Source organism: Schistocerca serialis, chromosome 8 (assembly GCF_023864345.2).
Source record: "Schistocerca serialis cubense isolate TAMUIC-IGC-003099 chromosome 8, iqSchSeri2.2, whole genome shotgun sequence".
Taxonomy (NCBI): Eukaryota; Metazoa; Arthropoda; class Insecta; order Orthoptera; family Acrididae; genus Schistocerca; species Schistocerca serialis.
The window spans coordinates 308,700,253-308,844,431 of record NC_064645.1 but is presented as its reverse complement, the minus strand read 5'-3'; the positions used below and the strand labels follow the sequence as shown (position 1 = coordinate 308,844,431).

General features: G+C 44.3%; 1 protein-coding gene across 1 annotated transcript; it reads right to left on the bottom strand.

Moving 5' to 3' along the window:
- Positions 1-56,813: 56,813 nt before the first annotated feature.
- Positions 56,814-143,274, bottom strand: LOC126416798 (tubulin beta chain-like). Its single transcript, XM_050084667.1, has 9 exons — positions 143,117-143,274; positions 87,566-87,674; positions 78,349-78,601; positions 74,310-74,436; positions 66,860-67,059; positions 64,905-65,157; positions 62,748-62,897; positions 58,795-58,947; positions 56,814-57,156 (listed from the first exon to the last, which is right to left on the bottom strand). The coding sequence occupies exons 1-9, from the start codon at positions 143,171-143,173 to the stop codon at positions 57,040-57,042; spliced, it is 1,419 nt and encodes a 472-aa protein (XP_049940624.1). The 5' UTR covers positions 143,174-143,274; the 3' UTR covers positions 56,814-57,039.
- Positions 143,275-144,179: the final 905 nt, after the last annotated feature.

Here is a 144,179-nt window from a genome sequence, read left to right as displayed (position 1 = left end):
CAATGCGTAATTCAAGCTATCCAAGTTAGCACATACCTGATGTAAACACTAAAAACATCATGTGCACAACATCACGCGTATACAATCAGCTATGTGGCTGACAATGCAGAATTCTTGACTGAGAATAACAGTTGACTAGGAATGGAGAAACAAGCAACTGTTTCGAGTGTGATCGGAGCTCAGTTAAACAATCCAAGTTTGCCAACCTAGGCGGTACCGAGATCTACCAAAAACTTCCCCGCGGACTATTGGAAGCTTGCTATCGGCGGATTGGCTGTCAACTACGTGTTAACTCGTTCCATAATCTAGTATCTGTGGCTAAGTTTATAAAATAAGTAAACAGTTGACAGGTATGAAAGGATTTACAGTAAATTCCAGATTCTGCATTAGGACAAAACGAGTGGCTCGTTTTTATTAGCTTTTATATTCCCTTGAGACAAGTGAAGAAAATCGACTTTTGCTGCTCGCGTCATAGAAGGAGAGCACCGTTTCCACGTTGTCGGTGCCTGAATCTCCCAGAGCCGTAGTGACAGCGTCCTTCCATAGGATTTCCAGATGATCGAGCTGCGCGCTCGAGCGTAACATTCCGCTCGGAGCTACATCTAACCACAACGACAGGAAACAGGTACTCCTGTTCTGGCACGTGAAAGATAAGCTCCTAATTTACGTTTACACCTCAGAAACCACTGCTACGTATTGTGTTCAGTGTTCCACTTAACGTTAGTAATGCTTCTCTTTCTTGTGACGTTTAAGCTGATTAAGATTCGCCGTTTTTGGAAATTATAACGTTGCCAGTACCAATTCAGCTCGTTTACTGTATGCCATATTTAATGTTCCTGGTACACAACAAGATTTACACGCTCAGTGGACATTCGCGCGCCGGAGATCATCGCCATCAGTTTCTCGTGTGTGTGCCATCATGTTTGTGCTTTAGTGTGTTTCGCCGTCACGCTCCTTCGTTCACCTGTACCGTCTAATTCATCAGTGTCCGTGTGCAGTGCCAACAGTTTCTTTCGGTGTCTTCGCGTGTGAACGGCTACGTGTTCTTTGTTTATGTGTCTACTGTTTTTGCCCCACAATTTTGTTCTCTCTATTCTGTGACTCCATTGTTTTTTCAGTTGTTAAGCTTGTGGCTGAAGAGCAGCGTAATACGCTGCTGCCAGCCCACCTTATGTAAAGGTGCTTAAATGACAACAAAGAAAAAAAAACAAGATTATACGCTGCTTTTATTATTCCTTAAGTCGTTGTCTATCAGTAACGGTAATTGTTCTGCACCCTTTTAAATAACGGATGGAGCCCCTCCACGCCCACACCAACGTGGTGAGCAAACCAAAAGTTGTACTGTCACCTCCGTATAACATGTTAGTTTTTGAATCAGGAGTCACAGGATGCGGGCTGTGATGTTATACATGCGTCTGGGTAAGATTACTCTTTAACATGGTCCATCAGGAGATAGAAAGTGGACGAAAGCGATCGAAGGGCAGAGGAAAAAAAGTGCCAAGGCAAGCGCCAAGGCAAAAAGACCTCTGCGACAGTAGGACGGGTAGTGAGGGCAGTAGCGGCTTGCTATGTGCGACAGTGCTTGCAAGGTGTGGTTATGTTAGTGCGAGGTATCGTGCATCGTTACCTTTGTCGTTGCGGAAGTTCGCTGTAGGGCTTACTGCAGTTGTTGCGTCCCTGTAACAGTTCAAGGTCGTCACACGTTAGTGGGCAATCGGTCACAGATCAGCTCACAGTATAGGGGGTGTGTGTGTGGCTGGTTTGCGTGCTGTGTACAGTACGGTTTCCCTGCGGTTGGCTGTTTTTCGGCGGGTCGAGCATCTGGGGTTACCAGTAGTAGCTGTGTTGCAGGGGCTCGCCAGTACTGTCGTGTTAGCATGCTATGGATCATAGATGTTTAGTTTCTTGCCAATAGTGTCTCCATTCGCCGATATATCGAACAATAGAGCAGTCTGTATTATTAAGGACTGAACGTACATTTCAGCGCTCTTTTCTCAAGCTGCTATTTTGTACTGTTCTTGCCACTTCCTTTGCGACGTCTATTCATAGTTTCGAGACCTGTTGTTGTTTTCAAATAATGTACGTGAATGGCTTTGTTTGGCAATATATGACAATGTTTGTAGACAATACTCTTATTGTGCATCACATTATATGGTGATGGCGGTTCAGTATCAACGATAAATCACAATACAGACAGAAACATCATCATTGCATAGAACGACGTATGATATTCATCACATGACTTTATTCACACATATATTGTAGATCAAAATGTCTGATGTCGAATATACAAATATTTCCTCCAATTGTGACGTAGGCCACCCTTCCATTCTATAGCATCCGCCATTTATGGAGGCTCCAACCGGACTGCCTATAAGATCAGTCCTGTTATAACTTCGGACTGCTCTGCCTACGCTTTCGTAAACTGTGGTGAGTGACCGGGTGAAAGTTTTGGGCGCCAGCAGTGTGGTAACTTCTCAATTTTTAATGAAGAAGCAGGGAAACATTAACTGATTTTATTTTTGCTTGTCGCCCGGTTTTATAACAACTAAACCAAAACTCATTTCTTCAATGGTCGTGAGCAGAACGTCGGAGTAACAAAGGAGAACACAGATGGTACTTATTAAAACAGTTTTTTTAATTTATTTGCAATATATTCCATTAATTTGCAATATATTTGCAATATATTCCATTAAGGTATTCGTAATACATATGAATGTATTGTGTGTCTGTATGTGTGTGCATATATATATATATATATATATATATATATATATATATGTGTGTGTGTGTGTGTGTGTGTGTGTTTGTGTGTGTGTGTGTGTGTGTGTGTGTGTGTGTGTGTGTGTGTGTGTATGTGTGTGAGTGTGTGAGTGTACGTGGAGTGCAGTATAATGTTTGTATTGGATACGATGACGATGATGATGATGATGATGAGAGAAAGAAGAGGGCGAAACACCATGCCGGCACAGAGCCTACTGCACGTGAATAACACCAAGGGGGTTGCGAGGCTTAACGTCCCCATCCGACGGTCGGATCACCATCAGCCGGCCGCTGTGGCCGAGAGGTTCTAGGCGTTTCAGTCCAGAACCGCGCTGCTGCTACGGTCGCAGGTTCGAATCCTGCCTCGGGCATGGATGAGTATGATGTCGTTAGGTTAGTTAGGTTTAAGTAAGTGATAAGTCTAGGGGACTGATGACCTCAGATGTTAAGTCCCACAGTGCTTAGAGCCATTTTTTTGGATCACCATCAACTATGTCACGTGCCCTCACTTCATGAGACACTGAGGAGAGATCTGATGTTCAAACCAGAACATTGGCGCAAAGTCTGTTGATTGGGAACCCTAGCCACCACCTCTCTTCGCCTTGCCGGAAAAATACTGGCAGTGAAAATTTTTTCCACCACCAGGATTCGAACCAGCTTACCACAAGTTCAAAATGGTTTATTAAAACAACAAAAAACAAGAAACATAATTAGAGATAGGCAGTCAGAGCGCTTTGACTCACATACACGTTACAAATGAGTTCTTTGAAAGCTCTGCCTCGTCAGGTCTCACCAAATCGGCCGTGGCAGTGCAGCGTTGGCTGTTAGCGGGCGTCGTTTTGTTGCGGCGAGTATTTGGGCTGTTGTCTTGTCCTTGATCACTGCGAGCAGACAGAGGAATACTGTCGCCTTCAATGTTGTTGACAACGCAACAGAAACAGCTGGTAGCACGTAGCTTTAGTGTGATGATGACCACTGGCTGGTCGAAACTGGTAACAGATGCTCGTGTGATTGTGTCGAAAAATTGTAAAAGAGTGGCTTTCTATTCTTCCTGTGACAGAGAGAGAGAGAGAGAGAGAGAGAGAGAGAGAGAGATAGAGAAAGAAAGACAAGTGTGTGTGTGTCAAAAACTAGATCATATTATTCATTATGTACGGAAGTTTTTTGAATGATTTTAATTGTGAGACACTTACTTTCAATTTATAGTTACTGTTTTTTACTGAAATGACTGTGAGTTTCTTTTATGTGAAGGAGGACGCGATATGGGCGAGGATACCTCTGCTGGGAGGTACATTGTCCCCAGCCACATTAATGTGACTACCTGCTAAATGCCTGAATAACCAACTTTTGCAGTGCGAGCCTCTGCAAGATGCGCAGGAAGAGAGTCAATGATGTTGTGGAACGTACCTAAAGGGTTGCTGAGCCATGCCGATTACTACGCTGTGATCAGCTGCGCTAGGTTTGGCGGCTGAAGATCCGTGTCGCATACAGTTCATTGAAGGTGGTTCCAGGATTTTCGATTTGGTTTAAATGGGGGAGTTTGATTGCCAGAGGAGTACTGTAACCTTATCCTGGAGCTCTTCAAACAACGCACGTGCACTGTGAGGTTGTAATACGAGGTGCGACAATAAAGTAATGAGACTGATTTCCTTTGCAAGATGTGGCAACGCTTCAGTCTTGTGAAGGCACAATATCTTTGACCTTGGTCTATAAACTGCTTCTAGTCCAAGCGGCACTTCGACACAACTGCTCAGTCGTGAGTTGTGCTGTAATAAGTTAACACGTGTTTGTGTCTCTCGTCATGGAAATGGAACCGAATAATATTGCGCAAAGGTATGACACGACGGCAACTTACGGTAAGCTTCAGAAGGCTTTTAGAGAGGAGGTTATGTAAGAGCTCAAGTTTTTCGTTGGCGTAAAATATTTAGTGAAGGCAGAACGAATACTGAAGATCAAGACCGCAGGGGACGACCATTAACCTCACGGTCGGATGTCAACTTGGCCAGGGTGCGTGAACTCGTACGATCTGATCAAAGGTTATCTGTGAAAATGATTGAAGAAGAACTGAACATCAGTCAAGAAACGGTTCGTCAATAATAACTGAAGATTTAGTATGAGAAAGATTTGTGCGAAAATGGTCCCCAAAAATCTCACCCGCAACAGCGAGAAACACGGAAAAATGTGGCAGCCGATCTGTTAGAGCAAACGGAAGTGAATCCAGAATTGTTGAGCCGTGTTATCACTGGTGATGAAAGTTGGTTTTTTCAGTACGATCCAGAGACAAAACGCCAAAGTCCGCAATGGTGCTCAAAGGGATCACCCCAGAGCAAAAAAAGCTCGCATGTCAAAGTCTAAAGTGAAATGCATTCTAAGGGAATTGTTCATAAAGACTGGGTGCCTCCTGGACAAACAATTAACCAATATTACTACAAAGAAATTTTAGAAACACTTCGTAAAAGAGTTCTTCGTCTCCGTGCCAACATTGCTGATAATTGGACTCTGTATCACGATAATGCGCCACTCATACTGCTCTGTCAGTACAGCATTTTTTAACCTCAAAACAAATTTCAGTACTACCACAGCCACCTTATTCACAAGATATCGCTCCGTGTGACTTTTTTCTATTTCCAAGTGTCAAAACAGCGATCAAGGGACACCATTTTCAAACAACACAAGATGTCCAAAAAGCTGTGACGAGGGTCTTGGAGGATATTACAGAAGATGAGTTCCAGAAATGTTGCCATCAATGGCAGAAGCGCTGGACAAAGTGTGTGCAATCAGAAGGGTACTACTTTGAAGGAGACAACACTAAACTTGACTAAAACGGTAAGCAACATTTTTTTTTTCACATCAGTCTCATTACTTTCTTGTCGCACCTCGTATGTTGCATTGTCCTGCTGGTTTATTGTAATATTTCTGGCTTATTCAGCCATCATATTAGGCTCCAGGAAGCTATTCCCAGGGCAGTGGAGATGCAAGAAGCTTAGAGATGACGCAATGTGGGATGAGGTACCGGTGACAGATGCTAGATTCGGTACCATTGCCGTGAGACAGACTGCCTTCATGATGCTGCTGCTCTGTGATTGGCTGCTGTGTTCGGCGGTAGGGCGCCAAAACGTTAAACTTTGGTTGCTATTATTAATTAAACCTGTCATCCAAATTACTTCATTTTTTAGATAAACATCTCTCAACAGCCAGCTATCTATCAGTCATTTCAAAATTATTAAAATGAAAGTATTACTAAAACAAAAGACTGACGATGTTACTGCCGATGCACTTCGGTGGGGTTCGGGTCACGCCTTGCTGGCTTGGTGCGCGAAGTGTCTCGGGCAGTCCGGCTCTCCAGTTCTGACCGTTCCAGTAGACAGACATGTTGTCTGTGGTAGGATGTATTTCATGTTATTTTAGCCAGATACAATGATTGTGGCAAGATATGTTCAATACTTTGTGATCACGAATAGTTTCTCGTGTCTATATCAATAAAAACGCGAGTGGCATCCCAAATGAGTTATAGTTTATTCGTAGCAGCAGTTCCTTGCGAAGTTAATTTCACCCTCAAGAAAAAGAATCCACGACCTGCGTGCTGTTTTCTGCGCTGGGGACATCATCATCACGAAGACAGCAGGTTAGTGAAGTGTACAAGAACTTATGTATTTATGTATTCCACACAGGGCACTGGAAACAACTAGGCACCTCAAGTGTACTGCATGCACAGTACAAATGTGCTCAGTGACACGTCATCTGCACTAATTCCTTTTTCTTGCCGTAAGATGCCATCGTGAGGAGGAGAAACTAACTACATGTAGGGGTGAACATGGTCCACAAGGACAGAAGCATGCTTGTGTTCATCCATTGTGCCTTCTAGAATGGCAAGATCACCCGGGGAATGCCACGAAAACATTCCCCAGACCATAACGCTCCCACCTCCGGACAGGACCCTTATGTCGACTGTTGCAGAGTGTTTCAAGCCGTACACGCCAACGGCCTTCTGTCTGATGAAACCTAAAACGTTATTCGGTCCCCATCACGGCAATCCGTGGGCGTCCGGTTGCGGAACTGGCGTGCAAATTCCAGCGTTCGTCGCAAATGAACAGCAGTGAGCATGGGTGCTTGAACGACACCTCTGCTACAGAGGCCTACACGAATCAACGTCCACTGAACTGCCGTTGAGGAAACACTGTTGGTAGTGTAGTGTCACCGCAAGGCACCACACTTGCTCGGTTGTAGGCTTCAAACCGGCCGCGGTCCGTCAGTACACATCGGACCCGCGAGTCGCCACTGTCGACGCTAGCAGACCGAGCGCCGCCACTCGGCTGGTCTTCTAGTTCTAGAGCCGACGTTCATAGGAATGGTTCACTTGTTATAGCTTCAGAGATCTCATTTGCCGGGACGCTAGTTAGCATAGCCGTCGGCTAAGTCAGTAGTCGTTTAATGAACAAAGTAAGAGCATATGGACTATCAGACCAATTGTGTGATTGGATTGAAGAGTTCCTAGATAACAGAACACAGCATGTCATTCTCAATGGAGAGAAGTCTTCCGAAGTAAGAGTGATTTCAGGTGTGCCGCAGGGGAGTGTCATAGGACCGTTGCTATTCACAATATACATAAATGACCTTGTGGATGACATCGGAAGTTCACTGAGGCTTTTTGCAGATGATGCTGTGGTGTATCTACAGGTTGTAACAATGGAAAATTGTACTGAAATGCAGGAGGATCTGCAGCGAATTGACGCATGGTGCAGGGATTGGCAATTGAATCTCAATGTAGACAAGTGTAATGTGCTGCGAATACACAGAAAGATAGATCCTTTATCATTTAGCTACAAAATAGCAGGTCAGCAACTGGAAGCAGTTAATTCCATAAATTATCTGGGAGTACGCATTAGGAGTGATTTAAAATGGAATGATCATATAAAGTTGATCGTTGGTAAAGCAGGTGCCAGACTGAGAGTCATTGGAAGAATCCTAAGGAAATGCAATCCGAAAACAAAGGAAGTAGGTTACAGTACGCTTGTTCGCCCACTGATTGAATACTGCTCAGCAGTGTGGGATCCGTACCAGATAGAGTTGATAGAAGAGATAGAGAATGGAGAGCAGCGCGCTCCGTTACAGGATCATTTAGTAATCGCCAAAGCGTTACGGAGATGATAGATAAACTCCAGTGGAAGACTCTGAAGGAGAGACGCTCAGTAGCTCGGTACGGGCTTTTGTTAAAGTTTCGAGAACATACCTTCACCGAAGAGTCAAGCAGTATATTGCTCCCTCCTACGTATATCTCGCGAAGAGACCATGAGGATAAAATCAGAGAGATTAGAGCCCACACAGAAGCATACCGACAATCCTTCTTTCCACGAACAATACGAGACTGGAATAGAAGGGAGAACCGATAGAGGTACTCAAGGTACCCTCCGCCACACACCGTCAGGTGGCTTGCGGAGTATGGATGTAGATGTAGATGTAGATGTAGCTACGACCTAGCCAGGCCTCACATACAGTTTATGGTTCAAATGGCTCTGAGCACTATGGGAAAACATCTGTGGTCATCAGTCCCCTAGAACCTCGAACTACTTAAACCTAACTAACCTAAGTAAATCACACACATCCATGCCCGAGGCAGGATTCGAACCTGCGACCGTAGCAGTCGCGCGGTTCCGGACTGAGCGCCTAGACCCTCTCGGCCACAGCGGCCGGCTACAGTTTATGCATTCACAATTGATCTATTTGTGTGAAGCAATCAGAATTGTAAAGAAGTATTCTCAGTTCAGTCTATAACTACACTTGTAAATATTATTGTATAAAGTCAAGATAGACGTTCACTGCTGATACTGAATTAAAGCTAAGTAATTAATTGTATTCCTGTCTATTAACTTTCTAATCACCTAAGATGTTCCAGATACATCCCGTCAAGTACAGTTCATTGATCCTCACGTCAGCCTATGTGATCAACGCGTGCTCTTAATGGCCACCCTTTGTGATCAGGCTAAGAGTCAAATTGAGTGACTCCGGTGGGTCACCCCTTTTTCCATGAGACCCATAGCTCCACCTCATACATAACAAAATGGCGACGAGTCTCCTGCTAATTGGTTAACCGTGATACAAAGATAAAAAGGGTGTTTTTCTTGTCTTCTAACGAACTATACAGTTGGACGGATTATCGACGCAGGACGGACGAGTGAATGTGTGTGAATGTGGTTTGCGTAGCTCCCATAGTGCCCAGTTGAGTTTGCCCTGGTTTCATTTGTGCAATGGCTATGCCACAATCACCAGACGCACTGTCAGAGTTTTGCCCCTTGTAGAATCAGCAAACGCAGGCGTTACTGGATGCACTTGGACTGCTCGTCCAAGGTCAGCGTGAGGTACAACAAGATGCGGCCGCCAGCGCGCCACCGCTATTGCAGCCCCAGCACGCAGTAGCACCTCCGTTTCGAGCCTTTGATTCTGCATTGGAAAGATGGACGGAGTGTTCGCGACAATTTGACTTTCATCTCGCCGCCTACAGGATTCAAGGTAACGAGCGGCAACCTTTTCTCTTAGCGTGTGTCGGAGTGTCCACATATTGTGTGATAGTCAGGTTGTTTCCCCGACGATAAATAGCTACTTTGTCATATGAAGAGATTCTGTCAGCAATTGGATGCCTATTACAAACAGACTATTAATGTTGTGGCAAAGCGGTACCAATTTTTCCGGACAAGACGTGCAATGGGACAGACTAATCGGGAGCGGGTGACAAATTTACAAGGCCTCACTCGCGATTGCGCCTTTGAATGTCAATGTGGCCTCACGTACTCCGATACCATGGTATGTGACGCCATTGCACAGAACGTCTGATACACGTACCTGGCACTGAGGGAGCTGTAGGATATTTCCTGTGGATTATTTGGCAAAATGCCATTGCTTGCAATGGTACATCATGTCTTCTGAGGTCCAAATAACGCAAAAATTGACAGTAGCTGTTTGGAGACATGAAGCATGGTTTGATGGACCACAGTTTTGTCTCTTTTACAATGATGAGAAGCTTCGAGTCCACCGAGAACGTAAGAAGGCTGTGTCTAGAGGCTGAAGTTCAGGCTCATGTGACGTTATTGATGTTGTTTTCTGTACCATGACTCGGACCCACTGATTCAGAATATTGTGACCATGAACCAAGGTGTTTAAATACACATTATCAGTGACCAAGTGTTGCCTTTCCTACATTCCCATCATGAGTAAGCTGTGGACGCTACGTCTTCCAAAATCGCGACAGCCGTATTTACATGGCTGCAAGCTTACGTTGCTTGTTTGGTGAACGATCAGGCACTCTAATGTACCTCGACTGACCCATAAATCATCCGATCTTAATGCTACAGAACATTTCTGGGACTGGGACAGCAGGTAAAACGCAGCAACAGACATCTTCACAATTTTGTAGCTCTGTGAAATTAAATCATCATTGAGTGGTTTCAGCTGGGTATGACTAACCTGGAGAAACTTACAGACCCTCTTCCAAGCTGAACTGAACTAATTATAAAGGATAGAAGTGGCGTTAAGCATTATTAGCGTTATGTTTCATAGGGTACTACACACATCAAAAAAAAATTGCATTACCTCGGTCCCGAGAGTTACGGAACCTGTAGAGAAAATTGGAATAGAGATCAACATTATCATGATTTCCGCCCTTTTTACTGCTCAAGAAAACCACACATTACATGTTGTACCACCATACAGCGAGACCTTCAGAGGTGGTGGTCCACATTGCTGTACACACTGGTACCTCTAATACCCAGTAGCACGTCCTCTTGCATTGATGCATGCCTGTATTCGTCGTGGCATACTATCCACAAGTTTATCAAGGCACAGTTGGTCCAGATTGTCCCACTTCGCAATGGCGATTCGGCGTGGATGCCTCTATCCCAGGCATGTTCGATAGGGTTCATGTCTGGAGAAAACGGTGGCCACTCTAGTCGTGCGATGTCGTTATCCTGAATGAAGTAAGTCACGAGATGTGCACGATGGGGGCACGAATTGTCGTCCATGAAGACGAATGCCTCGCCAATATGCTGCCGATATGGTTGTACTGTCGGTCGGAGGATAGCATTCACGTATCGTACAGCCGTTACGGAGCCTTCCATGAGCACCAGCGGCCCCACATAATGCCACCCGAAAACAGCAGGGAACTCCCACCTTGCTGCACTCGCTGGCCGTGTGTCTAAGGCGTTCAGCCTGACCAGGTTGCTCCAAACACGTCTCCGACGACTGTCTGAAGGCATATGCGACACTCATCGGCGAGGAGAATGTGATGCCAATCCTGAGCGGTCCATTCGGTATGTTGTTGGGCCTATCTGTACAGCGCCGCATGGTGTCGTGGTTACAAAGATGGAACTCGCCATGGACGTCGGGAATGAAGTTGTGTATCACGCAGCCTATTGAGTAGTAACACGACTTCCTGTGGCTGCACGAAAACCATTATTCAACATGGTGGCGATACTGTCAACGTTCCTCCGAGCCATAATCCGTAGGCAGCGGTCATCCACTGCAGTAGTAGTCCTTGGGCGGTCTGAGCTATGCATGTCATCGACAGTTCCTGTCTCTCTGTATCTCCTCCACGTCCGAACAACATCGCTTTGGTTCACACCGAGACGCCTGGACACTTCCCTTTTTGAGAGCCATACCTGGCTCAAAGTAACAATGCGGACGCGATCGAATAGCGGCATTGACCGTCTTCGCATGGTTGGACTACAGACAACTCGAGCTGTGTACCTCCTTCCTGGTGGGATGACTGGAACTGATCGGCTGTCGGACCCCCTCCGTCTAATAGGCGCTGCTTATGCATGGTTCTTTACATCTTTGGAAGGGTTTAGTGACATCTCTGAACAGTCAAACGAACCGTATCTGTGATAAAATATCCACAGTTAACGTCTATCTTAGAAGTTTTGGGAACCAGGGTGACGCAAAACTTTTTTGGATGTGTGTAGTATCTTCTCATTTAATCAGGCAGTAGTTCGATAATTTCGATGAAGTCTCCCGCACTTATATCTTTGCGGAAATCTGCTCGAATAGCTTCAATCGCTTTGACGACAGGGACATTAGTACGTAAGTTCTAGATGTCTAATGAGGCCATACATGATAGATCACCGATTGGTTTATGGAACACCTCGTTAAGTAGAACCGTGTCATAAATGCTGACTAGTTACTCCCAAAAAAATTGCTTTTATGAGTTTGATTCAATAACTTTCTAATAGTATGTGCTGGGATGTTTGTTGGGTTAACAAATTGCCTAATAGAGTGGATATACTCGCGTGTTTCACGAGTCGTAGTACCTGAATACTAACTCCCCAACCGAAAAGGCCTCGCAAGGCCAAATGGTACCGACCGACCGCCTTGTCGTCCTCAGACATAGGTGTCACTGGGTGCGTAGGTGACGGGGCATGTGGTTAGCACACGACTCTCCCGGCCGTTGTCAGTTTTCAGCCAAGTAGCTCCTCCACTGGCCTCACAGGACTGTTTGCCAATTGCATGGTCACATATCCAAGTGTTAGTTCAAGCCCGACAGCGCTTAACGTCGGTGATTTGACGAGAACCGGCGTTACCATTATGGAAAGGCCACTGGCTGCTGTAAAACTGGCAGCTTTTTATTTAAACTGATATAAAATAGCTAGATGTTTCAATTTAATTCTCCTTTAGAGTAGTCAGCAGTATCATGTATAACCAGTTGCCAGCGATGTGGAAGTCGTAGTATGTATTAGGCAGTGGCATTTCTGCTGATAGTTCAAATGGAGCAATCTATTGGCCGAAGAATCTCTGTGGCAGTTTTGGCGCCAGTACTAGAAAGTTCCTTTTTCACCCTAGCAGTTCAGAAGAGCTTAAGTGCAAGAGTATAGAGGACTGTACAGCATTCCCCTGCCCCATCCATCGAAAAAATCAATCACAGCTTGCTCTGTATATATCTGAGCACTATCCAACAATATGACGGGTACCTGTAGTAAACATCGATTCTTCTTTCCAAAGATAGTCGCAGGTCTGTTCCAAAAATGAGGAGTAATACATCTCATTGACGTTCTGCCTCTGGAGAACAATATGCTTCGGGTAACACCATCACAATCGTACCCGATTATCACCATAGCTTTCACACTGCTGAGGTTCTGACGAACTTAAGATCACCGTGGTGTCTCGTAAAAATGCTTTTCTTTTGATTTGCGTTTCAAGTGTGACTCATTCGATTGGTTCATCTGTCGTCCAGCGTAAGAATACATCCTCTCATTCGCATTCATTATGTTCCAAACACCCGTGGTCAAGGGATCGTTGATGTCTTCGTTCCCGGGTTCGAACCGGCCACCGCTTAAATTCACAAAAAAAACATCAACAATGGCTGCCAAAGACTTTCGTCATAAAAAAGCACCCTTATCCAAATAATGTCGTTTGTACCACGCCTTAGTTACGAATGTCTATTGTACTTCTGAGCAAGTGAACCCTACCAAGTAAATGCGCTGTTACGAGAAGAACAGAACCTAGTGTAACGGACGGTCGAGTTTAATCCTGTTTCGATGTCTTAGAAGTAACCAGAACGAGGTTGAATAAACATTCAAAGTGCCAGAAGACGTACAGCACGATATTGTTAACAAGGTCTCAAAGAAGCTTGCGGAGAATCTGTGCAACCTTACAGAATAGCGTCCAGAAGGGTAAAAGCTTTCAAGGAGGTTCGCCAAAATGTGGAAGACATTCGTCGGCCAGTTCACCTCAACGTCAGAAAAGAAGTAATGTCTGTTCTTACTGCGTTACTGGACAGCGTCCGACACCAAAAGATTGGTGAGATGACCAAAGAAACAAGATTACCGTATGTGACTGTGTTTCACGTCATGGAGGAGCTTCTGATCATGAAAAAATTTGCATCATGATGAGTTCCGAAGGATATGACGGATACGATTTCTTTCCCTGCATATCCTCCGGAGAACTTCCCCATTCCTTACTATACCAGTCCACCTAATTTTCAACATTCTTCCGTAGCACCACGTCTAGAATGTTAGATTCTCGTCTTTTCCGATATTCCCACAATCCATGTTTCACTACCGCACAGTGCTGTCCTCTAAACGTGCATTCTCAGAAAATTCTTCCTCAAATTAAGGCCCACTAGTAGACTTATCCCGACGGGAATGCGCTTTTTGGCAGTACTAGTCTGTTTTTATGTCCTCCTTGCTCCGTCGGTCATGGGTTGTTTTGATGCCTAGGTAGAAGAATTCTTCAACTTCATCTCCTTCGTTATCACCAATCGTCATGCTCCTCGCTGTTCTCATTTCTGCTACTTCTAGCTCCTTTCATCTTTCCTCGATTTACTCTCAGTCAGTATTCTGTACTCATTAGACTCTCCATTATGTTCAGCAGATCCTATAATTCTTCTTCACTATCACTCAGGACAGCAATGTCACCAGCGAATCTTATCACTGATAATCTTGAATTTTGATTCTACTCTGTACCCGTTGTTTTATTTCCGTCATTCCTTCTTCGATGTATTGATTGAACAGTAGGGGCGAAAGACTACATCCCTGTGTTACAACCATTCTAATTCGAAAAAATGGTTCAAATGGCTCTGAGCACTATGGGACTTAACATCTATGGTCATCAGTCCCCTAGAACTTAGAACTACTTAAACCTAACTAACCTAAGGACAGCACACAACACCCAGCCATCACGAGGCAGAGAAAATCCCTGACCCCGCCGGGAATCGAACCCGGGAACCCGGGCGTGGGAAGCGAGAACGCTACCGCACGACCACGAGATGCGGGCTTCTAATTCGAGATCGTATGATGTGGCATTGCCAAGTAATACATCTCGATGAAACTTGGGCAACACGTAGAAAGAACTGCTGCTCAAAGAAATACGCAATGAGACGAACAGAAATGATACTTCTATACAAAGACAATAATTGCTCTGAAGTCACCGCGATTCATAATGGTCCCTGGACATTACGAAACTGTGAACACAGCCGTACACTACAACGCCCGTAGAAGACAGTCCGTATTCACATAATGCATACGGACGAGCCTCAGGGGCCGTTGTAATATACGGCTTTGTTTACGGTTTGCGCGCCCGAGGTCCTATTCTGCGCTGATATGCCTGTCATCGCACCCATCATGCTGCCTTTTACTATGTTAATATCATGTCTTCTTGATGGATGCTTTTTGGCAGAAAATTTCGGTTTTTTTAACATAGCCCGATGATGCCCCATCCACCAGAAACGCGTCGTTCTTGAGTTAATAAAGAACACTGTGCAACCTGCGACTGTCTTTTGAATAGTAGCAAGAGAAGGTTACTGTATCACCACGCCAAGATGGAACGGAATAATTTTTAATGAGTGTACCGTGTTCAAATATTTGGAGATCAATACGCCCATGCAGCATTATGCCTTCCCATACTAGAACACCAGGACTATCAATACAGTATTTGACATTGCTGGACGTACTCTCATATGGCGAGAAGTGGGAACACGTTATGCACTCAGGAACTTTGTCAGACATGACCGTTTTCGTATTACAGGTTGGGAAGGCATTATGTTGCACGGGCATACTGACCTCCAAATCTTAGAGTATGGTACACTCATTGGTCAACATAGTTGCGACATTGTACTCATTTCCCATGTCTTTTCAAGAGTACTTTCGGCCCAGACAGTGTGTGACTACATAGAACTGCGCAGGCGGAGGAGGACTTGGAATAAGAGGATATTTGGGGAATGGGCTGGCCTGCCAGTTATCCCAAGTTAAATCCTTTCGAGCATATATCAAATGCGTTGGGGCAACATATTGCAGCACGTCCACATGAACCAACGACTATCAAGCATTTGTCAACTGCAGTGGTGGAGAATTATAATGCCCTACCATAAGAACTTCTTACCAACCTTGTAGCCAGCATAGGAGCATGCATTTCCACCCATGGTGATTACACACCCTATTAAGAAGAATGGCTAGGAGACCATCATGAATCGCAGTGACTTCAGAGTAATTACGAGGGTTATGGAGAATGTAAGATTAGGTCGATGGTGAAATGTAAAGCACAGTTAAAATCAAAGCTGTTTTATTTGCAACGGTTTGCAGCAACTTCTATACGACATAGACATCTGTAGTAGCATTGTACCAGCTTTGCAATACCCTCGTCAAAGAAGGGAGCCGCCTGTGTTTTCTGCCACTTCTCTAAGCTGGTCTGCAGTTCGTTGTCTGTGTCAAAATGCTTTCCTCGTAGCGAGCTGGTCACGTGACCAGTGATGAATGTCAGAGGGAGCCGAGTCTCGGCAGTACAGTGGGTGATCACCGTGAACGCTGCAGGTGCATCCTCACTATCCTTCACGTGTGCAGACGAGAACTGTCACGAAGAAGGAAATGCATGACAGGTACGTTATGTGGGGTTGCATGAAATCAGGCGAAACCTTTCAGTGAGCACCCACACATGGTGGGAGACACTGCCACTACTCATAACTGAAAAGAGTGACGTGACGCGATCGACTGTCGGCTAGCACACTTCAGACACTGCCCATCACATCTATTCATTGCTTTATCGGATTTTCGCAGCCTATCGGACCTCACATTCCGAATTGCTCTCGCATTTTTTCTGTTCATCTCATAGTGTATTTCTAAGAGTTACCTTCTCTGTTATACTGTACTATACTGTAGCAGCTCTTTCGATGTATGATGCAAGTTTAATCGTTTGGCAGTGGCACATAGTGCGAAAGCTACTTTCGTCTTCAAGTTATGTACATCATTGTATTAACAATCGTTACTTCAAGGACGGTAGGACGACTAAGATTAAAACTCCGCTAGTGTGATTCTGAACGAGCAGCGGTCTCCGGTGTTATGGTCAGGGTGCGCCGCATGGTTACGCCTGATCGGCGCTGCGGCGTAGCGGCAGCTGCGTGGGAGACAGGTGCCGGGCCGCTCGCGGATTGGTTTTCAGCGGCGCGGCTCGCCTTTCCGCAGGCAGACCACACCGCCCGCACGTGGCGTCCGGTTTTGCCATAACAGATGCGGCCGCGCCGAGACAACGGCTTCCCTTTGTCCAGTGGCGCCACACGACGCATCTCGCGAAGCCGGACCTATGTCGGAGCATGGAAATTGCAATGCGGCTGCAGAATTAGGGTTACTATATGTCCGCATTTATGCGAACATGTCCACATTCTCGACTCTTAATGTAGTGTTTACATACACTACTAGCCATTAAAATTGCTACACCAAGAAGAAATGCAGATGATAAACGGGTATTCATTGGACAAATATATTATACTAGAACTGACATGTGATTACATTTTCACGCAATTTGGATGCATAGATCCTGAGAAATAAGTACCCAGAACAACCATCTCTGGCCGTAATAACGGCCTTGATGCGCCTAGGAATTGAGTCAAACAGAGCTTGGATGGCGTGTACAGGCACAACTGCCCATGCAGCTTCAACACGATACCACAGTTCATCAAGAGTAGTGACTGGCGTATTGTGACGAGCCAGTTGGTCGGCCACCATTGACCAGACGTTTTCAATTGGTGAAAGATCTGGAGAATGTGCTGCCCAGGGCAGCAGTCGAACATATTCTGTATCCGGAAAGGCCCGTAACATCTGAAATGTTACGTCCACTGTTCAAAGTGCCGTCAATGCGAACAAGAGGTGACCGAGACGTGTAACCCCATACCATCACGCCGGGTGATACGCCAGTATGGCGATGACGAATACACGCTTCCAATGTGCGTTCACCGCGATGTCGCCGAACACGGATGCGGCCATTATGATGCTGTAAACAGAACCTGGATTCATCCGAAAAAAATTACTTTTTGCCATTCGTGCAACCAGGTTCGTCGTTGGGTACACCATCGCAGGCGCTCCTGTCTGTGATGCAGCGTCAAGGGTAGCCGCAGCCATGGTCTCCTAGCTGCTGCATACGTCGTCGAATTGTTCGTGCAGATGGTTGACTCAGGGATCGAGACGTGGCTGCACGATCCGTTACAGCCATGTGGATAAGACGCCTGTCATCTCGACTGCTAGTGATACGAGGCCGTTGGGATCCAGTACGGCGTTCCGTATTACCCTCCTGAACCCACCGATTCCATATTCTGATAACAGTTATTGGATCTCGACCAATGCGAGCAGCAATGTTGCGATACGATAAACCGCAATCGCGATAGGCTACAATCCGACCTTTATCAAAGTCGGCAACGTGATGGTACGCATTTCTCCTCCTTACACGAGGCATCACAACAACGTTTCACCACGAAACGCCGGTCAACTGCTGTTTGTGTATGATAAATCGGTTCGAAACTTTCCTCGTGTCAGCACGTTGTAGATGTCGCCATCGGCGCCAACCTTGTGTGAATGCTCTGAAAAGTTAATCATTTGCATATCAAACATCTTCCTGTCGGTTAAATTTCGCTTCTGTAGCACGTCATGTTCGTGGTGTAGCAATTTTAATGACCAGTAGTGTACATTTTTACGATTTCTGCTAATGTCTTCTTTTTTAGTTTTGGGAATTAAGATATTGTAATTTTTATTTTCATCTCATATACTCAACAATTTGTATACCTTTTATTTCGGTTCCTGAATTACATCGTTTGTTATTTGCTTGCAATTGATCTGTTATGCAAAATATCGATTTATATTGCTTACAGTCGAAATTTCGATCTTTTTGGCTTAGAGACAGGTGTGATGTCTACGTTCCGTGCCTGTGATAGTGGGCCTCACCTCTGATTTTCAGTTAATTTATTTTTGTGCGATGCACGTATTTTTAGCGAACTAGTGTATTAATCCAGTTGCATTACGTTAGGAGCTGAAGAGTTTCATGGACCACGACCTTACATCCCGCAAGGTTTACCAGAAGATATGCATTACGTTTGTTTGGCATGTAATATAACCATATCGGAACATAAAATTGAGGTAAACTAGTTTCAGTCGGCAGTCCTATAGGGATTAGTTCAGGTCTCAATAGACAATCATACTTCCATGTTCAGAACCAAAAAACATTTCAGTCTAGCGCCGATTACCTGGGCTACGATGCAGATAAGAGCCACGACAATCATACAGTTTTATTTAAAACAAAGATAAAATTCTAGTACCACTATATGGATCCAGACTAGAACCGTCCTAAAATCATTGAGGCCATCCTCATTATGTGGTTTCAGAATATGGTAACCTTATGCAGAATCGAATCCAGATTAGGGCCGCACGAGAGAATACTGACCCCCTCACTTACCTTAAAAGATAAATTGAAAATAGGGAAGCGAAAGGTTATCTAGAACTTGTACTCAAAACAAACTGCAGTTCTAAGAGTCGGAAGGCATGAAAAGGAAACAGTATTTGAGAAGGATATGAGACAGAGTTTTATTGTACCCACGGTGTTATTGCATTTCTGCAATGGACAAGCACTGAAGGAAACCAAGGAGAAATGTGGAAAAAGAGTTAAGGTTCAGCGAGAAGATATTAAAACTCTAAGGTATGCGGACGCCAGTTAACGCAAAAGACTTGGAAGAGTAGTTAGAGTGCATTTTGCCAGGGAAAGAGGTTATAAGACCAACGTAAAAAACATCGGTAATGGAATACAATCGGATCAGGCATCGTTGAGGAAATTAGAATAGGAAATGAGACGCTGAAAGTAGCAAGTCAGTTTTGCATCAAAACCACTGATAATAACCAAACAGAAATTTGTTAACATGAACTATAAATTTATATGTTTGGAAGTCTTTTCTGAAGCTATTTCACTGGAGTGTAGCCCTTTACGAAAGTATGAGATAAACAAACACCGTCACAACAGGCCTTTAAGGCCCAATGATACCGACCGGCCGCTGTGTCATCTTTAGCCCTTAGGCGTCACCTGATGTGGATACGGAGGGATATGTGGTCAACACACCACTCTCAGTTTTCGTGGCCCGTGCCTCTACTCCTGAATCAAATAGCTCCTCAATTGATCTCAAAAGGGCCGAATGCATCCTGCTTGCCAACAGCATTCGGCAGACCTGGGCGGTGACCCTTCCAAGTGCTAACGAAGCCCGACAGCGGTTAACTGAGTGTATCGAATATCAGACAAGCTTTGTGATTCGACTGAAGAGGGAGTACTATAGGACCATTACTGTTCACGGTACTCGTATACTGTGAGGTGACAGAAGTCATGGGATAGCGATATGCACATGCACAGATTGTCGTAATATCGCGTACACAAGATATAAAATGGCACTGAATTGGCGGAGCTTCATTTGTACTCAGGTGATTCATGTGGAACGATTTCCGACGTGGTTATGGCCGAACAATGGGAATTAACAGACGTTAAACGCGGAATGGTAGTTGGAGCTAGACGCATCGGACATTTCATGTCGGAAATCGTTAGGGATTTCAATATTCCGAGATCCACAGTGTCAAAAACAATGGTCCCTTTGAAAGAGCACGGCCGATTTCCTTCCCCATACTCCCGTAGTCCGAGCTTGTTCTCCGTCTCTAATGACGTAGTTGTCGACGGGACGTTAAACACTAATCTTCTCCTCCTCCTGTCAATAACGAACCGAGAATACCAAATTTCAGACATTACCTCTCACCACGGACAACGCAGTGGCCGAGGCCTTCACTTAACGACCGAGAAAAGCGGCATTTACGTTAAGTTGCCAGTGCTAACATGCAAGCAACTCTGCCTTAAATAACCACGGAAATCAATGTGGAACGTACGAAAAACGTATCCGTTAGAACAGTGCGGAGAAATTTGGCTTTAATGGGCTATGGCAGCAGAAGACCGACACGAGTGCCTTCGGTAATAGCAGGACCTCGCCTGCAGCGCCTCTCCTGGGCTCGTGAACATCTCGTTTGGACCCTAGACGAGTGGAAAACCATAGCCTGGTCAGATGAGTCCGGATTTCAGTTGGTAGGAGACGATGGGGGGGGGGGGGGGGGTTCGAGTGAGGCGAAAACCCCACGAAGCCATGGACCCAAGTTTTCAACAAGGGACTGCCCAAGCTGGTGTTGGCTCTGTGTGGGCTCTGTTTGTGTTACGGCGTAAAGTGAAGCGCCGGCACGCCAGTCGGAAACGGAGATGGCTGTGAAGAAGACGTCAGCCAAATGCTTGTTGACCGACCCCTCTCCAGGACAACGCGACGGCAGCTGCCTCTACGCGAAGAGGATATAAGCGCCGTGCCGACAGGTCTACACACGAAATGCGAACAAGGACTTGGTCATCCGTGGGCTACAAACGGTTTTAGATGACACAGAAACTTGGGCCCGTCGCTGGCGCATTACCATCAATTCTGAAAAGACGCAGGCTATGCTGATCACCCGGAGGCTCGGAAGGCGCAGACCTCCTCAACACGCCCCCCCCCCCCCGCCCCTCCCCCCCTCCACCGCGCTCCACCTTCACCTAAACGGAACCCATCTCCGCTGACGCAGAGCCGCCAAGTACCTTGGCGTAACCTTGGGCTCTCGTCCTACGTGGAAACCCCACATAGAAGACGCCCACAGGAAGGTCTGTGCCAGAATGTCCACTCTATACCCAATCCTCAGCTCAACCAGTTCCCTTCCCTGCTCTGTGGGTGTGAACGCATATCAGGCCCTGATACGGCCAGTAATGGAGTATGCAAGCCATGTTTGCGGATACGCAGAGAAGCAGCACCTGCACAAACTCCAGAGGCCGCAGAACCGCGCCCTCAGGAGGGCACTGCACCTACCCCTCGGATTCCCTACCGACGATCTACACGCCGCTGCTGAAATCCCACTTCTAAAAGAGCGCTTCTAGGATCTGGCAAGGGACTTCTATGAAAGCTCTTCCAGGTCAGGAAACGTCATCCACTCCCTAGGTCGGTATGACATGTCCCGTGACAAGCACAAACGCCCAATGACGATCTTCGACGACTAAGTCGAAGAGAAAATCGCTATATCCAATTCCTGATCCTCTTCCCTCCCCCATAATATCAGTGATCTCGTAAACCCCAGGCGAGTACCAGACACATACAGAACGATCATCACATCACACAGACAACCAAAAAAGCACAGAATAAACACACACCAAAGTGGAGTAAAAGCCACAAGGCTACAAACTCCCCCCACACACTTCTCCAAAGAGGGGAAAGTATTAGATGAGTGAGAGGAAGTCGCGGCCCAGTTCTGCAACAGGTTCAAGATTAGGCACTTCAAGACCAGCGACTTAGAAATTTTATGTACTGAACAACATTGTTTACTTTGTCTGTCGCCCTTTGCTTGCGACACATCTGTTCAACACAAAGTTAGGTATTGTCATGTAATTTTCGTAATAAACGGTTCAAATGGCTCTGAGCACTATGGGACTTAACTGCTGTGGTCATCAGTCCCCTAGAACTTAGAACTACTTAAGCCTAACTAACCTAAGGACATCACACACATCCATGCCCGAGGCAGGATTCGAACCTGCGACCGTAGTGGTCATGTGGTTCCAGACTGTAGCGCCTAGAACCGCACGGCCACTCCGGCCGGCTTTTTCGTAATAAAACTCATTAATACGATTTGCTTGAATCGTTTCTAGCAATCCGACAAAGCAGGTTTCCTAGATACCCCACATTTAACGAGTAGGCGCGATTCAAGTGTTTGCATGGAATGGACTGGGTCCTCCAGTCCAACTGAACTGGCCATTGAATTTTAGTTATGCTCGGCTACTTGGAGGTCATTTGCAGCCATTCACGGACTGCACGTTCCCAAACAACTATGGAATTTTTGTGGTTGACAATGCGCCATGTCACCGAGCCACAATTGTTCACCACTGGTTTCAAGAACGTTCTGTACAATTCGAGCATGTGATTTGGTCATCGAACATTTATGAGACGTAATTGAGAGGTCAGTTGGTGCACAAAATCCTGCACCGTCAACACCTTCGCAGCTATGGACGGCTCTAGAAGCAGCATCACTCAGTATTTCTATAGGGGACTTCCAGCGCCTTTTTGAATCCACGCCACTTTGAGCTGCCGCACTAAGTGTGGCAAAAGAAGGTTCGACGCGATACTGGGAGGCATCACATGACTTTTGTCACTTAATTGTATAAATGACCCCTTATGTTGTTCAATGTTGACGATGTTGTGCGAAGTGAAATTGCGATGCTTGAAGGTCGTAATGAAATGCAGCAAGGTCTGCAGAGGAACAACTCTTAATGATGGGATTGGCAGTTGATTCTCACCGTAAACAAATGGAAAGTGTTTAGCACTAATAGACGGAAAGATCAAATAGTCTCTGATTACATTATTACCTAACGGTAACTGGAAACTATCACAGCAATTAAATGTCTGGTAGGATGGGTGGGGAGCGATATAAAGTGGGGCGACTATGTAAAATTAATCGTAGGAAAGGCAGACGCCAGACTGAGACTCATTTGAAAAATCCTCAGGAATTATAATCCACTCACGAAGGAGATAGCGTACGAACCGCTCTTTCGATCAGTACCAGAGTACTGGACCCTTATACGGATGACTTGCCAGTGGAATTAGAAAAAAGTCGAAGAAGAGCTATGCATTACGTCACTAGTTCGTTTACTGGGCGCGGAAAGCGTCACGGAGATGCTAATCCAGTTTCTGTGACAGACGCTGCAACAGAGGCTTTGTGCATCACGTCGTGGTTGATCGTTAGAATTCAGAGAGTGCACATTCGTAGAAGAGTCAAGGATCATGTTTCTTCCAACATATATCTCAACTATACAGGCAAATTAGCGAGATTCGAGATCGTACGGAGGTTTACCAACAGTCACCCTTCCCGCAAAAAACTAGCGACTGGAAACACGAAGTAAATAAGGTGCCTTGTGGAACGGAGTATAGCTATATATGCAGATGTAAGATACTATAGTTGATGTTTTCTCCAGACAGGAAGTGAAACAAATGGGAAGGTAGTCCTTGAGGTCGGATGTAAGGAAGACGGAAAAGTGCTGCTGAAATCGATATACGAGAGTATTCCGAAAATAAGTTCCGATCGGTCGCGAAATGGAAACCATTGTGAAAATCAAACAGTTTTATTTGCATTAATTTGCTACACTTTACAACTAATTCTTTACACAGTCACCGTTCCGACTTAGACAGCTCCTGCACCGTTGTACCAGCTTTCCAGTAACTTCATGATAGAAGGTCTGTGCTTTCTTCGGCCGCAGTGGCCGAGCGGTTCTAGGCGCTTCAGTCCGGAATCGCGCGACCGCTACGGTCGCAGGTTCGAATCCTGCCTCGGGTATGGATGTGTGTGATGTCCTTAGGTTAGTTAGGTTTAAGTAGTTCTAAGTTCTAGGAGACTGATGACCTCAGATGTTAAGTCCCATAGTGCTCAGAGCCATTTGAATCATTTTGAACTGTGATTTCTGCCAATTCTCTACACTCGACTCCAGCTCGTTGTCTGTGCCGAAACGTTGTCTTCATAGCCAGCGGTTTATCTGAGCAGAGATCAAACTCAGGACGAGCCAATTTCGGGCTGTGTTGTGGGTGACCAAACACTTCCCATCTTCATTGCCCCTGCAGAGTGCGGCCGAGAATTGTCATGAAGAATGAAACGCATGACATTTACGTGGGCTGCATGACACCAGGCGAAATCTCTCACCAGGCCCTCATACTTCACGGGAGACAATATTTTCTAGACATCTTCACGTGCTCACTGTGCGCTCCGAATTGAGAAGAGCGTCGTGCAGCGATTGACGAGCATACTAGAGACACTACCTGACACATCTGTTCAAATCTTCATCGGATTTTCACTGTGGTTTCCATTTCGCGCCGATCGGAACTTACTTTTCAGATAGCCCTCGTAGCTTAAGGCCGGCTTCACACGAGGCCACTTTGCTGTGCTCCTCAGTGCTTCGCCAGCAGCGCTTCCACTTTGTTATTGGAACTGCTACCGGAAGTGAATGGCGCTCCAAACGCTCATTAGTGGTGCTGAAAGCTGTGCTCGCTTTGTGTAAAATACTGAGCGTTAAGTGGAGGATATTTCATTAAATTTTGAGCAATATTTAGCGTAAATTACAACAGAAACTTGTTGCCTTTTGCGTAATTTCGTCAGGGAAAGAGATAGGTGTACGTTTGAGAGCACAGTTTGTGTTGTTACACTAGAGGATGAGATATCAGTAGACAACTCTCTACCTGCAAATGCTACTAAATGCATCCTAACATTATTTTATGATTAATTCATGAATGAAGGGTCATATGAATGACTTAAATGTACATCAAATTTGAAATCTGGATTAACATGCAACTAAAATGTTTGCTTGAAATACGACTTTTCACTCACTTAATTTGTAAGATACTTTAGGCATTGCAATATTTCCTATATTACTGATACTAATGGAAATAAAAATTAATTTTCTTACCGATTAACTTTTTAAGTGTTGTGGACATGCCAGTGCAAGGTGTTTCGAATTTCGGTGTGATGATAGAATATCACGCGTTCTTTCTTACGATCTCGTGTTTCAGATACCACATGGCAGACCACTTTTCAATCAGAATGACAAAATCTCCTGCACTGATCTTTGGGCAATGTATTCCCGTATCCAGCGCCGTTGTCTACGACTGTGCACGACCAAACTATTCTCCTTTGCAGTGGGTACTGTGCTAGGAACAAACCGGCCCAGACTCTTGCTCGTGTGGCTGTGGCGCAGTCTGAACGCTGCTATTACGCTGCTTGCTTAGTCACGAGTGGGACCGTTTTTTGTAGTCGCCTCTCGCGCCGAAGCAGAACAGTGAGACAGCCAACAGGGCCACAGTTCATTGGTTGCGGCTGGGTGTGGAAACGCTCATACCGTACGTGTTGTTGTGTTGGGTGTGTGCTTAATACCAATGCAAATGCGTTGCGCTGCATAAATGTCTAGTACGTACTTAAAACATTCTACAGCCTAGTCGCATAAATATTTCTTTACTTAAGAAAAACCGTTCGACAGACTTTGCTATCATCTTCAGGTCTTAAAAAATCTTTTTCTTGTGAAACGTGTTCATTCTACATTGGAGCTCACGCCGGGTTTTCATCATCATCATCATCATCATCATAATCATCATCTAAGACTGATTATGTCTTTCAGCGTTCAGTCTGGAGCATAGTCCCCCTTATAAAATTCCTCCATGATCCCCTATTCAGTGCTAACATGTTAAGCCTATTACTTCAAAATCATTCTTAACCGAATCCAGGTATCTTCTCCTTGGTCTACCCCGACTCCTCCTACCCTCTACTGTTGAACCCATGAGTCTCTTGGGTAACCTTGCTTCTCCCATGCGTGTAACACGACTCCACCATCTAAGCCTGTTCGCCCTGACTGCTGCACCTATAGAGTTCATTCCCAGTTTTTCTTTGATTTCCTCATTGTGGACACCCTCCTACCATTGTTTCCATCTACTAGTACCTGCAATCATCCTAGCTACTTTCGTATCCGTAACCTCGACCTTCTTGATAATGTAACCTGAATCCACCCAGCTTTCGCTGGCATACAACAAAGTTGGTCGAAAGATTGAACGGTGCACAGATAACTTAGTCTTGGTACTGACTTCCTTCTTGCAGAAGAGAGTAGATAATAGCTGAGCGCTCACTGCATTAGCTTTACTACACCTCGCTTCCAGTCTTTCACTATGTTGCCATCCTGTGAGAATATGCATCCTAAGTACTTGAAACCGTCCACCTGTTTTAACTTTGTTCCTCCTATTTGGCACTCAATCCGTTTTGGAGATGCTAATCTTCATACCATAGTGCTTACATTTCCGATCTAGCTCTGAAATATTACTTTGCAAACTTTCAATCGAATGTGCCATCACAACTAAGTCATCCGCATATGCAAGACTGTTTATTTTGTGTTCACATATCTTAATCTCACCCAGCCAGTCTATTGTTTTCAAGATATGATCCATAAATAATATGAACAACAGTGGATAAAAATCAGCACATTATAAAAAGTGAGGTGTAACATAAAATGAACACGTTCCACAACAAAAATATTTTTTAAGACCTGAAGATAACAGCAAAGTCTGTCGAAACCGGTTGTCTTATTTATGCGATCACTGTGATCAAGTAAAACAAATCGCTCCTTCGGTCTTTTCAAAATAATGAAATTCAGTCTAGTACGTAAGCCCTATGTTGTTTCCTCATTTGTCTCGTGCCAAGGAGCTCCGTGTCCAACATATGCTCCTCATACAACGTAGGCCATAACTGCGAAGATATGAGGTTTACGATCAATGTTTATAGGAATTGTTTTCCTCCGCAATTATTTGAACCTCTTTTCCGGACACCTTGTATAAATAATGAAGATGGTGTTACTCCTACCTACATTTTGCGATTGTGTTGACGTGTTAATCATTTGAATATCCACGCATGTATCACATTTCCAATTTGCGGTTCGTTGCATGAGCCTTTCATAGTGTCGCTATTTTAATGTCCCTCCAATCCCTGTACGCAAGCTGTACATCTCGCAACCAGCCATCTCATATACTGCGGCAACAAAAATCGTGGAGTACCTCATATTATCGTTTCGGACCTCCTTTTGTCCGGCGTAGTCCAGCAACTCGACGTGGCATGGACTCAACAAGTCGCTGGAAGTCCCCTCCAGAAGTACTGAGCCGTGCCACCACTACTGGCGTCCGTAATTGCGAAAGCGTTGTCCGTGCAGGAGTTTGTGCACGCAATGAAGTCTCGATTATATCCCATAAATGTTCGATGCAATTTACGTCGGGTAAATCATTCGCTCTAACTGCCCAGAATGTTCTTCAAACCATTCGCGAACCACTGTGGGCCAATGACATGGCGCATTGTTATCCATAAAAATTCCATCGTTGTTTGGGAACATGAAATCCATGAATGGTTTCAAACTGTCTCCAAGCAGCTAAACATAATCGTCTGATCGGTTCAGTTGGACCAGAGGACCCAATCCATTCCATGTAAACACAGCCTGCACCGTTATGGAGCCACACCAGCTTGCACAGTGCCTTGTTGACAAGTTGGGTCCATGTCTTCGTGGGATCTGCACCACACGAGAACCCTACCATCAGCTCTTACCAACTGAAATCCGGTCTCATCTGACCAGGCCACAGTTTACCAGTCGTCGATGGTCGAAACGATATGGCCACGAGCGCAGGAGAGGCGCTGCAGGCGATGTTGTGTTGTTAACAAAGGAACTCGCGTTAGTCGTCCGCTATCATAGCCCATTAACGCTTCATTTCGCCACACTGTCCTAACACATACGTTAGTTGTACGTCCAACTTTTGATTTCTGTGGTTATTTCATGCAGTGTTGCTTGTCTGTTAGCAGTGGTAACTCTTCGCAAATGCCGCTGCTCTCGGTCATTAAGTGAAGGCCGTCGGCTACTGCATTGTCCGTGGTGAAAGCTAATGCCTGAAGTTAGGTATTCTCGGCACACTCTTGACACTTTGGATTTCGGAATATTGAATTTCCTAACGATTTTCGAAACGGAATGCCCCATGCGTCTAATTCCAACTACCATTCCGCATTCAAAATCTGTTATTCCCGTCGTGCGGCCATAATCACGTCTGAAACCTTTTCACATGAATCTGCCCTTTTGTACCTTATGTACGCAATACTGCCGTCATCTGTGCTCATCACTATCCTGTAACTTTTGACACCTCAGTGTATTTCTTCATTAGTAAAGGTCGTGAACGCCGCTTATGTGCCGCAGAGGTTAGTGTATCTTTCCACCGTGCCCGTATCCAGTGTCTCCAGCGCCGGAGAGCCGCTGGGGTCTGGAGCGGTGCCGTTTATTTTTAGCAGGTCCGGCGCCACGCCACCACACAAAGGGGCATCCTCCGTCGGCATTCCCTGGGCTGGCTCCAGCTCGCTCCTATAGTCTCGCCTTTATCGCCTCTCACGCCATTCTCTCGAACGTGACACAATAATAATAGCTCGGCCTCTGTATGATTTAAAAAAAAATGCAAGCAGGTCGGACGGCTTATACAAATAACTATCTTAATAAGTGAATGCAGTCTGCGGATGCGTTCAGTTATGATGGAACAGTGATGCCTCAGCTATTCAATCCAGGAGGGCATTCCTAACTCACTTGTCAGACCAACCACAGGAAATACATAGGTCTTTTGATAACAAGTGTTGGGCCAAAGTTTGTGTTGTGGATTGGCAGGAGCCAACCCACGGGGTTTGGAGGAAGCCTAAAGGCACGCGTTTAAGCTCACGCAGACTAGCGTGAGGTCTGGAACAGGACAAGGTATTTAGACTTCAGAAAAAAGGTGGTACTTGGTGGAATACTTAACTTTAATCCATTAATGTTGAACGTAGCTCTTGTCTGTACATTATTTACAATATCAATAGCAACTGATAATGGCGCCTTGCTAGGTCGTAGCAAACGACGTAGCTGAAGGCTATGCTAACTATCGTCTCGGCAAATGAGAACGTATTTTGTCAGTGAACCATCGCTAGCAAAGTCGGTTGTACAACTGGGGCGAGTGCTAGGAAGTGTCTCTAGACCTGCCGTGTGCCGGCGCTCGGTCTGCAATCACTGATAGTGGCGACACGCGGCTCCGACGTATACTACCGGACCGCGGCCGATTTAAAGGCTACCACCTAGCAAGTGTGGTGTCTGGCGGTGACACCACAGTTTGATTGACTATTGCGTCAGTACTGATTTTTTCCATTGTTATGTCCTCACTTCTCTTTTTCGTATTCCTTGGTTTCAAGCTGTCTCCTGGCAGGCTTTCTCATACTTTCATTTACGACCACACAATTCAACAACGAGTAAGCCAGTGACTCCTTTTAAAATGAGCTTAAGTGTTCATACAAAATTATGAACCTGGTTTCTACCCTGAAATATGCACGGAGCAGCCAAATCAATGTACCCACTCCCTTTGTTCGACGTCAACGCGGAATAACCCCTCACAGACGACAGGAGGCAGCACTGGCAGTGGAGGGTATACAAACCGTATCGGGCGGATGCACTCCACTCAACAGTACAGTCGTTGTCCACATGTGGAGACTTAGCGATTTATCTGACGTCCAAAAAGGCATGAACATTGGCTTTTGGACCAAAGGTGGAACCATTTCCCAAATTCCTAAGCTTTTAAAGTTTCATGTGTCGCCGTTGTTAAAGAATACCGTGTATGGTAAAATGACGCTATACAAAACCGACGCCGAGATCACTAGTGCATCATCGGCCATAGATGACAGCGGTGAACGACGGCTACGGAGATGTGTACGGGCGAATAGACGTGCAACTATTGAGCAAAGATCGCCCAGGTTAACTAAGGGGCTACCAACAGTGTCTCCTCAACAAATGTTAAGTGAACGATCCTGCTTATGGGATGCCGCAGCAGGCGGCTGGTTCATGCACCCACGCTGACTGCTGTTTATCGACAACGGGGCTGGGATTTGCACGCCAGTATCGTAACTTGACGCCCACTGAGTGACGACATGTGGCCCTTTCAGATGAATCACGTTTTATGCTCCATCGCACAGACCGCCGTTGGCATGTACGGCGTGAAACTTCTGAAAGCAAACATCCTTCATGCGCTATGGTCTGAGGAATGTTTTTAGTAGGACTCCCTGGGTGATCTCGTCATTCTGGAAGCCACAGGCGATCGGTACAGTTATGTATCTGTCCTTGGGGACCACGTCCACCTACGTGCATTTCGTTTTTCCTCGGGATAATGGCATCTACCAGCAGGACAACGCAACGTGTCACACAGTTCACAGTGTACGTGCGTGGTTTGAAGAGCACTAGGATGTGTTTTATCGTACACATACCCCCCATGAACCATGGACCTTGCCGTTGGTGGGGAGGCTTGCGTGCCTCAGCGATACAGATAGCCGTAGCGTAGGTGCAACCACAACGGAGGGGTATCTGTTGAGAGGCCAGACAAACGTGTGGTTCCTGAAGAGGGGCAGCAGCCTTTTCAGTAGTTGCAAGGGCAACAGTCTGGATGATTGACTGATCTGGCCTTGTAACAATAACCAAAACGGCCTTGCTGTGCTGGTACTGCGAACGGCTGAAAGCAAGGGGAAACTACAGCCGTAATTTTTCCCGAGGGCATGCAGCTTTACTGTATGGTTAAATGATGATGGCGTCCTCTTGGGTAAAATATTCCGGAGGTAAAATAGTCCCCCATTCGGATCTCCGGGCGGGGACTACTCAAGACGATGTCGTTATCAGGAGAAGGAAAACTGGCGTTCTACGGATCGGAGCGTGGAATGTCAGATCCCTTAATCGGGCAGGTAGGTTAGAAAATTTAAAAAGAGAAATGGATAGGTTGAAGTTAGATATAGTGGGAATTAGTGAAGTTCGGTGGCAGGAAGAACAAGACTTCTGGTCAGGTGACTACAGGGTTATAAACACAAAATCAAATAGGAGTAATGAAGGAGTAGGTTTAATAATGAATAGGAAAATAGGAATGCGGGTAAGCTACTACAAACAGCATAGTGAACGCATTATTGTGGCCAAGATAGATACGACGCCCACACCTACTACAGTAGTACAAGTTTATATGCCAACTAGCTCTGCAGATGACGAAGAAATTGAAGAAATGTATGATGAAATAAAAGAAATTATTCAGATTGTGAAGGGAGACGAAAATTTAATAGTCATGGGTGACTGGAATTCGAGTGTAGGAAAAGGGAGAGAAGGAAACATAGTAGGTGAATATGGATTGGGGGACAGAAATGAAAGAGGAAGCCGCCTTGTAGAATTTTACACAGAGCACAACATAATCATAACTAACACTTGGTTTAAGAATCATGAAAGAAGGTTGTATACATGGAAGAACCCTGGAGATACTAAAAGGTATCAGATAGATTATATAATGGTAAGACAGAGATTTAGGAACCAGGTTTTAAATTGTAAGACATTTCCAGGGGCAGATGTGGACTCTGACCACAATCTATTGGTTATGACCTGTAGATTAAAACCGAAGAAACTGCAAAAAGGTGGGAATTTAAGGAGATGGGACCTGGATAAACTAAAAGAACCAGAGGTTGTACAGGGATTCAGGGAGAGCATAAGGGAGCAATTGACAGGAATGGGGGAAATAAATACAGTAGAAGAAGAATGGGTAGCTTTGAGGGATGAAGTAGTGAAGGCAGCAGAGGATCAAGTAGGTAAAAAGACGAGGGCTAGTAGAAATCCTTGGGTAACAGAAGAAATACTGAATTTAATTGATGAAAGGAGAAAATATAAAAATGCAGTAAGTGAAACAGGCAAAAAGGAATACAAACGTCTCAAAAATGAGATCGACAGGAAGTGCAAAATGGCTAAGCAGGGATGGCTAGAGGACAAATGTAAGGATGTAGAGGCCTACCTCACTAGGGGTAAGATAGATATCGCCTACAGGAAAATTAAAGAGACCTTTGGAGATAAGAGAACGACTTGTATGAATATCAAGAGCTCAGATGGAAACCCAGTTCTAAGCAAAGAAGGGAAAGCAGAAAGGTGGAAGGAGTATACAGAGGGTCTATACAAGGGCGATGTACTTGAGGACAATATTATGGAAATGGAAGAGGATGTAGATGAAGATGAAATGCGATATATGATACTGCGTGAAGAGTTTGACAGAGCACTGAAAGACCTGAGTCGAAACAAGGCCCCCGGAGTAGACAATATTCCATTGGAACTACTGACGGCCGTGGGAGAGCCAGTCCTGACAAAACTCTACCATCTGGTGAGCAAGATGTATGAAACAGGCGAAATACCCTCAGACTTCAAGAAGAATATAATAATTCCAATCCCAAAGAAAGCAGGTGTTGACAGATGTGAAAATTACCGAACTATCAGCTTAATAAGTCACAGCTGCAAAATACTAACACGAATTCTTTACAGACGAATGGAAAAACTAGTAGAAGCCAACCTCGGGGAAGATCAGTTTGGATTCCGTAGAAACACTGAAACACGTGAGGCAATACTGACCTTACGACTTATCTTAGAAGAAAGATTAAGGAAAGGCAAACCTACGTTTCTAGCATTTGTAGACTTAGAGAAAGCTTTTGACAATGTTGACTGGAATACTCTCTTTCAAATTCTAAAGGTGGCAGGGGTAAAATACAGGGAGCGAAAGGCTATTTACAATTTGTACAGAAACCAGATGGCAGTTATAAGAGTCGAGGGACATGAAAGGGAAGCAGTGGTTGGGAAGGGAGTAAGACAGGGTTGTAGCCTCTCCCCGATGTTGTTCAATCTGTATATTGAGCAAGCAGTAAAGGAAACAAAAGAAAAATTAGGAGTAGGTATTAAAATTCGTGGAGAAGAAATAAAAACTTTGAGGTTCGACGATGACATTGTAATTCTGTCAGAGACAGCAAAGGACTTGGAAGAGCAGTTGAATGGAATGGACAGTGTCTTGAAAGGAGGATATAAGATGAACATCAACAAAAGCAAAACAAGGATAATGGAATGTAGTCTAATTAAGTCGGGTGATGCTGAGGGAATTAGATTAGGAAATGAGACACTTAAAGTAGTAAAGGAGTTTTGCTATTTGGGGAGCAAAATAACTGATGATGGTCGAAGTAGAGAGGATATAAAATGTAGGCTGGCAATGGCAAGGAAAGCGTTTCTGAAGAAGAGAAATTTGTTAACATCCAGTATTGATTTAAGTGTCAGGAAGTCATTTCTGAAAGTATTCGAATGGAGTGTAGCCATGTATGGAAGTGAAACATGGACGATAAATAGTTTGGACAAGAAGAGAATAGAAGCTTTCGAAATGTGGTGCTACAGAAGAATGCTGAAGATTAGATGGGTAGATCACATAACTAATGAGGAAGTATTGAATAGGATTGGGGAGAAGAGAAGTTTGTGGCACAACTTGACCAGAAGAAGGGATCGGTTGGTAGGACATGTTCTGAGGCATCAAGGGATCACCAATTTAGTATTGGAGGGAAGCGTGGAGGGTAAAAATCGTAGAGGGAGACCAAGAGATGAATACACTAAGCAGATTCAGAAGGATGTAGGTTGCAGTAGGTACTGGGAGATGAAAAAGCTTGCACAGGATAGAGTAGCATGGAGAGCTGCATCAAACCAGTCTCAGGACTGAAGACCACAACAACAAACAACATACACCCCTAGCCACATAATACCCCAGATTTAAACCCAACCGAGGATCTGTGGGACCAACTCGATCGGACTGTTGACGCCATGAGCTTCTCACACAAGAATCCTAGTGCAGCCAGGCACGGCACCGGAGTCCACAATCCTGTCGCTTCCTTCCAGAACCTCACTGACTCTCTTTCGGCACATCTCGCAGCGGCCAGCGTTGCAGAATAAGAAGGTGGTTATTGAGGCTTCTGACAGATGGTCACCGATGTATTCCCACATACTGAGCGCCACCAATTAACATCGCAATCGGACAACAAATATGTTATGAAGATTTCAGAACTTGCACAAAGCGCAACGAACAATTTGAGGGTTACCCTAAAACAACTCAGCTGAGATTTGAGTTAGAATGTGATTGCAAAAACCGCAATCTACTTTGGCTCAAATAAGATAAATTGGGGCTTACGGGCTCAATTTGTACAGGACAACTGAGAGCTTCTGAGGTGGGGACAGCAATTTCCCTTAACGACCTCTCCGCCACCACGTATCTCGAGGTACTCCATTTACATCGCCTTACCTGAACTGCTGAAACGTTTTTAAAGAAGATAATTGCAAGTGCTGCTTGCATAGATAACACAGCCCCTGAACGGGTGGTAATATAAGTGATTGGAAAACAACTTGGTATGAAGCAAACCTTATACATTCATACATGGAGTCACGGAAAATGTGCTGAAATTTGGCGGCCGCGGTGGTCTCGCGGTTCTAGGCGCGCAGTCCGGAACCGTGCGACTGCTACGGTCGCAGGTTCGAGTCCTGCCTCGGGCATGAATGTGTGTGATGTCCTTAGGTTAGTTAGGTTTAAGTAGTTCTAAGTTCTAGGGGACTAATGACCACAGCTGTTGAGTCCCATAGTGCTCAGAGCCATTTGAATTTTTTTTTGCTGAAATTTGTGAACAAAGTAAAATGTGCATGATAATCCTCCAGAGACTAAATGTATAATAAATGCACTATAGTGTGCCAATACTAGGTCAGTGGTCATAATGTTCTGGCTGATCAGCCACCACACCATAATGTTCTGGCTGACCCGACACCGCACTGACGTGTGAGCCGTGGCTGGCTCATTTTATGCGTTGGATTAAACCTTGATTGCTATTCTGTGTTTAGTCTCCTGCGGTTATCGCGATTCTGCTGTTATACTCTCTCTCCGCGAGTGGCAGCAGCGGTGTGTATCGATATTCGCAAGTTGTACTGCCTTTGTACTGGCGCTGATAGTTTCCAGCTGTGCTGTGTGTGAGCAGTTGGTCGGTTGGTGTGGAGCAGCCAGGAAATCTCCGCGGCGCATAGTTTGGCCGAGGCCGCTGGCGGCGTCCACGCGCGGTCGAAGTGTGTGGTGCTTTTCCCATTGGTACGAGGTCCGTGGCTCACCGATCCTGGACACGAAAGTTGAGTTTTCACTTAATCTACCAGCAAGTCGGGACTGTTCACATTGTGTCGTTTGGATTCCGTTGTCGGCTGTTGGGACATTCCCGCGAGCAACAACATGTTTTCAAGTTGGCAAATTTTAACCACCCTCCAGTGGAGTTTAACTGTAGTTGGTTATTTTGAATTGAAGTGCACCAGTGGAATCTTCTGCCTTGTGGACGTTAACGTTCCGGTTACCTGCCCTGGTCGTTGACGCCGACTGGTGTGGCCAAGCGGTTCTAGGCGCTTCAGTTTGTAACCGCGCGACCGCTATGGTCGCAGGTTCGAATCCTGCCTCGGGCATGGATGTGTGTGATGTCCTTAGGTTAGTTAGGTTTAAGTAGGTCTAAGTTCTAGGGGACTGATGACCTCAGATGTTAAGTCCCATAGTGCTCAGAGTCATTTTTTTGGTCGTTGACGTAAATTCAGACAGTGTATTTTCCTCATTGTGTTGTCGCTGTCCAGCACGGTGTGCAGTTTGACAGCTCAGTGTATAATTGGTTGTGAGCGCCAATACCTTCTACGTTGTTCCATTGATCTACCTGTTGCGTGCTGGTCGGGTGGAGTGGAAGTTATCTTGTCGGTGGGTCCGTTGACTGTCTGTCGGTTGGGTTGTCCTCGGATCGACAGTGGTTGGACCGACTGCCTGTCTCACCTAAGCGAGCGTAGTGTTTGAATTCCAGGCCGACTCTCGGGAACTTAACTTCTGAGCTTCGTTGAGTGTACTGCCATTTCTTATTTGTTCTTATTGTTTGTATTTGTATGGTTTCTAGCCGATTTTTAAATTAAGGTTGTTTTGCCTTTAGGACGTAATATTGTTTGGGCCTTCAGGCTAATTTAAAGAACTGTTTTAAAGTAAGGCCTTTGGCCTTTTGTCTGGAACCTCGCGACCGCTACGTTCGCAGGTTCGAATCCTGTCTCGGGCATGGATGAGTGTGACGTCCTTAGGTTAGTTAGGTTTAACTATTTCTACGTTCTAGGGGACTGATGACCTCAGAAGTTAAGTCCCATAGTGCTGAGAGCCATTTGAACCATTTGAACCATTGGCCTATTCAAATTTTATTTTGGTTTGAGTCTTAAGTGATGGGCCTTCAGCCGATTTTTAAATTAAAGGTGTTTTGCTCTTAAGGTGTCAGATTGTTTGGGCCTTCAGCCTAATTTAAAGAACTGTTTTGAGGTAAGGCCTTTGGCCTTTTGTCTGGAACCGCGCGACCGCTACGTTCGCAGGTTCGAATCCTGCCTCGGGCATGGATGTGTGTGATGTCCTTAGGTTAGTTAGGTTTAAGTAGTTCTAAGATCTAGGGGACTGATGACCTGAGAAGTTAAGTCCCATAGTGCTCAGAGCCATTTGAATCATTTGAACCTTTGGCCTTTTCAAAATTTATTTTGGTTTGAGTCTTAAGTGATGGGCCTTCAGGCGATTTTTAAATTAAAGGTGTTTTGCTCTTAAGGTGTCAGATTGTTTGGGCCTTCAGCCTAATTGAAAGAACTGATTTAAGATAAGGCCTTCTGCCTTTTAAATTTCTGATTTTGGTTTAAGTCTTAAGTTATTGGCTTTCAGCAGATTTTAAATTAAAGTGGTCTTGCCCTTAAGGCATGAGACTGTACGGCGCATTCATCCGGTAATCAAGTTCCAAATATTATTGCTGGGCGGCCCCGGTGGCGGTGCGGTTCTAGGCGCTCCAGTCCGGAGCCGCGCTGCTGCTACGGTCCCAGGTTCGAATCCTGCCTCGGGCATGGGTGCGTGTGATGTCCTTAGGTTAGTTAGGTTTAAGTAGTTCTAAGTTCTAGGGGACTGATGACCACAGCAGTTGAGTCCCATAGTGCTCAGAGCCATTTGAACCATTTTGAATCATATTATTGCTGTGTTTTTTTTTATTTTCTTGGCTCTTGCAATGTTTGGTCAAATAAATAAAGTTGTATGTTCGAGTGTAACTGACAGCCGCTTATTTTGGCCCTAATTTAGACTACCTGTCCTATCCTGCGGGTTTAGCAGGGCGTCTCAACGTGTATGCTTCGTAGGCCAGGTACATCCTAAGTTTCACCATGGAGACTGTTTGCAAATAGTCATGATACTGTGTACAGTCAAGCAACCTTACCGTCTGGGGCGCCAACCTCGCTGATAAGCAACATGCCTATCAGGGCAAAGTGCGCTGTAGGCAGGGCACTGTTTCCCTCGACTACTTCACGTTATCTCGCACCGCCACTTGAGTATCCTTCGGTGGATGATTACTTAGGCAGCTGCTGGACCATGGTGGAGCAGTTACATCCCCAGGACTCACTCCAGCCACACCTGCAGCTCGCTGTATGGAATCATTATGCTGGCCGTGAGCACCTGTCACTGGCAGTACTCAGGACTGCCGTCTGACACTCGCATGTGCTACGCCACGCCGCACGTCAGCGCACTGGCAGCTATCACTGTCCGAGACACAGCCTCTGCCGATGCCTGACGTCCCAGGAGTACCATCATCTGAAGGCATTACTCCGAGCGCCAGGTTGGATCCTAAAGTCGATCATTCTCGCCTCTTGGGTTTCATCGTGTAGGCAACAGGTCTGTTTATACTTCAGTAGTGTGGTCGCGCATCAATCTGTACTTGAGTTCTGTTTCCTACATCGCTCCTCAGTATGAGGACACGTCACTGTCATGTCCCTGAAATCACTGTAGTTCGAGTCTGGTCTTGTCTGACTCATAGCTACGTATCTTTCTTCAAGACGCCATACCACAGGTCCGATTGAAGCTCACTTGAATGTCCCACATGGTATAATACTACCCCCTCCGTCCTGCTGCTGCGCATGTTTCGAGCAGCCATTTGACTGGACGGTGGGATATGTAGAGACGAACATCGACCTTGATTCATAGAATGCGGTCAGCCTCTGACTGATCCACAACTACACCCACTCATGCACTTCCTTGCCCGACTGAAACCGACGTCCACGCATGTTTTTCTTCAGGTCGCCAAAGGTGTGAAAATCATATAGTGAATGATCCGGTCGATACGGACGATGTTAGAGTGTTTCCCGCCGAAACGTAGCCTTTGTCCAATTGACAGTGAGGGGGTGGGCGTTATCGTGCAACAGGATGCTTCCATCCTACAGTATTCTTGGGCATTTTGACTTTATGGCCGCGTTGCAGTTTCTGTAAAGTGACTTCATGGCGCTGCGCATTGATTGTGGTTCCACCCTCGGGGAGCAGAGGGCCCCTGTCATCGAAGGATTAGCTCATTAACACTGGTACACACTACTGGTGTAAAGTTGCCTAGGAGTGGAAGGATCGGGCAAAATACGGACTGAATATCATTCGTATCAATATTTTTACTAACACTCCTCAGGAAAAGTACCTTACCAATCAGATCACCACGGCCTTGACATATTAAGGCAAAACCATCCAATTAGATAAAACTGTTTAAGAACAGTTACTAATAGTCGATCAAAGAGTCTCTTCAAAGATTGTTTTCCTTTGTTGAAAGGATAAACGATTAAGTGCAAAACTCAAGAATGCCCCAAATAACAGTGTTTTACACCAGAAGAAGAACATGATAGGAAAACTGTCTTCAAAACAGTCAGACAATAAACATGTTTAGAATGTGTTTGACTAAAATACATCAAATAATTGAAGTTTACCTAGAGGGAGCCCATTAAAACGAAACGAAACCAATTAAAGCTGCTTGATATGAAACCTCCACGTATTGGGCAACGTAGTCTGGTCGAACGGTGCTGAAATTACTTAGGGCAGACCTGAGACGCTGCTGACCACACTCCTGCATTTCTAAGGAAACAGTGGATACACGCTCCTAAGGCAACATGCAATGACAGCCTGATGAACAGGGAGGTACCCTTTAAATAAGACGAGTAAAAAATTAAGTCCTTAGATTACACACTGGCAGTGTAGACAAAACAGTAGTGATACATCGCTAAAAGATAACAAGGTAACTGGCCATGGCACCCTCCTCACTTACACCTAATTGTAAAGACGTTCAGCGATCAACTGAGGTTCAGCTTCAAATCACGCCGTGAGGCGGGGACAGTAAATACTTACCGTCGCGCGGGAAAACATAGGTGGAGTGGAGACGCTGACAGCTGGCTGGCGAACCTCACTTACGTTAAACACAAGCTTGGTTTAAAAGTATAATCCATCGAAATACATACATACAAGATTTGGCCCCTTAAGATGCGCCATCTTGCTGGCTCCAAATAACTAAAGAAAGCGACTTGGCGGTTTAGTGCACTACGTACCATGCAAAAAATTTACATAACCGCAAGCAGTCCAAAACCCCAATAATTTAAAACATACAACCACATCACAACTCTATGACAGTTCCCGAACTGAAGGTATTATATCTCTTTATACGAGCGGCACGCTCCTCTGGTCACCTGGTCAGATAGAGGAACAAGGAACAACAACAACAACAGGAGGCTGGGCCGCGTCCTATACAGAAGCAGCAGGACACAACCACGCACAAAAAAAAAAAATGGTTCAAATGGCTCTGAGCACTATGGGACTCAACTGCTGAGGTCATTAGTCCCCTGGAACTTAGAACTAGTTAAACCTAACTAACCTAAGGACATCACAAACATCCATGCCCGAGGCAGGATTCGAACCTGCGACCGTAGCGGTCTTGCGGTTCCAGACTGCAGCGCCTTTAACCGCACGGCCACTTCGGCCGGCCGACCCAGTCACAATTATCACGCTCACAGCGGGGAGCAAGATCAGTCTTTACGAAAGCCATGTGATCCGAACACCGATGTAACGAACCAAACGTAGCTCACCGAACATCCAAAGCCGCTGTGTAGTGACAAACAGTGGATAAACTTGGAGTCGCCAGAAGATACGTGGATGACGACGACCCGTCGCCCGCCTCCAGATCTGGTCGGCCAAAGGAATAATGTGTTCACTCCCGTTTCCGGTACACGTCTCTCATGTGTGGAAGATACTCAGCCAGACAAACTTGTAAGTCACACGGGCGACGGAACAAACAGCCAGCTCGTTGCCCTGCAGACCCGCGCTGTTGGTGCTGCTTCAGTGTCTTTGCCCGGAAAAACGGCCTCAACGCCACTCGCGGCAAACGTGAAACGTCCCCTTTGAACAATTCTACATGACTGTGCTTAAACTGACACACAATATTTTGTTAGCGCAACGCAATCTGACTTTCAAAATTCCCTACAAAAGAATGGCCCTGACTAACATTAAACTATACCTTTCACAAATCACTTACCTCACAAAAATCTTCGCTGCTCAAGCTACTGCAATACAGCGAGCGCCACTACTGCCAGCTAAATAAAATATTCAAACTATGGAAGGCACTAACTACTGATAGGGATAGTTAGCAAATGAAAGATATTAATAGAGAACAAACAATGTATTTACCTTGATATCATCATATATAAATATAGCAGTTCATGACAAATTTCAAAACTCCGCCATCTCTCTCCCCACATCCACCACTGCTGGCGGCTCACCTCCAACTGCGCAACGCTACGCGCTGTTCACAGCCAGCTGCCTAACACTACAATGGCGAGTATTACAACAATGTAAAGCAGCCACAGACTGCACACAGCACAGCCAGTGATTTTCATACAGAGGTGGCGTTACCAATAAAAAACCTAAACTTTGGATTTCTTTGACAGTAGAGTTGTGGGATGTTTCCGCTGCTGGTTTTGCTGTTTGCGCTCGGGCTGTCTTCGGAATGGTTTCAGAGTCGTCCTGTTGCACGATAACGCCCGCCCCACACCGATAATCGGACAAATACTATGCTTCAACGATTTGGTAGGGAAACACTGCAGCATCCTCCTTACAGCTTTCACCATGTGATTTTAACATCTTTGGCGACGTAAAGAAAGACGCGCTTGGAAGTAAATTTCAGTCAAACAAAGAATTGCAGAGTGGATGAGGTTATGGTTCAAATGGCTCTGAACACTATGGGACTTAACATCTGAGCTCATCAGTCCCCTAGAACTTAGAACTACTTAAACCTAACTAACCTAAGGACATCACACACATCCATGCCCGTGGCAGGATTCGAACCTGCGACCGTAGTGGACGCGAAGTTCCAGACTGAAGAGCCTAGAACCGCTAGGCCACACCGGCCGGCGATGCGGTTATGGGCCCCTCAGCAGACGACCACGTTCTACGGCACAAGAATTCATAGTTTCGTCTCCCAGAGGGATAAAATTGTTAATGCCCGTCTGTGGTGGTTACTTTTGAATGGAACTATGCCATGGTCCCATTGTGGTGGGTGTTCGGTCTTCATTTGACATCGTAAGATCTGTCACAGAGTGAAGAAGCTTCTGACCTCCACATTCCATGATGACGTGTGGACACCTGACAGCTTATCGGTAATTCGTTGCTTCAGCATCCTTCAGCTGCTTTCCATAGATCCTCACGACAGTCGTACGTGAACGGCCCACTAGCTACCCGGCTTCCAGGATGTTCTTTCCCAGGTGATCGGCCTTAGCAGTCTGCCCTTTGGCAGTTGATTTGTATCAGCGGATCTCCCCATTTGCGACCTGTACCGTCACTAGGATGATTTATCATTCGTCTCTGATCCGCGTACACATTTTACATATCATGACACATCCCCCCAACTTCACTAGGCGGCGTTCATTCTCACGATGGATAGTGATCATATTTTAGGTCATTAGTGCAGAAAGGAAACACAAGCAACAACAGGCGACCTCTTTGACCGAGTACATACGACTAATCCCATTTCACTGGGACCCATCCGTCAGTTTACTTCTATACCTACACCACTGACCATTAAAATTGCTACACAAAGAAGAAATGCAGATGATTAACGGGTATTCATTGGACAAATATATTATAGTGAAACTGACATGTGATTACATCTTCACGCAATTTGGCTGCGTAGATCCTGAGAAATCAGTACCCAGAACAACCACCTCTGGCCGTAATAACGGCCTTGATACGCCTGGGCATTGAGTCAAACAGAGCTTAGATGGCGTGTACAGGTGCAGCTGCCCATGCAGCTTCAACACGATACCACAGTTCATCAAGAGTAGTGACTGGCGTATTGTGACGAACCAGCTGCTCGGTCACCATTGACCAGACGTTTTCAATTGGTCAGAGATCTGGACAATGTGCTGGCCAGGGCAACAGTCGAACATTTTCTGTATCCAGAAAGACCCGTACAGGACCTGCAACATGCGGTCGTGCATTATCCTGCTGAAATGTATGGTTTCGCAGGGTAGAGCCACGGGTCGTAACACATCTGAAATGTAACGTCCACTGTTCAAAGTGCCGTCAGTGCGAACAAGAGGTAACCGAGACGTGTAACCAATGGCACCCCATGCCGTCACGCCGGGTGGTACCCTAGTATGCGATGTCGAATACACGCTTCCTATGTGCGTTCACCGCGATGTCGCCAAACACGGATGCGACCATCATGATGCTGTAAACAGAACCTGGATCCATCCGAAAAAATGACGTTTTGCCATTCGTGCACCCAGTTTGGTCGCTGAGTACACCATCTCAGGCACTCCTGTCTGTGATGCAGCGTCAAAGGTAACCGCAGCCATGGTCTGCAAGCTGATAGTCCATGCTGCTGCAAACGTCGTCGAACTGTTCGTGCAGATGGTTGTTGTCTTGCAAACGTCCCCATCTGTTGACTCAGGGATCGAGACGTGGCTGCACGATCCGTTACAGCCATGCGGGTAAGATGCCTGTCATCTCGACTGCTAATGATACGAGGCCGTTGGGATCCAGCACGGCGTTCCGTATAACCCTCCTGAACCCACCGATTGCATATTTTGCTAACAGTCATTGGATCTCGACCAACGCGAGCAGCAATGTCACGATACGATAAATCCCAATCGCGATAGGCTACAATCCGACCTTTATCAAAGTCGGAAACGTGATGGTACGCATTGCTCCTCCTTACACGAGGCATCACAACAACGTTTCACCAGGAAACGCCGGTCAACTGCTGTTTGTGTATGCGAAATCGGTTGGAAAATTTCCTCATGGCAGCACATTGTAGGTGTCGCCACCACCGCCAACCTTGTGTGAATGCTCTGAAAAGCTAATCATTCGCATATGACAGCGTCTTCTTCCTGTCGGTTAAATTTCGCGTGTGTAGCACGTCATCTTCATGGTGTAACAATTTCAATGGCCAGTAGTGTATATCTTTAAATGACAGGCCACCCAACGATATGTTGCATGGGGTATTTCGTGTACCACTGTCACTTCCCTCCTTTACTGTTTTGGAAGAAATGTATTCGGACCTGCAAATACGGTTGGACTTCAGCTGTAACATTTATTTGAGACAGATTAAAATTTGTGCCAGACCAGGTAGCGAACCTAGATTTCCCTGTTTACACCAGCAGTTCCGATAAACACATTGGCTATCTGAATGTGCCTCCTGGATTGACACAGACTTCCACATATCTGATTGTCCACGTCCTGCACTCAGACGATTGTTGTGATTTCCGCACAGTGACAGACTTTATTATTATTATTGTTGATGTTGCAGCCCGTTTAGGCATGTAATACAGGGTGTTCCACTCGGAAGAGGCCCCACAGACAATAGTAGTAATTCCGCTGAAATAGCACCGTGAAATTGTTGATGTTTGGCGTGGCAACACTGCCCTCTGAAACGTCGTTTGTTGCAACTGTCTGTTTCCACGCGTCGCTGTGGCTGGAACCTTGTGGCTAGTGTTCAGTTTTTAGTGACAATGTATCGCTATTCTGTCGAAAAGCGCGTGTGGTTCCATTAAGACATGTCAGCGAATGTTTGTTGGTGGCCAACGTGTACGTCTAAATAGTGCATATAAAAGTTAGTGAACAAGATGGAACGGTGTTGGATGTCCGTGGCGTGGGACGACCGCCATTATTGGAAGAAAAAGTTACTGACGTGTAACAGCGATTATTGGCCTGTCCTGAAAAGTCTGTTAATCGTTTATCTCAGGAATGTGGAATGTCACAGAGCACATGTCACAGAGCTGCGATGGAAGCCAGCATGTATCCATACAGGTTTACAGTTGTCCAGGAACTGAATCTCAATTAAAGACAGACGCATTACATTTTGCCATTGATTGAAGCTATTTATTGCTCTGAGACCAGAAATATTGCAGTACACGTGGTTCAGTGATGAGTCACAGTGCCGCCTCTCTAGCTATGTAACCTCTCAGAATACGCTATTGTTGTGCAATAAAAATCCACATGAATTGGTCCAGCACCTCCTGCATTTGCAGAAGATTGACGTGTTCTGTGCACTATCACAGTGTCGCATCATGGGACCAACATTTTGCAAGTTACTGTATCAAGTGCAGTTTACATCAAAATGCTTAGGAAATTTGTGAACCAGTTGGACGTTGACGTACTTACCTTCAGCTGATACCAACAGAATGGCGCCACATGGCACACGTCTCGAATGACCATGGCTGTCATCTGATTTGACAGCACCTGACTTTTTCTCTGAGGTGGCCTAAACGGCAATGTCTACAGGAACAAACCTCACAACCTGGAAGATGAGAACATCATCCGTGAAATCCGGGCATGAACAGGGTATGACATGTTCATTTAACCCCGTAAGTGTAATGCAAGCAAATGTATGTTTGTGGGGCCTCTTTCGAGTGGGACATCCTGTACTATTTGCAGTGTCCGTGTTATACAGTCTACTGTTCGATGTCCTCCAGACATCCACGTCTAAGGCGGCCGTTCGCAGTTCAATAGAACGCACAATGTCTTCAATCATGAACGGGACAATGTCGCCTGGGACACTGATGAGTCAGTTAACATACCTTTAAGGTTCACTTCAAGCTTAGACTGTGAGCCCATTGTCACTTGACGGCAAGAATAGTTGTCAGAAAGGAAAGTTGCCTGTCGAACCGGCGTATAGTACAGTGACATCATTCGAATGTCAGACAGCTATTGTGAAACACAAAACTTTGAAAATTATCTCCTTCATTGAGGTTGCCAACCGTCAACCACACCAGCTGGTAACTGCTGCTTACAGGTGAATTGGGGAAGGGGAACAGGAGGACTCTATGGACAAAGAAAGTATGCAACTCTCTCCATATGGTTAATTTGGTTTCTAACCGTCCATTATTTTGGGATAATACACTCTCGCTCCCCCCATCCTCCATCCCAGAACCGTAGTCTGAGAAGATGATATGTAAGGAAACATCTGAAATAAAACATGGATCAGCAATATCGACTGTCTTTGCTGAGGAGAATATGATATGTGTCGTGGCTGATGATCGTTGTAGAAGAGATTAGAAGAGATCTGGTATCAATGGACGTCATACGGATGCAGTCACACTGATGCCTCTGTCACATTCAAGGGTAATTTGAAGGATGTGCATTATCGAGACTGGGTACTGCAAGATATTACCCAACCCAACAATGTCTCGTCGTTGGTTCCGTTTTTAAAGATGAGAATGCACGGACACATGCGCTTACAAAGTGCACACTTCTTCCAGAAGGGAAAAAATCGACCTAATGGAATCACCTGCAGCAGCTGCTGACAAAATCGATTGAGCATGCTTGGGGCCAGTTGAAACTTTGTGTCGTTACAGGTAACCGCCTCACACACTGAATGATCCCAGGAGGCTACCTTCGAAGATTGCGTCAGACTTGAGCCATGAAAAGGGGAGATCAGGCATGTCACAATACACGGGACGGAACAGCGCTATTTGGAATGCTGACCAGCAGCGTTCATTTCACAGATGTGCACTTCCGAACAAACTGCTTCTTATTTTATTTCACAGCTCTTTTTTTCTTTCGGCTTATTTTTTCATTGCTTGCTCTTTGTAAATCTAAGCGCACACAAGATCGCATTTTTCTTGGTGTCGCAATTTTGTTTTGTGCAGCAGGAACTGGCCAAGAATATTACGAGAGTTTAGTACTTTGCAGCTACTCTCCCGTGAGGTAAACATATCTCTACTGTGCGACGTGCAGCAGTGGTAAAGGCATTGGAATCGTGTTCTAAACGAGTATGTTTGAAATGTGCTTCCAGAAAGTCTGAGTTAATACGTAGTTTTCTAGAGAGATATCAGGCGAATGAAAAGTTGCTTCCTTGAATTATACTACATCATCTTACGCCAGCCGTCGTCAACAGAACCAGGACTTCGTTCCTGGTGAACCTAACGTCAGGGAGACAAAGTCGTTGGGTTCGTCTAGCGTACATTAAATACTGAATACTGCTAGTGATAGAGAATCGAGGAAGCAGTGGTTATTCGCACGAATTTCGGCACCATCAAAGTTGACCCACTCTTCACTGAAGTGTGATATGTGAAACGAGGAAACGTGGAACAGCTGATTTGACTGTTACGTGTGAGTTCTGCGGAATACAATGGCATGTACACCTGCTGTAGCTCGGATGACTCTTAACAGCTTGGCAGGGCGATAAGCTTAGACTCATGGCTGTGAGTCAACACGGCAGCACGACTTGAGGTGATTCAGGACAAAAAAAATGGCTCTGAGCACTATGGGACTCAACATCTGAGGTCATCAGTCCCCTAGACTTAGAACTACTTAAACCTAAGGACATCACAAACATCCATGCCCGAGGCAGGATTCGAACCTGCGACCGTAGCAGTAGCGCGGTTCCGGACTGGAGCGCCTAGAACCGCTCGGCCACCGCGGCCGGCGATTCAGGACAGCGAGGCAAGTTTCGCACCAGTGCAAGACCTGCAAACGCGCAAATAAGAGGCGCGATGGACCCATTGCTACGCGATGTAGCGAAGTGTGTCAACAAGGACAATCGGTATTGGGTTATGCGACGTTACTGACTCAATGTGACATCTGTCACATATCTCTATGGCACATTATTTCATTTTTCTGTGGCTTTTTCGCAGCTGTGTAGTGAGTACAGTCGAACAGTGTGCATGAGGAGGCGGCCCTGTGCTCACTACATTGAGTGGTGTCTCTCCGGAAGCGTCTCTATGACCTCCTTTGTCGGCAGAAAGTCGCTGAATTTCATTAGGTCGACTGGGCCTATGATGGGGGAATGGGCAATGGGCAGTTCATGAAGCTCGTCCCGGTATGCAACTATCGAAAGCTGGGCTGGCGTCTCCACCCCTGGTATTAGTGCGTGCCACAGCTTGCAGTTGTTTGGGCGATCATGCTGTTCTGGTCATATTTATTTAGCAACTATTAAGTGTTGTGATGGATCAACATTCCATATACTGGCTGACTAGCCTGAAGGATCCATCAGGCTGTCTAGCGAGATCAGCACTGGTGCTTTAGGAGCACATCACAGAGGTATACAATAATGGACTCGAACACAAGGACGCTGACTGTTTTCTAAGGAGTCGTTTGAAGGAAAACAGAAGTATGGATGGAATCTCAGTGAACGCTGCATTAAATGACGTTGTTGCTGAACCGAGCGATGATCACATATTGCTGAAAAAAACTACAGCAGTTTTGAAGGTGAGGAACCAGCTAAAGGAAATTCCTGTTAACAAAGGGGGCACAGTATAAGAGGAACTATGATTCCGTGGGATAGAAGTGATTTCCCTCAACTAGCTCATCTGCGGAAAGCTATTGTGAAGTAGTACCGTAATGCACCAACCTCTGATCACCTGGGATTCGTGAAGACCCTAGACAGAATGAGACGCAGTTACCACAGGCCAGCTATTCGTGAAGACCCTAGACAGAATGAGAAGCAGTTGCCATAGGCCAAAATCCCTACCAATCCCCTAGACTCGATACCAACTACTGTAAGGAGTGCCAGTCATGAAAGCACATGCCACAACTACCTCCAAGACACCTGGTACTAATCTTGTCTGCAGTAGCGCCGTTCCACCAAATTGGAATCAATATATGAGAGCGGCTCTCGGACCCGTAAACAGGAATCAGTGGATAATTTCTGCACTAACTGCCTCACCCATTAAGCAGTCACGAAAGCTGTGCCAAATGGCGAAGCTCTACAGATTGCACAGTTACTTGTAGAAGACATCATTTTGTGTCAGGGTGATTGCAATTAGTACATTACCCGCTAGACAACTGTTTACCGCCTAAAGGCAAATGTTCTCACAGAACGCTTTAATAGGACTTTGGCAGACATGATCTCGATGTATGGCGATGTCAGAAAGACAGAGACAACACTGGCCGTCATGAGATTCACATACAAAACATTGAAGCAAGACACTGCTGTCTTCTGCCTCATGGTCGCGAGGCCGAATCGACAGTGGATAAACTGTTCCCGTTTCAACTGGGCTATACTTGGAATAACTCATAAAACACTTCATTACTAGGACCGCAGCCCTCACGTGGATACTGAACGCCCAGTAGAAAGACAGAATACTGTATCATCAAGTACCGGCCAGTGAGATACAGCCCGCATTACTTGGAAAGGATTTTTGTACCTGTGCGAAAGGTGAGACTATCGCAAAGTTACTAAAGAACTATTCTGGGCCATGTCGAAGATCAAACCTACAGCAAAAAGACAAAAGCCTGAACATGAAGCCCTACTACAGTTCAGAGGCCCAGATTGCCAGATTGATAGTGAGAGGTACAAGGAAACCTGTGATTCACTCAACAGTCGGGAACCTCTGACGTCAAGGATTATCTTCGATGTTCATCATGCTGCAGGGGGTGTAACAATTCCGCAAGACTGCGGGGATCCACCTGTTCCACCACACAGAGGACCATTGACGAGATCCAGATCCTAGGTGCTGTAGCCGAGTTCGATAAGAACGTCTGAAACAGCAGATCGCTGTTGCTCTCGGAAAACGGGTAGTGCCGCGAGCTGGGGTGTATGTCCGTCCAGGAGGTCAGTTCTTTTGGCTTTTATGTCAGTGTTCGTAATAAATGGGCTTTCAATGCTAAGTGATGTGTTTCATTAACGACCTATTTTTGGATTTTGGACTTGAGTTTGGTTACAACGTAACAATATATCGGAGTTTACTCTTTTTAACACCACTGCGTAATCTCTCCCTCTATCCATAATTTTCATTAGCAGCTTGACTATAGTCACAATGATTAAGCAACACGCTAAGGTCGGTTATACATCTAAGTACGAGAGGAAGTGAATCCCTGGGTAATGGTCAAGACAGGTTTTACACTGAAACGTCAAAGGAACTAGTACAGGCATGCGTACTCAACTACAGAGATATGTAAACCGGCAGAAAACGGCGCTGCGGTCGGCAACGCCTACATAAAACAAGTGTCTGGCGTAGTTGTTAGATCGGTTACCGCTGCTTCAATGGCACGTTTGAACGTGGTGTAATAGTCGGCGCACGAGTGATGGTAGCGATGAAGTGGGGATTTTCCCGTACGACCATTTCCCAAGTGTACCGTAAATATCAGGAATCCGGTAAAACACCAGATTTCTGACATCGCTGCTACCGGAGAAAGATCCTGCAAGAACGGAACTAACGACGCCTGAAGAGAATCTTGCTGCAGATTTCGATGCTGGGCCATCAACGAAAACATCATCGATATGACTTTCGGAGTCGAGGGCCCACTCGTGTACCCTTGATGACTGCACGACGCAAAACGTTACGCCTCGCTTGGCCCGTTAACACCAAAATGGGACTGATGATGACCTGAAACATGTCGCCTAATCGGACGAGACTCGTTTCAAATTGTATCGACCGGATGGACGTGTACGGGTATGGAGACAACCTCATGAATCTTTCATTTCAGCGGGGGACTGTTCAATCTGGTGGAGGCTCTGTAATGGTGTGGTGCGTGTGCAGTTGGAGTGATATGGGACCCCTGATACGTCTAGATACGAATCTGACAGGTGACTCGTACGTAAAAATGCTATCTGACCACCTGTATCCATTCATGTTCATTGTGCATTCCGACGGACTTGGGCAATTTCAGCAGGACAATGCGACACCCCACGCGTCCAGAATTGCACAGAGAGCGGCTCCAGGAACGCTCCTCTGAGTTTAAACGCTTCCACTGGCCACCAATCTCGCCAGACATGAACATTATTGAGCATATCTGGGATACATTACAACGCGCTATTGATAAGAGAGCTCCATCATCTCATCCTCGTATGATTTATGGAGCCCTGCAGGATTCATGGTGTCAATTCCAACCAGCACTAATTCAGACAGTCGAGGCCATGCCACGTCGTGTTGCGGCACTTCTGCGTGGTCACCGGGGCCCTATAAGATATTACGCAGGTGTTCCAATTTATTTGGCTCTTCAGTGTATTAGTAACAGACAGCAGCAGGAGAAGTAGAACAGCGGTGTACTAAACTGAATTCTTGTGCATATTGATGGCAGCGCAGATGAATTCGTTGCCTCGAGCGTTTTTCGCGGTTATGACAGAAAAATCGTAGAAAATAAACCACATCGTCTTACTTGTTCGTAGTAACTTTGCTTAAGAAGCCAAAATGAACAGTACAGTCACATTAATGTGACCACCACCTGTTTTCAACGTGCACTAACCATTCACAGACGGTAGGTAGCAGCACTAACAGCAGAGGTCATACGATGTACATCAGGGGGTTGTGGAGAGAGGAGGAGGGAGCAGTTCAGCTATAGTCGTAATACGGATATGAAGCGATTTATTTGATGTGCTGAAGGACACGATCATTGGCTTTCAGGCCAAGAGTGGAAGCATTTTCTAAACGGATAAGTTTTAAATTTTTCGTCTGCAAGCATGGAAAAATGACAGTCCGAAATCGGTGCTGAGAAAAGGTGAACCAAGGGGATACAAACAGTGTCTCCTCAAAGACCTTTCGTTGAATGTTGCTGCACATGGGCCCCGCAGCAGGCGTCTAATTCATGACGTTCATCATGAACTGTGCATCCACTGTGTAACAACAGCTGACCTTAGATGAATCAAGCTTTATGCACCGTTGGTCAGACAGCCGTGGCTTGTACGATGTGGAACGTCTGAAAGTAAACACTCCGCAGAATTTGTCGGAAAGGTCCAGGCTGGAGGGGGGAGCGTTATGATCCGGGAGATATTTTCATTGCGTTCCCTGGGTGATCTCGTCATTCTGAAGGCACAATTGGACAACAAAAGTATGCATACATCCTTGGCGGCCATATCCACCCTTACATGCAGTATGTTTTTCCTTGGCAGGATGGCGTCTACCCACAGGACAATGCAACGTGTCTTCGCAGTGTGCGTAGCGTGGTTAGCAGAGCACGAAGTTAAGTTCACCGTTCTCCCCTGCTCATTAAACTCCCTGGATTTAAACCCAAACGAGAATATGTACTATCACCTCTCAGCCAAGAAACCTAGCGTAGCTGGACACAGCACTGGAGTCGGTATGGCTCCACATCCCTGCCAGTATCTTTCAGAACCTCATTGACTCTCTTCCTGCACATCTCGCAGGGGTCCGTGCTGCAAAAGCTGTTTATTCAGGTTTTTGACAGGTCACATAATGTGACAGTGTACAATAATGATTCGCTCACAGAAAGAACCATAAAATTTCTTAACTGGCAGCCGGCCGCGGTGGCCGTGCGGTTCTAGGCGCTTCAGTCCGGAACCGCTACGAGACTGCTACGGTCGCAGGTTCGAATCCTGCCTCGGGCATGTATGTGTGTGATGTTCTTAGTTTAGTTAGGTTTAAGTAGTTCTAAGGGGACTGATGACCTCAGATGTTAAGTCCCATGGTGCTCAGAACCATTTGAACTTAACTGGCAGCTCTTCGCTCCTCCTTATGATTAATGTGATGTTTGAGTTGTTTCGCTGTCGACAGGCTTCTGACTTGTAAATTCTGACAGCATAGGAGAGCAGAATTACGTTCAAGGTACACATCCCAGTTTTGATAAACTCCCAATCGTTCCCCTGCCGATACGTAGCCTGTCTACGGTTGCCGGGACACATACGAAAGCCTGATTCAACAATAAATTTGTCCAGACACTGCCCTAAAAGCCGGCCAGCTATTTGTAACTACTAGTAGGGTATAATAATAAATTGGTTTTTTGCGATACCATCCTTAAACGGGTTTAACCTAAAAAAAATAAGCTACCAGTAAACAGCCCTAGAACTTCGGAATTGTGATAGCAACTAAGTATTCAGTCTTTTTAATTGCTCTGTTTTCTACCTAAGATAATACGTTAGTCAACTAAACGTTCCTCACTAAACAAAATAATTATCTGTTCTGGGAAAAAACGGAAAGATACTGAATAACTTTCATCATTTCTATTCGACTCTTACAGAAATAGCAATGGAATAGTGAAGCTGCAGTGCACCACGGGTTGGAGCTATCGGCGAAAGGGGGTAGGGGGGAGGGGCACGGGATGGGTCAGCAACGGCTGATCTCTTTCGGTAGACATACAGAGGAACCTACGCAACAAGAATCTTTACCATTTCGGCTGTATGGGTCACCAAATATCCATAAGAATAATGTCCCATTACGACCAACTGTCAGCGTTCCTGTCTCACCGACGTATAAACTGACGAAGTACGTGGCCGCACCGCTCCAGCCACACGTGGGACTGACACATACATAAAGGACTCAGGACATGTCACTGAGAAGCTGAAGAAAGAAACTTGGATTGAACGACATCCTGTTCAGCTTTGATTTTGTTTCTTTGTTTACTAAAGTGCCACCCAGTGACACTCTGGAACACATCGGTTCAATTTTCCCGCAAGGCATCACCATTTCATGCATGGCTCACCACGAGCTATTTCACGTGGAATGGCAACTTCTACAAACAGCTGGAAGGCGTCACCGTGCGTAATCCACTTAGCCCAATCGTGGTCATCCTCATGAAAGATTTTGAAGTATAGGCACTGGATTTGGTACTTCGTAAACCTAAGGTGTGGTACAGATACGTCGATTGATACCTTCGCTGTGTGGAGTCATGGTAAAGAACAGCTCGGTGACTTAAGACATTTGAACAGACTCCATGCCAGCGTAAAATTTATAATGGAGTTAGGAAAGGGCAAACAGCTACCCTTTCTGGATGTGCAGGCCACAAGGGATAGTGAAAACCTGAGTCACAGCATGTATCGAAAACAGACACACACGGACAGATACCTGCACAGACTGTCAAATTACCGCCCGAGCCAGGAAAGATGAATGATTAACATGCTCGTAACGCGTGCAAGGCGAACAAGGGGGCCGCAGCACTGCAGACGCCAAATGCAACACCTGGAAACTTCTGAGGAGCAATGGGTACTCCACCACTCCCATAATAAGTGCCACAAAGTCAGTGAAGAAAAAATGCCGGGTCAGCCTTTCTGCCATACATTCCCGGTGTGGCAGACAATCTGTCTATATTGCGCAAGCGGGGCGTATAGGCTATTTATAAACCGACAAAGAATATCAAAAAGTGTCGCTGAACGGCAGAGCAGAAAAGGGACCCACTTGCAATGTCGGGAATGTACCGCACGCCATGTACATGCTCAAAAGTCCATGTTGGAATGTCCAGACAATCAGTCAACAGCAGGATTACTGAATAAGCGGCATTGCAGGTTGCGGCACGTAGAAAAATCGGCAGTGGCAGAACACGCGCTTTGTACGACTGACGACATTGTAGAAATCGCTGACGCAGAAGTTATTGCTGTAGAGAAGAGCTACCAAACTCTATTATTATTATTATTATTATTATTGGTTTGAGAGATGCTCAACTGCGCGGTCATTAGGGCCCGGGACTTTTTACACAGTGCAATTTTTTTCACAGTCCTATCTAGCCACTGTCACGAATGATGATGAAGTGATGAGGACAACAAAAACACCCAGTCCCGAGCAGAGAAAATTCCTAAGCCAGCTGGAATCGAACCCGGGGCCCTGTGATACAGAGGCAGCAAGACTAGCCACTAGACCACGAGGCGCGAACGCAAGTTCAGGGAAATCATAAAAATACACAAACATGACAATAGCTTCAACAACAAAGAAGAAAGCCTGAAGGTGAACGGATCATGTATTTCCGTTATGCAGGTGGCAAAGAGAGATGAGCACCGAAATGACTGTGGAGAAGCCCTTGGACGTTTGCTCGCCAGGTACATACAATCTGCAGCCGCAGGCTCGACACCCGTGCATCACCAGCAATGGTGGGTGAAGCTTTGACTGTGTTAGCCACTTATGCTGGCGAAGCATCAGACAAATATCAAACTTACGTCTGCCGATGAATCCAAGACAATAGCCTACAGGCAGTTTGTCAACAAGTCGCCTTGAAAGCCTCAACAATTTTTTACTCGAATAAATTCTCTTTAAGCACAGACGTTATGTTCCCAGCTGACCACACTGCACTCTATTATCCCCATCATTCGCTTAACCCTCTTTTTGAATTTGCCACTGTTAGGTATTTTCTGATTGTCAGTTGATTATGCAATAACTAAAGTAAACCCGATCTTTGGTTTACACAGTTTTATACACGATCCGGCACCCGCGACCCATTTGGTCTGCTGGTTTGGACTGGATCGATCGCAACTGTTGGTAGGCAGCCTGCTTGTAGTATTGGGCATACAGAAGTCACTGATACTCCACTGGAGATTAGGAAGGGCAGATTTGATCTGACAGGTGAAAAATGTGATGATCATATGGCATTTAATGGTCGGGATATCCCCTTCGGGATTCGGCAGCCGTATTGCAAGTCTCTTTAGTTGACGCCACTTTGGCAACTTTGGTGCCAATGAAGATGAGAATGAACACTCAACACTCAGTTTCCTCCCGGGAATCGAACCCGGACCCCCCTTGTGTGGTATGCTGTAATGCTACCGCTGCGCTACGGAGGCGAATGATCTGCCAAGTAAGGATCGATATTTGTACCCTTACATCATCTTCCTAGGTTACTAGTGCAGGTCTACACATTTTGAGGGGGATAAATGTTTTGTTAAATATGCGTTAGGAATTAAACTTAAGTAAATTATTCCTTTACATACCTCATCTCCATCATGTACATTTTTATTCGACAGCTTTGGATGTTATTTACAATATGAATCACTGTTTACAACAATGAGCTGCAGATTGCAGATAATGGATTTATTTTACACATGGGAACGACACATTGCATCAAAATACAAGTGCAAATAGCCTTAATTTTTTTCTTTTAATCATTCCTGTGGCTAATTCTTGAGCTAGCACACTACATATATCTGAAAACTTAAATGTTCTGACACAAAATAAGTTTAATATGTTGCATGGTGTGTGAATCCCTGGTACATTATCAACATTCAGATGAAGCAGAAAATCCAAAATGTGAACCACTGGCGTACGTTGTGGAATAGTAAGAACCATAATAAACAGTTTTCTTGTTTCTTCTGCTGAAGTTCTCTTCAGGGTTATCTATTAGTCAATCCAGTCAGTTTTGATATGTCTACTCGTGACATTTTGCAGCAAGTTTCTGGAAATAGCTTCTACATATCACTTACATCCTCAGTACCATTGCTTTTAGTGCAGCACACTAAGATGTTCAATAAATTGTCAAAATGTACAAATTAGATAGTGGAATGTCTTCAGCTATTCTGAAGTGTAGTACAGTAACCAGAGTATTTGTGGCAGTGTTTATGTCACTACTGTCCTGGTGGAAGAAAAAATTGTTTTCAAGTATATAATCAGCACACCACCATTCAGTGCATGGCAGAGGCCACTTCATGTCATGTTTTCAAACCAAACTTAAGTTTTATCATATTCATGCAAATTTCCCTTTAGTATATTAATATGGCATGTTACCCATTATTCCTCCAGTTCAAGGTCAAATTCATGTCCACTCCCAAAAGTAAATGATGACACCTCCATACTTCATGGATGAATTATTGTATTTGTTTAAACAGCAGATTTACATGTGCTAAAATTAGAGCTACTGACTTGGATACTACCTTTGATTTTAAAAATCTTCCTTTAAAAAGTGAATAACCTTTATTCTCCTATTATTTCTTAGTGTGCATACAGTGAAAACTCTTCTGTTCATATCTGTGTAGGATTGTCATTTTCGAGACAAGTGGAAAAGCAAATATAACTTTATTCAGTGGAAAACTACCAGTGGACCTATCGTTCTGCGAAAAGCAAAAATGCAGCCATTTGAAGGTGCATATTGCTACATGAAAGATGGTGTTTAGTGCCCATAATAATCGCATTTGTTACTTCAATACCAGCGATTAGTAGATATGGCACTACGTTGTAACTCCGAACACGTGGTTTTTGGGCTTAACTTTGAAGCCACAGTTCAACACACTGAAAGGTCTTGTGAGATTATCAAGAAACTGCCTATTTTTTCTTGAACCTCTTGAAAGAACCAAATTCCCAGTGCATGTATTTTAGCATTTCTGCTATCAGTATTTCTGAAATATTAAGATAATACCTGCCACAAAAATGAAATGGAGGATTCGGTTTCATGTATTTCTGAATCCCATTTACTTCCAATATCTTGTTTCCTCTGTCAAAAGTAAGAGTTATGCAAGAAACATTCTAGACCCACTTAGCTACTTAGAGACATTTGGAATAGACTGATTTAGGCAAAATGTTATTGGCCAGTAAGTATTAAGTTTTTCATTTATTTGAACAGCTATGAAAGATGAGCTTGAACAATGTAACTCTAGTTTACAGCATCTCATTTTCTCTACCGGTATCATTAGTTTTTTGGTCACTGAAACACCAGAGCAAATGAATTTGTTTATAGAACAAAGGTTACCAAATTCACTAGCCTTCCATTCTTCTGACTAATAAACTAGACACACAATCTGTAATACAAGACTACAAATTTTCAGTTTAATAAAATTTATTTAAATAAATCTGTACATTGTATAAAAGATTTTTCTAGATGAGCTACTATAGCTTAGAAATGAAAAATATTTACTTTAAAAACTTTTATTTAAATAAATCTGTACACAGTATAAAAAAATTTGACTGAAAGCTTACAAAAATTGCATTATGTGCTCCATACATTTTCCAAGTGCTTTAAGCTCAGTATCAGAGAAATGTATGAAGCCAACAACTGAGAAGGAAGCAGTGTGTCGTAGAGGAGTAGAGTGACAGTCTACTTTAGCAGTCTTATGTAGGCACACCATCACAGCGTGGCTAGCCCATCACCCGTGTGTCCTCCATGCCATACGACTCGCCACCTGCACCAGCATCCTCAGCAGCCTCTTCCTCGTACTCCTCCTGGTCCTCATAGTCATCATCTGCCGTGGCCTCCTGCATGAAAAATGGTACACCTCACACATATTGCAACAGTATCAGTATGATTACTCACATCTCTTTATTCCTTGTATCTAAATTTTTGTATGATAATTTTTTGGTCATATTTGTGAAAGCAGTGATTACAGTGAATAAATACCTGTATGATTTGCTTTTTGGCAAGAAACTGAATGACACATACCAGTTACTTCTTTATTATCATTGTAACAACCAATGTTACCTACTCAAGACCTTTCACCAGTTACTGAGAACCATGTCTTTTTGGCAAGAGTGAACAGGTTAGGGCTCAGTTATTGAACAGAACTATAGTTTTGTAATTTGAAATCTTTTATCTGCTTGGTTTTCAGTGAAACTGATGTATAGTAGCACCACCACCACCACCACCACCACCACCACCACCACCACCACCACCACCACCACCACCAATTCTGATCATAATTCCCTCTAAAATCAAAATCTTCTCTAATAAAATAAAATGAAAATTGCCAAAATCTAATAAAATATAACAGACTTATTACAACAAAAGAATCAATTCGAAAGTATCAAGACAAAAAATAGCTGAACATGTCAAATGGACACAATTATCTATAGGAATCAATAATATTGTACAGAAAACATTTGGCTCAGTCAATAAAAAAAGAATGAAATGTGTGGAAGCTTTAACAGAGAACCAGAAAGTGGAAAACTGGACATGCTTATGAAAAATTGAACACTCCTCAATTTAAACCTGAAGGAATCAGGAAGAATAATTAGAACTAAAAGAGATTTTGGAAAGAGAAAAATTGCAGAAATTTAGGAAGGCTTTTCAAAAAAGAATGTCCGTGATTTTTATCATTGAATGGCATGCTGCAGGGGTATGAGAACCCAACAGTGTGGAACTGGCAAGCTTAAGTAAGACATAAAATTGCAGAAGACGTGCAAAATATTTTTATTAGCTTCTTAACTGTCTAGAACAAATCCAGAAGTTGAATTCTAGAACACATGAAGATTTACCTCCAACTATCAAAGACATTGAAGAAGTTTCAGCTACTAAACTTGGCAGAGACTGACACAAAAACCAAATTAGTTGTGCAACTCCATTATTTATTCATACCTCAAACACACAACCAAACATATGCATAAACAGAAATGATCCAAAGTAAACTGAAGTCAATGATCTTCACTTCCTTTGTTGAAGTTGTTTGGTTAACTGTCAGTAGTCACCACAAAGTAATTAAAACCTTAAACAATAAATCTTGTGTAGAAGATTATTACAGCAGACATTTAGGAATGGTCTATACCAAAAACAGAAAATGAGTAAAATTCATCTTTGTGGAAATCTGGAATACAGGACAAAATCTCAGGCGAGTGGAAGGTACCTGTTGTGAATATTTTATATGTATGGCCCTAAATACGTTCAAAGATTTTACTAAAAGTAGAACCAATATTGGACAGTCATTTAGGTGAATATCAAGTTGGTTTTATGAAGGGTATGTCTGTTCCAAATACATTATCCTGAAATCAACCATTCACCATAGATCACTGAAATCGACACACAGTAATGTTTTTGCTTTCAAAAAGGCCTTTCATTCAGTTGACACCAAGGCTGTTCGTTAGCAGCCAGTTCTTCAGGTTCATGGAACAATCGCTACTAACCTGGTACTGCTGGTACTCGCTGACCAAATCATTCATATTAGACTCTGCCTCAGTAAATTCCATTTCGTCCATGCCTTCACCAGTGTACCAATGCAAGAAAGCCTTACGCCGAAACATGGCGGCGAACTGCTCCGAGATTCGCCGGAACAATTCCTGAAACAAATTCATACTTGCATCAAACTTCCTACGGAGTTGACAAATAACATCAGACAGAACAGGTCACAGAACCAGTTTATGCACAGATGGAATAACTGTCTCAGTACCCAGAGAGAGAGAGAGAGAGAGAGAGAGAGAGAGAGAGAGAGAGAGAGATATCTGAAACACACTGTTATGCATTCTTTTTATGTAGCAGCAGTCGATTCAACTTCCAGCTGGTAGTGTGCATAATTATTGCTTCATTTGGGCTTATGGCCCTGTTTCTGTCACGGCATCATTTCTTTGTCAAATATCGCACAATCCACAACGTTTTCCGACATTACAGCTTTAGAGTAATTTAATTTTCTTTTCTTGGCAATATTGTATATGGTAGAATGTTCAAATCTACTAATACTTGAGGTGTGTGGTGTCTGTCATACTTGCTCTGTTTTAATCAGTAAAATTTGTGGGTTGTAATTAAGTAGTTACTTGCAGAGGATTTATTTGGTCATTATTAGAACTGGCTATGTAAAACATTTCCTCCAATGTGACAGATTTATCTGTTTTGATTAACTAAGTCAGCAACCATGAAGAATACACCATTTCAGTTTCGTACTAGATAATAACCAGTTTCTCAACGTATAGAAATTTTATAAATATACAATACTTTATGCAACACAATACCGAGCAATTTATTCAAATGAAATAAAACAGCAGCATTGTATTTCCGCAGCTCAATATTGAAAAGTCGTGGGTAAATAAGGTATTTTGTGATTTATAGACGCGTGTAAGAGAATAATGCTGAGTAATCTTGCTGACAGTTGTGTGGGGTGAATATATTTCACTTTCCGTCAGTTCTTTTTCACAGAGTAGTGTCTGCATTCAAGTGATTGTGCAGTGTTGTATGAATAAATGGCGTTGTAATCTGCGTTCCGTAAATTAACAGTGCTATAGCATTTGTCTATGGAGTGTCATTCCATTTTCGAAGTTTATCGACATTTTTAGGGCGGGATTAATTTTATTTACTGCATTTCCACCGAATAGTGTCTAGTCCTAGCCACCAATAGTCTGATAGCCATTTACTGCATATTTCAGTTTTATCGTGGTAGAATTGAAGGCAAGTAGGTTTTTTTTGAGGAAGACAAAAATTTGTGAGAAAATATCTCTACAGACCTATTTTGTGTAATATAGCCTAAGTACATCAGTACTGCGTAGTCATTTTGAACGAACATGTTTAGTGCCAATGTAGAATTGGTACCCATTTAAGAAAAAATATTCTTCTTTGACAAGCTGCCTGACTCCAGGTGCATAATACTTTTGTTGAGAGACAGTAACCAACAAGAATCCAACCTTTCGAAAGCTACCTCCAAGTCAGCAGTGGTTACCCTTTAACCAAATTTGCTGTCTGTCTAATGTATTTATAGCGCACAGCTTTGTTGTGAAATAGGCCTACATCAAAAACAGTTACGGAATTACGTTTGGAATTATATATGTAAGAATAGGCTTTTATTCTATCTAATTTCTCCTTTTTTGGTTTCTCCTTGTGTGGTTGGGTGGATTTTAGTTGACGTACAATGTATAGAAATATGATATTTTAGTAGTCAATTATAATTTTAGTCTATGGCAATAGATGTATTTCTCCGCCAGAGTGGAATATCTCAGAGTCAACAATCAGAATTACTTTCTCTAGTACAGGGCATGGTTACCACAAATCGCCAGCACTGCTTCACACCTGCAAGGCATGGATTCTCTAGTTATTGAAGAATTCCTCTTAGACCTGCCCGAGTTCAAGAAGAGCTTTGTAGCTCCAACAGTTATTGTAAGAACTCGATTGTTTGCAGTGTGTGTTTCAAGCAATTTATGTTTAGCATTCTAACCCTGGGAATAAACCAAACAAAATGGTCAAATGAACCCCCGCCCCTACAGTCATATTGGTGTGTCGTCCTGTTTGAAAGTAGTCTGTACTTATAACTTCGCCAGATTGTAATTTGCAAATCTGTTTGCTTCAGTATCGCCATAATGGAAGATAGGCATACTTCTGAAAAACTTAAGTACAGGGTTATTACAAATGATTGAAGCGATTTCACAGCTCTACAATATCTTTATTATTTGAGATATTTTCACAATGCTTTGCACACACATACAAAAACTCAAAAAGTTTTTTTAGGCATTCACAAATGTTCGATATGTGCCCCATTAGTGATACAGCAGACATCAAGCCGATAATCAAGTTCCTCCCACACTCGGCGCAGCATGTCCCAATCAATGAGTTCGAAAGCATCGTTGATGCGAGCTCGCAGTTCTGGCACGTTTCTTGGTAGAGGAGGTTTAAACACTGAATCTTTCACATAACCCCACAGAAAGAAATCGCATGGGGTTAAGTCGGGAGAGCGTGGAGGCCATGACATGAATTGCTGATCATGATCTCCACCACGACCGATCCATCGGTTTTCCAATCTCCTGTTTAAGAAATGCCGAACATCATGATGGAAGTGCGGTGGAGCACCATCCTGTTGAAAGATGAAGTCGGCGCTGTCGGTCTCCAGTTGTGGCATGAGCCAATTTTCCGCGGGCTACGCGTGAAACTCGCCCGCACGCGTTCAACCGTTTCTTCGCTCACTGCAGGCCGACCCGTTGATTTCCCCTTACAGAGGCATCCAGAAGCTTTGAACTGCGCATACCATCGCCGAATGGAGTTAGCAGTTGGTGGATCTTTGTTGAACTTCGTCGTGAAGTGTCGTTGCACTGTTATGACTGACTGATGTGAGTGCATTTCAAGCACGACATACGCTTTCTCGGCTCCTGTCGCCATTTTGTCTCACCGCGCTCTCGAGCGCTCTGGCGGCAGAAACCTGAAGTGCGGCTTCAGCCGAACAAAACTTTATGAGTTTTTCTACGTATCTGTAGTGTGTCGTGACCATGTCAATGAATGGAGCTACAGTGAATTTATGAAATCGCTTCGATCATTTGTAATAGCCCTGTACGAGTTATTACTGTTTCCGATATTCCGCGATTCTTAATTCATTGGAAATAATGTTACATTTAACCGTTAGTAATGACTTCTTAAGAAGTCCAGAACGCTAGCAGTCTTACAGCTGGCTATCAATAAGTGGCCGTTCCCACAGTCACGGACAGACGACATCTGTTGCAACAGATGTTACGGCTGTGACGATGGTCCTCGTGGGAAGATCGGTTGAAGCTAGTAATTTCGGAACTCGCTTGCAGTTTGAGCGCCCGAGTGGAAGAGTTTGATAAATACTGAACAAAAGACAACCACCACATATATCGGCTAAGAAATGAACGCAAATTTCTGGCATTAATTGTGTTCTTTAAAGTAAATGCACACCGAGATTAATTTAATGTAATATATACTCTTTAAGTCATGGTAGGTGTAAGTGAAGTCTCGATATATGTATTCAGTCCAAAGAATTAATATCCATTAATGGCATCCTTTTTTCATTCACTAATAATTACCCTCCAAGGGCATATGAAGTTCTTTTCGTCAGTAAGCGCTCCATCTGCAAAGGACAGTAAGTGACGAACTGAACCTACTTACGTCGCCGACACCACTTCGACGCCAGTTCGGGATTTACTACAAGTAAGCACTTTAGGTAAACACCAGCTCCCTGTTAGAAGTAGAATTAGGAGGGACAATTATGACCAAGCATAAAGGAATATCGCAAAGTATTACTGTACCGATCAATAATCTTCACTGTCAACGACATTTCCACTACGTTTTTGTTTAATTTAAACCTCGTTGTGATTGAACAGTTCACAGAAAACTATTGGACTCACCCTTCTAGCAGTTTATTGCTTACCTGTATGGCTGTTGTGTTGCCGATAAACGTGGAGGACATGCTGAGGCCCTTGGGCGGAATGTCGCACACGGCCGTCTTTACGTTGTTGGGAATCCACTCCACGAAGTAGCTGCTGTTCTTGTTCTGAACGCTCAGCATCTGCTCGTCCACCTGCGAACAGAATTCCATGTTATTTTCCTATAGCAACACTAGTACTTAACTGAAATTTTTTCGAGTAATGTTTTAATTTAACGTTGAAGAACATGGAACCCTTTTATTACTGAGAGATGAAAGAAACAGGAGTCCTATGTTAACTGTCTACTTGGTCCCTTCAAGTAATTTATCGAAGTTCTACCTTCAGATTCAGCAACTATTTCTTGAGTAAGCTGCACTTTTGCAGCTGCATTGCTGGGCCACATTATTGCAACCAATACGGGAAACCAGGGGAATAGGTCGGCCTGTCAGAACACCGAGAAAGGGGAAGGAGGTGGCAACGGGGCAGGAGCGAGGATAGCAAGGAAGACGGCAGGGAAAAGGAAATGCAGCTAGGGAATGAAGAATGGGCTGCAATAGCTCAGGCCCCATGTGCGCCACGCACGAACTCACGAAAGAACCGTGAGCCCCCTGGGGGACAACTGAACAAAATGGACAGTGTCTTTAAAGGAGGCTAGAAGATGAACAACAAAAGCAAAACGAGGATAATGGAATGTAGTCGAATTAAGTCAGGTGATGCTGAAGAAATTAGATTAGGAAATGAGGCACTTAAAGTAATAGATGAGTTTTGCTGTTTGGGAAGCAAAATAACTGATGATGGTCGAAGTAGAGGGGATGTAAAATTTAGACTGCCAATGACAAAAGAAACGTTTTTGAAGAAGAAATATTTGTTAACATCGAATATAGATTTTTAAGTGTCAGGAAGTCTTTTCTAAAAGCAATTGTATGGAGTGTATCCCTGTCTGAAAGTGAAACATGGACGATAAATAGTTCAGACAAGAAGAAACTAGAAGCCTTCGAAATGTGATGCTACAGAAGAATGCTGAAGATTAGATGGTGGATGGATCACGTAACTAATGAGGTACTGAACGTAATTGGGGAGAAGTGGAATTTGTGGCACAACTTGCCTAGAAGAGGAGATCGGTTGGTAGGACACATTCTGAGGCATCAAGGGCTCACAAATTTAGTATTGGAGGGAAGCGTGGAGGGTAAAAATCACAGAGGGAGACCAAGAGATGAATACATTAAACAGATTCAGAAGGATGTAGGTTGCAGTAGGTACTGGGAGATGATGAAGCTTGTACAGGATAGAATAGCACGGAGATCTGCATCAAACCAGTCTCTGGACTGACGACCACAACACTGAAATCTGAACAATGACATTGGAAGGGTTACAAGCAAACACTCGCAACTCTTAATGTCTCCCCTGTTCTTGTATATGTGAGATCTGCCCTCCAACTAAATTTCGAATACTTACAGTTAATGTTTCGACAGTTAATGTCCATGAAATATTGGACATTGGGAATGAAAGCTTAGAAGGCACACGCACAGTAGGGACACCATTACTTGTGGACCAGAGTTACGCTAGAACGCAGGGCAGCACTGCATTGTGTTACGCGCAAATTGGAGGCATTTTGTCTGGCGTCTTTTCTTCACTATATTGTCCTGCTACTTCACAAGGTATCAGATCTGTTAACGTTATCATTCGTTGACATACAGGTGCGCTCTAACGCACGGCTTTCCGGGAAAGGAGCGCCTGGTCCCCAGCACGAATCCGCCCGGCAGATTTGTGTCGAGGTCCGGTGAACTGGCCAGTCTGTGGATGGTTTTTAGGTGGTTTTCCATCTGCCTCGGCGAATGCGGGCTGGTTTCCGTTATTCCGCCTCAGTTACCTATGTCAGCGATTGCTGCGTAAACAAGTTCTCCACGTACGCGTACACCACCATTACTATACCCCGCAAACATAGGGGTTACACTCGTCTGGTGTGAGACGTTCCCTGGGGGGTCCACCGGGGGCCGGACCGCACAATAACCCTGGGTTCGGTGTGGGGCGGCGGAGGGGTGAAGTGGACTGCGGTAGTCGTCGTAGGGTTGTGGACCACTGCGGCTGCAGCGGGGACGGAGCCTCTCCATCGTTTCTAGATCCCTGGTTAACATACATACAGGTGATGGGACGTAACGTACCTCCTTCATGGACATGCGCCCACGGAAGACTGCGGCGACGGTGAGATATCGGCCGTGCCTGGGATCGCAGGCGGCCATCATGTTCTTCGCGTCGAACATCTGCTGCGTGAGTTCTGGCACTGTGAGCGCGCGGTACTGTTGTGAACCGCGCGACGTCAGCGGTGCGAAGCCCGGCATGAAGAAGTGAAGCCGCGGGAACGGCACCATGTTCACCGCCAGCTTACGCAGGTCCGCGTTCAGCTGCCCGGGGAACCTGTACAAGTGGCAACGATGTAATCTAGTAAGAAACAACATCTTTTAAGAAATAACATACGTACAAGGTGTCCAGAAATGTATAGATTTTTGCAGAAAACGGTGGTGTAGCGGTAAGATGTAGTGGATGGTTTCCTTAAAGTGAAACCACTCACAGAGGTCCAGTGTGGGCTGTAATTCTACGGTAGCAAAACTTGGTAGATATGCTAACACGTTAGTGGGGAACAGATTTACGCGGGAAAAAAAATAGTTCCAATTTTGGCCACCAGGTGCAAATGTGGCGCTGTGAAGAAGTGGTGGTGAATATGAAATTCAATATTGTACTTCTCTTACTTGTTTGACCTTTTGGGCCAACATGCCGTTCCTAATTCATCACATAGGAAACATTTGTGTACGTATTTCTCGTATTTGTAGAGCCAAATTTGCACCTGGTGGCCAAAATTAGAATTATTTTTTTCCAATGTAGATAGGTTCCGCATTATAATGTCTGCAAGTTTCGCTCCATACGATAATTACAGCCCACACTGGAGATCTGTAGTAGCTGCACTTTAATTTTTACCACCTGGAACGCGCTAGTGCATTGCAGATGTAAAAGCAGTGGTTGAAAATGATGAATTAGTTTCATGGCACCGCTAAACATGTGTTCTGCCATTATAGGTATCTGAGTAAGCTGATGTTTACTGTACAGTGGATGCCAGGCTTTGAGATGTGGAGATTGCACTGGTTTTCGTATGATGAAATTCGAACGAAGTTACATCATCGATATCACATCTGAACCTACTGATAAGGCAACTCAACAATTAGTAAGCAAACCTGAGTGCACTGCTACCGTTGAGAACGAACCCAGTGAAGTCCACCCATTATCTCAATCGAAAACATCAAAACATTCCATGACCGTTGGGCCACCTGCAGGTTCTCCACTAGTTACATGACGGGGATTTGACAGATCCTATGAACGTTTGTGAGGATTAGCTTGAAGTAGATGAAAATCTCAACGTCGTCAACCAAATACCATTCAGTGGCGAGGCGAGGCGACATTCTCAATTTATGGAACGGTTAGTCAACGTAACTGCATCATCTGGGTTCACGTACCATCACTGGAGCACCTGATTCGAACGGAAGTCCCCGAAGTTAATGTGTGGATGGATGGAACTTCACTGAAAAATTCTACGGGCCATTCTTCTTCGTCGAAAAATTCAGCAATGGCGCAATGTATCCGGATACGCTATAACAGTTTCTTTTATCACAAATTGTGCTGGATGAATGTGTGTATGATGTTGCAACAGGTCAGAGTACCATGCTGTTATGCCAAATACTTGCGGTTTTCCTGGAAGATGGACTAGGCGCGAAGGATCCAAGATCTGAGCGCTGCGCCCTACCTACCTCATACCCAAATACTTTAAGGACTGGGGATTTAGCAAGCGATATTTAATTCGCAGACACCGTACCAACTCATTCGTAAAGCTCCGAGACCAAATTGGACAAGCTGCTGAAAGTGTAACACTACAAATGTTTCGGAATCTCTCTCCCACACCAAGGAGATGGTAATTTTGTTGGGTCGTAAATGGTGCTCTTGTCGAATGTGAGGAACATATATCACTATAAATAATAAGAATACAATGATTACCTCAACAACCCTGTACTCATACATCGACAATACGCTATCAATATCGACATTTCCCCCTCTCGGTTAAGAGACGTACCTAAGACACGTTGTGACTCCAGACATGGTGAGCGAAACGAGATGGTTGAGATCGCTGTAGCTGGGATTGGGCAGCTTGAGAGTCCGGAAGCAGATGTCGTAGAGCGCCTCGTTGTCTATGCAGTAAGTTTCGTCTGTGTTCTCCACCAGCTGATGCACCGACAGGGTCGCGTTGTATGGTTCCACTACAGTATCTGACACCTGCAACAGAAACAGCATGTAGCTACATTACCAGCTCAATAAGTTACACACTTAATGACACCTAGTGCAGCCGGTATCAATTAAACTGGAAGCAGCTGCATTTGACTTAACGCTCGTCCGAGCCTCCGATATCCAGTGGTCCCACCGTGTAAACACCGATCGTTGCTCAGTTGCCCGCTGCTGGATCAAGGTTTGTGAAAATTTAAAAAATTTTCTCATCTATTCTATCACTGTTGGTGGCGATGTCAATTATACACACTTTCTTTTTCTCAACAGCTGGATGTTTATTCCAGCATTTGATGTGTCTGAAATTTCAAGTCCCACAATAATTTGGTATGATCGTTTTCGGCAATATCCTTTGGCTTGCGATCCGACCACCTCTTTGGCACCATTAGATGGTAGCTTTGGCTTAAGTTTCACTGGATCATTCATTCCACGTCATTGTGCCTCTGACTAATCAGTCTCAGCAATCGTTTTGCTACAGCTCATGATATAACCAGTTGTTTCCTCGGCTTCTTTGCAAAGTTTGCCTTTTGCGCCCTCTGCACTGACTTCTCTGTTCTGGCCTTTCGAATTAGTTCTCATAGCTTTCTCCTGCACAGCAAAAGATCGGTCTTTCAGTTGCCTTTGTCAGGGCTCCGTTTGTCATCCAAGACCCGGCCTTTTCTTTATCTATAGTACCTTCAGTCTTCTCAAATGACTTTCCATTCATCCATTATCATTACACTTTCACTATTCCTATTACTACTATTGCTATTATGATTTATTACTGTTACTATAATTTACGATAAGCCCATTAGGACTACAGAAAGTACTCGCAGACTGGCATTTGCCTTCCTTTGTGCCCTATTTCCCACATTCTCTTCCTATGGTCTTCCTTTTTCTTCAGATCATGTTGTCCAAGTCTTCTTCGGATTTTCCTCTTAGCTTGCCATTTGTGAAGTTTGGATCTGAAAATTTCACGGTTCTGGATATCTTCTGGAGTAATTGTTGCCGATTTCGGGTCAGTTTCGATCTCGCCAACAATTACATCAGTCCTTTTCGGCTTTGCTCCTGTTGACAAAAAAATCTACTTGCTTTGTAAATGTATGAGTTCATTCTTTTAATGTGTCCATAGAACTTGCGTTTTTTTCATATCACTATCAATGTGTGTATTGTTTGATTTCCTAATTGTTTCTGAGTCTGTACTATTCGTCTATAAGTTTTTGGACTTGGAATTTTTCTTACGAGTTGGGTTCCTGTTTCTCAATGGTCTCATATTTTTTCCAGATCAACGTAAGTGTTCTTGACCCATAGACGCATTCAGGTTTAATTACTGATTTGCAGTGTCTTAATTGTGTGTTTTTGGAGATATTTCGCTCTAAATATTTTTCGTTTGGTTAGGTCCATTTTCCTGAACCGTTGCACCGAGATAGATTGTGAAACTCTTAATTTTGCGGTTTTTTGTCTACGAATATTTATGCTTCTTTGTTGCGGGTCATATAATTCTTTTCAAAAGATAGCTAGGGACAGACATTCTGCAATTTTTTACTTCAAGAGTTCGATATGTCTTTGGGCTAATGTAATGTCCCAGGTTAATACCGCTAAATCGTTTGCAAATGCTTGACAACATATAGGTAACCTGCCTCTCCCTAAAGTGATTGGTCAATTTTGAGGATTGATTTCTGAATCACTTTCTCAAAAACCTAGTTTAAAGGAATGAGGACAGCCCATCTCCTTGTCTTATTCGCATCTTACTGAGAGTTCTCCCATAAATTTAATCTTTGACTTTGTATCCGTGCATTATGGTGACAAGCGCTTTCAAATCTGTATCTTGTTCTTTTAATATTTGGAAGAATTATTCTCGGTCAACTGAGTCATAGGCTTTTTCGAAATCAACAGATCTAATTTTTTGCTACAAACACACTGGTTGGTTGTAGTTGTTTCTGTGTTCTATTGATAAGAGCATAACTTAGTATGCAACTGATACTGGTGCGATTTCACTAATTATTTGTCTGTCCTGTGTACCTCCCTGTAATTATTGATATCTTTTCTGTGGATCTCCATGTGTACTATACGAGTTAATGCCTTTTTCCAGTTTTTTTTGAAAAGTGTTCTGTTTGCCAAATGTCTTGCATGATTTTTTGTAAGATGTTTGAGCCTACTGGTTCGATGGTTTATGATACGATTCAGTCGTCACTCGAAGCTGTTTTTTTGCGTTTTGATCTCTCTGGCTGTTTGTTCATTTGACAGTAAGTAATTGGGATTAGTGTCTTCAGGTTCTTTTGCTTCGTGTTGTTTTTGGGCAGTTAAGTAGTTCCTTGCAGTTTCCTTTATTGTGTCTAATTTCATTCCTGAAGAAACTTTCTAGTTTATATTCTGAGATTAGTTTTGAAGTTCTCACAGTAATGTCTTTGTTTCTTTTGAGATTGAGTGGAATATTCATATTCGTCATTCCACCACGGGTGGTGTTTTCCGTTCTGCGAAAGAATTAGTTGTTGAGCGGTTTAGATGAATTTGCTTTTAAGTTTTTGCAAATGACTTGAGTGCTTCTCTTGTTCTTCCTTAACAGATGGTTGGATCCTACTCGTGTCAAATTTGGTGATTCGTGTCTTCTTTCCAGTGAAAATCTGAGGTCTTAAATGCAATTTCATTCTTGTCATGAAATGATGTGAGTCCATCTTTCTGATTTGGCCGTTCATAGGTTCTCTGTGGTTTGAATGAGAGATTTCGACATGGTCTATTTGTAATTAACTGATGTGGGCGTTAATCTGTGTTGGTGGTTTCTTTGTGAACTGTGTTCGCATCATTTTAAGGCTCAATATCCCGCAGAGTTGAACAAATCTTCGTCCATTTTGGATGGTCGATTTCTGAGCTGGGAATTTGAAATATTTTCTGTACTTTCTTCGTTTTCCTAGCTGCTGCGAAGTTGTGGTGAAAAGGGCATGCGATGGAATCGGACGTTGAGGAGAAAGGTCTTGATAAAGGCGACGAGCAGTTCAATTAATGTGAGAGTCGCCATTCAGAAGGATCATGCAGGAGTATTGTACAAACGTGTACTAATTCATTTTGTTCTAACGTTGACAGACACGTGAACGAGGCCCTAACCAGGTCAAAAAGGTAGGACAGAATTCAGCCGATCCGACGTAACCGCCCCGCACGATGACTACTCTGTTGCATACCTACCTAGCGAACATGTTTTACCGTTTCCAGGCTTTGGGTCCTATTCAAAATGTTCTATTTCCCAAGTCCTACAAGTTTGTACGGGAATTTTCAAATACCTTGTATAGATGTAATTTGACTTTTTGTTTTGCTTAGCTGTCAGAGTAAGTTCCCGCCGACCTGCGAGGACGGCTCAGCTGTTGAGTTAGAAGTGCCAACGTGCGATCCGTGACGCTGCGGCAAATGACCACAGACTTGGCACACACTACCGTACACGACAGGATGTGGTTTAACTTCCGTGTGAAGGAGAATCCGATGGTGAAACGACAAATGCGGAAGTAGACCTACGCATGCCGCAATGTTGATCTCCGTTATTACAGGTTAGCAGTTCCTGTTGTGGTTTCTCCGATTTGCGTAACCGATGTTTACTTGTGTTGAACTAACAACGAACAGGTGAAAATGATATGAAGTGAAGGTACGTTGGAGTATTTCGAGGAGAGCAAGGTTCCACGATAAATGATAGGAATATCGACTAGTAATGCGAGGTGTCACCTATGGACTGTGTGCAATTTCCACTCATCAGCTTTTGTGGAGGTGAAGTATGAGCTGAACATATTTTAGATAAGCTGATGTTCCTGGCATGTGTATCTCTGACACCAATGTCATTCTGAATCTCCATCTATATTTCGCAAGCATGACGTGTGGGTATCACTTCCTCCCTTCTCTGTACCGGTCGCTAATAGTGCGATGTAAGAACGACTTGGTACGCCGTAATGGGAGCCCTGATGTCTCTAATTATACTTTCATCGTCTTTATACAGGGAAGTTATAATCCTTTTGCTACTTGATGAGGTCCACATGAAAAATGAGTGCTGTTTTAAGACAATAAAACTTCGTAGAAACATTTATAAGGACACACGGAAGAAAAATAATAAACCACTGAAAGGAACACTAACTTCCACATAACAGGGTAATATTTCGCACCCCGGCAAGGAACGTGATACACGTGTAAAAAAAATTTTAGTTTTTGGCACGGAAAGGTACGTGTGAAGTGCTCCAGCGTGCACGAAAAAAGTCACGTCTCTATCTTGCAATTTGTCCACTTCAGCGCAGTTGCCAGCTTTGTTGTAGGCTACTTCATGATGCACCACGGCAAGAGCAGTGTCACTTAAGAGTTGCTAATGCCAGGAGTGCTTGGGTCATTCAAGCAGAGTGGCACATTCTGAATTGTGTAACTTTTCATATATAAGTTGAATTGAATTATTAACATATTCCATTATTACAATGTCAGTGTTTATACCGTGACTATCTTACAATGTCCTAAATCCATGCACACATGACTGAAGGAACAGGCACTACTGACTACAGCTATTGTAAATATTACGAAATTTTGATCGTCTTTGCATCGTCCAAGAACGGGGGAAAGTGTTTCTACTACAAAGAAAGTTCATACCGAATCCCTTTTCTCGGCGAAAAGTATCCCTACCTTATGGTTGGCCATTTATGGGTCTATGTTATAGTAAATTGTGTTCCTTACACAATACGTAATTGATGTTCCTTATTGAGATGTATTAATTTTCATAAATTACAATTTTTTATTTTGTATGTTTCTAATACAACAACTTCAACTACTTTTTCACTTTTTAACTTGAGTACTAATTTTGTCGGATGGAATTCAGAATGTCTTGTAATATTACAGTACATAAGAAAATATATTGCATTATTTGGGATGGAAAAAGTCACAAAAGTATACAAGAACTGTCTTAACAAAAACAAAATAGTTTTTGAAAATCAAGAAATGTCAACTCAAATAATTAAATAATTATCTCGCTTCACATCATATTTGATAACAAAATACATGTCCACATTACTGTGATATAGACTAACGGAGTGTACTGCCAAAATAATTTACTTCAAATTTAAAGTACGATAATACTATTTCAGTTTAAGTTTTATAGAATTATTTAAGTCTATTTATCTCAAATAGTGCATTTTTGAGTTGTGTTACTGTCCTTGCCGGGGTGCGATTTGTTGATTGCCGTATTATGTTTAAGTTCCAGACGAAAAACAGTAGTCACATTCACCAATATCTTCACACACGACAGGCTGGAACGGCACTAGAGATTGCTCTTCTGCTGCTGGAAACAACGGTGGACCGTGGGGTGTTTAGCGGTCGTGACAGCCCGTGCACTGCTGAAGATTGCGCACTGCGTCTACCATTCTCAGCCATGGTAACAGTATCTTCAAGGCGCAATTCCGAAAACGCCAATTCTTCAGCCCCTGTGCGGAGAAAGGTCCGCCTCCGTATTCCTTTAATGCATAGATATTCGCGAAGAGCAGCAGCACTATTTCTGCTTTACGAATAAGCCCTTTAACGCTGTCCGGACCCGTGTTGATTGTCGACAACTGTGATGCACATTGATGCATGTGTTTCAGAGCCCTATGTCGCTGTACCAGCGCCGGCGTCTAACGAGAAGTTATGACACTGATACCACTAACAACGCAAACACTAGAGCGTCTGTCTGAACATCACTCTCATAAAGTTGAGTACCAATACGGTAAATAGCTCTCCGCCTACACTGGCTGAAGTAGCGAAAGTGGTAACTAGCACACACGTAGCAAGAAGCAATATGTTGGTTGAGTCTTCTAGGAATTTACACTCTCTGAAATTTAACGCTAAGCTACACTGCAATGCAGAAAGCATCTCTTAACGCCTGCCACGGGAGTTTGCGATGTACGTGACGCTATCGCACTTACTAAATGAACCTGTAACGAAATGTGCTGTTTTTCTTTGGATCTTCTCAATTTTCTGTATCAAACGTATCCGATACAGATACCACACTGACGAGCAGTGTTCAAGACCATTCGAACGAAGATTTTGTCACCTATCTCACTGCATCATCTTGTTGGAAAAATTGGTACCAGCTACAACAGTATTCATTTAGAACGTTATTACCTAACAGTGGACTAGGAGTGCTTATTGTAAGACGAACATTGAAGTTCGTATTTGAAAATTACGTGAATAAAATGTAAATCGATAGCAAAACTGGTTATGTAAGCTAGATCTTTAATATGGTTACGAAGTCTTTCGCGACGTATTTCTTGAATAAAAATCTCTCATTGTACATGCAGCGTCAATTCAGGATAAAACTCCAAGCTTTTGACCACTACCTTCATGGTCGTCGTCAGGGCTAAAATTCAGTGTCGTAAACTAGCGAGGCTCCCACTTTTATATGCAAAGGACGGCTTCCGATTGGCTGGAATACGTCATAGCAACAGCGGTATGGCGCGTAGTGAAGTGGTGCCCTCTACTTCCATAGATGTAGTTTCTATCCCGCGTTCATTGCAGCGCCATCCTTTGAATCAGGAGGTAAAGTGCAGGAAGTTTTGGTTCAAATGGCTCTGAGCACTACGGGACTTAACATCTGAGGTCATCAGTCCCCTAGAACTTAGAACTACCTGAACCTAACTAACCTAAGGACATCACACACACTATGCCCGACGCAGGATTCGAACCTGCGACCGTAGCAGCAGCGCAGTTCCGGACAGAACCGCTCGGCCACCGAGGCCGGCCAGGAAGTTTTCCTCTGCGATTTTTCTATATCCAGTGCACTCTTCCAGGTGTTACTGGGACTCGGTGATCCGGAAAGCAGTCGAAATTAGACTTAGCGATAATAACTTTAACAGAGACAACGGATATGCACTTAGCAACACCTGGAAGAGTGCACTGGATGAAGAAAAATCGCAGAGGAAAACTTCCTGCACTTTACCTCCTGATTCAAGGGATGGCGCTGCAAGCAACGCGGGATAGAAACTACATCCATGAAAGTGGAGGGCACCATTTCACTACGCGCCATATCGCTGTTGCTATGACGTATTCCAGCCAACCAGAAGCCGTCCTTTTCATATAAAAGTGGGTGCCTCGCTAGTTTACGACAGTCAGTTTTAGCCCTGACGACGATCATGGAGGTAGTGGTCGAAAGCTTTGAGTTTTATCTTGAGTTGACGTGGCATGTACACCGAGAGATTTTTATTCAAAAGATCTTTAAGTTCGGAGGACGAAGAGTAAGCTCATTTCTGAGCAGAAAAGTAGAGGGTTTGATTACTCACCTTCGGCGACGGCATCACGGAGTACGTGTTCATGATGCGATCTGGGTACTCTTCCCTGATCTTCGAGATGAGGAGTGTGCCCATGCCGGAACCTGTCCCACCGCCCAGGGAATGAGTCAGCTGGAATCTGCAACACAAACACGACCCATTCGGTCAATGCCGGTACTCAGGATACAACGAGGTTTTTGTGTTCACGTAGAATAGACCGTCCGCATTCGAAGCAGAGCAGGTAGCACAATGACTCATCTGGAGGAATCGGCTTCGGTTCCCGTTACTGCCACTGGCTTTTCCTTTGCGGGGGAACTAGAATGGGTTGTACATCTGCTCTTGATGTCGGTTGAGAAGCTGCTCCTAACTCTGGAAAGCTGATAGCGACTCGGAGCGGTGTGCTGACCAAATTCTCTTCGTACCACATCCAAATGACGCCTATGGGGCGGTTGACGTTGCGTAATCCTCTGGACCTGATCGCATAGTTACCATTTTTTCGCTGAAAGGAAGGCACCACCGCGCAAGGACCGTGCTAATATCTCACTTTTTCAATTCTAACATTGCGCGGTGCCCGTGATACGTATATCGGGCCACACTTTGCAGGTCAAGCGTGTGCCAGAGGGTACTATTACTTTCTGTCCCATTCAGTTACGGGCTCTCCTATGTTAGCATCTTTCGACAAGCCAAAATTTTACAATAACTTTAATACTTATCAAAAAGTATTCAACATTATATAAAACATTCTCCGACTTCTTACTGCCTCAACTCAGGGTAAAACCTCGACCTTTCGATTATCTCCATAGTCTTCGTCAGCAGCTTTTTGACTATCAAAACTGCTGCCGTGGTGGCCTTATACAGCGGAAAGCGCTTCTGATTGGTCGGTAATTACGTCATGCTGTCGCAGATGGTGTCAACGTTTGCGCTGGTGGTGCCATAGAACCCGCCATAGCCTTAATATTGCGACAATATCTCGCCATTCTTGACGTATTTAGCGGCCTATCAGCAGTCGTCAGCTATATGAGGCCACCATGGTAACAGTTTTGACAGTCAGTTACTCCTGACGAAGACAATGGAGACTAACGTCGAAAGCTCGAGGTTTTAACCTCAACTGACGCGGCAAGAAGTCAGAGATAGTTTTATACAACAGTGAACGACAAAAGGTTCGTTATCTAAGAAATTAAATAGGGAACTTGGAAGGCCTATAAATTAATTTGCCCAATTCACTCCAATATTCGAAACAAAATATTAAGTAAGACGAAGCTAAATTGTAGCTAGTGAATTCTGGGAAACATGCTATCGTAATACACGGAGGAAAACGCAGACACAGCCTAACAACGTGTGATGGGTAAACGATGGTAATAATGATGGACAGGACTCAAAAAGAAGGAAACAAGATTTGACGGTGTAGTATTAAGAAAACAGTCTTAATCGCGTTTTTTACTTATTTAGCGCCGACCGGTTTCAGCCCATCGCAGGGGCCATCTTCAGGGCGAACATACTGTGAAATTACAATATATATCTTAGACAAAACTAGGAACAACTATCTAATAGGAGTGGATTACGTAAATATGTTTTACCCACTGGTCGACTGCTGGTGGCGTCACGTCTGCCAAGGTATGGCAGGAAACTAAATAATTTACCTAATGTCTGGGTTTATATAGCCAGCTATGATCAGCGAGCTTAAGCAACGCCTCCAGCGGTTACCAATGGTAGACATCTAGGCTTAAAAATTGAAGTATAAATACAATGTGTTAAGTTTGCAAAGAAACCATGTTCATTTTAAAAATCACTGTTATATAAATAAACATTAAAAGTATGTGGAAAAACTTTTCAACGTAAAACTTATAAAAGAACGTTAGTAAGTTACCTTATCTTCATTCGTAATATACTATGGGGTAGGAAAGAATTTCCTGTCTGTATTCTATTTACTTTGTGTTCCTATATATCCTATTTCTATTATTTAATAATGTAACAAGTTTAAGTATGTCTATCGGTAATCGTATATACAGAGCCCTGTAGTCCAGGTACTATGGACGCCGTTGCCATGGTAGCTGCCCAACATGGCTGTCCTCTCTGCAACGTTGTTATCTGTTGCCTAGTCCAGGCCCTATGGACGCTGCTGTCATGGCAGCGGCGCAATATGGCTGACCCCTTTGACACTCTGCTGTCCGTCGCCTAGGCAACGATAGGATCGATGCCACACTTTGAAGGGAATCCATCGTCATAGTGCAGAAGATATTGGCAGCCTATACTGTGTATAGAGGCGTCCGCCCAAAAATACCAACATTTTGCCTTTATATTTAATATGATTGTATAAACGATAGAGGGCAGAAACTGTAGAGAAGAAAGCTTGGTATGTATGTAACAAATAAGTGAGAACTGATGTGGCTGTCAAGGTTCATTAATCTAATCTAAGAAGTGTATTGGAATCTGTGAAAAGGAAAGAAATGTGATTAAGCAGTACTGTTAAACACCACACATAGGCATACAGCTGGGAAGACACGATGACTGGAGCCGAGAAGTGGGACAAACGTAACTAACTATTCCCACATGCAGAAGCGAAAGGAGTGCGGGTCGGCCATGGCCACTGCCTTAGAATATCAGACTTGTACGTAAAAGAGGGCAGAACGAGATAGTGCTAGTTCCGGTGGGCTGCTTCCACATTATTTGAGGTTTGAATAACCTATATTAAGATTTCGGTCATTAAAAGGACCACTAGTAACAGCTAGGGAGGCAACAATGCTAGAGAGACTCCTCAAAGAGTCTGAAAAAGCGGTATATAAGCGGCAGTCTCGGCAGTTTCAATTTGAGTCTCAGTCACTGTTATTACCAGGGAGCAGCCGAGTGGTCGGGAGGCGTCACTGTACAGTGATCGTTCGGTAATGATGCAGTAAAAGAGGAATCTACACTACGAGTGAGGGAGCTGATTTTCCGGCAAGTATCTTGTCACATTTATTACCTTAAGCTGTCTGGCTGTCTGTAAAGAACAATCTCGATAGATTCCGATACTAGTAAACAGTCTGTAGAATTTGTTTCTAGTAATAGCAACGAATAATATTTCTGTGTGTCAGCATATGCAGAGGAACAAGTTCCGTCTTACATTTGTGTCCGAAGGTGAATAAGGTGTCTAGATGCTCGAGTCGCAACGAGGGACAGTTTAACTTTTTTTGTGTATCAGAATACAGGAAGGAAAGAGTGCTGTCTCACATTCCTCTCATCGCCATGCGAGTATTCGACTGTGTATCGTTGGAACAAGCCGAAAGCACAGACACTTATGAGTTACTGGAAAGGAATAACGTGTAGAGAGGCAGAGTAACCTTTGATATGCGAAAAGCGCTGTAAGACTTCTCTCCGAGTAGGAATGAATTATTGAAAAATAAAGTGTTCTTAAATTCTATATGGAAGTGTGTTCACTTTCTTTGAAGCCAACTATATACTACTCTCTAGAAAGAGATTTTCACTCTGCAGCGATGTGTGCGCTGATATGAAACTTCCTGGCAGATTAAAACTGTGTGCCGGACCGCGACTCGAGCTCGGCACCATTGCCTTTCGCGGGAAAGGGCTCTACCATCTGAACAACCAAAGCACGACTCACGCCCCATCCTACTTCTGCCAGTACCTCGTCTCCTACTTTCCGAACTTTACAGAAACTCTCCTCCGAACCTTGCAGAACTAGCACTCCTGAAAGAAAGGATATTGCGGAGACATGGCTTAACCACAGCCAGGGGGATGTTTCCAGAATGAGATTTTCACTCTGCAGCGGAGTGTGCGCTGATATGAAACTGTTTCAAGACACTCCTGCTAACGGTCCTAGGAGGCCGTATCTTTCTTACTCCGTGAATTAGCAGATCTCAGCCCACAGTGTCGTCAACGTACTGATTGCACCACAAAGGCCACACCTTCAAAGGTAGGACGACATATTCTGGAACACGATAGGACGTTGGCTGCAAGTGAATCTGTGAGATGGAGAGATTAGTGCAAGGGAGGGAGTCGTGGCGGGTCACGTCAAACAAGACAGAGGACTGTAGCTGCGGTGGAGGCGTGTACTCACCCCTGGAGGCAGTCGCAGTTCTCTGCCTCCTTGCGCACCACGTCCAGCACAGAGTCTACGAGCTCTGCGCCCTCCGTGTAGTGTCCCTTGGCCCAGTTGTTGCCGGCGCCGCTCTGGCCGAAAACGAAGTTGTCTGGCCGGAAGAGCTGGCCGTAGGGTCCACAACGCACCGCGTCCATCGTGCCGGGTTCCAGGTCGAGTAGGATGGCCCTCGGCACGTACTTGCCGCCGCCATCGCACGATGGGCTCGCCACTGCAGACAAACTCGTTACCAACTTAGGAAAAACACACACACACACACACACACACACACACACACACACAAGCGCGCGCACGCAATTATTACGGAGACCTAAATGTATTAAAATGTTATTACTCAGGGACAGAGATAATTGTAGCGTGTTCTGATGCCATTCCAGGGCATATTCACATTTATATATAAACGCACCAATACCGGTACTGATACACACTGTTCATATACGGGGTGGTCCACTGATCGTGACCGGGCCAAGTATCTCACGAAATAAGCGTCAAACGAAAAAACAACGAACGAAACTTGTCTAGTTTGAAGGGGGAAACCAGATGGCTCTATGGTTGACCCGCTAGATGGCGCTGCCATAGGTCAAACGGATGTCAACTGCGTTTTTTAAATAGGAACCCTCATTTTTTGTTACATATTCGTGTAGTACGTAAGGAAATATGGATTTTTAATTGGATCACTTTTTTCTCTTTGTGATAGACAGCGCTGTAATAGTCACAAACGTATGGATCGTAATTTAGGAGAACCGTTGGTAACAGGTAGGTTTTTTTAATTTAAAATACAGAACGTAGGTACGTTTGAACATTTTATTTCGGTTGTTCCAATGTAATACCTGTACCTTTGTGAATGCATGCTGTTACAGGGTGATTATCTGTAAATACCACATTAACGCAATAAATGCTCAAAATGATGTCCGTCAACCTCAATGCGATTGGCAACACGTGCAACGACATTCCTCTCAACACCGAGAAGTTCGCCTTCCGTAATGTTCGCCCATGCATTGACACTGCGCTGACGCATGTTGTCAGGCGTTGTCGGTGGGTCACGATAGCAAACATCCTTCAACATTCCCCACAGAAAGAAATCCGGGGAAGTCAGATCCGGTGAATGTGCGGGCCATGGTATGGTGCTTCGACGACCAATCCACCTGTCATGGAATTTGCTATTAAATACCGCTTCAACCGCACGAGAGCTATGTGCCGGATATCCGTCATGTTGGAAGTACATCGCCATTCTGTCATGCAGTGAAACATCTTTTAATAACATCGGTAGAACATTACGTAGGAAATCAGCATACATTGCACCATTTAGATTGCCATCGATAAAATGGGGGCCAATTATCCTTCCTCCCATAATGCAGCACCATACATTAACACACCAAGGTCGCTGATGTTCCACTTGTCGCAGCCATCGTCAATTTTCCGTTGCCAAATAGTGCATGTTATGCCGGTTTGCGTTACCGCGGTTGGTGAATGACGCTTCGTCCTGTAATTTCTCCTGTGCCCAGTGGCAGCACTGTACACGACGTTGAAAGTCGTCGCCAAGCAATTCCTGGTGCATAGAAATATGGTAGGGGTCCAATCTATGTTGATGTAGCGTTCTCAACACCGACGTTTTTGAGATTCCCGATTCTCGCGCAATTTGTCTACTACTAATATCCGGATTAGCCGCGACAGTAGCGAAAACACGTACTTGGGCATCATCATCATCATCATCATTTGTTGCAGGTCGTGGTTGACGTTTCACATGTGGCTGAACACATCCTGTTTCCTGAAATAACCTAACTATCCGGAGAACGGTCCGGACACTTGGATGATGTCGTCCAGGATACTGAGCAGCATCCATAGCACACGCCCGTTGGGCATTTTGATCACAATAGCCGTACATCACCACGATATCGACCTTTTCCACAATTGGTAAACGGTCCATTTGAACACGGGTAATGTATCACGAAGCAAATACTGTCCGCACTGGCGGAATGTTACGTGATACCACGTACTTATACGTTTGTGACTATTACAGCGCCATCTATCACAAAGCGAAAAAAGTGGTCCAACTAAAAAATTCATATTTCTTTACGTACTACACGAATATGTGATAAAAATGGGGGTTCCAATTAAAAAACGCAGTTGATATCCGTTTGACCTATGGCAGCGCCATGTCGCGGACCAACCATTGCGCCATCTGGTTTCCCCCTTCAAGCTAGAAGAGTTTCGTTCTTTGTAGTTTTTGTTTGATGCTTATTTCCTGAGATATTTGGCCTGGTCACTATGGACCACCCTGTATATTCTTAAATACACTGCTTGACAATTTCCACGGAACAAAGACTTTGTTGGACAAGAAAAGTGACAGACAATATTGGAGGAATGAACAGTAGATACGTAACAGAGATGGAATTGTTTATTTCGAATGAAAGAGGGTATTAGATTTCACCATATAGGAAAACAAGATAACAGACATAAATAACGTTCATCTTTGACACGAGTTAGATTCACAGCTTTAGGTCGATATCGGATTCTCAGAGAGGAATATGCCTTCATCGGGCATTAATGCCCATTTTTCTCCTCTATTCATACTGGGTATGTAACTTAGGAAGACCGTGGGGCATATTGTCGCACTCTTCTGTCAAGGCGGTTTTCAGTTCTTGCACGATTCGGGGAGTGAGTGGGTTCATTGAAGAACACATCTGCCAAGAGTATTCCAGGCATGCTGTATTGGAGTTCAGGTGTTGGGAGTCCGCACGTCATTCAACACGTTCAGTATCTTAACCTCCCAGCGCGTCCAACATCTCACCGGTCCTGTGTGGAGGGCATTGTCGGTCATAAAGTTGGGCCTGCCGCACCCCTAAACAAACGGACAAGATCCAGAATAATCTGCTGCCGTGCTGTACGGTACATCGCGTAAACATATGCAGCGGTGTTTGCTCATTGTGCATAACTCCTGCCCACATCATGACGCCTACCCCATACCGATGACGTTCATGAACCTTCTGTTCATTTTCCACACTAACTCGTGGCCAGAATCACTTGCCACTGAAGCGGGATTAGTCTAAGAGGATCACTCTGGACCACTGTTGCTGACCCCAACCCACGTGCTCCCTACACCAAGGAACTCTTTCGACGACGGCGTGGTTCAAGTGGGATGCATTTGACAGGCTTCCGAGTGTAAGAACCAGCCTGGTTCAATCGTCGCTAAGTGGTTCTGGCAGACGTGTGCCAATAGCGGTTGCAAGGTCCGCAGCGATTTGCCTAGGAGTGAAATGTCCGTTCCTTTTCGCCACTAGGGGTACGTATCAATCAATCCTCTTGCTGCGGTACGCTTTGCATTTCCATCTACAGCGGCCTTTTTAAATCGCGAAATTACGCTTTTGATCACACTGAGCCATTATATCTAAGACATGGTGCCGTAACATTGAATGTTGCACTAATCGGTTCCACAACATCCTTCGTCAAACACTGTACTGTATTAACTGTCAAATGCATACAGAGCGCAGTAAACACGTCCCGCCCTCTGCATTTCCGTTTGCTGTCCCTGCGGGTGACCCGTATCAAATGTCGGCTGGTCCGAAATAACTGTCAAGCAGTGATATTTACTGATTGCTGTTATCAATATGTCATTTGTTATATTATCATTTTTCCTGTGTTTAAGTTAAGTTTACTTATAGAATCTATGTATTACAGTGAAACCTGTTTTGCTTGTGGTCAGTTCGTCTCATGCATTGGCTATTGGCAGCCTCGTGGCGCTCTGGAAGGCCTGACGCGTTATGCTATGGGTACGATGTTTTGGCGAATTTTAATGTACATAGTAATTTTAATTTTGACGTGCCAACGCATTCCTCATTTCACGCTTTACGTACCTGGAAATTCAATGGTAGATTTTGTGTGTAGATGCTACAAGATGTTTGAAATAACCTTTTTGAAAGTATGTTGTCATTTGTTCCTATGGGCTGACGGTGCATTACTTGTATAACGGTTTGTAGCAAGTCTTAATTTTATTGCAGATCTGAAGATGGTAACTTTAGTTTTACCGAAACACTTTACCTAAAATAGTTTTTTTTTTATAGGTATCTTGGCTAAGTTCTCCTTCTCCTCCTCCTCCTCCTCCTCCTCCTCCTAAGAAACTTCGAAGTAGTGTTTCTGTTTTTGCTGTATGCCCTTTGCACGTTTTACGTTCAGGGTGCCATATTTGTTTAAAAGGTGTGATGGTTTGTATGTGATATCTTGACAGGAAAAGGAGCCTGTTACCACTGAAGGTATTCTGTACTAGTTATTTTGCTTTCACATGTACATTTACTGTCGATCGTTAATCAAAGAACTCCACAGAGACATGTACTGAAAGTGTTGTTACTTTACTACACAGTGCCACAGATTACCGCAAAAGTCTTAACACAACACTTATGAGTGCCATATTAATACACAGAAATCCACGTAATGGAGGTTTAAACCTTCGAAACGCATTCTGAATATAAACATCGAACTAGAAACTGAATAATGATGGAACTACCATGAGTATGAAGCTCACTTCCATCTTGCAAGTTAAGCCCACGTAACAGACAAAGTCATTCTGTCCGTCCAAATCTGCAATCATCTTACTTGAAAACGTAAGGACACAAACCACCCAATAACTTATATTATGAGTAGTGTGTGTTGGCGAACTAAAAAATGACATCACATCGCATTTATTGGATAAATCCGAGAAAAGAACGCGAAAAAACTGAAATGAAATAGCTGATGCTCTTGCGAAGAGAGGTATTTAAAGAGGAGATGATCTGGTATCGTTGGGACACATCGTTCACAAAGTAAAGCATTTCAAGAAAAACAAGTGGAGAGTCTCTAAGGTGGCAAGGGCGAGACACTACGCCATTGCATCACCAAGTATACTGTGGTAGCATCCAGAGATCGCGGTACTATCACCGTTAACGAGAACTGCTGAATCCGCAACAGTGTATGGTAAGTGCTCCTGAAGATCACACCCCACTCCCAGCACTGCAGCATCCTCGCACTGAGGTCAATAACAGATCGCCCAGTGCGTACCTTATCTTCAGCAGTCCACAACGTCGTTAAGGAACAATAATCAAAGTTTGAGATGAACATTTACTATAACTGAAGTTGAATGTTGTAGTTCAAGTGGGTAACTTGTTATGGTATGCCTCAAGTGACACTTTCATAGTCAATGAAAGTTGTAAATATTCGATGCTCTGCTGTAGCAAAGAACTGTCAAGTTACGTAAATATTTTCATTCATACAGTAAAGTAAACCTAATACTTCGTCTGGTGGAGTTAAAAATGAAATCTCTATCAGAGTACTCTAAGAACTCACAGTAGTGGCCAGTTGTTTCTTCTGGCCATAACATATACGGCCAAGATCTCAGATGCCGAGAGCTCAGGTGTTGGTGAGCATTATTTATCATTATAGCCCATATGATGTTTGATCACTATCAACATGTTAGCACCATTTTCTTATCAAACTATGTCAGCGTGGCTGTGGTCAAGAACACCTAAACCGTTCTGTATTTCGAAGCTCTCTGCCAACAGCATTACTAACACCAGTCTTCTAAACTTCAGTTTCCTACCCTTGCCCCTGCACTATCAGCACGAAGATATTTTAATGCACTGAGTGTTAAGAAGCTGTGTAAGGCGTTTATGAGTATGAAGCAATGATTTTGAAGCCGCGCCCTGTCACGGTTCGCCTAGGGACCGATAACCTCAGCAGTTTGGTACCATAGGACTTAACAAAAAATTGATCCCGAAATCTTAACACATTTGCTATATTTGTTCGTTATTGAGCTATTGTAATGTGCTTCATTTAATTTCAGGTATTTCCTTCATGTCTTGTCATGTAGGTGGCTAAACAACTCAATAAAGCTAATAAAATAAACTTCACCGGTAAGTGATAACATCGAGTATGTACTAACGTATGTATAGTTAACTTTTTGAAACATTGTAAGCCAGAATACTGTGAATATTAAAGGACTGAAAAAGACACTTGCCGTCTGACTGTATCAATCCTACAAGCACAGTTCTGTAAGACATTATAAAGCTAGAGATGACAGCGATTGCTGTTCAGTTCTCGTTGAGAAGAATTTTTGAACTCCGTATTTGGCAGCAGCTTTATTGAACGGTGCTGGTGGTGCACCGTCTGCAGAAGCCTACCAACAGTAAGGCCAGAAAGCGAGAACGGAAGCTGTGTATCAGATTAAGGGCTTCCTGGCAGCAGCCGCTGAATCCCATTTGCCGTACCGATCCATACAACCAGGCCACAGCGCTGCAGACCGCATAATTTTGCATATCATTCCATTTCCCTTTATAAGTATCAGAAAATGTACTCTGCTAGATGAAACGATAAACTCAAATCGTAAAGTTCCAAAAGCTGACCTTCCTTCGAGGTCGTTAGTGCTACTCTGTTTAGACGTCACATCATATAGGACTTAGTGACACCTTATCTCTAGGCTACTTTCCTGATATGCACCATGTTGACCCTGCAAGTAAACAGGACGCTCAAAACTGCAGTTACGCAAGACACTGAGGAAACTGTTCGAATCAGTTGTTACAGCGACAGCACTTAAAGTTACGTGATAGCCGCGGAAGTAATGTCCGTTTGGCTTTACTCTCGATATATAACAGGAAACGTCCTGACTGACTCATCGCCCAGCGCAAACCGTAAATAGAAACTTGAAATTTGGAGGCATCGTGTAAGGAGGGATATTTCGAAATTCCGCCACAAAGGGGGTGAAACATAATGAATGACTTTTTAAAACTGTCGCTTTTAACCAAGTTTAAAGCTAGAACTACGATAATAGGTATTTGCTTTATCGGCCATAAATAAAAAGATACTTGCTTCAGCATTTTCGGAAATTCAACCCTACGGTAGTCAAATAGCGGGTGAAAATTTTGAAAATAAGTTATGAAATATCTACTGAAGCATTTTTAAAGCTAAATCTATGGAAACATATTTTACGTCTCGGTTAGAAATAGTTATATGTTTCATTGTTTATAAATATTCAGTCCCCAAGGTGAGGTAATTCGGTACCAGATGTAAGACTGGTGCTAATAGCTACATAAGCACTTACCACATTTGTCTTTGTTTAGTTCGCTGTATGAAACAAAATTAAACCTGTTGTAGAAAAAATTGGCAGCTATGTGAAGGGTTACTCTCTTATATAGAGAGTAGGTCCTTTTGTTTGCACAAGATTGTGTTTGTTTTGTTAGTGGATGAAAGTTTCTACGGAAGTGTCACCTCAAGAAAAAACGCAGTATCAGCAAAAACTTCCCTCTCCACCTGCAGGAATCTTTTTGGTTAGAAAAAAATTCGAGAAAGATCATGCTTCTACGGTACCAATTGACGTGAAAGATTTGCAAGTTTCTGCAATTTGTGAACTAAAAGAAAGCTATTTGAAGTTAATACGACAAATCGGCTTTGTCAAAATTGCATACAAAAAGAAAAGACTTATTAATTTTTCAGTAGGCCTAATGTATGTTTATAGAATTATTTACATTTTAATTACTACGCAAACACGAGCGAAGCAGCGGGCGCTAAGCTTGTATGTTGATACGTATATTTAAAAAATACTGTTCAAAATTGAAATATTATACCTCTCCACATTATCAGCTCCATTATTTGTCAAATCTTTCCACTAGCCAGTATATTTGTGATGTCAATAAGATTAGCCTAATCAAAAAGTTCTACCCAATTACTCACAAGCTACTTAGTATTCCAGCACTGATGTGGCATACTTAAAATCCAAATAACTTTGCTTAACATCTTCGTCCTGAATTATTTGCTCTCTAAACGAATTGTAGCTTAACATGTTCCGTTTCTGCTGATTAGCACATAACTTCTCGCCAAATACACTGATGTTCAGAAAAACATAACACCTTGAACGACTAGAGATAGGACGTTCATATTCACAGGGCACGTACATTATAATGTTTTGCAGAAATAATTAGCATTTCAGTCACTTCGGTTCAGCATGTGTCCTGTTGCCGAGTAGGCATGGGGTCCACCATGGGTCCTGATAAATTTTTCCATGCGTGGAGACACCGACGCGTGTAAAGCGCGATTGGCGTCCTATGGTTTAGCCATCCGTGCTTCACTCACTTGGTTCCAAAGCTCATATGTGTTGGTTGGCATTAGGTTACAGGGCTGCACCCGTCGTTTCACCATACCCCACACATTTTCGATTGGTGTCAGGTCTGGGGCCGTCATTTTCAAATAAACAGAACTTTGATTCGTCCAAAAACACTAGCTGATACAATTCGTGTTTCCAGTGACGTCGTTCCACGTATCATTGCCGTCTAGCATGTTTCTGCACATTCGTCAAAGGTAAACGGAACAGTGGACGGCGTGCAGGTAACCCATGCCGCAATTAACGGCTACGGAGTGTCATCCCTGATAATGTACCATGTGTTAGGCTATACCACAGTCGCGCCAGAGCAGAGGACGCAGATTTGCCCTGCAAAGCCATCTGGTTAAGGTGTCTATTTTCTCGGCGGGTGATATGAGTGAGGCGAATTGATCCATCTCGTCGTGTTCTATGTATTTCCACGAACCATTCTGCACACACACCCGTTGCACTGCCGATTAACTTTCCCGGATGTATGCAGTACATTCTGTCATGCCAGTAATTCGCCCTTACTGATTTGACGGCAGGGTTCGCGCTTACGTCTGCGAGGCATCCTGCACCTTCGGTTTGCAGCCACTAAAGCCGCAGGCACATTTTACCGGTAGGTGGTGCTGCGTCGCGATATCGATGTTGACCTTTAACCCGCGGTCCGCCATGGTTCAAATGCTAGTCATTTTTGGAGAACATACTGATGCGCTTTCTCTGAATATCAACGTCCGCCGGTCGTTGTGGCCGAGCCGTTCTAGGCGCTTCAGTCTGGAACCGAGCGAACGCTACGGTCACAGGTTCGAATACTGCCTCGGGCATGGACGTGTTTGTTGTCCTTAGGTCAGTTAGGTTTAAGTAGTTCTAAGTTCTAGGGGACTGATGACCTCAGATGTTAAGTCGCATAGTGCTCCGAGCCATTTGAACAATTTGAATCAACGTCCTATTATGTCCTTCAATGAGTTTTTCTGAACGTGACTGTACATGCTGCTGCGTTAAACCGTCAGGGAATGGTTATTGTTTACATGGTGTTAGTTCTGATATCGGCTCGTAAGATAACAGACAACTCACCCGAGGCCTCGTTGTAGTAGACGCTGATGCGTTCTAGCTGCAGGTCGGAGTTGCCACGGTAGACGCCGCTGGGGTCGATGCCATGCTCCTCAGAGATTACCTCCCAGAACTGAAACAGCAACACGCAACAAACTGTAGTACTTGGTATAAGCAAAGGTACGATTTGACGCGTAATTAATATATTCCTTACCTCTATGAGGGGTAGTCAGGTTCAATTACCGCTTTGAAAGTAAAGAAAAAAGTAAATCTAAATATATCGTTTGCTAGTACATGCAAATCATGGTAAACACAAATTCCCGCAAGACAGTACCCTAAGATGCCGCAAGAGGAACAGAAACAAAACAGCGCCGCCCACCGAGAAACTCGAATATCGCGTGGTAATTTGTATGTTGCATTTATTGGGGTTCAATGCTGCAACAACCCATGCTGAGGTGATGCACCACCAAGCAACGGATATCACTAGAGAAGTGGAGACCCCAGTGCTCGAAAACCAGTGTTTCAGAATCGGGGCGATAACGGAAGAAAGTGAATAATCAGTCATGAACCAGTTTTCAGTACCTCGCGGGACATTCTGAACACGACAGAGAACGTCGCCCGCTGGGTTCCGATTCAGAAAGCATGCTGAACCTAGGTGATGACGGAAACTTGCCAGATTCCGATGGTTTCTTTAGTCGCCTGATTGCGATGGGAGAGTGCTCGCTGTATAAGCATCACCCTCGGACAAAGTAACAAATATTTTTCAGAGTACGGAAACGCGTCATAATGTGGAAAACGATACTGGAAAAACCAACGGTTCGTTCACCGAAACAATCGTTTTCTTCTTGGTCTACTGGTGCATTTAATAAGTTTTTCTTCGTTATTTTTAACCCCCTGGCCCCATAAGAGTGAGTGGTGTGGGGGTCAACGGTAAAATACTCTGACCTTCAGCCAAGAGGATTCTTAAATACTTAAAAAGGTGAGAACACAAATGGTGAGAACACACTTGGAATTTTTTTCGCTTTCTAAATTAAAAAGATGAAAGACGGACAGTTTTCGAATTGATAATTAAAACGTTATGACTAACCCCGACCGAATAATATACCCTATTTTTTCTTAATGAATACAAGGAGCGCAGTTCAGGCCATAATATCTGTGATACCATGGTTGATGTTGCATGCGTGCTTGAAATTGCTATCTGACTTTCCATTCGCAAACCCCTTGTAGTACCAGGTAGTCCGCTAGCTTTTCCACATCGGAAGCCACACCCACCAAGGTTTATGTTTATCACGACGTACTGTTACCAGCATATCCAAATCTACATTTGTACTCCACGAGTCACTATGATATGTGGCGGATGGTACATCGTGTGCCAATAACATTTGTCATCCCTCCAGTATGTTTTAATCACTGTTGGTACCCGAGACGAAAGATTCGGCACTCTTGTGTATGGACACGAGCGGTACAGAAATTGGAGATGGGACGGTAATAACGATCGAACCCGAGCCAAAGACCAAGCAAGCTGTCTCCTGCGCTATCGTTAGCCTATGATATCAGAACACGACACTAACTATATCTGGTGTGCCGCTTGAATTTGCGCGTTCAGCAGCTTAATTGGCTAACTTTAACGCTAATCAACTAGAAAAGGCGCAGCGTATCTAATTTTTTTTCTCAACCATTGTTTTTCACCGCAACCCATCCTGCAACACCTTTACAAGCTTTTCAGACTATTTTTGACCGCCATGTATAAAATGCCAATAGAATAGGCTTGTCAGACTACAATCGGCTCCATCATTCATAATCAGCACGCCACCCAGACAAGGGTGTGGAACCTGTCTTCGATCACATAGCAGATACGGCGTACGTGACGTCACGCCAAGTAGCGGAATGCCTGCTAACGCCGCTTGCTTCCTGTGCGCTTGACTGCCTTCTTCTGTTTGCGCGCTGTAATCTTACACCAGCAGCGTATCGTGTTGCCTTCGGTGACAATGGCAGACTACAGGTTATTCATTTTACAACTTTGTAAGGATCAAACATCGCCCAAGTCAACGCACGTATCTTCTCTCACAGGGTTAGTGAATTAAGTGCTTATTATTACCATTATTTTATTATAGCAATAAACAGTTGATCAGTAGGATGGATATCTTATTTCAGTACATGCCTAACTTCCAAAACGCTTAGGACTACGAGATGTATTAGTGATGACTGGTTTGTGGGCGCTCAACTGCGCGGTCATCAGCGCCCGTAGTAAGTCCCAATTTTTAGTCCAATCTTTTTACACAGTCCAACCTAGCCACTGTCACGAATGATGATGAAAACACAAACACCCAGTCCCCCCGGCAGAGAAAATTCCCAACCCGGCGGGGAATCGAACCCGGGATCCAGTGATCGATGTATAAGTGGAAAATTCGTCCAGATCCCTGTAAAGTGACTTAGCAGTTGTCAGATGCCTTACAGGTGCTCACTAAAATACACTGACGAGAACCAGTGAGATCACTTTCACTTGCTTATGCCAGAGTATCTGTATTTTCAAGCCTTTTTCCGTTGTTTCTTTGCGATGGCGATGTCCGATGCCCCTTCGCAGTTGTGGTGTCTGATTATTGCGTTGCACGATTCGATCTGACTGAAGTCTGAAGTTCCATAGTAATTTAGGAAAGTTCGTTTTCAACGAAGTTTTCTGTCTTCGGCTCTCACTGGTTTCTTTGCCGCCATAAGATGGTGATTTTGCCAAAGCTTACAGTGGATCATTCGTGTCATATCATCGAATGCTTGTAAACGGTCTGAGGAACCTCTTTGCATCAGTTCAAGATATGGTCAATTTTTTCCGCAGTTTCTTTGCAGTCTCCATTTCGGATTTCGGATTTCTCTATTATAGATTTGAGTGTACAGAAAAAAAAATCAGGCTTTCAGTTTTCTTCTTTAAAATTCCGTTGGTCAGCTAAGACCAAATCTTATTTTCCCTCCGACCTTTCCCCAAAAGCTGCCCATGTAATGCTAAACCGCGTAGGCTCTGAAGTACAGCTTTTCAACATTGATTCTTGGTCCTGTACTTCTAGGAATTTTGTTGTTGACTTCAATCAAGGCTTATTCTTGGCTACCTTTCACAAAGTCTTCCAATGCATGCTCCTGACCTTACGTTATCTGCCGCACTTTTAAATAGTCTCTTACTGCCCGATTTTCTGGGCAAGAACAGTCTGTCGGTATTACTGTGAGGGCGAAGTCCATGGTGAATTGTGAAGAGTTTTCTCTCTTTAATGTCCAGGTTATCCAACTCGAATTGCATCCAGTTAACGATGTTTGAGGTGCATCTCTGGTAAGGGATATGGCCCAAATACTGATTGTCTTCATGCCGCTGTCATTCAGTTCGCTTTTCCAAGTTTTTCTGAAACTGTGTGTACTGTTTTGAAAACACCTACTACAGTGTAATCCAACTGCAAAATGCCTTTTCCGCCTTAAGGGTCTGGAGTCCTTTTATTTTCTAAGCATTCTCAGTGGGCTAAAATGTGTGTTTACAGATATTAACAAATTACTATTTCATTCTAATAATTTTCGTATACTAGTAGGTCCACTCCGTGCTTTATCATGTTTTCAGCAAAGGTAGACATGCTGTTTTCATACTTCCAGCTTCTTATGTGTTCTTTGTGTCTAATATTGAAATTCATTTCTGTCATCCCTAAATACACTGATTTGCATCCCTTATATTGTAAGTGGTATATGCCTGTTTCTTTATATTCGTCGGGTTTTTTTTTATTACTGTGTACATGTGACCACAGTGCGTTTCTTGTTCTGTATGCTACACAAAAGCGCCAAAGTAACTGGTATTGACATGCATATTCAAATACAGAGATATGTAAACAAACATAATACGGCGCTGCGGTCGGCAACGCCTATGTAAGACAAGTGTTTGGCGCAGTTGTTAGATCGGTTACTGCCGCTAAAAGGGTAGGTTGTTAAGATTTAAGTGAGTTTGAACCTGGTGCTATAATCGGCGCACTAGCGATGGAAACAGCATTTCCGAGGTAGCGATGAAGTGGGGATTTTCCAGTACGACAATGTCACAAGTGTATCGTGAATATCATTAATCTGGTAAAACATCCTATCTCCGACATCGATGCGGCAGGAGGAAGATCCTTCGAGAATCAACCTAAGAGAATCAAAAATGGTTCAAATGGCTCTAAGCACTATGGGACTTAACATATATGGCCATCAGTCCCCTAGAACTTAGAACTACTTAAACCTAACTAATCTAAGAGTATCACACACATCCATGCCCGAGGCAGGATACGAACCTGCGACCGTAGCGGTCACGCGGTTCCAGACTGAAGCGCCAAGAACCGCCGGCCACACCGTCCGGCCCTAAGAGAATCTTTCAACGTGACAGAACTGCAACTCGTCCTCAAATTGCCGCAGATTTCAATGCTGAGCATTAACAAGTGTGAGCGTGCGAACCATTCAACTAAACATCATCGATATAGGCTTTCGGAGCCGAAGCCCAGTCGTGTAACCGTGATGACTGCACGACACAAAGCTTTACGCCTCGTCTGGGCCCGTCAACAAAAACATTGGACTGTTTGTAACTGGTAACATGTTGCCTGGTCGGACGAGTCTCTTCAAATTGTATCGATCGGATGGACGTGGACGGGTACGGGCACGGAGACAGCCTCAGGAATCCGTGGATGCTGCATGTCAGCAGGGGACTGGTCAAGCTGGTGGAGGCTCTGCAATGGAGTGGGGCGTGTGCAGTTTGAGTGATATGAGGCCCTTGATACGTCTAAATACGACGAACAAGTGACACGGTTGTAAGCATCGTGTCTGACCACCTGCATCCATTCACGTCCATTGTACATTCCGACAGACTTGGACAATTCGACACCCCCCGTCGTCCAGAATTGCTGCAGAGTGGCTCCAGGAACACCTGAGTTTCAACACTTCCACTGGTCACTGAGCTCCCCAGACATGAACACAATTTAGCATATCTGGGATGCCTTGCAACGTGCTGTTCAGAAGAGATCTCCACCCCCTTGTACTCTTATCGATTTATGGACAGCCCTGCAGGATTCATTGTGTCCGTTCCCTGCAGCAGTATCTCATATTAGTCTAGTCCATGTCACGTCGTTTTGCGGCACTTCTGCGTGCTCGCGGGGGCCCTACACGACATTAGGCATGTGTACCTGTTTCTTTGGCTCTTCAGTTTGTGTGTGTGTGTGTGTGTGTGTGTGTGTGTGTGTGTGTGTGTGTGTGTGAGCGCGCGCGCGAGCAATACTTGTTTCTTCTGTGTATTAGCTAACCATTCTGTTGATTTGTGGGTGTACTCATGCAGCCAAGTATGGCGTCTGTAACAGGAAGGAAGACAATTTGCAGCCGGCCGAAGTGGCCGAGCGGTCTAGGCGCTACAATCTGGAACCGCGCGACCGCTACGGTCGCAGGTTCGAATCCTGCCTCGGGCATGGATGTGTGTGATGTCCGTAGGTTAGTTAGGTTTAAGTAGTTCTAAGTTCTACGGGACTGATGACCTCAGAAGTTCAGTCCCATAGTGCTCAGAGCCATTTGAACCAAAGACAATTTGCAGCAGTGCATTTCAGTGTATAGCAACAGCCATCGAAAGATAGCAGCGCACTGCAGTTCAAATGATCTGTCACTGGATCCATGAGATCTGAAAGAACATTAGAACGGTGAGAATTGTTTCGAAGCAGAATATTACACAGTAGCGAAATGGGAACAGTTAAAGTGTAAGAAAGCTTTTGTTTGGGATCTCACGATTACACAATAATGGAATTTAAGCAGACGCCATCCCCTGTCGTTCGTCCTCGTTGTTGCCAACTGTCATTTCTTTGCTAATTTTGGTTTTTAAGTTAGAGGAAATTTGAAGGTACATTTCTTCAGAACTGTATTTTACTATTTAGTCTTTAGATTGTAATATTAACTCGTTCTTGGTTGAGATACGTGTGGTGGTTCAAAAAACGGCAGGAGAGGTTGCGATGCCGCCACCAGACCTCCCTTCCAGTTCTCAGAAGCGGCCAAGGCCGTCCACGCCACCAGCAGACACAGGCAGCACGCAGACCCTGTTCCACAGCGCAGCGGTACGGAATTTTGAGCCGGCAGCAGCGGTTACAGCTCCCATGCGGAAACTAAAACAATTCTACCAACCCTAAGTTGATTTGAACGCCACAGTGCATTACTAAGCATATTTCTATTGCGGATGGTATACCCTTGCCTGCCTCTGACGTCTGAACTGTTCTATCCAGCCAGTTACAGCTGGACTTACAGTGTAAAGCGGGGAATGATCCCCTGTGCTTCTTGGCATTTTTCATTAATGATAATTGCCAGTAGTGAAAGGCGACAAAATTTTTTGGGGAGACTGGTGAGTGAACGCGCGATCTTTGAAGTTCTAGTTTGGCAACCACTGAACCAACGTGATCCATACCCACAGTGTACGCAAGAGGAAGTCGAGTTTAATAAACTTATCACTTCATATGGCATAGTCCTCGCTTTCAGCATCGGTTATGTTTAATGCCTCTGTTAGTCACACTACTGTTTCTCTATTGGAGCACGAAAGACGGTGCACAGTTTTATTTTTCGTATACGCTATTGAAGTTACCTTCCTTTGTCACTAGCCGTATTGATCCATTAAATCACTAGAGGAACGTATTTGTAACCAGTTTAGACTTTTGGCTCACTTTGGGATTCAGTCGATTGTTTTCTTACCAAGGAATATAAACAGAAGTGAACTAATAATCCGAAGAGAACTACGGCTGTAGCAGGTTTTATACTCGCGCATCAGAAGACCGTTTCTTTTTACTGATAAGAACTTAATTCTTGAATGATTACTTCGAAACATCAGTCTTGTCAATCTATGAGGGCGTAGTGTGCCATATTCCGAACGGTGTATAATTAAGAGATCGCGGCACCACACGAAAGCCGGCAGCGCGAATCCAAACCAAAGACATTAGCGAGGGGTCGTTGCAATCCGCAGAAACCGAGGGAGGCACTCCAGTGCCCTCACACTGAGGTCAGAGTGTTGTGCATGCACGAGTTCAAGCCAGTTCATAACCTCTACGGAAGGCATTATTAAAATGTAGGACCAAAGTGTTGTTCAAGCTTGTAATGCACTTGTACTTCAGTGAAGTCTCAACATTGTACCTCAACGGCTCAATTTGTTGATCTGTGCATCAAGTAATGCTTTCATTGTCGGTGACAGTTGTAAATTATCGAACAATCCGGTGGCAAAAAGCTGTGTCAAAGTTACGTAAATCTTTTATTCATTTATGTAAAAAAGCGAACCAATATTAGATGTTTCCTAGTTTGGTGAGCTTTCTCCCAAAGTAAACATAGAACCCACAGTTATAGATGGATGAAAGTAGTTCCATCTGGTCACAATAATGAAGACTCAAATGGTCAAATACTTTCCCATCGTGTTAAAAAATCTTGCAGCTATAATCACTAAACGCAGGAACCCACGTAATAGCGACATGTGAGAACGCCTGACAGCTGATGTATTTATTGATAATCTGTTTAACATGGATGCCCGCCGTTTTTACGTGTGGAGAAGTCGACAGGTCTCCTTGGTGCCTGCGACGAAATTTAAATTACGACGTATTTTATCATTTCATCGACATGTAACAAAGTAAACGAGCTGCAGCAGCTTCGTGCAGCCAAGAGAGAAGGGTCTCGACCGAGCAACTGCGGTTTCTTGGCCAAGAAATCAGACAACGGCCGGAAGAGCGGTGTGCCGATCACATGCTCTCTGTCATCGCATCCGTTGATACCACTGGCAGATAACACGGTTGTTGCTCAGGGCCTAAGATGCCCATCTAGGGCCAGAACGTGGAACTTTACCATTTACTTGCTTACGGGAGGTACCTTTTACAACAACATTCAGGATCTGTGTTTCGATTTACCTTTCGCAAATATTTAATGTGCTCTGCACCAGGCGCACAATGAATGTCATGACGATAATAGAAGTCATTCCACATCTTTGCAAACATGTCGAAAGTTATATCCATTTAATACTATTGATATGCTGCGTCACAATTCATGCAAAGTTGTTAAGGGGTGGCGGGGGGGGGGGGGGGGCACATACAGATGTAGTCTTTCCCAAACCTGCACAAAAATGGCACATGGAGTGATATCGAGTCAATGATTCAATGCGAGAACCACACGCCTCTTAGTCGGCCGGCCGTGCGGTTCTAGGCGCTACAGTCTGGAACCGAGCGACCACTACAGTCGCAGGTTCGAATCCTGCCTCGGGCATGTGATGTCTTTAGGTTAGTTAGGTTTAATTAGTTCGAAGTTCTAGGGGCCTGATGACCTCAGAAGTTAAGTCGCATAGTGCTCAGAGCCATTTGAACCACACGCCTCTTAGGGCCAATCCATGGCTGATGCTATATTCTTGACAATCGCGCCTCACTTTTCTGTTTTAGTTGCACCTGGAGAAACGCAGAATATAAAACGCCAATTGATCCTGGGCTATATAACATAAGGCAACTAGGGAACGAACTATCCAGGGATACCCGTATTCGTAACATGAACCGGCAGCTTAATTGGTGCTAAGGTGAACTGTTAGTTTCGATTCGTAAGTAAAAATTAGCTAATTTTTGCGTTCACTGATGAAATAGTCTTGTGAAATCAGATTCATTTCTCTGAACACACTGTATAATGAATTGTAAAGAAACAAAATAAATAGAATTCCTCCATTATGAAGCTGCTATATTAATTTTTTCGTATGGAACAAGAGTACTGCAGGACGTCAGTATCATACATGAATAAAATTTTAATTGAAGTGGAGAATGTACAAGAGCATTGGTACAAAGACTTCCTGTCGAGTCTAATGGATGGCCAAAGATAAAAAGTTTGAGAACCTAAAATAGTCCACAGGGCGTGATATTTCAGTGAATCCTGACATTTGTGTTGGTTTGAGCTCCTACCAGAAAGCGGCAAAATTCTAGGACAGCTGGCATCTCTCTTCAAGATATCTACAGCAAACTGTTTCTAAAAGCATGTACAGCCCCAACAACTCGGGATAGAAGTTACAGGCAATTATCTTCACGCAACAGTAATTATAGGTCACATTTAATGTCCGGGACTTGGCTATTGCCTCAGCGCAAGAACGACAGCTTACAAGAAGTGGTAGATGAAGGGCGTCTGAAGCAGTCATTAATTCCACGATCGCTGACGACTGCGGAAATGCTGTATCGTGTAACACAACGTGTCATTTGCAGCTGCGTACATTTTGCCTTACGTATTTTGCGTGCAAAGGCACTTACGGACAGAGCAGGAGAAAAGTGATACCATATTGTACAGTAATGTGATTTTTGTTCACGAAGACAAGGTAATGTTACCGATGTGCGTTTAAATATAAATCCAATGAAGCTTAAATTTATCACATTCTTTACAGTTAATAACTTTTAGTTCCCTTTTCAGTACATGCCACCATAGTTTCTTCTTTGATTTATCGTAATTCTGGACAAATGCGTCTCCTACCTGTGTACTGCGCTATTTATGCTTACGTAGCAGTAAATCTGACACTGCCGTCAGTCTGAACTAGACAGTGTCTTCGTTATCCAAATTCCTAAACTCGCCACAAATTTCGGAACTGCAGTATCAATATTATGTCTGGTTTTGTGTCCACTTATTTACTCCAGTATATATACTACTCCATCCTGTGCAAGCCTCCGTCTCCAAGAAACTACTGTACCCTACATCTTTTTGAATCTACTTACTGTATTCATTTCTTGGTCTCCCTCTACAAACATTAATCCCCATCCCATTTCCCTCCTATATACTGGTGCTCTCTTGATGTCCCAGAATGTCTTCCTTCCAGTCATGTTGTACTACAAATTTCTTTTCTCCGAATTCTATTCGGTACCTCCTCGTTATTTATGTGATGTACCCATCTAATCTTTAGCATTCTTCTGAAGCACCACATTTCATAAACTACTTTCTTGCGTAACTGTTTATCGTGCATGTTTCACTTCCACAGATGGTTACGCTCCAAACAAATACTTTCAGAAAAGATTTCGTAACACTAATCTATATTCGATGTTACATTTCTCTTCAGAAACGATTTTCTTGCAACTGACAGTCCGCATTTTATAATCTCTCTACTTCAGCCATCATTTATTTTGCTGCCCAAATAGCAAAACTCATCTGCATGCTGATGAAAATTTTCGAATTAAAACTTAAGGTTGCAATTCGTTATCATGAACTTTGATCTGATTCTGTCAGCATCACCTGTATTAATTCAACTGCATTCCATTTTCCTTGTTTTGGTATTACTGATATTCATCTTAAATGCTTTCAAGATCTTGTCCATTCCGTTCAACTACTCTTCCAAGTCCTCTGTTGCCCTGTGTGTGTGTGTGTGTGTGTGTGTGTGTGTGTGTGTGTGGCGCGCGCACAACTTCATTGTTCCAGTTCATGAGAACGACTTCTAACCTTATTAGTTTTATTCCGAAAATTTTCAGCAGCACGTCCTTCACTTTAAAAGCTGCCATCTGAAGCTCATCAGCCCGGTAGCCAGGCCCAAGGGCACAGAAAATTACCGTCCGCTAAAAAACTGCCTGACATCGCGTTTTCCCCTACCCCCCTCCATCTCTCTCTCTCTCTCTCTCTCTCTCTCTCTATCTATCTCAATCGGACATGCAAGTCCAGCCAAATATAGATAGTAGGATTGTCAATTTCCAGAAAGTGGCAGTTCCTGTTAATGCAATATTTGCCACTAACTGCACTGACTTACGGGAACGTGATCGTGTACAGATGGGAGCTGTATCTATTTATTAAGGTATTATCGGTGAGAGAACATACTTTTATGTGCAAAGGCTTAAATCTGAACACTGCTGTCGCATGTAAAGATAAAGACGCACGCATGTGCTTACGGGAAACCTGCACTATGATTTAACAACTATGGATTGTGCTGAATCCCTGGTGTCTAGTACCGAGATCTTCATCAGAACCTGTATCGTACCTAGTGATATTGTGTAGCTTCAGTTTCAGATAAGAACGTCACAGACTACTTATATACATCTATGGCTATACTGCACTAAGCCACCATATGGTGAGTGGCGGAGGATACTTCGTCTACGACTGTCGTTCCCTTTTCCCTGTTCCAGACGCGAATGGTTCGGGGGAAGAACAATTGTTGGCAAACCTCCGTGTGAGCTCCAACTTTACATTCATAGTTTTTTCACGCGTTATGTGTAGGAGCAAGCAATATATCGCTTGTTTATTCTAGGAACCTACGCTCTGAGTTTCACCAGTGGGTCATACCGTGATGCATGTCGCCTCTCTTGCAGCGTCTGCCACTGAAGTTAGCTGACCATCTCCGTGACTATTTCGCCCTTAATCGAACCTCTAGCGAAACGTGCTGCTGTTCTTTCGGTTTAACCTATTTCCTCTACCAATCCTGTCAGATACGTATCAGTGACTATAAATAATGAAGTACTGGCAGAGCCAGGGTTTAGTAAGCTAGCTACACTTGCTGAAAATTCTACCGATTAAGCTTAGTCTGGAATTTGCCATACCTACAATTGGTGGTACCCGGTCGTTCAAAAAATACGGCAGTGAATGTGTATATCTAGATATCTTGTGCGTGACTACTGTCAGTAAGTATTTGGAAATCGTGCAATCATAAAATAACGGGTTTTGTAGTTATTTATGAGCAATTCATTATACTTTATGTTGAGGGTCAACTTTCAGTTCCCGCACCAAGCGTCAACTATCGGCTGGTCTTTCTGCATTTCAAGTGTTACGAGTTCTCTGTACACAATAGTATCATCGACTTTAAGCCTCATGGAACTTCCGACGTTATCTGTTATACATACAGGATGAGTGAGCCGCTCCTACCGATGTCATTTTATGCAACCCTCGATGTTATATCTGACCTTCAAAAAACTACGCCTAATATTTTGGCATTTTGCCACCCTCTACGTGCAAACTGTTACTCCTGTGGAAATAATGAATAGAACCTTTTTGTAGGGAATTTAATGTAGTATTGTATAGTGATAAGTTTTTGCTAGAGTCCGTAGTTTTCTACTTATTCCAGAAATATTTGCGAAAGTGACCTTCAAACGCTCCGTACCCACACTCAGCCCCCACCGGTCAGGATTTCTGGATATTGTTCATGGCACCCCCTCCTACCACGGTACAAAGATTTGTGACTGCACGAATTATTTTCCACATGTCAACTTTTTGGTATTCATTGACTGGTCTTATTACGCCACCCACTTAGTAGAGCACTTACAAAACGTAAAAATGACGTTTGTGTAAATTTCATCAAAAAGCCTGGTGAATTTTAACAGCATAAAATAGACAATTACTTGGTTGTATTCGTCAGGCCTCTTTACTACCAAGTTACTGTTCTTGTAAGGGAGAAGTTTAGATCGAATTGCCGATCTAACTAGTTTTACCACAACGTTTAGAAAAGTTGTCTTTCTTTTACATTATTAATGTTAAGAAGGTACCCAACTATGCACGTGGCGTAATAGCCCAATCAATAGGACACCAAAGAAGACTGAATATCGGAAACACTTCGCGTACTCAGAAATTTTTGTGCAGTGTTGACAGGGAGCGTCATGAACAATACACAAGAAAACCCAACTGATGAGGGGTAGTGTGGGGTTATAGATGTGTTTAAAGGTCACGTTTATACGTTTTTCTTGAGTAACTAACATCTCAGTACAAAATACGGCAGGGGAAATAAATGATTTTCACGCCCCTGATGTGTAGCCTGTTCTGCATGTCAAGGGTGTTATTGGAGTAGCATCGGCCTGCATCACTGAACGGTTACAAGGACGGCACGTGCCGATGAGCATGATCGGGGACAGATTGAACTGGACGAACAGTGGGAAGGGAAGGAGGAAATGGAGAGTGTAAGTGAATGAGTGGGAAAGGCAGATGGAAAATGTAGTGAGGTGGTGGACAGATGAAAAAGGGAGAGATGGAGGCGGAAACGGAAAGAGGAAGGGGAAGTGGAATGAGGTCAGAGGTAGGGGAAGGAAGATATGGTCAGAGAAAGGGGTTCGAGGAATTGTACAAAGCGAGGGGGAGGAGGAGATGAAGATACACAGGGGGTGGGGAGAATATAGATAACGAAGTAAGAAACCAGCTGCATAATCTAAATTTAATTTCTTTGGCGGTTTCAAGCACTTCGTGCCCTTCTTCAGGAGGTTATACCTATCGCACTATTTACGAGTGTCAACAGTAAGATGTATACACCAAAATTCCGTTGTCCAAAAATGTGTATTGGAGCTCCTGTTTACATCTTAGGACCATTTCATTTTGCTGTATGCGTCTCATTGTTGACACTAGCAAATAATGCGATAGGTATAACCTTCTGAAAAAAAGGCACTACTTGCCCGAGACCAGTAAAGAATTTAAATTTATTTTATGCTGCTGTTTGTCTTATTTCGTTATACACGACTACAGTGGTTGAGGATGTATAAAATACCGAAAGCCAAGGAAAAAGGTATGAACCCGAGCAACGGTATGTACTGCTTTCTGGATCTCGTGGGCGAATAGCGAAGAGTTGGGTTTCACACGATGATTGTTTTAGAAACTTATTTTGCTTCCTACAAAGGTGGTTTTAGATTACCACGAATGTCAAAGATACTACTATAATGTTAGCTTACTCTGAAGGCCTACATGTACCTGTTTGTGCTCTAGGATATTTGGATGTACTTAATTTCTAGAAGCTTTCTATTTTACGGCTGCAGCCCGTAATGCCTTAAGCTCAGCGGATTAACACGATGCAGCTAACACAATGCTATAGCGCCAAACAAGACTGACTCATCCCCTGCAACCCCCTCGCTGGTGGTCTTTGCGGCTTACGCAAGAAAGCCAATACAGAGGAATTAACCAGCCATAAACACATCAGTGGCACATGGTGCTGCAGTCTGACGTGATTTCAAATAAAAGGGACGATCAAAAAGTTTCCGGTTGAAGGCGTTGCTGCAGCAGATATGCAACGTAGCGCGACTCCGATGCGGGTATATAAGCACCGATATGCAGGCAAGGGATTAGTGTGCCATTCATGCCTTTCCGACGTGCGTGTGGTAAATGAGGAAATTTGAACTACGGCGATGTTATTACCAAATGCGTCCGAACTGGACCATGGTGCTGTTATTTCCTTAGCTGCTGAAGGACAAATACCGGTAGATCTCAATCGCAGAATAAAGAATGGGTATGGGGGCAGCATGTCTGTCTAAAACCATCGTTGTGGAATGATAAGTAACAATTTGTGCTGCTGCTTCATGACAACATGTCCACATATCGCAAATGTCTTGACGCAGAAGTAACACAAATTCAAGTGGGAGAAAATCCAGCACCCACGCTACAATCCTGATCTCTATGCGATTACCGCGCCTTCGGTCCCTTAAAAAAGGCCTTGAAAAATCTATGATTCTTGTCAGACGAAGATCTGCAGCAAGTAGATACAGACTCCACGCAGCAGGACACGGTATTTCTACCAAACTGTACCTCCAACCTCGTGCGTCGGTGGTGTGATTGTCACAATGCTCACGGCGATTTTGTCGTTGGCACACCAATTCTGGACTGTACGGCAGTAGAACGGAAGCTTTTTGATCGCCCTCTTTCTAGACTGTGTACTGCCTCAGTGGTTATACGTACCGTTTGTTATAACTTTTAGTTTTAATCAGCTAAATGTAGCATCCATTTTACTTCTTAGGGATTACACTTGATTCCACGTGGCCATTTGAAGGCATTAGATTAATTTTCGGAAACAAACTTTCCACTTCGCCTTCGTTGATCTTTCAGAAAGCTAATTTTCAGAGTTTATGTAATATGAAACTGAGCTTAGGCCCGTGAAAAAGGCTTTCCCATTCGCTAGATACCACTTTTTTCTGCATGAACCTCTATACTTTACAAGAGTGTGTGACGGTTCATACTTCACACCATGTTAGTCATTCAAATGCTATTTACGTAAAATACACGATAGTGGAAGGAGAACAGTGTCTTCCTTCAGAATCTATTCTCTATATTTACTGAACAGTTTCGCCGTCCTAGATAGATGTCCCTCATTCCGTTTAACTATTTGCCACGACACCTACCTGATTAGACAACAAACGCCGAAGCATTAATCCAGAATTGGTGGCACTAGCGGTTGGTGTCCTATTGTGTTGACAGCTGTACTGTTCACAGAACTCTTCCAACAATTCTTAAGTTCCCCACTCATCTTCCCCAATACTGACTATACATGTGTTCGTCCCATTACTTTTCGCTTCTGTATAACATTAGCCATGCATTACAACGGAGTTCCTATAGCAGAAAGTTCGATCCAATTGCGTATCTGAATGTCCTTTTCATGTTGGCGATGTGGTACAGTGCGTAACATTTGGAAAATACAGGAAGACCAATTACTGTTACTTGCCTACCTGTATCATTTGCAAGATATCGTGTGTGAATGAATTCAGCTTTTTCATGTCTTTCTTATTTTCTTGAATGTGTTGATTCTTTGAGAAGAAATTTGTTTCCTAAGAATCCGATTACTTAGATAATCATAACGTGTAAATCGCTGTTGGCGAGATTTACGATGCGGCGTTAGGAGTTAAACTGACAATGGTAGTCCTGGGAGCAGCGTGTCTCAAAAAAATTCTCTTTCCTATAACGCGACAAATATCTATAATGTCGAAAGATGTAGCTAAACATCACGTCACTACTGGTCACGAATGCGAAATTTGTATTGCCTAAGAGATTTTACAGTCACAGTACGATATTAAATGCTATGGTGAATTACTTTTCAGCAGCGCCATAGTTCCAGAACAGCTGTAACTAAATACCACGAAACGATGCTACTTAGGTAAGGACACAATCACGCAACACATTTACGAACAGTATTGCTAATCGGAAGATTATGTAAGACACAATGTCCCGATTCGAGATGACTGCATCAGTATGAAGCAAAACACACTTCGACGCTACCAGCTCCACTTCCTCCGTCGCGTGAAGGTCGCCTTTGCCGCAATTACACTGGTATCAAGGCAACGCTTCTCGATATCCAAGCATCAGCTCTGTACTTCCCAGCAATTATTACGCCCGCGTTTAGACATTTCCACTTCTCTACTCGAAATGCAGTGTAAATGCACACGTCCGCACACAGCGAAGAGCTGCAGATAAGATAGCGGCTTCCGGCTCTGTGCTGCTGGTACCCATACCTACCTCACTTCATCCTGAGTCAACAGGCTGCAGGCTGCAGCTGCCGTTCGTTACAGTCGCGAGGCCACGACCATTTTACGCGGTTGTCAAACAATGCTATCTACAAACAGACGTTTCATCAATGGATCTCTGCGACCGTAACTTCTACGCCGCGATATTTTTCCTTCCAACACGCAGTCTTCTCTTCCAGATTTTTTTCTTTTTAATTATTTTTTTAAGTCCAACACGTTTCAGAGCTAAAATGCTAGTTTGTACATTTTTTGGACTTTAGGTCTGCTTCATATGACCACATAGCTTTTAGCTACTGCATTGGTGAAGAAACATTTGCACTCTGGCTTTTTATCCCATAAATCTCACCAAAATAAAGACGGAGTGCTGGACTGCATGATGCCTCAAAATACTAATTGTTCTGAGGTGGAGTGCATGACAAAGGCAACAGCGGAAGTGGAAACGATCATATTTAGTTTGCAGCTGAGACAGGATTTGAACAAACTCCTCGCTGAAGCTAATTCTGCACGCTGTTTGATTTTTATCGTTATGATAAAACTAGGCGGAGAGAGCGATAAGTGGGGGGAGGGGGGCGATTGATTATGTTAAAATAGGCAATGCGATGCGATAAAATACTTCGCAGTACTCAGGAAGAATAATCAGGCTTCTTATTACAAACAATTAAGCCTGCAGTTCTATGATGAAGAATGTAAATATGCGTATGATACCACGCTGATGGCTTGTAATCTTCACATCACCAAACTTTAGGTTCCCACCGAAATTAAATTGCTGAAACATTTAACAAACATGCACAGACGATTACCTTTGTTCCGTATATAAGAATAACGAAATTATTCCATCGACTAACACGTCGAGTTCAAACACACACACACACTTCTTCGCGTGCTATTTAATTAAACGATAAAATGTAATGTATAAGGAGTTCTACTTAAAATGATTTAACATGTTAACAACACGTCCGCGGAAGTAGCTGAACGTTTAGCCTGTCTGACATGCGGATTATCTGGATTCTGTTCTCTATTCTGCTATGGATTTTCCCTTTGTGGAAGGACGAGCGGGGTCGACTCGATATTGTGATGGCAATTGAAGAGAGACTTGGAAAGTTGGCAACGGTTGGGAGAAATGATGCAATGGCCTTCCATTTCTTCTTCTTCTTCTTCAGTTCGAAGACTGGTCTAAATGTGCTCATCTCCATACTTGTATAATTAACGCAAAATCTGACCATGCTGTTATGTAACAAATCTTCCCTTCTCTCCCAGCCTATTGTTGAAACTACCCTGTACTCATCTGACCAAAAATCCTTCCTTTCCATTTCACTTCACTAACCTATACAACGTTTAGACTGAGCCTTAGACATAGCTTTTCAATTTCTTGTGAAGCCCCTTCTATTGAACAAATCGTCCAATTTTCTTTAAATTCAGTCATTTGTTTATCTGTAGATGCAGAGCCCATCTATCTATTTCCGTCCCATTCCGATTATTCCTTCGTGGAGCGTCAGTTTCTTTTAGTCTATGAGATTTTTTTTACAAAATAATGAAACACTACAGAATAAATGTTTCACTTTGCATAGGAGTGCTGTCATTTAAACTTCTAGGCAGGTTAGCGTTGTGCCGGACCGTGACCAAAGCAAAACTTTGCTTTTCGCCGACAATCCTCTTACCCCACAGCTAAAAAGGCACGACTCTCAACCCCTCCTCACAGTTTACTTCCGCCAGTACCTTTGTCTTATCAGAGGCGCTCTCCTACATTACCTGAGCGCAAATTACATTATAGATCAATACTTCTTTTTGAAAGATACAGGAATGAAACAGAAGCAATTAAAAATACACCGCGGATGTCATGCCCTACGGGTACGCCTGCGGTGTTACGGGGCAGCTCCTACCAGACAGGTTAAGCAAGAATTAACCGCGTAACAACAAGGGCATCGAAATCCGCTCACAAACCTGCTGAGTTGCGTCTGCAGTTCTAGGGAATCCAGACGAAGGCTGAAAACATCCTTGCGCAACAGGGGGGGGAGAGGTGGGGGAGGAGGGAAGGGGAGAGGGAGGGAGGGAGAGAGGGAGAGAGGGAGAGAGGGAGAATATAAACACTATAATCAAGTCTGTGGGTTGGATCTGAAAAGATTAGAATGTAACAAAACTTAATGCCCAACTTCAGTCTATGAAGTTCTCCAATCTGAAATAATGACACTGTAGAATTTTCACTCTACTTTGAAGTGACTAAATAGGCATCAGCTTCAGTATTTTTCCTTTCGGATGCATTAATTACGGTCTGTTTGTAATCACGACATTTTTTCGGTCTTCTGATACTAGTGCATTCTTTACTGGTAAAGATCAGTAATCAGCTTCATGAAATATGGAATTTGTTTTGTTTTTAAAAAATGGTTCAAATGCTCTGAGCGCTATGGAACTTAACTTCTGAGATCATCAGTCCCCTAGAACTTACAACTACTTAAACCTAACTAACTGAAGAACATCACACTTATCCATGCCCGAGGCAGGATTCGAACCTGCGACTGTAGCGGTAGCGCGGTTCCAGACTAGCGCCTAGGACCGCTCGGCTACTCCGGCCGGCTTCTGTTTTTCCAATAGTAAATACAATAGTTTACTGAACTGTCCAATCCTTTATAACTGGAATTGTACTTATTTAAAACCAGCAGGTAATAGCTTTCACACAACTATGTTTCTTAACTTTCTACCGTGATCGTTCTACAGCTATCAACGTACGTAGGCTCAGAGGGAATAGGAAAATATCACTTCACGTGACCAGCATGTTTCGATAAATTGGCGAGACTTGAATTGCCGATTTTATTAGACGAAGTGCTTCTCGAGACTAAATTTCCGTTCAGTGTTTCTAGAAATACCATACATCGATCATTTCGAAAGTGTTGATAACAATAAAAAATAGTTGGGTATTTGGGGCAAACCACTGTTCCCTTGATTCTATAGTCTGAATTTTGCTTTTACAACGGTCGACAGCGTCTGTCTCCGTCACAGTTTGGAACTCTGCCCCACGTATATTCCATATAAATTCACTTTCACGTAATTTTCTTCGGCTTGCTTAACGGCATCACCCTCTAAGACTGCACCAGAAACTGCCGAGGGGACAGGTAACTGTAGTCCTCGAACCATGCACACAACTGCGAGCTGTTTGACACCGTGCATTAAATTACTGGTAGGTACTATCGTGGAGAGAAAAAACAAGTTGCAAATACGAATGGAAGTGGACATGTTCCCCAAGAATAGATGTATACTTATGTTGATCCACTGTCAATTCCAGCATGACGAGATCACCCAGGGTATGCCACGAAAACGTACCCACAGATCACAACGCTCCTTTGTCCGGCCTGGCGCCTTCCGACGATTGTTACAAGGTGTTTCCTTTCAGGCGTCTCACACCTTACACGCCAACGACCATCTGTCCGATGGAATATAAAGCGTGATTCATCTGAAAAGGCCACCTGTCTCCACTCAGTAGACATACGGCTGCTGCATTGGCGTGCAAATTCCAGCCTTCGCCGCCGATGAGCAGCAGTCAGCATGGGTGCATAAACCAGGCGCTTGTTGCGGAGACACATGCAGCAACGATCGCTGAACAGTTGAGGAAACATTGTTCGTAGCCCCTTGGTCCATCAGGGCATTCAGTTGCTCAACAGTTGCACGTCTATTCGCTCGTACATATTTCCGCAGCCATCGTTCACCCTTGTCACGTATCGCCCATGGATCACCAGTTACCTCGGCGCCTGTTATGGCATGCACAGTATACTCTGACACGGCGGCACGCGAACAGTTTACAGACTTTGCCATTACGGAAATGCTTTCACAATTTGCCCGATAGCCAATGATCATTCCTTACGGACATCAGATAAATCGCTCCGACAACTGCACTGTTTTCCGTATTCCCCGACACTGCACACTCTTCAGTGTTAGTGGTTGGTCGGTTGGTTGAGGAAGGAGACCAGACAGCGAGGTCATCGGTCTCATTGGATTAGGCAAAGAAGGGGAAGGAAGTCAGCCGTGCCCTTTCAAAGGAACCATAGCGGCATTTGCCTGGAGTGACTTAGGGAAATCACGGAAAACCTAAATCAGGATGGCCGGACGCGGGATTGAACCGTCGTCCTCCCGAATGCGAGTCCAGTGTGTAACCACTGCGCCACCTCCCTCGGTCAGTGTTAATGCAGCCTACCTGTGAATGGTTATTGCACGTTGATGTACAACACAGACGCTGGTCACATTAATGCAACCGGACTGTGTAATTACCGAATTTCCGGTACAACGTGGCCTACTTCGTAAATAGCCTTGATTAGTCCTTAGTAGGCAAAGAGGATTGCCAACGTTTGTAGTGCTGTATAATACAAATACTCTGCTCTCAAGGCTTTTCGAGTGTTCCATACCTGAAAAGCTTGGAACAAAGACCTAGATCTGACTCTTAAAATAATAACTGAGCTAAGTATTTGAAAATTTCTGTTCTGCTCTAGGAGTTTTCCGTTTCTGAAGTAGGGTGACTTTCAACTTCGCAAACAAGTCTCTTGTCTTACGTACCGTACGTCTACCTTCGTAGCCTAGCAGTTACAGTTACTGCCATGTGGAGAATCACTTTAGACAGTCTAATTCGTGGAAGGAATTAGTCTCCCCAGCTTTTAAAGTGGCTCTGAGCATTATGGGACTTAACATCTGAGGTCATCAGTCCTCTAGACTTAGAACTACTTAAACCTAAATAACCTAAAGATATCACACACATCCATACCAGAGGCAAGATTCGAACCTGCGACCATAGCAGCAGTAGCAGCAGCAGCAGCAGCAGCGCTGTTCCGGACTGCGCTTGGCCACAGCGGCCGGCAACTTTTAAAAGTCAAGGGTCACACTAAGAGTAGTCCATATTCTTAAAGATGGCATTTCTGACCTTATCTCCCTCCGTCAACAATACGTTGGGCAAAGAATGTAACAGCTCCTGGTTTCATAAGCCTACCAGTAGAGAGGCTGTTCTAGCATATGTGAAGCATCTGCATTGTGTTATCCTTAACTCCGGCGCAGATCAATAGTGTGTGAGACTTCTTTCAAGCACATCTCCCCTCCGTAAGTTCTGTTAACCTCTGGAACCGTCGACAGGACGTTTGTACAGAGTACCATGGCCGGAAGTTTTTGAAGCCTTTGGTCTAAATAAAAGCAGTGGACGGCGAGCGGCTGGTGTGTTTCAAAAGCCACCAGGCGCCCATCTCCGCGGGAGGGCATGACTTATCTGCGACGCTTCCGGGCGTCTGAGTGAGGGCGCTGAACCGCCTTCTCCAGTTCCAGCTATCTGTTTTTGGAGCTCCCGGAACCTCAGCCGCCGCCGTCACTGGTGGCCTATGTTTAGCCTCTCCAGCTCCACGACTTATTTCCGTCTCGCGTGTTTTAGTTCCCGGTTAGGACCAGCTTCTTTTCGCCCGTACGGGCTCAGCGACTTCCTACTGCACTTTGCCTCATTCGATGACAATTCTTTTTGTCGTTGCGTCGTTAACATGTCTGCAACTTGTGCCATTTCGGTTAAGTCCCCTCGAATTTCACATGTGAGGGAGGGAGATTAGTGTGACAAGATATATCAATCCAGGGACGTATCGTCATTGGACGTTTATAAGGAAATACGCATGGCTCCACGTACACACGTTTTTAGAATAGACAGCTCATGATGAAGCATTTTCAGAATGGGACAAATCTGTACGTGTGACTGATATATGCATACAAACAAGTGATTACAATTTCAGAAAAAAATGATTTATTCAAGAGAAGGAGCTTCACAAATTTAGCATGTCAACAATGCGTTAGTCCAGCTCTGGCCCTTGTGTGAGCTGTTATTCGGTTTGTCACTGAGATTTGATGAATGTCCTCCAGAGGTATATCGTGCCAAATTCTGTCCAGCTGGCTTGTTAGATTGTCAAAATCCCGAGGTGACAGGAGGGCCCTGCCCGTAACGCCCCAAACGTTCTCAGATGACGAAGACGAGCAATAGAATCTCTCGCCGTTTGCGGGAGGACATAAAATGTAATCCCAGAATAGCTTTCCAATGAAGAACAGCGAAACGTGGCGTAGAACGTCATCGACGTACCGCTGTACTGTGAGGGGGCCGTGGATGACAACCAAAGGAGTCCTTTTATGAAATGAAATGCCTCCTCAGGCCGTCATTCTTGGTTGTTGGGTCGTATGACGGACTGTATCCGTTGTCCAGGGTGTCTCCAGACACGTCTTCGCTGGCCATCTGGTGTAAATTCGACGCGGGTCTCATCAGTGAAGACAGCTGTCCTCCAATCAACGATGTTCAAGGTCCTGATGACCAGCTTAGACGTGTCTGGAGACATTCCGGACAGCGGAGGGATGCCAACCTGATAAGTCTCCTGCCATAAGACCAGAAAACCAGGACTGCCATTTCATTTACCAGGACCGCTTTGCCATTTGCGGCACCGTTGCAGCCCAGTGGTACGTCGACAATATCCTACGCCCCATTTTGTTGCCCTCTATGACAATCTGTCCCGGACTTACCGTTCAGCAAGATAACGCCCTTCCACAAACGGCGAGAGTTTTATTCTTGTCTCCATGCTTGCCAAATCCTAACTTATCTAGCAAAGTCGCCACATCTCTCTCCATTGAGAACATTTGGTGCGTTATGGGCGGAGCTCGGGATTTCAACAATCTAACGCGTTAATTTTACAGAATTTAGGACGATATCCCTCTGGTAACATCCAACAATTATCAATCATTGGTAAGCCGAGTAACTGCTTGCATGAGAGCCAAAGGTGGACCAACCCGTAACTGACTTAATTTCTGAAGCTCATTCTCTTTAATAAATCATCCACTTTTTCTGAAATTGTGTTCATTTGTTTTCTTCACATGAAAGTCACTTTTACAGATTTCAGTCTCCTCCTGATAATTCCTTCGTGATCAGTCTTTTCTCAGAGTGTATTTGAAAATTTAAAAAACTATTTTTTGCGCTTGACATGATCTGAGATCTGCACTTTATTCTAGTGATCATCCCAAGTTCGCCAGGAACTCCATTATCGAGTTACCAGGCGATTTGTGAAAAACCGTGTCCGAAAACCATTCACAGCGGGATTAAAGCCCCGACATCGTGGCCAGTGTGGCACCATGTAATTTCAACGACAACCTGCCTGTGGAAATTGTGAAAATGTTCGAAGCTCAGATCAGATCAGCGTGTTGCAACGTTTGCACAAAAGCGGACGAAAAGTGTATCGATGGAGCAGAGATCAGATTACAGTGGCTGCCAGAAAGGCCCGCAAGACCGCCTTGGACGCAAACAAGATGGAGACTTATCTCTTACTGGACCTGGAAGGACTGCTGTATGGTCCAGGGATCGCGAACTAGAGGTATGTTTAACATAACCACAAAAAATGTAACCCCAAACTTTGAACGATTTTTTCTCGAAACTGTACTTTTCAAATTGTCGGGGTACTTAACATAAGAACGGTACATACGACTTTGATTGAAATTTGATGAAGGCATTTTACACTGAATTCCCCATCAGTGTACGTGGCCGTTTCGCGACTTCTTCAGTATACGCTTTTGTCTATTTTGTGGGCGAAGAAAATGACGTTTTGTTAAGAATTCTTTGTCAGCACATCCTACCCTACCACACCCTTACACGCTTTTCAGGCCGTTTCCAAGCAGCCCTGTATGAATATACCTATTCAAACATGTCCTCCATTCAGTATTGATTGTTACCAACGCAGCTTTGTTTATGCCTTTTAATTGAAAGGTAACCACAGTACGTGTTGCGGAATTGTATCAAGCAGCAGTACAGAGTTACGCCACCACTTATTGCCATTCACTAATTTCCGATACTCAGACGACCATGGTTAGCTTGTATCACTGCAGATACAATATTCAGGTCTATCAAAACTATAGAAGTGCACGCAGCGCAGTATCACTGAAGTATGTTATCTAGCAACTACCTTGAGCTGAATGCCTGAAGTGCTACTCCATTCCAAATTCCCCACAGAAGTTATACAGAGCTCTCATAACAATGGATATTGTCTGAAATTTATTACAATGTTCTACTTTCAGTACAACTCTCAGAATAGGTTAGTAACCTCGATAGAATTAACTTGAGAATTTGAAGTAGCTTTGCTCATCCGTACGAATTTTACACTGTTGACAGTGTGTATAACAGCTTATCTGTATGCGATCTCAGGATATGGACGTGTATTATTACGTAGATATTAATAGCCCGTCTTCTTTCCAATCGGTCCATTTCCTCTGAACCAAACATAACTAGGTAGGACTAATTTGGCTCGCGTGTTATCACAGCAAGTATTGGCAAGTCTGTGTTGGTCCGCACTTCATTAAAGTGAAATGATCGTGTGGCATTGTTGCGAATCTCGATCAGCGATGAATACAAATTAAATGTATTAGGACTTATTGAGCGGGAGAGGCAGCTAGGCGTACACTCCGGAACGGAAGCATTGCGACAGTATTTGCCGATGATACGGGGCAGCGGCAACGAAGCGGCGCCAGGCGACAAATAACGTTACGTGACTAGCTGGACGCTGTAGCCGAATGTGTAACAGGGATCAAAGTAGAATGAGATTTTCACTCTGCAGCGGAGTGTGCGCTGATATGAAACTTCCTGGCAGATTAAAACTGTGTGCCCGACCGAAGCACGACTCACGCCCGGAACTCACAGCTTTATTTCTGCCAGAACCTCGTCTGCTACCTTCCAAACTTTACAGAAGTTTGGAAGGTAGGAGACGAGGTACTGGCAGAAGTAAAGCTGTGAGTACCGGGCGTGAGTCGTGCTTCGGTAGCTCAGTCGCAAGAGCACTTGCCCGCGAAAGGCAAAGGTCCCGAGTTCGAGTCTCGGTGGGCACACAGTTTTAATCTGCCAGGAAGTTTCATATCAGCGCACACTCCGCTGCAGAGTGAAAATCTCATTCTGGGAACATCCGCCAGGCTGTGGCTAAGCCATGTCTCCGCAATATCCTTTCTTTCAGGAGTGCTAGTTCTGCAAGGTTCGCAGGAGAGTTTCTGTAAAGTTTGGAAAGTAGGAGACGAGGTACTGGCAGAAGTAAAGCTTTGAGTACCGGGCGTGAGTCGTGCATCGGTAGCTCAGTCGCAAGAGCACTTGCCCGCGAAAGGCAAAGATCCCGAGTTCGAGTCTCGGTCGGGCACACAGTTTTAATCTGCCAGGAAGTTTCAGGGATCAAAGTAGCTTTCTCACATCACATGATGATGGAAATATACAGAGTACGTGGTCAGCCTCCAGGGAGGAGGTACATGACATTCTAGAAGCTTTCCGTGGCGCATGAAGGTAGGATAAATATGGGGTTAGGAGGACCCTATAGGCCGAGATCTGCTCAGTATAACGACGCAAGCACCGTGTCGTTCTACGGCAGAAGTGGGAACTTAGTACGATTCGCTAGCCTCGGCTCCGCAACAACCAGGGAGATAGATTCCAGAGTAAGAGATTCAACTGACAAATTAGTGCTCGATAGTGCCAGTAGGGATTCTCAGTTATCAAACTGTAAGGGCTCTTATGAATTCTACCCCGCAGCAGTAATCACTCCTCACCGATTTCCGTATCCTGCACCTTAGCATTAGCTTGCTCCGTCTAGCTATCTGAGTTGCAGAAGCTGCCCGCGCTTACTTCTACTCTTCGAGAAGATCGATTGAGGTAAGTCCCCTGAATTCAGTTCGTGTCAGTCTCACTCCCTCTCTGGACACGACAGCATTCATGGCCCGGAGGATCCGTCCGGGAAAATTCGGCACCCGGGTGCAAGTATTATTTCAAGTCACGCCACACTGGACGACGTGCGCTTCGATGATTAAATGATGCTGCGGACAGCACAGCACCCAGTCCACTAGGGGAGAAAATCAACACGGCCGGGAATCGAACCCGGGTCCGCTTCATGATAGACAAACTCGTAGCCACTCAAGTAAGCATGCGAAACGCACTTCAGAAATTTATTTAGTACGTTGCGCTTAAGCGCGGTCGGTATCCAATCCGGCAGCTGTAACTGTACTACTTCAACTGTTCAGACCGCCATTAATTTTTCTATCGCTCGTTCGTGTTTCGATGTAGTTTGTCAGCTCCTCCAGCGGGAAACCCATTATATTCACATCCGTTGAAAGCCTTGACGCGAAGAATAAGTCAATGCAGCTGTTACGGCGCATACCTGACTTATAAAGTTACTATGCCTGTACAGTCATGACATTACTTCGTCGAGACACGGAGTACCACTATTCGTCCTGTGTAAAGCCTCTACATTATCCATTATTCTGGCAATGTCTATCAGGCCTTTCTTTTTTTTAATAATTTACTCAATTAGACCTTTCAAAAAGGAGGATGTGTAAACATAGTCCATTTTATTCTGCTATTTTTAGTACGTAGATATACCTAGGGGTGGATGCAGGGGTCAAGATCTGTGGGGTCGTGGGGGGGGGGGGCAGGGGTGTCAATTTTGTTCCTCTCTCCTCCCCCTCTCCCGGCAATTACTGCTTGCTGTCATCCAAATGACACAGGTGACTTCGATTTTAAGAATAGCACTGAAAAGAATATCAAATGCTTTAATATCATGATAAATCCTACACTATACATTGTCATATAACCGGATGCCTTCAGAGACTTAGTCCTCAACAAAGAGGAACATGTTGACAAAAATTCGAAGACGCCGATTTGTTGTTCAGCTAAATGAAAAAGGACTCAGCAGAATTTAGTGTCACGAAAGCAGAAATTTTGGATAGGCCAAATTTTCCAAAAGGATTAAGAAGTTGGAGGATTTTCAGGAAAAGGTCAACGTACATCATTGTATGGCCCTTGAAAGAATAACGCAGTGAACGAATGAAGAAATAGTGTGAAGAAGAAAAATTGTGAAAGAAGACGAAACCATGTATAAGTTACTTCACAAGATCCATGGACGGCTGACGTCGAAGAAGTACGGAAAATTTGTTTATAATAGTGCTTGTTGGTACATCGCATCAGCACAACAACCAAGAAATATTGTAATTACTTTTAGTAACTATAAAATTAATAAATTCTCAGTTTATTCAATATAAAATCGAAGCATGCACTTACCATCAATATTTCACTTAACACTACGACTGAATACAGGGCTGTAAAGTGTGGTGGTGAAAACCTGAAGTTAGTCGTTTCCACCTATTTTTGGGAAGACAGTGACTTTTCTTAGTAGACAGTCTTTCTCTTTATTTTTACCGTTATCAATTTTATTTTTTAAATTTTATTTTTATGGGATTACACAGCCTCAACGTGTTTTGAGATTAAAAACATGCTCCAAGTAAGATGTACTCTTTATTATACGTGACATTGGCCAATTTCACTTTTAGGTGATTTTGAACAACATATTTTAAGCTTCACGCTTCCACATGTATGAATGTGGCCAACTGCACGGATAATAAACATATTACAGCCTACTTGGGCCTCTCAAAATTTATGTTGTTTGTTGTTGTTTCTGGCTGCAGATGCCGTCAGCTTGCAAGCCTGAACCTGACTATCTTCTTACCTCCAGTTCCGTGGCCAGATGCACCAGGTTTCTCGGTTAGCGATCAAAGGCGCGAACAGCCCGATCGAGGTGCAACCACAAATTCTCGATTAGGTTGAAAAACAGTTTGTTGGCCAGGGGAGTACGGTTAACTTATCCTCTTTGAACCAGGCGCCGTCGTGGCTCACGTGAAGTAACGTCATGGTTCTGTCTCCTTTCCTGTGAGCTTTGTGACACGTTCTATTGTCCTGCTGGTAAATACCATCATGGTGATGATAAACTGCTTGTAGGGGTGGGCATGGTCCACTAGCGTAGATGCATACTTGTGTTGATCCACCTTGCCTTCCAGAAAGACGATATCACCCCGGTGTGAGGATACAGTGCCCGCATGTGGCAGTATTTTACGTATGTTTATTTAGATATACATATAGTTATAGGTGAAGTTCTTCATTGGGCGTCTTTTTCTTTGCTTGTTGACAATACGCTGGAAACCAGTTATTTTTGTGGTGCGAGTTAGGTGCAGTTGGGCTCTGGGCCAGGAGGGAGTGATTCGAACTTGGATAGTGCACTCGTCGGCAATGCTCGGTAATCAATTTAATGCTCTTACAGCGTGTCTGTGCCACGATCGGGCGTTGCGTAAGTTTCAGTGTGGAAGTGATCGGTAATAAATTGCGGCAAGTAGATTGAAATGGTACATTTTATCGGAAGTGTTTGTGTCTACTGAGTGTTTGAATAAATTACAATCCGTGACCCCCTAACAATCGATGTTCTCACTTTAAAAAGTCGCCGGCCGGGGTGGCCGAACGGTTCTAGGCGCTACGGTATGATACCGCGCGACCGCTACGGTCGCAGGTTTGAATCCTGCCTCGGGCATGGATGTGTGTGATGTCCTTAGGTTAGTTAGGTTTAAGTAGTTCTAAGTTAGACCTCAGAAGTTAAGTCCCATAGTGCTCAGAGCCATTTGAACCATTTTGTTAACAGTCATCCTAGTATCCCTGGAGGAATTATTTAATGAGATTAGCCGTTTTGAAAATTTGTTGTGAGGAATACTGACACTATCGTTACCGGGAATTCCAGGAAGACATTCCCCTCATTGTAATGCTCCCTGCTCATTGCATGGTGTTTGATTTCAGACGTTTCACTCCGTAGACGTCAATGGCCTCGTTTCCGATTGAGTATAAAACGTGAATAGGAACCGGTGACCAAGCAGTTTGGCCCCCTCACTTCCCCCCCCCCCTCTTTTAAAGCAACCAACCAACCATAAAACATTAATCATCTGAAAAGGCCCCTATCGCCACTCAATAGTCAGCATTGTTGCATGAACCAGGCGTCTGCTGCGGAAGCCAATAGCTAACGACGTTCACTGAACGGAAACACTGTTGGCAGCTCCTTGGTTCGTATGTGCGTTCAGCTGCTGGACTATTGCACATCTATTCGCCGGCTCACATCCCCGCAGCCGTCATTCACGCTTGTCATGGATAGCCCCTAGTCCACCACACGTACCTCAGCCCCAGTTTTAGGTAGCATTTTTCCATGCACGGTACACTTTAACCATGACCAAATGCGAATAGTTTACAAATCTATTTGTTTTGGAAAGGCCTGAAAGCCAATGATTGATATTGTTTTAGGTCACAAGAAACAACTGGGGTCATACGTGCCTGAGTCAAAGCTATAGAACACGAACACAGGTAAGAGGGAAACGAGAATATGTCAGTTCTAATGGCCAGAATAGACAGCTGAAAACAGGAGCGTGGAAAAAGGGCTAAAAACACCATACAAAAATGGAGGTCCAAAACTAAAAATTAAATGGCCTTCGTCGTATTGCTTCCGCGGATAAAAGGTAAAACGCGGACGACAGCCCGCGAGTCATTAGCTAAAACGGCTGATAAATCGGACGGCAAGTTCAAGCTTGAACGTAAATTGTGGTTGACAATTCAAATTTGGGCGCAGTGCATACAAAGTGGCGGGGTAGCGCAACTGAGCGAATGTCAATGGCTAAAAAAAGGCAGTGCCAAATACGCAGCCGAGTTAAAATGATCTCCTCCCGGCGGGAGGGCCGAGAGGAAGTCATCCAAATCGCAGAGAAAGACTTCATAAGCCTAAACTTATTCCTGTGAAAGGAGGACCATTGGCGATGCCAAAAGGGACGCCACCTGCTGACAGACAACGCAGAGACCGTCGGAGGGAACAGAGTGAGTAGCTTCGTTTCCTGGCTGACCGACATAACCAGGGACCCCACAGAAACATGACCTTGGCTCCACCAAGAGAGAGCAAGAGTGTTTTCCTGGACCCACTGCATTAAGGGATGAGCAGTGTACAGAGCACAGAGACTTTGGAGGGCGCTGAGAGTCTGGGCAGAGGACAATTGGGAAGGCTGTGTCACCAGATGTACTCCGTGCCCTGATAAAAGGCGAAAAGATCGGCTATAAATAGTGAGGAATGTGCCGGAAGCTGATATTGAAAGATACGGGTGCCAATGAAGGCACACCCGACTCCACGGTCAGTCCGACAGCCAACAGTGTATACAAAGGTACTATCGCGAAGTTCCATGCGAAGGTAGTGAAACTGAAGGCGATACACCGAGGCTGGATTAGTGTCCTTAGGAAGCGAATGAAGGCCAAGGTTAACATGGGGCGCTTCACGAAGCCAAGGTGGTGAAGGGTTCACGCCCACTGTGAAGGTTGCAGGTAGTGTGAAATTAAGCTGCTGTAGCAAGTGGCGAAAGGGGATTCCAGGAGGTAACAGAAGAGGGACGAGACTCATACCGACGATCAAAGGAATCATCAAAGGAGGCATAACAGGGGTGACCAGGTGTGACAGACAAACGCCATGCATACCTGCTGAGGAGAAAATCACGACGGTAGGCCAGTGGTAGTTCAGCAGCTTCAGCATACAGACTCTCAACCAGGCTGGTATAAAAGGCGCCCATGGCCGAAAAGATTCCATGACGGCAGATAGTGTTGAGATAGCGTAAGAGGGATGCATGAGCAGATGCGTAAGCAAAGCACCTATAGTCGCGTTTGGAACGGACAAGGGACCAGTACAAACTGAGGAGGGTGGTTCGATCGGCACCCCAGGAAGTACCATTGAGGACATACAGGACAGAGACCACGAGCAGCGCAGCCAAGTAAGATACATGGGAGGACGAAGAGTGTCTCCTTTTGAGCAGGAGTCCCAGGAAGTTGGCAGTGTCAACGAACGGAAGGGCAACAGGCCTAATATGTAAACAGTGAGAAAACATTTGCGCCTCCAGAAAGCAGTTTTGTCTGGGGAAAATCGAAAGCCATTGTCGATGCTCTAGGCGTTAAGACGATCAAGACAGCGCTGAAGACGCCACTCAGTGTGACAGGTCCGTGGAGAACTGCAATAGATGGCAAAATCATCAACAAAAGGGAGCCGGAGATGCCCGGTGGGGGGACAGGCCATTATAGGGTTAATGGCGATAGCAAAGACGACGACGCTCAGGACGGAACCCTGAGGCACACCATTTTCTTGGATAAAGGTGTCCGACAAGGCAGAACCCACATGCACCTTGAAAACTCTGGAAGCCCAACATGTAAATAGTACGGAGAATACTAGTTCTCCAGCAGGTATCAGAGGCCTTCTCCAAACCGAAAAACACGGCCAGTCTGGGATTTCCGCAGAAAACCATTCATGACATGTGTGGACAAAGTAACGAGATGGTCAACTGCATAACACCGAGCTCTAAATCCACACTGCGCATAGTAAATGGTGAGACTAGCCACCACAACAGGCAGGCATAAATCATACGTTCCATCACCTTGCAAACACAGTTGGTGAGAGATGGGGCAGAAGCTAAATGGTTCAAATGGCTCTGAGCACTATGGGACTTAACTTCTGAGGTCATCAGTCCCCAAGAACTTAGAACTACTTATACCTAACTAACCGAAGGTCATCACACACACATCCATGCCCGAAGCAGGATTCGAACCTGCGACCGTAATGGTCGCGCAGTTCCAGACTGAAGCGCCTAGAACCGCTCGGCCACTCCGGACGGCGGCAGTAGCTAGAAGGAAGGTTTTTGTCCTTACCGGGATTAGGTATGGGTATGATGGCTTCACGCCAGCGTCCAGGAAATCTGCCCTCTGCCCAGATGCGGTTGTACGTGTTAAGCAGAAAGTGCTTGCCCGCAAGAGAAAGGCGCTGCAACACCTGAATGTGGATAGCGTCTGGCCCTGGGGCGGAGGATCGGGATGAATTTAAACATGATTTAGATCGTTCATAGTAAAGGCGGCATTGTAGCACTCACGGTTCTGAGAAGAGAAAGATATCGCCCGAGCCGCCTCCACTCGTTTTCGATGAATGAAAGCAGGGTGATAGTGGGAAGAGCTCGAAATGGCGGCCCAAGGTGTTGGAGATAGCAATAGAGTCCACAATGACGTCAGCTACTGTCAGGCCGGAAATTGGGGAATGGATCTTTGTTCCAAAGAGCCGTCGGAGGTTGGCCCACAAGACTGAAGAAGGTGTGGAACTTTTAAAAGAACTAGAGAATGAAATCCAGCTAGCTCTTTTGCTATCCCGAAGAACTGTACGACTCTGAACACATCTGTTTATAGCGAATGCAGTTTTCCAGCATAGGGTGGTGGTTAAAAACGCGGAGAGCAGGACTCCGAACGCGAATTGCGTCGCAGCATGCCTAAGTCAAGGGATTGGGACACGACGTGGTAACGAGGAAGTGCGAGGAATGGAACGTTCTGCAGCAGTAAGGATAACGTTAGTGAGATGGTTCACCTAAGGAAATCTTGTTCTTCGAAGGTCGCCTGGGAGGAGTAAAGCTCCCAGTCAGCCTTAGTAAGCTGCCATTTGCGCGTGCATGCAGATGGGGTAGGAGTCAGCAGACGCAGAGCACACGGGAAATGGTCGCTCGAGTAGGTGTCAGAAAGAACGAAACACATAAGACAATGGTCAAGCCTGGCAGTGTAAAAGGACAGGTCCAAATGGGAACAGGTGTGCGAGGTGTCTGAAAGTGGTGCTCCAGTGTTAAGGCAGAAGAGGTTAAGTTAGTTAAGGTGGTCAGCCAAGAGGGCCTCTGACAGGTCCTGAGAGAACCCCAAAGGAGATGATGCGCATTAAAGTCACCGAGTAGCAAAAACAGGGAGGTGGGGGGAGGTTGTTAGCTGCCCAATAAGCTGTAGGATGTCTGTCTTGGTTACAGCAAATGACAGAGGGACATAAATGGTACAGAGGGAAAAAGTCAGGTAGGGGAGGAAAAGGCGAACTGCTGCAACTTGAAGACAGGTTGTCAGGGAGATGGGTTGACTATGAAAGTCATCTCGTATGAGCAGCATGAGCCCCATGGGATGGAATGCCAACGTCAGGGGAAAGGTCAAAACGAATCAGTCAGTAATGTGAAAGCTCAAAGCCGTCGTGAGGGCACAATTTCGTTTCCTGAAGGCAGAGTACAAGGGGATGCTGCGGTGCTAAAAGCAGCCGTAAATTCTTTGTGGGACCAAAGACATCGAACGTTCCACTGGAGGACAGTAATGAGGAAGGGATGTAGGGGTGTCAACTCGGCGGCCGCCGAGGGACAGTTTGTGTAGAGGCCACGGAAACAGGAGGATCCTGCTCCATGGGGTCCACAGAAGCATCAGCGTGCTTGTGCGGTCGGCCTGTGGAGTCAAACACTGAAAAACAGTTGATGGTGCGCACCAGCGAGACTTAGGCCGGCCGGGCTAAGAGACCACGTGGCGACACCGTCGAGCAGGATCTTCGAGATAGGAGAAGACCGTTTGTCTTAGGTGGACTTTTTCGAGCCCTTGTGGTTAGAGGCAGACTTGGGTGCAGTTTGGCAGGAGGGACGTAGGAAATCTTTACGAGAGTACTACTCCTGTCTTTCCTGCCAGCTGGTTGTGTATTGGGTGTCTTCGCTACTCGAGGCGAGAGTTTGACGGTTTGTTGCACAGTGAGATGGGGAGGGGGGGGGGGGGGGACAGCGATACTACCTTGACACTGGGGACGATTTCGTAACCTCAGAACCTCAGAGCCGAATTTGAGGTAGCATGTCCACGTGGCCAAGTCCTTCATGGAGCGAGGGGCAACAAGAACAGAACTATAAGTGCCACACGGGGGAACACAAGGTTTGCAACTACCCAGTAACTTGCGAGCTACTGGGTAAGGCACTTTTTCCTTTACCCAAGTTCTTGAACGGCCCGCTCATCTAGATACACGGGACAATCCCGGGAGGCGGCGGCATGGCCGCCATTGCATTTGATACAGTGGAGAGACATAGATGGACATTCGCCCTCGACTGCATCCCTGCCACAGGTTAAACATTGGGCTGGGTGTCGACAACATGTTCGAGTGTGGTTGAAACGATGACACTGGTAGCAGCGCATTGCATTCGGAATGTACGGCCGGACTGTGCTAATTTCATAGCCTGGTTTGATCTTGGACAGCAGCACCACCCTATCAAAGTTGAGGGGAAGAGTGCGGGTGGGCACCAAGGAGGAATAGACGTTTTTCATTACACGATGGACAGCAATGACTTCCTGATCAGAGAGGTAAGATTGTATTGCAGCCTCGGTTAGACCATCAAGCAGCCTGGAGTAAATTATACCAAAGGAACAATTCAAAGTTCTATGTGCCTCAACACGAACAGGATAGCTGTCGAGTAGAGAGGCAGCAAGCAGTTGTGTTTGAGAATCAGAAGCCGTCTCCAAAATCAGAGTGCCATTCTGTAAACGAGAGTAGGATTTCAAGGGTCAGAAACTGCATCAACACATTTCTGGATAATAAACTGATTGGCCGTGGCGAAGGACCACCTCTTCTGTATGTGAGACAACCGTGGTGCAGTGAGAAGGGTCTTCGAATCAGTAGCCTCATTATGTTTCGTAGACGTCGATGGGGAGAATGACTGACTCATCGCGAGGAAATCCTCCCACGATTGCCAGCGTCTCCTATGGCGCGCTCTTTCCAACTGGGGGCCTCCTTCACAAGAGGGCACACCTGCCTTAGGTGATTAGGTCACACCTCCCAAACACGGTAGGACCAACCGACAATTTGGGAAGGTTACAGCTCAGTCACCCCTCCCTGGGCCTGCCTGTACCAGGGGGTACGTGTGAACCCTACCTCTGGACCCGGGGCTGGTAATCACGCGTTACCCAATCACCTGTTTCGCGTCAGAAGCGTGGGCCGGCCTTCAGGAGCGCAGAGAGAGGAAGGGAAAAGAGGATCCTCAATGGCCGAAGCGGAGGAACAAGAGGAGAAGGGAAACGAAGAAAATAAAAGGGAGCCAAAAACAAATGTGTGACTGTTCACACGTCAGCGACAATACAGAACGAAGACATGTTCACCAAGGGACGGGAAAAAGAATAGCAAGAGGACAGACATGCAGCAAGGAAGGGAAAAAGTGCTGCAAAGGCTGGGGCCCCACAGTAGCAAGCACGAACCCGCCAAAGAGTGGCGAGCCCCCTGGGGAAACGGGGGAGGGGGGGGGAGGCAATATTCACTACCACTCCCGGTAATTCTTAATCTTGTATTCAGTCTTATTTAATGTAACCATATTGCTGAACGTTTAAGTTTGTTCAGCCCCTACACAAACGAAATTCTCCGCGTTCATCGCCTCAAGAAAGACCGTTGAAAGAAGGAGTGGCGCAATAACTCGCTGTAATAAAGCCATCTGTGCTGACAGGGGAATGATCTCAACCGCTCAGTGCCAGCCAATTACAGATGCCGCTCCGTCCGGCTTGTTACAGCCTTTCTGAACACGCAGATGGGGAAAACTGAAGTAGTGCGCCAAGTATCTCTTAACGGAATAGACACTTCTGCAGGTAATGAATTCCTGCTGTATTCTGCAGCGTGACCGACGTTAAACGCGGAACGAAAAGCTCGTTAATGTTATGACTGTCAGTGCTAAATGTCAGTTCGATAGTTACATCAGCTTAACTGCTTCGTCCGTGAGATACGAGATAACGGAACAGTTGAACTTACCACTTCTGCTCGACATCCCCCTCTATGCAAAAACCGCAAAGCAGCCGAGTGCTAATTCTCTTGGTTCGCGAGAAACTCGATAGCGAGGGAACTTGCGCAACTCAGCGACTGCAATTCAATCGTCGCCGCTTCGCAGAATACGGTTGGGCACTGTTTCCGGGAGGCTACACTACAAAGAGTTCTTCCACGATACAGTTTTTCACAAGCTTCTGCTCCAGGTGCACTCAACACGGTATCGCCTACAGCGATAAAATGAGAGGTAACTTTGACCCCGGTTACCACCTTCTTGCTTGTACCTTTTCATCATTCACCGAATGAGAGAAAGTTTCATCGCACTACGTCGTATGTCTATGCCAATCGACTGTAAATAATCTAAATTTGTATCAGCTCGATTAAACAAAGACTGATGACGAACCTGAAGTTCATTTCTTCACATACATACGTATTAGATTGGTGCTTCGGTTCATAAGATTTTGTTTTGTATGTTGGTATTTCGGTTACTACTGGTTTATATATCGATTGTCATTTTTTTTATTCGTAGTTCACCGTCACTTTGAGTTTACATATTATGTTGCCGTTTGGAGACGGTAAGCGGAGCTGTGGACGCTAGAAAATGAAGTGCCAAGTCGAGACTTTGGAACATTTCCGACATATTCTTCTTGAGCCGTGGTAAAAAATTTGCTGTTTTGAAGAGCTCGCCGCAGCGCTTAGTGTGAAGCAGTCGCCCTCCGTTTCTGGCGGTGGCGCCGTAGTGGCAATCGCTGCTTTGGTGTCTCCCTCTGGTGAGAAAGTTGCCTGTTCACGTGCGTTTAAGGGGCGCTATCAGCTCGGCAGGGGTCAGTTTGTGAGAGAGTCTAGTCAGTTGGTCAGCCGGCTCAGTGTCGGGCAGTCAGTGTGTCGGTCTGTCATGTTTGTCGGATTCGGAGTTAACGAATTTATAGAAGATAAAGGCCGAATTCCTGAAATATGTTTTTATCTTGACTATCATCTTGCGAGGCGGTATATGTGTAATGTAGAGCATGTTTTACACTTTATGTAAGCATGTTTTACACTTTATGTAAGTCTGAATTTCATGGGTTTTATTTAAAGTCATTTTTATAAAGTTGCCACCCTTCCACCGTAAGAGCCCTTTAAAAACAAATTGCACTTTTGGTGGAAAATAATTTCTTAGTGCGAGTGTGTGTACCATTTCCATCCCTCTTACAGGGTGTATAGTTAATGTGTGTGTGAGTTGTTAAAATTTTTAGTTTAAAGTAATCTGGTGTGTTGCAGATTTGCACCAGTAGTTTTTCAGAGGTTGTTGTGAGTGGTCATGACTACGGCCGTGTTGAAAGGGGGCGGAAGCTTCTCAGCCCGAAGGCTCCTACTGTAACAAAAAAAAATTATTCTGCCTCTGAATAACTGTAACTTGATATTTCGAGGGTGCTTTCTGCTTATAAATTTTAAATCTGTTTTTGAATAGGCTTTTATGAATAAAATTTCCATTGGTTGAAATTTAATTTGCTTCCCTCAGTTACTCCATGGCAACTACTTCCACGCTCACATAGTGTGTTAATGTTCTTGGTGAATCGCTAGCAAATCAAGTAAATTCTTTAAGAAAAGATTTTGAATGTAAATTCACGCTTCACTTCTAAAATCTGCCGCCCTTCCCCACCAGTTCAGGCCTGATAGTTCACAAAATTTCACCACTGTTAACACTGGTATCGCTATCGGCGAGGACGGTGGGCAGATCTCCAGCGGGACCAAGGGCTGCCCTATTATCAGTATACAGGACACACGTAGCTGCAGTATGCTGAACTGAAAGCGGCACGCCACAAACTTCAAACTTCACAGAAAGGTGGATCCTCCTCCACCCCGGAGGAGGAAGCCATGTGTGAAAGGGCTATGCCCGATGCGCAGTCTGGTAAGCAAAACCACCTTCCAGCGGCGAGGCTGACACGAAGTCCGCCAAGCTATTGTGTTTGGGGTGAGTGACCACAGTTTGTTGTCCGACACCTGCAACCATTCAGTCTCCCACTGACACATGGTGCATCTGTCATAAAATGGTAATGGCATGCAACGGGATGGGACATTGATGGACAGCACCATCCCAACATGCTTCCTTGGCAACTTTGTCAGCCATGTCGTTACCCTGTATCCCAACATGGCCAGGTACGCAGCAAAAAATCACCCCCTTGCCACGGTGTTGGAGCCCCTGTAAGCAGTCATGGATTAGCTAAATCAGCGGGTCTACCGGATACATTTGGTGAAGCACTCGCAGTGCACTACGAGTCTGAACAGACGAGAAAACTGTACGAAATAATCTGCTTACCAAAGTGTATCTTCACTCTGCAGCTTATCTGGAACTTCCTGGAAGAATAAAACTGTATGCAGGATCGTGATTCGAACCTGGGGACATTTGCCTTCCGTGACTAATCGCTCTACCGACTATCCCCAGCGTGGATAGTGTACTTTGTAGAGCTTGACCGTCAAGACAAAGGCATCAGTTTCACGTCCCAGTCCTGCACGTATTTCTAATTTGGCAAGTAGTGTCACTCTCCTTTATTGTATCGTCTTTGTCATTACATGTGAGTTATTGGAAGCAGCAGAGTCGCTGTACAGTGTCGCAAATGCTGGTTATCTGAACATTAACAGAGTTTGCGATAAAAGTGGACATTTCCTCTAAGGATTTCCATCTACGCTGACGAACATTCTGTAATTAATTAATTATCGATTCTTACCAATCGACCGCCGCCTGAACTGCTTCGCTGTATTTCTTTAACACGACCTGGTGGGGATTAAAAACACTAGTATAACTCAAGAATCCGATATTGCAGTGCCTCTGTTCCTTGGGAAATGCATGCACGACCGAAGGAACAGGCACTGCGGCAACTGCAGCCATTAAGAAATACATGAAATATATTTGCAGCTGCGAAAACTAAGAAATATCAGCTGTATAAGGGAATGACAATGAAATTTTGTGCCAGACGGGGACTCGAACCCGTATGTCCCGCTTTACGCGACCGGTCGCCTTAACCGGTTTGGCAATCCGCGCATGACCCACGGCCAGACACAAAGTCCCCTATAACGTCGTTTCTGCGTCACAAACTGTACTTACATTATGTAATTACGGTACAAGGGAGGACATTTTAACTAGAAGTCGCTGCCTGGAATGAGTTGATAGATACATTGCAGTGCCTATGAAATATTTTCGTCGTCATTCTCTTGTGCAACTGATTGTTCGTATTCGCAACTACGAATCATTTCATGTAAATCAAGAATGAGTCCTACGAGCTTTAAATGCGCTGCATACAATTCATTCGAATGAAGTTATACAAAAGGAGTTTTTCCAAAGAACCAATAGCCAGATAGATTACCACATGAAAATCGTCTTAAGAACCAACAGCAACTTCTTTGTTCCCTTTTGTATTTTAGGAACATCTCACAATAAAAATTTATGCCGCGACGCGTTGGGATGGAAGTCATTAAAGCAAAGACGTTTTTCGTCCCGGCAAGATCTATTTACGAAATTTCAGTCACCAACTTTCTCTTCCGAATGCGAAAACATTTTGTTGAGCCCAACCTACATAGGTAGAAATGATCAAAATAAAATAAGAGAAATCAGAGCTCGAACCGAAAGGTTTAGGTGTTCGTTTTTCACGCGCGCTGTTCGGGAGTGGAATGGTAAAGAGATAGTATGACTGTGGTTCGATGAACCCTCTGCCAAGCACTTAAATGTGAATTGCAGAGTAATCATGTAGATGTAGATAAGGCAGCAGAATTTTGTATGCCTGATTTCTACTAAATTTCACCAGTTACGATAGTAGCAGTTACTGACGGCAATTCAGCACTCCATAGGCCTTTAAGGAAACTACGACCCATGAAATATTTACGAGAACCTAATGAAAACGATCGCACAGATAATGTTGTCGGGAAAGTATTCCAAAGACTGCGTTTTGTTGACAGAACACCCTGAAGTTGCAACATATCTGCTGTAGATACTACCTACACAACACTTGTTCGTCCTCTGCAGGGGACTACTGTGCAGTATCATAGTGACGAATAGTTGGAGTGGCAATCATTAAAACAAAGTCAGTTTTCGTTGCGGCGAAATTTCGTTCTCCAACGTTCTCCTCCGAATATGAGATTTTGTTGACACCCACCTACTAAGGGAGAAATGAACATTGTAATAATATAAGAGAAACTAGTTCTCGCACGGGAAGGTGTAAGTGTTCGTTTATCCCGAGTGCTGTTTGAGAGTGGAGCTGTAGAGAGATAGTGTCAAAGTGTTTCGACAAACCCTCTGCGAGAACTTCAGTTTGAATTGAGAGTAGTCATGTACACTGTGATCGAAAGTATCCGGACTCCACCAAAAACATACTTTTTCATGTTAAGTGCATTGTGCTGCCACCTACTGCCAGGTACTCCACGTCAGCGACCTCAGTAGTCATTAGACATCGTGAGAGCAGAATGGGGAGCTCCGCGGAACTCTGACTTCGATCGTGGTCCAGTCTGTACGCGAGATTTCCACGCTCCCAAACATCCCTAGGTCCACTGTTTCCGATGTGATAGTGAAGTGGAAACGAAGGAACACGTACAGGACAATATCGTACAGGCCGACCTCGTCTGTTGACTGACAAGACACCGCCGACAGTCGAAGATGGTTTTTATGTGTAATAGGCAGACATCTATCCAGACCATCACACAGGAATTCCAAACAGCATCAGGATCCACTGGAAGTACTATGACAGTTAGGTGGGAGGTGAGAAAACGGATTTCATGGTCGAGCGGATGCTCATAAGCCACACACCACGCCGGTAAATGCCAAACGACGCCTCGCTTGGCGTAAGGAGAGTAAACATTGGGCGATTGAACAGTGAAGAAACGTTGTGTGGAGTGACGAATCACGGTACACAACATGGCGATCCGATGGCAGGGTGTGGGTATGGCGAATGCCCGGTGAGCGTCATCTGCCAGAGTGTGTAGTGTGAACAGTAAAATTCAGAGGCGGTGGTGTTATGGTGTGGTCGTTGTAGTGGTTAATAAAAAAGAAAAATAGAAAAGAAAAGAAAAAGGTTGAAAATGTGGGAAGAAATCGTAAGTGAAAATGTTTTTTTTTTTAAATCGTTAATGACCGTGAAAAAAGGGAAAAAGAAATGCAGATCGGACTTCGTATTACAGAAAGGCTATTGTTGGGGTGGTCCTTGTGGCGTTTATGAGCAAAAGTTAAACCAATTTCCACTACAAAAATTATTGAAAAGAAACAGAACAACAAAATGTAACTGACAGGGGAAGTGGCGTAGATAAAGAGTTCATCCTTTACCAGGTTAACTTGTCTTCTTTCGTGCGGCGTCCAGGTCTTCAAAAATCTCCATTTCTGCGTGAAAAGTCTGCTCCGAAATCTTGCAATCGTCCAGGAATCACAAATTTATACCAATTAAAATCATCTTGATACTGTATGCAATTTAATTTACTTTGCTACTTCCATCGTCCGAATTTCTTAACAACTTCCACAATATGTCTACACATTAAAATCAGATCAAGACTAGCTAATAAGTTTTTTTAACTTCTTCAGATCACGTCTGCCTTAAGCTTCGGCTATCAAGAGACAATCAAGAAACGGACAGAAAACAAAAAGAGTTACAATTTTAGTATTTTCTCTGCTGTCGAGCGCTCATACCGCTGCGACGGGATATTTTTTATCTGAGGGAACGAGTGTAGCGCGGCGAAATTCAAAGTCCCGCTACATCGTGTTTTTCATGTACGGGGCTTGCACCCCATGTTTTGCGTGACACTATCACAGCACAGGCCCACATTGATGTCTTAAGCACCTTCTTGCTACCCATTGTTGAAGAATAAATCGGGGATAGCGATTGCTTCTTTCAACGCGGTCGAGCACCTGTTTATAATGCACGGTCTGTGCAGAGTTGTTATACGACAACATCCCTATAATGGACTCGCCTGCACAGAGTCCTGACCTGAATCCTGCAGAACACCTTTAGGATGTTTTGGAACGTCTACTTCGTGCCAGGCCTCACCGACCGACACCTCTCCTGAGTGCAGCACTCCGTGAAGAATGGACTGCCGTTCCCAAGACACCTTCCAGCACCTGATTGAACATATGCCTGTGAGAGTGGAAGCTGTCATTAAGGCTAAGGGCGGGCCAACGCCATATTGAATTCCAGCATTACCGCTGGAGGGCGCCGCGAACTTAAGTCATTTTCAGCCAGGTGTCCGGATACTTTTGATCACATAGTGTAAATGAAAACTGAGTAAAGCACGAGGAGTCGAGGAATATTACCACCTCACGCTTAAAAAGAGAAGAGATAATACTGGATTAAGATAAATATTTTATGACCTCCTGAAAGTAGTAACAATCGTGGTCCTCTGCTGCAAGTTAGAAGTACAAAAGGAAATCGAAAAATTCTCCATTGCCTTAATAGCGTATTTGAGCGCGATAGAGGAAACGGTATGAGTGAATCTACCGTACAGTCCTGAAGTCACGGCAAGATAAACCTGACTGACGAGGCAGCTCAGAACGTGGCCACCTAGAGTCGCAGCGACGGAGCGATATCGCAGCGTTCAGTCTGAATAATTTCGCTGGTTCTGGAGCACGGCTCACAGAGAAACTTCGACATAAAAGGAAAGAAAAAGTAAGCAGGACGGGCCGGACGAGATTTGGCTGCAGCGTAGTGATATGCAAATCTGATAGCCGCTGCGATCGTTCTCAGAAAAGTCATTACCGCTTTCTCCTACATCCTACAGCTGTAGCTAAAACCTCTTGTATCGCGTATTTCGAGGCGCTAACGGAGGGGACGCACTTATCGCGTTGTCGAGACGTTGAAGATATTCATGTTAGTTATTAAATCACGGCTGTATTCACTTTCTCATCTAACTATTTACTAGCCTTTTCCCCGCAGTTTCGCCCCCGAGCTGTTATCCTCCCCACTATATTATATGGTTCAGAAGTTCTGTCAATGGCGGCAGACACCCATCTGCATAAACTCAAACTCTCCAAAACCGCATCCTCCGTACCATAGCAGAAGCCGATAGATATACACCCAACACACATATCAAAGAATTATTAGATGAACCATCCATCCTCACACACATTAAAAGAAAGTCAGTAACTTTCTACGAAAGGACTTCAATTTCAACCCACCAACTAATTCACCAGTTAGGGCAGAGTACCCCAGCGCTTCGAATAATAGACCGATATTCACCAGATAATTTAGGGAATAACAGATACAGACATACGGTCATACATACAATCAATCACCTCGACAAATGAATAAAAGCTAACCTAAATCACACATTAGCCATGCTAGAAGTCAGATGGGCAAAGCCCTGTGGTGCTTCAAATGGAAATACATATAGATAGCAGAGCTCCCGCAAATGCATTCGGCTCATATTGAAACACACCTCCTCCCCCCTCATAGTCTGCCTCTTCCTCCCTCTGTCTGGCCACCTCACCCTCCCACCTCTCTTCATCTCTTCCTCTCTCTTTCTAGCCATTTCTTCCATCCTCTTCTCTGACCATATTCTTCTCCCCCTCTCTCTTTCCACCTCCCTTCTTCCTTTTCTACCCATTCACCACCCCTCAACACCTTCCACCTGCCTCACAAATCTCCGTTTCCTTCCCTCTGTCCAATTCCTTCTCCCACTCATTCTGTCAGTCTCCTCCTCTATCCATCTCAACCTGTCTGCAGTCATGCTCATCAGCACATGCCACCTCTACAATAGAGTTCCATAAACCAGGACAATACTACTCTCAAGACAAACCTGCTATGCAGGGCAGCCTACATGTCAGGGACCAGAAAACATTCCTTGCCTCTGATATGTGGCCATTACTGTTGCCACACAACAGGCCTATAGTGTAAGGCCTGCAAGAACACATTTTTGCCCATATTTCCACTCCTATTGGAGCCAGGCGGCTATAAATTCCACATTTCTGATACTCTTGAAGCCTGCTCTTTTTGAGTCATATTCGTTTGCAATTGATACAGAGGTCAGAGTAGATCTGAGACACACACACACACACACACACACACACACACACACACACACACACACACACACACACACACACACACACACTGCTTCACATGTATTACAGATTTTACAGATTTAACAGATACTGATAATTTTTAGTTCATCAGCCCCTCTCTTTAAAGAAGAATTCTATGTATTTTACTTTGTACTCATGAGAAACATCTTACATGAAGGCTTGTATAGAATATGAATTCTGACACTCAGAAATATCAAACAGTGGAAATGTTGACAGAACACAACTAATTTATGTTTGTGGAAAGTAAAACGAAGATAAATTGCTGGCAGCTAAACGAATTCAAGTGACTAGCAGAAATGTGAATAATGTAGTGGGAGAGAGAAAGCAAACACCACACAATACTAATAATGAGGGGAGAAAATAAGTGTGTGTGACAGAATCGAAAACAGAAAGTACTTATTAAAAGATGGAACCATTTGCTTTTCTGTCATACAGAGAGACCAGCTAAATGCAGAATCTTTCTGAGAAAACTTGGTGAGACTGAGAACTGTTTCAGCTTTTCTTAAACGTAGGACATTAAAGTAATGTGTCCAGTGTAGGATAGCTTTTCTAGAGACGGATAGCAACAACTGAGGAGTTCGCTAATGGTTTTGTTTTGTGCACAGGCACAGCTACGATCCTAGGTATGCGGTATGAGGTACAGGAGTGCATGTACACTGAGGACCCAATAAAATAGACACAGTGCTTGGTCTCATCAACTTGTCTGACCATCCTAACTGGGAGTATGAAGCAATGACACAGTCAAAACATGTTTCAGATGTAACAAATACCAGTTCTTGATTAGTTCGAGCTGTCCGGTGATTCATTACTCGTACCTTGTGGAATAACTTCGCAATAGTGAATGTTCAGTAGAAAGAGTGACTGCATAATTTTATGTTGCACATCTTTTGCGATTATGTTCCCAAACTTCTGGAGGGCAAATAGGCATTCTCAAGTCTCCCAGCACATGGCAACAATTTCTGAGGGGAAGAATAGCTGTCAGTAATCCTATATATAATTATTTAAATAAAGAAGTTTTTAATATAAGCTTTTAAAGCAGTCTGAAAAGTATAAAATAATTTTTCTCAGCCCCATACAGATTCCTAACCCTGTACAGATAACCCTGAAAGTTATGCAACCTTTCAATGCTTCCCCTAAAATCACTAACCTATGTCACGCGCAATTTGATGTGCGTAACGTAGTAGGTCACTCATGCACATCCTATGAATTGTATCGAGCTTCCTTGAAATGCGCGGACACCAGTTCTTGTAACAGGTGCGCCTTGTCATCTCTTTAATATCCGTAGTTCTTCCTGTGCAATACACGGTTATAATGCTGTGGACTTATTCCAAATCAGTTTATAACTTCTTTATTACTATGCTGCCGACGATCTTCCATGTACGTAATTATGTTTAGTGCCCGCTTCTTGAACAATTGTCCTTTATTGCGTTTCACTGGAGACGGGATTTGTGGCTTACTGGTTGGTTGGTTGGTTGGTTTAAAAGAGGGGGAGGGACCAAACGGTAGGTCATCGGTCCCTCGTTCCGATTAAAATAATTTCACAAGGGTGGGAGTAAAATAATCGAGACATACAAAAACAGCTAAGGGAAACCACGAGAATGACAGAAGGGCAACGAACACTAAAATGAACAAAATCAGACAACAAAACCACACAGAGACGCAAGAAACATGTAGAAGAGATCGAAACAAGACAGCTGATTACCATGGCTGGCTGACCATGAGAATGTGGCTTCCTGTCTGAAGAACTACAAGGCTCGATATCTGTTTCAGTATCACTTGTTAAGCACGTATCATCATTGCACTCCTCATGTACGTTGTCTGCACAGTCTAGCATATAGGACACCACACATTCCACTGGCTCGTCTTCCACAGAAACGCTAATAATTTATCTGCCACTTCATTATCACTCTGCGAAATTCCTTGGATTCCTTTCTTACGACATGTCAACTTCGCCAGCTGTTTTAGATATAATGAAAGGTTTGGTTTGTCTATCGTTGCTCGCCGAGCAGTCTAAGGCGCTGCAGTCACGGACTGTGCGGCTGGTCCCGGCGGAGGTTCGAGTTCTCCCTCGGGCATGGGCGTGTGTGTTTGACGTTAGGATAATTTAGGTTAAGTAGTGTGTAAGCTTGGAGACTGATGACCTTAGCATTTAAGTACCATAAGATTTCACACACATTTTTGTTTATCGTTGCCATTGCTCTGCTTTCTATAAACGCCACTAGCATTGTAGCACTGTTGTGAGATACTAGTCTAGTAAGAATTCAACTAGCCTCGTTAACCTCATTGTGTACTCATCATTGTATATCTCCATCCCGCCCGTTGCTGCCGTTAGCAGTCAATACTGTGGTTGCATCGGAGACAGCATGTAGGGTGTCGGATGCCGTAAACACCATTGGCGTTTTGCGACTTCACTCAAGAGGTTCTTAGTAAGAGGGCTGTTGAGATTACCTCCTAAATCTGTTTATGTAGATTAGGAACACCAGGGGTTCTACAAGACTGTTTGTTTTGCTCGTGACTGTCAATTACTACGAACGAATCCAATCGCGCAATTGAGACTACACTTCGCAGGAACGCAATTTTATTAGAAGTCGCTTGAGAGGAACGTTGTCAAAATACTTATGGAAATCTAAAAATATTGACTGTTTTGTATCTCCTGTCGATAGCACTCATTACGTCGTGAGAACAAAAAGCTGCCTGTGTTTCACGAGAGCGATACTTTCTGAATCCGTGTTGGCTCTTTGTCAATAAATCGTTTCTTCGAGGTAATTCATAATGTGCGAACACAGCTTATGTTCCAAAATCCTACTGCAAATCGACTTTAGTGATATGGGCCTGTAATATAGCGGACTACTCCGTGTGCTCCTGTTCCAGTGAGCAGTACTGTACTCGCAGCGTCCCCCGCCTGCAACACGAACCCAGACCAGTCAGCTCTGCTCCGCTCCGCCTAGGGTACTGCGGAACGGGTTCTGCGGTGGCGAGACGTGCTGACCTGCTGCCTGACAGACTTTTTTTATCTGCCTGACCTCCGCTGGCGGGTCCAGACTGCTGCACCATTCTGTCTCCCTGCAAACTTGCCAGACACCGTCTGGCCGCCGAATCGATAGTCCGCTCCCCAACTCCCAGAGTTCATTGCCCCACTTTTGTCTCAATTCATTTACACTGTGTGGCACTTCAGTTGCAAGCGGAGGCCATCAAGCGCTTACGGTGGTGATGGTGGTGGACAGAACTGAGAACTTCAAGGAACAGAGAATTCTCTCTCTCTCTCTCTCTCTCTCTCTCTCTCTCTCTCTCTCATTTCAATCCGCACTGTACTCAAATTTCTCGGATTTCTAGCGCGCCTGCGTTCCATGATGTGGGATGTCAGGTCGCCTCGAGTTTGTGAGTAAAATAGTTTTATTTAAATTGACCAAAGTTACATCTGCTTCAGAACTTAGTTAATCGGGAAATAATAGGTGCGGCAGTGAAAGTGGCGAGCTAGAAATCTCCACCAGCGAAACAAATTTTGTCGCTGAGACATTTAAGATATACAGCATGGGTTCACAATGCTTGCAATTTAAAATCTACATCTACACGGCTATTCTGCAAATCACGCTTGGGTGCCTGGCACAGGTTTTATCGAACCACCTTCGCTGTAATTCTGTTATTCCACTCTCGAACAGAGCGCAGGAAAAAAAACCTGTACTTTCCGCGTGAGTACGATTTTCCGTATTGTGATATGATGATCATTCTCTCTAAGTAGGTCGGCGTCAACAAGATATTTTCGCATTTGGAGGAGAAAGTTGGCGATTAAAATTTCGTGAGAAGATCCCGCAGCAACGACCAACGCCTCTTTTTTTAATGATGTCCACCCCCAAATCATCGACTGGCTCGTCTGCTACACAAACAACGGACGTAACTTTAGTTTTGTTGTTGTTGTCGTGGGGAAAACGAGTTCTGAGTAAGACGAAATAGGTAAGTCAGTGCTGGGTGCTGGCATTGTGGGATGTAGGTGAGATCAGCACAAAAACAGTAAAGTTAAGAACGACTAATCGTACGATTTGTTGCTCAGAAAATATAGGAATATGCCACGGCGAAAGATGTTTTTATAGAAAAGTTAATTATGCCTAGTTTTGAATAAAATTGTTTACATATTTATCTATGAGTAATATTCAGATTTGCTTTCGTAATAGAACACATGTGTATATATTTTTTGGGCTAGTGCCATGTATGTATGTATGTATGTATGTATGTATGTATGTATGCTTCTTACTCAGCCAACCTCTGACGTTTTATTCTGGCCCAACCTAACGCGTCGGCTTCAACCTCTTATGTGCAAACCTCGTAATATGCGGAGGAAACAAAAATAAACAATGTATATTAAATATGTTCCAAGCCATTCCATTGAAATGGCTCTGAGCACTGTGGGACTTCAATTCTGAGGTCACCAGTCCCCTAGAACTTAGTACTACTTAAACCTAACTAACTTAAGGACATCACACACATCCATGCCCGAGACAGGATTCGAACCTGCGATTGTAGCGGGAGCGCGGTTCCAGACTGTAGAGCCTAGAACCGCTCGGCCACCCACGCCGGCCAAGCCATTCGGAGTTTGGCTTATGTCCATATGAAGTTTTTCCCTTCGAATGGTGGTTTCTGTTGTATCTCTGAATATTGACCAATCCTCCTGGAAAACCCTTTATAGATGAATCCTGTAACCCTCTTAGTCCGACAGCTCTTCGCCTGCCACTGTTGAATCCAACAGAGCAAATGCAGGTAGTTTATTTATGTTATGGGCACTTGCTGTCACAGAAGAAACCATGCACTCTCGATTACCGCGGTATAGTTGCCAGCGACCTGCATCCATTCATGACTGATGTTGTCTGCACTTAACAGCACCTTTTCGAATTTAATTTCGTGCTTTCGAGGAAACCCCCAGACGGTGATAGATACTATCGTTGAAACATTTGAGTTTTATCCACGTTTTATGCGCCAAGTTTCCGAAGAACTTTTTACCCAAAGAGTCCCCAAGGAGGACATCATAGCCATTGCAATGTAATCCATTCCACGAGAGAAACTTTCTCAAGTGGTCTGAAGAGACCAATGATAAAATGGAAGTTATGTATGACGACCATGCTTGTCACGAATCAAACCTATCGTGCATATCTGATGCCCTGTTTCAGAGATCCATGGCCAGTTCATCGTCATTACAGTTGTACATCTGGCGCCGTTGGTAGTCTGCAGCATACCAGCTGCTTGCTTAATCTAACGAACAAAGAACTGCAGCTGTTTGCGCCATGTGTGTCAACAGACCGTTAATCACAATTCTGGTTATCACTGAATATTTTTCTGCACATTAACCCACCGCTCTGATGTACTACAGACTTCATACTGGTTTCCCCTACTTTTATCTATTTTCTTATCTACTTTCCAATTATTAGAAATTGGAAGGTGAAGTAATTCAGCGTATCAAGATATCTTTCATGTTTTTTACAAAAGCAGGAAAACGTGGAACTGATACCAAGGATGATGAATGCGACGAGCATGTGTACTAAAGAACTGTGGCAATATCAAGCCGGCGATGAGCATGTGAACTAAACAACTGTGGCAATATCAAGCCGCTGATTCCGCTGCTGTATCTACCTGAACGCAACGGGAAAAACGGTCAGCACAGTAATTAGTGATATTACTGATGCCAAGTTTCGTCTTCAGAAAAAAAGTTGTTTTCGTTTACTTTCAGACATGCATCATTGTAACCTGACTGGTATATTTAACAACGCGCAGAAAATACAGGTGCTTGCTCACAAACTTCACACAAATTCTACAGTGTCTGCGCGCAGAGAGTGAAAGCAACACTGCCCTCCAATCTTCCTGTAAACGGCTTAACGGCCTAGAATTTCCCCTGTAGCAAACAGCAACAGCACCGTTAGACGTCTGAAGTGAGCCAGGAAAGCAGTAACAACGATCCATGGCATTCAGACCGCATGCTTTGAAATGGCTAATTTGAAACCTTTCGTGGAGACTGTATCGCTGAGCTATCAGGCAGTAGCTATAAACTCTCTAACTGATGTTTCAAATCATAATTCGTAGAGTACTACTGAAAAAAACCGGCAATCTCAAATTGAAGAAATTTGCAAGGAAAATGAACTGTTTTGTAGGCACCACGCCTTGCAACTAAAACTTTTCCCGAACGAAATATTATCTTTGCACTGAAACTCAAATTTAACAAATCAGCCTGTCAAAAAGATAGAACCAAAATAGTAAGGTGTATATGGAACACTTCAGCTGCAGTTTGCAAATGCTCCAATTTTAGTTAGTAACTGCGTTCAACGAGCAAGTGTTGGAATACCGTCTAGAATAAACACAGCAGTAACGAACGGGAAGAGAAACCGAAGTGAGTCGGCTGCTCATCATGGTTTTGCAAGCGACGCAACAACTCCATGTATTTAAATGCTGTGTCACCACACAGCAGAAAACTTCTAATTGACTTTTCTGTATGATGTCTAAAGTATTCCATTTAATGTAATTAAAGCTTTTTCAGAACCAGCTAATGTTGTGATTCACATATACCTTCACGTACAAGTAGCTGCGACAACTTTTTTTTTGGGGGGACATCCATACAATATTTCACTGTTAGGACGAAAAACTCTATACCAGCGGTTTACTTGTTTCTCTCTGATTCCAAATGTTGTCAACTCCGTCATATTTTACAATTACCATTCGAAGCACAGAATGTAATATTACAAATGTCATAAAATTCTGAACATAGCACTGTCAACAACGGCGATTACAAATAGATGATTTGAGAAAATCAGCCGACCAGTTGCAGATGTGAAGGTTTATTAACAACCCTTGATCAGAGTTTCCACAGTTGAAAATTGTCTCCTTCGGAAGTATATGAAGCTACTGAGGAAATTTTAAACATGATAAATCTTGTAAAAGATTAAGGAGAAACCGTAATTTTGTTTAAGGAGGTTAAAGAGAGAAAATGAAACTCATGTGAAAAACTGGAAATTTTCAGACGCACAATAGGGATGGTAACATGTTAAATGACCAGCTGCAACATGCGAATCTACTGTTACTTCAAGATTTTAAGCCGGTACTTCCGACTCGTTACGGTAGTTACAGTCCGTTGGTAGCCTCCACTTGTCAATCGTTCTCGTCCAATTCCTATTTTTCTTATTAAATAATTTCTCTCTTCTATTTGTCCACCTTTCTACAGTGAATTTATTTTTAACGATTCCCCTTGTTCCTATATCCCATCTTCCCCCATTTTTCTACCTAAAATTTTTCTGTCCCTCTCAGAAATAACATGACATTGATAATCTACAATTTATCTGTTATGCGCGTATGTTTTCGAGCAGGAACGTCATCTACCGATGTTTCCTGTTTCATGCACACAATTCAATGTGAAGACTTTTACGCTTAGCCAGCTTTAATGGGAATGATTTTAATGGATTTTATTTGGTTTTACTGATGATCACATGGACCATGTTACTTAAAATGAGCTGCTTTGCTCTAATTTGTCGCCGCCAATACGTGTAAGTAATTTTTGTTTATTACACTTTTATACAGTTTGGGTTGATTTGGGGGAGGAGACCAGACAGCGAGGTCATCGGTTTCAACGGATTAGTGAGGGAAGTCTGCCGTGTCCTTTCAAAAGAACCATCCCAAAATTTGACTGGAGCGATGTAAGGAAATAACGGAAAACCTAAATCAGGATGGCCGGATGCGGAACTGAACCGTCGTCCTCCCGAATGCGAGTCCAGTGTGCTAACCACTGCGCCACCTCGCTCGGTTTATCCAGCGGTTTTGTACATCCTTTACACCCTGATAATTCTTTTTAAGATGGTGAATAAAATTCCCTCAATAGGTCCATGTTCTTCTGAAGAAGACAATTTTACAATAGTTGAAACCATGGCCAAAGGTTGTTAATAAACGTTTATACCTGCAACTGATTGGCTGATTTGAGAAAATCAGCCAAATGTCAGTCTGGAAGAATCCAGAAAAGTGCAATCCAATATTGGGCAAGTCCAAAAAGCCTTTCACATTAGCAAGGTGTGTCCTTCAGCTGACAGGTGGATAGAAGTTTACACAAAACGGTTTGGTAGAGAGTCTTTCTAGGTAAAGAAATAATGAATTGTAGTATGAGGGTCCAGGCACCCGGCACCAAATGTTGACTCGTGGTTACGTCAGCTGCTCTCTGCTTATCGGGCCCGACTGTACACAAAGCAGCTGAATCTCCTGCCCTTGGCCCTGCGGAAGACCGCACCGACTCCACACACAGTTCAACGCCGCGATGCACTTCGTTCCGGGAATACTGACGCTTGTATACCAGCAACAAACATCTTTTCATAAACCCCGGCACTTAAGTGATCGCAAATATTATCAACACAGCCTGATCACGACTAAATTAATTGAAGGCTCGACTGATGAAGTCGGTCGTAAATACGACTACAACCAATGTTACTTTTGTTCGGTCACACTTGCGATAAACTACTACTATCACGTAATCGCTCCGCTTCGGGTGATTTTGACAATCTGAAGTGGAGCAGAGAAATAGCGAAAATTAAAGCGAAGAAGTAAGTGGATCATTTTATACACGATGCCGTGCTAAAACGAAGTGCCTCCGAAATTTAAATTGAAAATTCTTAAAGCTTCTTACATGAAACAAATGTTATGAACATTCTCCATCTTTATTCTTCATGTCTACGTACTTATTTCTGAACAGTCATCCTAGCGACGAACACATTTCTCTCTAAGAGAAACCTGCTTTTTGACACTATCTGCAAAATGTTTAACTTTTTAGACGGAGCAACAACCTCACCTCTGCACACACCACTTTATCTGGAAGTGAAGCCCTTTAAGGCGTTCTTTAAGATTTGGAAACAGATGAAACTCGGATGGGGCCAAGCCGGGCTGTACTGAGCATGACCGATGACATTGAACCCAAGGCGTCGCATTGCTGCAGATGTCAAGCGCTCGTATATGCTCTGGCGGTGTCACGCTGAAGGAGAAAAGTGCTTCCTCTGTGTGGACGAATGTCTAGTTAGAAACTCGCACGCTGTCCTCACACACCGCCATGTTACACGCTACAATTCGGAGCCCTGTAGCGGCGGAGGCCTGCAGATATGAGATAAAAGATTTTGAATGTTAATGACGTTTGTCTTATTTAAAAAGCTTCAAGAGTTTTCATGTTACTTTTCAGCATGCCCGCGGTATCTGCACACTTCAGCCACCACAGGCAACGAAGCTATTGCCGATTTTCATGGAATCGGCAAAAACCGAAAGCTTAGAGAGGGGAGAAAGACCTGACATTTTCCCGGAGATATCCCGCAAGAAAAAGCGAATATGTGGACGGAAATAAGTCTTTCAGAGTTTCATTTGCACAAAGAACAGTATCCTTACAAACATACTGCTTTGCCTTTGCCGAGAGAAAATCTGTACCACGTTGTCCGCTACAGCTTCTACTCTCCCAAGCTTGCTGTACAGACAGGTTTAACAATGCCATGGCGTTTCTGAGTGTCGAGGCTGTGTACTAATAAAACCTAACAGCATCGCATGACCCATGATGCTGAGCATCGGCCAATTCTTACTTTGTACACGTCAGTTTATATGAAATATTTAACAAGTGTTTGACACGATGCATAAAAACGAGTCACATGAAACATGTAATGCGTCATGCTTGTAGCCATCGTCTTCCGACTTACAAACATCATTGTCAGAAATGTGTACTTCATGTACAGTTCTTTGTGAAACACTACAGCGAAGAAGTACGGTTACATGCCGTCAACTGTGCGCTTTGCACCAGAACGAAGACAAGGTACCCACCCGTAACATCGGCAGCGGAGCCATCTTCCAAGGTCTTGAGAAGCGCAACTTATTCCGAACGAGAACGAGAAACTGCTCTCACGGATAGGGATAATTAACATGCAGACTCAAGGTCTCTCTAGTACCATCGACGTACCACAGATTTACTTCGAATGTCTGAAAACCTTGTAGAGATTCTAGAACTTACTAAATAGAATAACCGAAAGGTTACTTCTGTTTCTTTCTCAGCAAGATTTTCATGCATTGTAGGACGCCCAATATTCGAAATTTCATCGGCCTGAGAAATGGTTTCCCAGGTGCCAGTTACACTGAATCACTTTTTCCCGTTAAGTTCGACATGCTACGGAATTTGAATACCAGTCGAGATACTCTGTATGTACACGTTAATTTCCGCTTGTGAAGTTAATTTTACTGTATACTTCTCATATTCGAAAGACTTAAAAGTGTGTTCAACAAACATTGTTCTTGGTTCTGCAGTCGTTCACCAACATTCCTTGCACAGATATTACAAGAGAAATGCTTTTTTCAAGTTTTTGTTTATTAAATTATCTGTGGATTTTTGCATTAAAATCTCAAGATTTGAATAGAATAGAATACATGGCAGTTCACCGCCCGATTATTTTGAAGTTATTTTATCGCGTTTTGGTTTGATGAATATCTTCAGATGGTTGGTCACAGGCCATTGCATACTAAGTCGGTTATCCGTTCTGTTAAATACAGCTAATATAGATTTCCTTACGATCTGCGCTCTTTAGTTTTCCACTTCAGGAGATGTCTATTTGGTCGATATAAGGCTAATATTTGGCATCAAATTATCCAAATTGTAATCCAGTACTTTTAGTTAATATTCAATGGTTAGATTTATATTTCATTTTACGGTCCATTAACCCTATCTAAACGCACAGTTGTCCTTTCACATCATCCTATCACAGCCTAAGCAAGGTAAGGCAGGCCAGGAAACCATTTATAATCCTATATCGCCTATCCCAATCCCTCCATCCAAATACAAGGAAACACTGCGCCAAATCCCACAAAATCATGACATTGCACGACTGCTCTGTTAACGCAAACTTGTAATTCTGTAAACTTTACCTGAAGTGTAGTATCTGATAGTTCGAATACTGTATCTTCAGCAAGCTAACTGCACACGTTATAATAATTGCCCGATAGCATACTATTTATTTTGTAGTTTGAAAATGTTGAATGCCTAACATCGAGTTGTCTCACCTTCTCACATAACACGTCATAACACAGCAGTCTGTCAAATCAACACAGGTTGGTTGGCTGATGTGCGGAAGGGCACCAAACAAAGACGTCATCGGTCCCATCGGATCGTGGAGGGATAGAGAAGGAGGTCGGCCGAGCCCTTTTCAAAGGAACCATTCCGGCATTTAACTGAAGCCATTTAGTGAAATTACAGAAAACCTAAATCGGGATGGCCTGACGCGGGTTTCAATCGTTGTCCTCCCAAGCGAGAGTCTAGTGTGCTAACCACTGCACCACCTCGCTCGGTATCATCACCGGGGAATACCCTTAGGTTTCCCTTTACTGTCTTGGAAACGTTTCATTTTTAAAAACTACTAGCATCTTTACAACACAAGGTTAGCTTAACCCACGAAATGTGAAGACTGCAGGCATAGTTTATTTCATTAAATTACACAGGTCGATCGCAAATAAGCTGTACACATCAAGTGTACACTGTAATCATGGAAAACATAATACCATCTTAATCAAAATTTACATCCATCAAGATATGAATTATCTCGAGCGCAGAATGAACAAATGCAGCAATGTCCGTTCCTTGAGCAATACAGAGCAGGTCTTCTGCTAAAGCATGCCCTGTCGTCTACTATTCTACTATGGCAAGTAGTATGAACACGAATTGTCAGTTCAATGACCTGAAGTGCAACACGGGCGGTCACAGGTTTGTTTGACGCACGGAGAGCGTCATTGAGATGCCGCAAGCGCTGACTGGGTTACGCTTTGACGATAACCCTCCCACTAAAGCCTTCAAACCAAGTGTCCAAGAACCAATATTTAATGAGGTATCGAGGAATATACTACAATCTCAGTACGTATCGCGAAGCGAGCAATTTGTGAGCCGGCTTACCTTGCTTCCAACCTGGTTACCGCACTGGCCAGCTTGCAAGTGCACGATCTCCCGCATGATGATTCGGTTGCGCAGACGAGACGCTCTTCAAGATCCAAGTCCTCTGCGGGCGACTGCCGGAGACCAACTGACAGTAGCCGACGCGCCGCCGAAGCAGCTGAGGGCAGGTCGCCAGCGGCGCCTCTAGCGGCGGGTGGCCGCAACCTGCGCGCCACGCCCTCCGGCTTGGCTACTGCTTGGGGTAGGCTGGCGACTGGGATGCGCACGCACTCAAACCATCTCACCGCTCTTCCACCTACTTCCTGCTGGGGCTGCTGTCGAAAGGCCTGCGCGTCATTGTGGATCCTGTTCCGAATATTTTTAGCTCCGCCGACAGCAGCTCGCCACTGTACTCACCCCTGAAAGAACAAATGACTTAACGAGACTCACCCGTTTCCTTGTTTTGGCACAGGAGAGTCCCAATCAGTAGATTCTAATATTCAACTTTCATAGATATATTCCGCTTATGTTGCTGGTCCATGGCTTAATATACGGGGCAGCCAAATGAAAACGAAACAGATGGAAAATCAGTAAACTGTTTATTTGTTCAAAAGTAATCGCCATAACTCTTAATACATGTATCCCACTGTGAGACAAGACGGTCACTGTCTGAGCCGTAGTCAAATTTGCTGTTTTGAAGAGCGCGCCGCAGCGTGTTGTGTGAAGCAATCGCCCTCCGTTTCTGGCGGTGGCGCCGCTGTGGCAAGCGCAGCTTTGGTGTCTCACTCTGGTGGAAAAGGGGAAAGGTTGCCTGTTCACGTGTATTCAAGGGGCGCTATGAGCTCTATAGTGGTGAGTCAGTCCGTCAGTCAGTCAGTCAGTCAGTCAGTCGGAGGCAGTTGGTCAGCCAGGGCAGTCTATCAGTCTCAGCGAGTCTAGCAGGTCGGTCAGTCGGAGTCAGGCTAGGTCAGTCTCGCGTCACCAGTTGCTAGTCTGGCTCTCGTTTGCATTTGTGCGGCAGTTAGTGTCTGTCTGTCGCCGGAGTGCTAGTATGTCTGTCGTTTGGATCAAACCTTAAAGCCAG

Bases quoted from the DNA above. Each gene is read 5' to 3' on its own strand.
- LOC126416798 (XM_050084667.1), bottom strand. From the start codon at position 143,173: ATGCGGGAGATCGTGCACTTGCAAGCTGGCCAGTGCGGTAACCAGGTT. The intron at 74,437-78,348 runs GTGAGTACACGC...TTTGTGTTGCAG, and splicing joins AACTGCGACTGCCTCCAGGG to ATTCCAGCTGACTCATTCCC. The intron at 65,158-66,859 runs GTACGTCTCTTA...CCACTTGTACAG, and splicing joins GGAGTCACAACGTGTCTTAG to GTTCCCCGGGCAGCTGAACG.